Below are 142,579 nucleotides of genomic sequence, written 5' to 3'. Positions count from 1 at the left end.
CGTAGAGGCCGACGACGCCGTGTGTCGCTGCGCCTACGGCTACTACCAGGACGAGACGACGGGCCGCTGCGAGGCGTGCCGCGTGTGCGAGGCGGGCTCCGGCCTGGTGTTCTCGTGCCAGGACCGGCAGAACACCGTGTGCGAGGAGTGTCCCGACGGCACGTACTCGGACGAGGCCAACCACGTGGACCCGTGCCTGCCCTGCACCGTGTGCGAGGACACCGAGCGCCAGCTGCGCGAGTGCACGCGCTGGGCCGACGCCGAGTGCGAGGGTGAGCGCGCCGCGGGCAAGGGCGCCCCCTGGGGGTCGAGACGGGCCGGGCCTGCTCGGTGGCCATGAGCCCGCCGCCACCCTCCCTGAAACCCCCAGGCCCAAAGGACCCCCTCCCACTATTTCCTTCCTTGGGCTGAGTGCTTAGAAAGCCCTCGTCTGGCCCCCAGGCCACAGCTACTACCCTGGAACTCAGTTCCCGCGGCTTATTCATCTGTGGGACCGGATGGGCAACAGACAAGCAACTCAAAGGTGGCCTGTGGGTCAGAGCCCAGTGCGGGACATGTTTGGTCCTTGAGCAGCCTCTCTGGCCTGGACGAGGGGCTTGAGGACCCTCAGGAGTTGGGGCCCTTTGGCTCTGAGGCCTGGTCTCAGTCCAGAGTGGTTTATAGCCTTGGGGGATGGAATCTTCGCTGTCGCTCTTGGAGTGACGGTAGGGAGGTCACCCTTGTCTCTGGACCTCAGTTTCCTCATTGGTCATACAGCTTCCAGGGATGCTGTGGGTTAGGGAAGGTGGCTGGCCCGCTTTAACTTGCGGTGTCTGGGGGAGGGGTCAACAGTCATTGTTACCGTTAGCCGAGGAGGACATTGGACTCAGGGGACACTAAGGAGGTGGTGGGGGCAGAGGAAGCAGCTCTGGGGCTCAGGAGCCCAGGGACAAGACAGAGCGCTCCTGGAGGGCTGTGGGTCTCCAGGGTGGCTGGGAACTGGGTGCACCCACCTTAGTCAGGCATGGCGCCCCGTGGAGATGAGACAGTTCCCGGGATGGGAGGAGGAAGCGCTGTGGCAGCCAGGACAGACCCATTTTGGTTTCTGGTTGGTGACATCCATCTCCTGGGAGAGGTTGTCAGTGCCTTTCCTTTCCGTCCATTGCCCTGTGGCTGGGTACCTCGTTAGCTACTTGCCTTTGGCTGCTCTCCCCCGAACAGCCTCCTTCGGGGAGCCCCAGGTCTCAGGGGGGAGAGACAGCCTTTGCCCCATTCCGATGGGACAGATAGGGTCCCAGGATTTAGTTCCCAGGAAGCCCCCCCCCCATTCTGGGGGAGGCAGCACAGCCCCTGCCTTCAGTCAGCCCCCAGTCATTGGGGGGGGGGATAGATTCCCCTGCTCGTGGGGAGCACGCCTGCCTTCCACATCCTGTCATCCCTGGCTCGGGGAGCACACGGTGGGGAGGGTGGTTAAACATGGGCTGAGGTCAGGTATGTGTGTGAAGCTTCACGCACTGGGGTTGGGAGGGGGTGTTGGGGGGGGGAGGAGTGGGGCACAGAACAGAGCGATTCCGGTGGCGATTGCCCTCGGCCAGGAGACAGGCAAGTGGCGTCAGGCACAGGGCAGAGCCGGGAGGGGGTTCCAGCAGCGGGCAGCAGGCAGGCGGGCAGCACGATTCAGGGGCAAGTCTGGACCAGCCGGTGGGGGGACTTAGTCAGGGGTGCGGTGACAGCAAAGAGAGGTGGTGGCTGTGGGAGGGGTAGGCTCTCCCTTCCCAGGCGTTCACGCATTCCTCCCAGATACCACCCTACTTTGGGTGCCCCTGAGGGCTGTGTTTATCCCTGCCCCTCTTCCCTTCTCTGAGTTTCTGAAGGGTTAAGTGTCAGCTTGGAACAGAAGGAACATTTCAGGAAATGGAATCGGATTGTGGTTTGGTCACCCCCCCTCCCCCCCAGTGCATTGTACTTTCTTGCATATACATTTCAGGTGTCAACATGGTGACTCACTCAGCCTTGGGGCAGAAGGACACCCCCCCCCCTTCACCCCCTTGTTCCAGTGAAATTTGGATTTAGGAGTAACCTGCTCCCTCTTTCCACCCCCAAGTCTGACAGCTCCCATTCCGGAAATGGCTGTCAGGGCTTGCCAGGGGCTTAGCGGGTTGGAATGCTGGTGGACATGGCCACATCTGGATTTCATCCTGCTGTCCTCCCCCCACCCCCGCTAGAGGGGATCAGAGAGATGAGGAGAAAGTGCCCTGGACAGCCCCGTCTTAGCCCGGTCTGTCCCCTTCATGCCACTATCAACCGGTCCCATTTGAGATTTCTCGAATCTCTGTGATGGCCTGATTCACCAACACCCCCCACCCCCCACACACACCCCCCGCCAAAACCTTCAGCCTCTGGAGTGGGGTCGGTCCTAGCCAAGTTGTATCTCAGCCTCAGGGCTCAGGCTGCCCTGCCAGTTTGCCCAGTCTCCTCGAAGGGCAAGAGAAGACCCTCCCCAGTCCCAACACCCTGTCTGGGGCTGCCGAAGGACAGGGCCGTGTCTCTTCCACTTCCCGCCCTCCCCCCTCCCCGGACCGAGCTAGGGGAGGGGGACGATGGGGCAACAGATGGCAACCCCCTCCCTAATGCCAGCCAGATGGATTCCAGATTCACATCTGGGGGCCTTACCCCTCAGAAGGTGCTGAAAATGGGGGCCTTTGAACCGTCCACATCTTGAGCCAAGGAGGCCCAAGGGACCAGTGGGCAGCCTCAGCTCCGACTTGGGTGGGCAAACTGGGGGCTGGGGGGGGTGCAGAGCCAGGGAGCGAAGTGCCTCTCCTTCACCCCGCTGGCATGTTCTGTCTGGTTTCCCTCCGTGCCCCAGGCGTAGGAAGCGAGGACGGATAGGGTAGGCAACTCTGCCCAGACAGGTACCCCCCCGGGCGGTCTGGAGCCCACAGCCCCCGGTCCTGGCCCTGGCTGGGTGGCAGAATGGAAAATCCCACCCACTAGTGCCCGGAGGTGCCAAGTCCCCTGTCAGGGAGGCTGGCAGTGCCCTGCTGGCATGTTCGGGCCAGGTGGGGGGCAAGGCGCCCCCCGCCCCCCGGCAGCGGGCAGTATCTTCTTTGTAGGTTTTTTCTCCACCAACAGTCTGCTTCTGCCCAGGGAAGGGGTGGGCTACCCAACACCATCTTCTCTGGGTGGCGAGATCAGAAGGTTTGGTTTGGGGGCCGCACAGGGCAGGAAACGGAGGCTAGCCACTGGGCGGTTTAAGGACTGGCCGGAGGGGAACAAACCAGCTGGGCACCCCCTCCCCTGCCCAAGCTGAAAGCTAGGACATCAGAGACCGGGAGGGAGGCTGAGTACCAGCTCCTGGGGAGGTGGTTTGCAGGGAGGTATCTCTCTATCCAGGCCTGGGTATCTTCATCCTTCCCAAGGACCGGGATGACTGGGGCACTGGGACCAACTGGGACCGGAGACGTTCCAACATTTCCCCAGCGGGCTTCCCGCTAGAAGCTTCCTGGCGCTCACTCTCTCTTCTTTGTGTGTTTACCTCCCTGCCAGGCTTTTGGGTACCCAGGGCAGGCAAAATAGATTCCTAGGACCGCGGCTACAGCTCAGATGGACGGGCGCCTAGAGACCATCTCTCTTAATATCCCCCTTCTAGAGATGGGGGAATTGAGGTCCTGAGCGGTGTGTGCAGAGTCCCATAGTAAGTCAGTGACAGAGCTGAAGGGGACCCCGGTCCGTCTTCTCCACCGTCATGACTCATCCGCACGATGTCAGCTCTCACCCCTGTGTGCAGCTGGGCACCCTAGCACTTGGAGCCCGGCCGGGGCTGGGGAAGAAGTGGAGGGGAGGGGTGTGGGTGGGGGGACGGGCCCTCACTCCTGTAGTTCCTTCTCCCAGAGATCCCTGGCCGTTGGATTACTCGGTCTACACCTTCGGAGGGCTCGGACAGCACCGCCCCCAGCACGGAGGAGCCAGAGGTACCTCCAGAGCAAGACCTCATAGCCAGCACGGTGGCAGATGTGGTGACCACAGTGATGGGCAGCTCTCAGCCCGTAGTGACCCGAGGCACCGCCGACAACCTCATCCCTGTCTATTGTTCCATCCTGGCCGCTGTGGTTGTGGGCCTGGTGGCCTACATTGCCTTCAAGAGGTGAGAGAGGGGATGGGGGACAAAGAGCCGGGTCTTTGCTCTCAAGTAGGGCTTAACTGTGACCTTGACCTGAAAATTCATCCCCTTTTTTTTTTTAATTTAAAAAAAATTTTTTTTAACGTCTATTTATTTTTGAGAGAGACAGACAGAATGCGAATGGGTTGGGACAGAGAGAGAGGGAGACGAATCTGAAACAAGCTCCAGGCTCTGAGCTGTCAGCACAGAGCCCGGCGTGGGGCTCGAACTCACAAGCTGCGAGATCATGACCTGAGCTGAAGTCGGACGCTCAACCGACTAAGCTACCCAGGCGCCCCTTCATCCCCTTTTTTATTTTATTTTATTTTATTATTTTTTTTTTAAATGTTTTATTTATTTTTGAGACAGAGAGAGACAGAGCATGAATGGGGGAGGGTCAGAGAGAGGGAGACACAGAATCTGAAACAGGCTCCAGGCTCTGAGCTGTCAGCACAGAGCCCGACGTGGGGCTCGAACTCACGGACCGCGAGATCATGACCTGAGCCGAAGTCGGCCGCTTAACTGACTGAGCCACCCAGGCGCCCCTTCATCCCCTTTTTAAACTCAACCCCAAACCATGGTCATCGTCACCAGCAGCTGCCCCATGCCAGGGTGTGGCAGGTCAGCAGGACGCAGGCAGGGGACGGTCTCTGACCTGTTCTGCCACCGGCCCCACCCCCCCTCCTATGCCACTCCCCTCCCTGACTCCCCAGGCCCCCGCTGCACACAGAGTTTTCTTCACCAGCCACCTGTGCCTCATCCCTCAAACCCCATTTACCCACAGTCACCTGTGTGTGCCTGTGTCTCTTCCTTCCCGTGGCACACCTGGGAAGTTGTGGCACCCACACCCAGAAATTCAGGATGTGCAAGCACTTCTGGAAAGTGCTTGAAAGGTTTAAGTGCATTTTCCATTCGTGGAAAAAAAAAAATCATCCAAGGAATACATGCTTGTTTGGGTAAATGCAATACAAGGCCAAGGTCTTGTAAAGGAAAAAAGTAAAAGCTTTCTTTTATCTCCTCAAGTCCCACCTCTCTCCTCATTGGAATCTGTTTGGAATGGATCCTTTCCAACCGTTTTGTGTGCCTTTGTAAACACACGTACGGGAAACTTTTTATAGTTATGTGTAAACACGCAGAGGGTTTTTTGGGGGTTTTTTTTTGTTTTTTTTAGGGATCAGCGGGATCACACTATACATGCACCACAACTTACGTTTTCACTTAATCTCCCTTGGGAGAGCTTTTCGAGGGACATAGGGATTATCTGATTGCTGGTAACCACTCATTCAGCGTATGCGTGGATCATAATTTAGTGGAACAGTCTTCTATTGATCCACCATCCATTCCATGAACGTTCTTTAAATTTTTTTTAACGTTTATTTATTTATTTATTTTTTAAATTATTATTATTTTTTTTAACGTTTATTTATTTTTGAGACAGAGAGAGACAGAGCATGAACGGGGGAGGGTCAGAGAGAGGGAGACACAGAATCTGAAACAGGCTCCAGGTTGTGAGCTGTCAGCACAGAGCCTGACGCGGGGCTCGAACTCACGGACCGCGAGATCATGACCTGAGCCGAAGTCGGCCGCTTAACCGACTGAGCCACCCAGACGCCCCAAACGTTTATTTATTTTTGAGAGAGAGAGAGAGAGAGAGACAGACAGAGCGCAAGTGGGGGAGGGGCAGAGAGAGAGGGAGACACAGAATCCGAAGCAGGCTCCAGGCTCCGAGCTGCCAGCCCAGAGCCTGAGGCAGGGCTCGAAGCCATGAACTGCGAGCCCATGACCTGAGCTGAAGTGGGACGCTCGACCGACTGAGCCGCCCAGGTGCCCCTCCATGAACGTGCATTGGACGTTGGCGCTTTCAGTGCGAGGCCGGTGGGGGCAGGGAGGTGGGGGGGGGGGGTGAACATGGAGAGAAAGGAGAACTTTAGGTACCATGGTGGGGGGGTTGTAGCTGGGTACCTACCGTGGCCCCGGCCCCACGCATCAGAGCACAGATCCCTTAGCCGCCCGGCCAGTGTGGCCCCTCACCCGCTGACACTGGGCCCGTCCTCTGGCTCCAGGTGGAACAGCTGCCAACAGGACAAGCAAGGCGCCAACAGCCGGCCCGTGAACCAGACGCCCCCGCCCGAGGGAGAAAAGCTCCACAGTGACAGTGGCATCTCTGTGGACAGCCAGAGCCTGCATGACCAGCAGTCCCACACGCAGACGGCCGCCGGCCAGGGTGAGCGGTGAGGCTGGGCGGGGTGAGGCCGGGAGGAAGGTTAGACCGCAGGAAGGACCGCCCGAGGGGCTGGTTCCCAGGGAGCAGGGCCTCTGCGGAGGACGGGAGACGCGGGTAAGAGAGGTCTTTCCAGTGGAGAGATGTGGGAGATGGGAGCTTTGACAGACTGGAGCATCCAGACTCATCAAGCTAATTGTCCCTCCTAGGGCTAATTACTCCCCAAAGTGGCTGCAATTAGCCTCCTGCTCCGGACTTCTGGGGAACACGTAGTTAATTATGGACCCTAATTAGTGGCCCAGAGCCCAGCTCCAAGATCTTTGCTGCAGTTGAGTCTGGGGCTAAGCCCTGTCCCGGCTCATCGTCGAGGGGCAGGGACGGGGTTACACGGTGGGGTTGGTGCCGAAGCTGTGGGGCGACAGGGGATGTGAGTCCGCACCCCTGGGCCCCTCCGCAGCCCTGCCCCACCCCGCTCCATCCAGGACCTCATCTTGGACTCCTCTGCCTCTAGGCCCTTGGGGCTTCCCTACATTGGGAGGAGAAATGCCTCAGCCCTTCTTGGGTCTTACTCCAGGCCCCCCATGCCCACTGGGGAAAAGGGGGTCTGGAGGGTAGCCCCTGACTCCCCCCCTACCCCCACCCCCACCCCCGGTTCTTGGCAGCCCTCAAGGGGGACGGAGGTCTCTACAGCAGCCTGCCATCAGCCAAGCGGGAGGAGGTAGAGAAACTGCTCAACGGCTCTGCGGGGGACACGTGGAGGCACCTGGCGGGCGAGCTGGGCTACCAGCCTGAGCACATAGACTCCTTCACCCGCGAGGCCTGCCCAGCCCGGGCCCTGCTCGCCAGCTGGGCCGCCCAGGACAGCGCGACGCTCGACGCCCTCCTGGCCGCCCTGCGCCGCATCCAGCGGGCCGACATCGTCGAGAGCCTGTGCAGCGAGTCCACGGCCACGTCCCCGGTGTGAGCCGACCCGGAGCCCCCCCGCCCTGCCCCCACATTCCGACGACTGATGCTCCAGCCAACCCCTACGGGCCAGCGTCAGAGCTGAGCTCCTCTGGGCAGGGCCTCGGAGCCCGGACCCCTCCACCACAGCCCTGTCCTTGCTCCCGTGGGGCCCCCCTCGCTTCTGCTCACTCTCTCCAGTGCCAGAAGTGCCCCTGCCGCCTCTCCCGCCCTGCCCCTGCTCGTCACCTCTCAAACCTTCTGCTCCCTTCTTCTCCTGGCACTTCTATAGGTGGGCCAGTCCCCCCCCCCCCCGCTGCCCCGCCGCCCCCGACCTCGACCTCAGCAGGTGTCGGGCCTGGGGGGCTGACGCCAAGGATGGTGTTGGGGGTGATGACACAGCCCCAGAGACTCAAAGGGAGAGACTGAGGAACCAGAGCCATGGGCTCTACACTGTGAACTTGGGGAATGAGGGACCATCATTGTGGCCTACATCCTCCCTCAGCCCCCTCACTCCCCTCTCTGGCCCAAGACGAAGATGGTCAGAGGCTTGTTAGAGCTGGAAGGGGGGTTTTGAAATCTGGTCCGCCCCCACCCCTTGTTTTTTATACAGGACAGTCGGGCCCAGAGAGGGAGTGGCTTGTCCAAAGCGCCCCAGCAATGGAGAGGCCAAATGTGGGCTGCCCCCCCCACCCCACTCTCTGACTTAGGGGGTGTGGCCCTCAGGTTTACGTGAGCCTGAGAGCCGGGGGCAGGCGACCCTCTGGGAAATGTCTCAAAGCCAAATGCAGCCTGCCCTCCACCATCTCCAGGCCCGTCCAACCCCCGTGGAGATGGGATGCTGTGCCCAAGGCCTGGCCCGTTGATCCGTCTCGATCAGTGATGGATTTGATCGAGCGTGCTTTGGGGTTTGTGTTTCCCTTTGCTGATCCCCCGCTCAGGCACGTCCGTGTGGCACCCGTGGTGCGGCCCAGCCTGCCGGGTGCCCTCCATGCGGGCACAGACCAAAGCCAATGGAGGCAGTGTCTTCTAGAGCCGGCCCCGGGGGCCAGGGACTAAGGACCCCCCCACCTGCAACAAACAGATACAGAGACACAGAGAGGATGAGAAATCTCGCTTTTCTCCACAAGTTCTTTCCCTTGGGCCGGGGCCGGCTCCTGCCCAGGGCAGCTGCCAGAGAAGCACGGGGAGGGGGGAATTGGGAGTCAGCTTGCTCCGTTCCCTCGCCCCTGGTCTGGCGGGCCAAAGACGGCTGAGGCCCGAGCTGGAGCTGGCGTCTGCCTTCCGAGGGCCTGCACGCGGAGGAATGCACCCCCATCCTCCCCTTTCCTGCAAGTGTGGGTTTGGCTGGGCTCCGAAGGTTGCAGTGGAGAAGAGTGGACCCGGGTGGGAATGCAGCAAGAAGGAACAGAGGCCGCCTGCGGCCCCGCACAGGGCCTCTCCCGAGTTCAAAGGACCCCGCAAAGGACTGTTCCCTAGCTTGGTGCCAGAAAGGGGCCACGAGGTCTCCTGAGGTCCCTCCTGGCCTGTTCCGTTTTGCTTGATGTTGGAATAAGTGTGGCGCCCCCTCTATTTAGCATGAACGAGCCCCCACCACCCATCCCCGAGCCCCAGGCAGGCTGTGCGCTGACAGGCACCCCTGTGCCGCCCAGGGTTCTCCCGGCTCCGTGTAAGGGACTGGGGGCATTGTAAGTAGATGGCATTTCTCCGACCTCAACCTGATGGGAGGAGGAAACTCACCTGCTGGCCCCTCACCTGTGCACCTGGAGAGCGGGACAGAATCTGAGTGTATTTATTTTCCTCCCCAGCAGCTGGGGAGGGGGTTGGGGTACCGCAAGTATGTTTTAGCATGTGTTTGGTTCTGGGGCCCCTCCTGCCTTGCCTCCCTTTGGGCTGAGATGAAACCCTTTTGCCCTTCTCCGCGCCCCCCCTCCCCCCCCCGCCAACCTCCGCCACCAGCTGGGGGCTGTGAGCTCCAGACTCCCTGTCCTGTCCCCCTTGCATCCTGTGTAATCATTTCTTGGGCCTTCCTAAACCTACACATAAAACATAAATGATGAGCATTAAATAGCAAAGAAAGAAAAACCGCGCCAAGAGATTTTTCTGGAAACGCACGTGATCTGAGCCAGTGGGGGCTGCATGTGCGGGGGGGACCTGGGTATCCTTTCTCATCGCGTGAGCTCCTGTCCTATGGTTCCCGCCACCCCCTCCCCCGAAACGGGGACTTTTCGCAGAAATCAGGCAAATTCACATGGGTAGCCACGGAGTAAATTTAAGTGGGACAGGGAAGGAGTGGGGGCCCTTTGCCCCCAGATTTGGGAGAGGAAAAGTGAAAACAGCCACGCAGGAAGCTCGACCGCTGTGAACTTGACCAGATGTCAGAAGTGAAAGTGACCACAAGGGAGCCAGAGGCTTGCGGGGGGGGGGGGGGGGGAGCGGGCGAGGTCACCACCCCGCAGCTCCCAGCCACCCACATGGCCTGGGAGAGACACACTCACACCCACACACATGCACATACACAGGGTCTGGCTCCAGATGGCCTGGCAGGAGCCGGGGCTGTTTGGCCTGCAGTTAGGCAGACCCCTCCCTTGGCGGCTCTCCGGGGCAGGTCCTAACCTCGGCTCCTGGCAGCCTGGCTCCGAGCTGTGCCTGGCCCAGGAGCTGCAGGGCCTGCGCTCCTCGCCGAGGCTGGCCCGGGAGCAGGTCAGAGCTGCTTGGCCTCTGCTGGTCACTTGGCCAGGTCTTCCGGCGGGGCTGGCTTGTGGTTGCTGGGGAGGGCCACGGGAGGCTTGCTGTTCCCAGAAAGGACAGCAAACAAGCCTTCCTGGTCTCGAGATCCTGGCTGGGGCAGCCGAGTAGAGGGGTGGAGGTGGGGGGAGGCCGTCTTCCATTCCCACCCCCAGCCTGTGAGGGCCGTGGGGAGGGCATGTGGAAAGGGGTGGCTCTGAGTAGGTAAGAGGATTGGTCCCGGTGCTTGGATAACCCCCAGGGTGATGGGGGAGACCGTCTCTGTCTCAAGGGAGCCTCTTCTCGTCTGCTGGAGAGAACACAGTCCAAGACTTTGGGTGCCTCTAATCTGATGAGGGAGGCACAATTCCTGTCCTAACAGAGCCCCATTCTGACGGCGGCGGGGCGGGGGGGGGGGGAGGGTGGGAAATGCCTCTAATTTGGTGGGGGGAGAGCCAGATGCTGCCCGCGGGAACAAGGGAGACGGCAGACAGGCCTTGCGTGATGTGCAGAGCCGTGAGTGGGGGCGCCCCAGCCCAGACCCACCCCTACCAGGGGTTAGGGAAGACTTGCCAGAAAAGGGACATTGAAGCGACCTTGCGTGGAGTCAACAAGCTGGGGGCGGAGAGTATTCCTGGCAGAGGGACGCAGCTCAGCCAAGGCCCAGAGCACATAGGATTGGGGAGTGGGGAGGAAGCTGGCCTAGGCTCCCCGGGTATAGGAGCAGGGAGCCTTACAGACATCATACCAGACATTTGCACCCTCTCCCTCAGCAATTGTGGAGAAACCCTCTCTGCCCTCCACCTAATCTCCATCCCTCCTTCTCTAATCCCCCCCCCCCCCGCAAGGGTAAAAACGCTTCATCAGCTTCCCATCTTTAATGTCGCCCTCAGAGGGCTGTGTGAGGCCTCTGCCGACTCCCCCAGATTCACTGCCTTCTGTGTTCTCCCAAACCAGCCTTTTTACAATTCTTCAAGCTTCAATGTTCCCTTTAGCCACAGGGCCTTTGCACATGCTGTCCTTTCTGTCTGGAACCCTTTCTCCTTTCCTAAGTTACTTCGCAGTCCAGTGCTTCCCCGGGGAAGCTCTCACGTACTCTGGACACAAATCAGGTTTCTTGATTCCACGTCCAGAGGACATCGTCTTCCATTCCTTTTCTTCAGAACTCTTTGCGATCGGGCACCATCTGAGTGATTTTTTGATTATTGTAAATGCCAGGAATCCAGAGACAGGGTCTGGTTTTGCTCACCTTCTAATCTTCAGCACCTCGCCTGGCATATAGCTGCCACCCAAGAAAAATGTGTTGGATAAATGAATGAATGAAATGTGCTCTAAAACAGCCCTGTCCAATAGAAATATTGGGACATACGGGATTTTTAAAAATTTTCTAGTAGCCACATTACAAGAGTGAAAAGCACCGGGTGAAATGAACTTTAGCCCAATATAACCAAAGCATTATTTCACCATATAATCAATATTTTTAAATTATTAATGAAACAGGATACATTTTGTTTCCCCCTTACTTGGTTTTCAAAATTCGGTGTGTATTTTCTTCTTACAGCATACCTCAGTTTGGACTAGCCCCGTTACAAGTGCCCGTAGCTGTATGTGGCTAGTGGTTATTACCCTGGGCAGCTCAGCTTTAGAGAGCCATACCCCCCAGAGTAGGGATGCGTTTGGAACCCGCAGTGGGCTCAGGGGACAGATAGATGCTTCTTCTTGTGTCATCAGTATCCTCAGGCCTGAAGCCTAGGGCTCCCCCCTCCCACCCCCGCTGCCCATCCCCATGGCCTCTCTGTTCTCTGCTCAGGCTGGGAAACCTCCCTTTATCTCTTTCATTCTCTGGACTGGAGGATGAGACCCCTCATCTTTGCCCACCCATCGGGGCCCCTTGTCTTCCCCCAGTGCCTCCTTCCTCTCTTTTCCACGAAGCTGAGATCAGATTAGAACCATGTGAAAGGCCTCTTCATCCAGTGGGGAGGGGTGTGGTGGGGCCACAGAGCCCATAGCCCAGTGCTCCAGGGGGCTGGGCCAGAGCTGGGGTCAGGAGAAGACATTTCCCATGATGCTCCAGGCTGGCGGCGGAGAGGGGGGGGGGTTCTGCTGACCATATGCCTGGGGGAGGCGGCTCCTCTGATAATGCAAAGCAGATTCCCCTCCAGCTTGGTGGCAGCTGGTGGGCAGAAGGCCAGGGGACAAGACTGAGCCCCCCGGGCTTCTGGGGCATAGAAGAACAGAGGCAAGAGGGGGACCTGCCCCCTCTTTTCTGACTTCCCCCAACACCCCTGCCCTCCTGCCGACCCTCCCAGCTACACCAGGCTCCCTGCAGCAATCTGCCTGCCCGGCCCTGCCCCAGCCTCCAGAGCCCTCTCCAGCCCCAGCAAAGCCCCCTAGTTGTCAGCACATGCCCAGGCCAGTCTCTGGGGCAGCACCTTCATCATATAGGCACCCGGTTGTCCCCCTGGGGGAGACGCTGAGAGGCTCTCTGCGTCCCTGCGGGCAGGGGGAGTCCTCCCAGGCCCCACTGAAAGTTAGGGCTTTGCACAGGACTCCCCATTTCCACACCCCATTTCTATCTGCTCCAGTCCCCCAACCGTGTTAGAGGATGCCAGGAACGTTCTCCTAGGGCTCTTTCATGGAAGAATACTCAGGAGCAGTCCAACCCTCGCCCCCCCCCCCAGCCCTCCCAGGGCACTGCGTGCGTCCAGCCCTCTTTCCACAGCATCCGGGCACATCCCAATCCCTGTGCTTCCTTCCCGGCAATCCCTGCTCCCGGCTGCTTCCAGCAACATTCCCAAAGGGCTCCTGGGAAAGGTAGAATCGGGTCTCCTCCCTGCTCTGATGCTCTCTTTGGAAAAGTCTGGGAATACTCCCACCCCCCTCCCATATTCTAGTGACTCATAGAAGCCGGTCGTCTTTTTGCCTGACGCCCCCCTGAGAAGTCCGCAACGTTCTCTGGCCTGGGCTTGGGGCTCAGTGTCCACATTCCAGGGGCCCAGCCCTACCCCGAGGCCTAAGGCTTCCATCAACAGTCCAGATGGTTCTCATTCCACTCCTACGGACCTTGGGATGGCAGCGGTCCGCACCGGATGTGCGGGCCAGGGGCACGGAGCAGCCACGCTTCCATTGGTCAACCTCGGAGCCGAGGGAGGTCACACGATGACCTCCTGGAAGGTGGTGCTGACGGCCGGGAAGCCAGCCACCTGGGATCTCCCCTCTCCTCACCCCGGGTACCAGTTCAGATTCTCTGTGTTGCAAGAGGGCGAAAACCCCGCCCCGGGTGGTTTAAGGGAATGCACGGTCCATCCGAAGTCAAAGGTCCTGGGGTAGGGCCGGCTCTAGGCACAGCTTGACTCAGAGGCTCCAATGGCATCCCAGGGCCTAGCTTCTCTGTCTCTATCTCTTGCCTTCACTTCCTTCCCCAGACGATTCCCTGGTGTTGAGACGATGGCTGCACAGCTTCAGGTCCGTGGCAATGAGAACATGCCTCCGTTCTAGAAGCTCTGTGAAAGTCTCCAGGCATCCTTGGTTCTAACTGGCCTATCCCTGTGGCCGTGGAATGGCCACCACTGACGGGCTACGGTGGAGGTCACACGCCCCACCCCCGAGGCAAGAGGGTCGCCCCACTTGAAGCATGGGGACCGAGAGTGAGGAACATTGAGGTACAGTTACCCAAAGGGGGCCCGAAAGGACAAACGTAGCCCCCATCCTAGACCAACATTTGAGTTCCTTCCTCCTCACCGGGCAACCCGAGCGAGACCGCACCCCCAGACCCAAGTGGTTCTTTCTAGTAAGAATCGCCGTGAAACACCACGGGCGTCAAGATTCGAGGGCCACCAAGAGGCACTGGGGTTCTGAAGATGGAGGGAGTCCTCGTGGCTGCAGGAACCCGAGGAGGATCCCCTGCAGAGACCCGAGCCTTGAACCATGGTCCGGATTCGGATCGTGGGGGATGGGGGAGAAAAGGTGGGAAGAATGTTCCAGGCAGAGGAACCGGGTGGAACAAAGACAAAAGAATGAAGGACAGGGAGGAGTCCCCTTTGACCGGCATGAATAACAGTGGCAATAAGGTGAAAATCGGCCCGGGTCTAGAGGGGACCCCAATGCCGGGCTGGGGAATTTGGACTGACCGGGGAGCTACCGGAGTTATCTAAGCAGGAGAGTGTTCTGGAAGGACAGGCAGGAAGCCCAGCTGGGAGGCTGGTGCTTCAGGCAAGAAAACCAGCAGTGGGGAGGAAGAGAGGGAAGCAACTCAGGAAATATTAAGGAGGGGGGAATGAGCCGGCTCTGGCACCGGATCAGATGGGAAACGGCACAGTGGAGAGGAGTCTACACGACTCCCGGTCTCCGGCTGTGACCGCCAAGGGCATGATGGTGCTGTTCGTAGAGTCGGGAGCCCTGGAGGAGGAGCGGGCTTTCACTCACTGTTAAGTGTGCAGGAGGAACAGGTGATCCCCGATGCCAGAACTGCGGGGACGCCTGGGAGGGAGGGGGCTGGGATGAGCCTCTGGGCTGGAGGAGGGGGTGCAGGAGACAGATGGCAGTGGCCCAAGGAAAAGGTGGCAGGTGAGACGAGGGAGCTCGCGTATAAGTCTCCTAGAAGCTTTGCTGGGAGATGGGGTTTGCCTGGAGGAAGGAGGGGATCTCCATGGTCAAGGAGGGCTGACCTTGAGCCATCCCTCTCCTCTTGGACTCCCTCTTGGGCCCGGCTCCATCAGCCCAGCCCCTCTGTGTGATATTCCACACCCTCGACAGTCCAGGCCAGCGAAGGGGACTGCGCTTGGGTCCTCGGGGCCCTCCCCGTCTCGTCCCCCACCCGCGCCAGGATCACGTCAGATTCATGCAGAAGCCACCTGGACAGCTCTGGGCACCAAGTCCCGCCTCTTCCTGGGGCCACACACGGGCTGAGCACGTGCCCACAGAGTGCCACACGCCTATCAGGCTGAGACCTGCCTCACGCCTCTCCAAGGAGGCTGCCAGAAACCCCGGGGCAAGACAAACCCCTGAACAGTGACTCAGGCGAGGGGGGGGGGGCCTGGGGCGGGAAGGCTGCCTCCAGGCCAGATTGTGGCACCCCCACCCCCACCCTGCCCACAATACCAGGTGCAGGCTGCTCAAGGGACGAGGGGGGCAGGGAGGGTGCCAGGGGTGGGGGCTTAGCTCCCAATCTGGGAGCATGCTTCCCTTAACAGCAGGCAAGCCGGCACGGCAGACTGGCATGGAAGCCGTTTCAGACAGACCCGCACTTGGAGCAGGTGCCCCGATGCCCGGCAACCCTCCGTCAGCAGAGTCTCCGTCGAGGAAGGGCTGGGGCAAGGGGCAGGGCTGGGGAGGCAGGGAGCCGGGAGCGGGGACTGGAATTCAGACAAAAGGATGGAGGGTGAAAATAAGACGACCCCACTCAAATACTGCCGAAGTCTCGTTCCCCTTCTAGAATCCCCTGCCCCCCTCCCGCAGAGTGGCAGGGACAGCTGGAACCCACCAGGGGAAGAAGAAAGGGGATCCCAGTTCAGAGCCCGGTGTCTTAACCTCGATGCCGCCACCGCCACCCCCTCCCCTCTGCTCCCAGCCCCCCACCCAGGCGGCAGGAGGCTGGCGCCACGGGGAGCCTGGCACAGAGCCACATAGGCCAGGCCTGGTGGAGGGGGCAAGAAGACCATCGTGGCCAGCCTGCAACCCTGTGCCCGGACCCCTCTGCGCGTCCCCAGCTGCCCACCACTCTGCCCGTCCGAGACCTCAATCTGGGGTTCAGCTGAGTCTGCCGTTTCAAGACACCCCGGTCCTCCGTCTTCCCTGGGCTCTTGCTGGATCCCCCTGGGCAGCCCCACAGGGACCGTCCCTGGACCCCTAACATGAAGGCCCTGCCAGAACACTCCTCCCACCCTTCCTGCTGGGTGTTTCGCCTCCATCCCCCAAGGGACGCAAGTAGAAAGAGCGTAAGGTTTAGAGTCACGCCGTGCTCGGTTCAAACCCCAGCCTTGCTGCTTCCTAGCTCTGGGGTCTCAGGCCAGGTGATGCGTGTCCTGGCGAGCCTTCGTTTCTCAGCTGTAAAATGGGAAGCAACAAAGCTCCCCGGAAGGTGTGCTGTGAAACGTAAAGTTAATATATGGGAGGCTAGAGCTGGCACACCCCGGGGTCACGGTGGATATCTGAGTCGTCGTCACTCCCACCCTGGCGTCGGAGGTCCCATAGGAACCCCGCCCTGCCTTTCCAGCCTCTCCCCCTGCAGCCAGACGATGTGGCTTGCGTTTCCTGAGGACAGGCCAGACTCCCCATTTGAGGTCTTTCCGGCTGCACCTGCAGCCTGTGGGGCCCCGTCTGTAGCCTCGTCCCTTTTCCAGCTCCTCCAGGAAGCCCTCCCAGATCGGCCTCTCACGTGGCTCTACTCCGCTGGGGGGGGGGGGTCCTCACTTCACATCTTTTATTAGATTTTTATCTTGATAGCTTTGAAGAACTCTTCTATGAGATTATAAGCTGATTCCTCTCTGCAACCCTTTCCCATCCTTACCATGTTCCCCTTTCTCCAGCACCTGGGCGACCACTAGGTTCTCAAAAGCCCATGGGAGGCTGATCGCCTCCCTTTTCCCTGGAGGGAGCCCAGCCCATCTCCCTCCGGTCTGCTCGTACCCACTTCCACATGGAGACTTCACACCACCCAGCGAGGACACTGCCACTCCAGGGAAAATCCGAATGGCACTTGGGGTGGGGGGGGTGGGGGGAGAGGAACGGATTAACGCAGGCCAGCCCTGTGATTTAATCCAGCTTGACACGGTTTGGCAAAAGCCATTCACCGTCGTCCCTCTGGCTCCAGCCAGGCCGGCAGCTCTCGCCTTCCCCCGTTCTTGGCTGACGATGTGGAGAAGGAGAAGCCACCCACAGACACCAGCCTGCAAGACAGACATAGCCTGGCCCTCCGGACGGGAGCTGGAAGGAAGGTTGTGGGTGGGGGGTGGGGGGTGGGGGAAGGAAAGTCAGGGGGACGATGGCTGAGTTTGGCCGCAGCTGACACGGGACCGGAGACTAATGCATCAGACACCTGTCTGCTTTCTGGGCTGCTGTCCTCCATCTAACCCCCCACACAACCCCTCTTAGACTTCTGGTAAAATCCCTTCTGCCTTTCACGCGAACCGTAAGCTCAGGAACAAGGGTCTGGCTCTTACTGATTAATCCCCCACACCTAGCGTGTGCCTGATGGACAACCATTAGCACAACCGCCCCACTGTACAGATGAGGAAACTGAGGCTCCAGGAGGTCGAGCGACTGTCGCAAGGTCACACCATGGAGATACAGCAGAGGTGGGAACCCGTTTCGAGACCTCGTGACTCTTGTCACAATCCCCTTGGGGCAGGGATCTCCAGGGCAAGATGTTTCTACCCACAGACCCCCGAAGCTCAACGCGTTCTGGAGGATTCTGGGGGCAGAAGCCGGCTCCTTCTGCATGCGCCTGCCCTCGCCAGCATGCACCCCAGGGCTCCACTGACCTCCTAGCTTAGAAGGCCCCGAGCGAGGTCACTCACCACCGACCGGGGGAGCCTGTCTCTTGGTTTCACAGCAAACCTCAACCTCTCCCCATTCGCTTGCTGCCCTGGTTCTGTGGAGAGGACCCAGATGCCCGGGGAAGGCTGCCCAGGGGTCTGGGCCCGAGGTTCCAGTCTGTCCCACACTCTGAGCCATCCCAGTGCAAACAGCACAGCAAAGCTCTGCACGCTCCCTCCTGCCTTAGACCCAACCTCAGCGTCTTCTGTCCTTTAGAGAAGATTTTCCAACCGTGTAGAGCAACCGCTAAGAAGCCCCCAGACTGATGGGAAAGGCATGATTCTGGTCTCTGGTCACCTCCCCTTCTGATGACAGAAGCAGGCCCCACATGGAGGACAGCACGGAGACAAAGAGCGCTGGGCATCCTCCCAGGGGTGGCGGGGGAGGCGGGGGGAGGCCGAGGGGAGGCCACGCGGATGGACTGGTCAGCGGCAAAGAAGGGCTGCGTTGGGGGGGAGCGTTTTTGGCCAGGGGAGAGCCCTGGGGGAGAAGGGGAAGCTTGCGTGGGTGGGGGACGGAGGCTGCCTGCCAGGACCAGCAGAGGGAGCTGAGGTGGGGGGGGGGCGGACCCTGGCCCTGGGGGCCCCAGATCCTGGACTGGGCCCCCGCTGAGAAACCTAAGCCTGGGGGCCCTCCCCCTTCCCCAGGCTCCGGTGCTAAAAAGCCCACGACATTTACGACTTCAGGAGGGTAAAGAGCCTGAGAAAAGAATCGCAGACCATATGGATTTGTTTCCTGGGTTTTAAAAAAAAAAATCCCTCTAATTAGGCCGGGAAAAGCCATTGGCCTCTGTCTGGAGGCCCCTGGATTCAATTACGGCCGGCTTCCCCCACTCGCGCCACGACCCTCCCCACGTCCTCCACGCGCGGGGGTCAGGGCTGGGCGTGTTGAGCAGGGCGGCCACAAGGACGTCGGGGAGGACACAAGGTTTGGAGTCATTTCTGATGATTCTGTATTAAATCCCAGCCTGGCACCCCCCGGTCCCCTGCTCCCCCCCACCCCGCAGCCCCCCTGTGTCCCCCCAATTCCCTCCCCCGTTCCAGCCTTCTCCTCCCCCCATCCAGCCCCCGCATCCACTAGGCTCTGGGAAGGCCAAGGTCTTGGGACAGGACCTCCTTGGATTCCCTTCCCTTCTGCCAGGAAAAACTTCTTCGCATTAGAAGAAAAGGAATCATTGAGCGAGTCGAGGGGTGTGATTATGGGAGTTTTCCCAAAAAAATGTTTTAAGAGTTGGTGTAATACCTTTTCCACAATAAATCGAAATAAGCCATGAAAGTCCCTTACTCCTCCACCTGTGCTCTGGATTCTCTCAGAGTCTGTCCCCTTAGTCTATAAACACGCTCCCACTTCCCTCACCCTATAAACACCTTCTCTGAGCCCTGCCGCCCTCCCAGGCCTCTGCCTTCTCACCCTCCCCGGCAAGTTCCAGATTCGGGGAGAAAGCCGTTCACTCCCTTCTCCCACCCCCACCCACTCCCACCCCGGTTGGCCCCCTCCTTGTGGGACCCAGGGGAGCCCCCTGAGACTCACCCTCCGGTCATCTGAGGGCCTCAGCTTGCCTGAGCCACTGTCTCCCCTGTATTGCCTGAACATGGCTACCTGGGCCACCGCCCCAAGGCCAGAGCTTCCGGGTCCCCTTCTGGGCCTGTTCCTCCCTCCCTGTCTTCCCGGCTCATGTGACTTACTGCCACGGTGGCCCCCACGGCTCTCTCACCCCCTCTCTCCTATGCCCGATTTTCTGGTTACCTAAAAATGCCAACATCTCAGACTCGACGCGCTCAAAATGCAACAAGGACTCATTCTTCATCTGCGCTATCCCTCCGTAACCCAAACGGCGAGGACAAAAGTTCTTCCCTTAGTGCTCTCTTCTCTTCTTGTCAATTAAATAAGCTTTGTTTTTTTTTAGAGCAGTTTTAGGTCCGCAGCAAAATTAAGGGGGAAATACCAGGTTCCCCCATATCCTCTGTGCTGGTCACACGCATCCTTCCCCACCAACTCCATCCCACACTACACCTGCGCTATAGTGGATAAAACTACACGGACCCCTAAAGTCCCCTACATCGTATCCTACATCGTGTCCCCTAAAGTCCGTTATCTACCCTAGAGTTCACCTTCAGTGGGTTTGGACGAATGTGTAATGACACGAAGCCTCCTCTGTAAGTATCAAGAAACTGCCAAATTATCTTCCAGAGTGGCTGTACCGTTTGTGCATCCCACCAGCAGTGACTGAGAGTCCCCGCCACTGCACGTCCTCGCCAGCATTTGGTGCTGGCAGTGCTTTGGGTTGGGGCCGTTCCAATAGGTGGGTAGCGGTATGTCACTATTGTTTTGATTCGCGATTTCCTGATGACATAGGCTGTTGAACATCTTTTCGTATGCTTCCTTGCCATCTGGATAGCTTCTCTGAAGAGGTGTCTGTTCAGGTCTTTTGCCCATTTTTGGATCAGGTTGTTCATTTTCTTATTGTTGACTTTTTAAAAAAAATTTTTTTAACATTTATTTATTTTTGAGACAGAGAGAGAGAGCATGAACAGGGGAGGGGCAGAGAGAGAGGGAGACACGGGATCCGAAACAGGCTCCAGGCTCTGAGCTGTCAGCACAGAGCCCGACGCGGGGCTTGAACCCACGGACCGCGAGATCATGACCTGAGCCGAAGTCGGACACTCCACTGACTGAGCCACCCAGGCGCCCCTTCTTATTGTTGACTTTTAAGAGTTCTTGGTATATTCTGGGCCACAGTTCTTTGTCACATGTGTCCTTTGCAAGTATTTTCTCCCAGTCTGTGGCTGGTCTCCTTGTTCTCCCGACATCGCCTTTCACAGAGCAGAAGTTTTAAATTTATTTAGTTATTTTTTATTTAAAAATTTTTCTTTTAATGTTTTTATTTATTTTGAGAGAGAGAGAGAGACAGAGTGCAAGCAGGGGCAGAGAGAGAGAGAGACACAGAATCTGAAGCAGGCTCCAGGCTTTGAACTGTCAGCACAGAGCCCAACGTGGGACTCAAACCCACAAACCGTGAGATCATGACGTGAGCCGAAGTGGGACACTTCATGGACTGAGGCACCCAGGTACCCCAGAAGTTTTAAATTTTAATCAAATCCAGCTCATCAGTGCTTTCTTTCTTGGGTTGTGCTTTTGGTGTTGTATCTAAAAAGTCATCATTTCATGAAGATGGTGCTGAAGGCAAAGAAGGAAGCCCCTGCCCCTCCCAAACCCAAAGCCAAAGGAAAGGCTTTGAAGGCCAAGGAAGCGGTGCTGAAAGGCGTCCACGGTCATAGAAAAAAGATCTGCACGTCACCTACATTCTGATGGCCCAAGACACCACATCTCCAAAGGCAGCCCAAATATCCTGGAAAGACCACCCACAAGAGAAACAAGCTTGGCCACTATGCCATCATCAAGTTCCCCATGACGACCAAGTCACCCATGAAGAAAATGGAAGACAGCAACACACTTGTGTTCATTGCAGATGTCAAGGCCAATAAGCACCAGATGAAACAGGCTGTGAAGAAGCTCTATGACATTGATGTGGCCAAGGTCAACACTCTGATGAGGCCCGATGGAGAAAAGAAGGCCTATATCCGACTGGCTCCTGACTATGATGCTTTGGATGTGGCCGACAAAATTGGGATCACTAAGCCGAGTCCAGCTGGCTAAACCTACATACGCATTTTTTCACTATAAAAAAAAAAAAAGGATAATAAAAAATAAAAAGTCATCAGCGGGGTGCCTGTCTGGCTCAGTTGGTGGAGCATGCAAATCCTGATCTTGGGGTTGTAGGTTCAAGCCCTATGCTGGGTGGAGACATTACTCAAATCTTAGAAAAAGCTAGAAATAAATAAAAAGTCATCACCATACTCAAGGTCAACTAGATTTTCTCCTGTGTTATCTTCTAGGAGTTTTACAGTTTTGCGCTTTACATTTAGATCTTTGATCCACTTTGGGTCAATTTTTGCGAAGCACCTAATAGATTCTGTCTGGATGCAGGTTTTTGCAGGTGGATGTCTACGTTGTTCCAGTACCGTTTGTTGAAAAGGCTCTCTTTCCGCCATTGTGTTGCGTTTGCTCCTTTGTCAAAGATCAATCGACTGTATTCATTTGGCTCCGTTTCTGGGCTCTCTATTCTTTTCCTTCATTTATTTGTCTATTCCTTTGCCAATACCACAGTTGCTTTGATTACTGTGGCTTTATGGTAAGTCTTGAAGACAAGTAGCATGAGCCGTCTGACTTTGTCTTTCTCCTTCAGTACCACGTTGGCTACTCGGGGGCTTTTGCTTCCCATATTCCATTTTAGAATCATTTTGTCGATAGCCACAAAATAACTTGCTGGTATTTTGATTTAGGGCGACGCTGGATCTGTAGATCAAGTTGGGAAGAATGGAGATCTTGACAAAACTGAGCTCTGTAATCCGTGAGCATGGAATGTCTCTCCATCTATTTAGTGCTGCTTTGATATCTTTCATCAGAGTTCTGTAGCTTTCCTCACAGAGATCTTACACATATGTTGTTAGATTTATATCTAAGCATTTCCTTTGGGGGGATGCTAATATAGATGACAATGTGTTTTTAATTTCATTCATTGCCGGTATATAGGAAAGTGATTGCCTTTTGTATATTAACCTTGTATTCTGCGATTACTTATTAGCTCCGGGACTTTTTATTGTCAACTCTTGCAGATTTTCTTTTTTTTTTTTTTTTCAACGTTTTATTTTATTTTTGGGACAGAGAGAGACAGAGCATGAACGGGGAAGGGGCAGAGAGAGAGAGAGGGAGACACAGAATCCGAAACAGGCTCCAGGCTCTGAGCCATCAGCCCAGAGCCTGATGCGGGGCTCGAACTCACGGACCGCGAGATCGTGACCTGGCTGAAGTCGGACGCTTAACCGACTGCGCCACCCAGGCGCCCCCAGATTTTCTGTATAGACGATCATGTCATCTGTGAACAAAGACAGTTTGATTTCTTCCTTTTTTTTTTTTTTTTTTTTTTAATTTCTTCCTTCTCAATGCCTTTCCTTTCCTTCTCTTGTCTGACTGCAGTAGCTAGGACTTTAAGGGCAATGTTGAAACACAGTGGCGAGAGAAGCATCCTTGCCTTATTTCTTTTCTTTTTTCTTTTTAAAAAATGCTTATTTGGGGGCGCCTGGGTGGCTCAGTCGGTTAAGCGTCCGACTTCGGCTCAGGTCATGATCTCATGGACCGTGAGTCCGAGCCCCGCGTCGGGCTCTGTGCTGACGGCTCAGAGCCTGGAGCCTGCTTCTGATTCTGTGTCTCCCTCCCTCTCTGCCCCTCCCCCGTTCATGCTCTGTCTCTGTCTCAAAAATAAATAAACGTTAAAAAAATTTTTTTTAATTAAAAAAATAATTTTGAGAGAGAGAGAGTATGAGAGAGAGCAGGGGAGGGGCAGAGAGAGAAGGAGAGAGAGAATCCCAAGCAAGGTCCATACTGTCAGGGTGGAGCCCGATGCGGGGAACGATCTCATGAGCCATGACATGTGTCTTGACCTGAGCCAAAATCAAGAGTCAGACGCTTAACTGACTGAGCCACCCAGGCGCCCCATCCTTGCTTTATTTCTGATCTTAATGGGAAAGCTTCCAGTTTCTCACCATTAAGTATGATGTTAGCTAGACGTTTTGGTAGATGTTCTTTATCCAGTGGAGGAAGTTCCCCTCTATTCCTAATTTACGGAGAGTTTTTAGCATGAATGGGTGTTGAATTCTGTCAAATGTTTTCTCTGTAACTATTGATATGATCACGTCACTTTTCTTTAGCCTGTTGATGTGATAGATTACACTAATTGATTTTCAAATACTAAACCAGCCTTGCATATCTGAGAGAAATCCTGCTTAGTCACTGTGTATAATTCTCTTTGTACATTGCTGGATTTGATTTGCTAATATTTTTGGAGGATTTTCACACATATGTTCATGAGAGATATTGATCTGTGGTTTTCTTTTCTTGTCATGTCTTTGTCTGATTTACATATTTGGGTAGCGTTGGTCTCATAGAGTGAGTTAGAAAATATTCCCTCATCTTCTATCTTTTGAAAGAGATTGTAGAGCATCGGTACAATGTCTTCCTTCGAAGTTAAAATTCTCCAGTGAGCTCATCTGGGCCCCTGAACCTCTCTGATCTCGGTTTCCTCATCCACAAAATGATGAGAACTGGTTGTCACAGTCATGTTGGATCACAGCCCACCACGTGGCTCTGCAGTGAGTGATATTGACATGGTCAGATGCTATTTTTTGGTTGTCGTTGGTTTTTTTCAAACAAGGATCAACTTTTAGACAAATGACGGGAGACTTGTCTATGGTTACAGCCCAAGAGGGAAATGTTAACGACTTGACGTCAAAAATATGGCTCATAGTGGCTGGAAGGTGGAAAGAGAGGAGAGGGGGTAGGGACCAATGTGGAGAATCAAGAGATCCCATCTTTGGTGGTCTGGACAAAAGATGGCCTCTGTAGTGAGCTGATGTGTGATGACTGATGGTGCGTAGATGAGGAGTGAAGGGCTTCAGAACAGTAGATCATGACCACATTTAGGAGGGAAGGAGAGATTGGGAGGTTGAGAGCCGAATTCTTTTCAATCCTAAAAGGCAACCAGTTGATAATGGCTAAAGTTGACAAGTCAAGGAAGAGAAGTAAAATATTTTTAAATAACAGTATACTGGAGTTATCAAGAACTCGTGGTCTCAGTTCAGGTCCTGACCTCTTGGTTTGTGAGTTCGAGCCCTGGATAGTGCAGAGCCTGCTTGGGATTCTCTCTCTCTTTGCTCATGCTCCCCTGCTCGTGCTCTCTCTCTCTCTCTCTCTCTCTCTCAAAATAAATAAATAGGGGTGGTTGGGTGGCTCAGTCAGTTAAGCATCTGACTTTGGCTCAGGTCATGATCTCGCGGTTTGTGAGTTTGAGCCCCGTGTCGGGCTCTGTGCTGACCGCTCAGAGCCTGGAACCTGCTTCCGATTCTGTGTCTCCCTCGCTCTCTGCCCCTCCCCCCATTCACACTCTGTCTCTCTCTCTTTCTCTCTCAAAAACAAATAAACATTGGGGCACCTGGGTGGCGCAGTCGGTTAAGCGTCCGACTTCAGCCAGGTCACGATCTCGCGGTCCGGGAGTTCAAGCCCCGCATCAGGCTCTGGGCTGATGGCTCGGAGCCTGGAGCCTGTTTCCGATTCTGTGTCTCCCTCTCTCTCTGCCCCTCCCCCGTTCATGCTCTGTCTCTCTCTGTCCCAAAAATAAATAAAAAAACGTTGAAAAAAAATTTAAAAAATGCTCTGTCTCTCTCTGTCCCAAAAATAAATAAAAAAACGTTGAAAAAAAATTAAAAAAAAAACAAATAAACATTAAATACATAAATAAACAAACTTTAAAAAATTAGAGATAAGAAGACAATCACCAGAGTATCTAAATAAAAATGGTTCACAAGTTTCCCTGGGGATCGGGACTCCAGATAGGACAAGGAGAAGTTGTTTTTCACTTGAATCCCTTCTGTGCTCTTTAATTTTTCAACTATGTGTATATTACCTGGTGAAAAATGTTTACATAAGTCGTCTCAATTAAAAATTTCAACTGAAGGGTATTTTTAGTTTTCCTTTAAGATTTTTCGTTGATTTATTGACGTGTAACTGACATACAAGAAGCCGCACAGACTCGAGGTGTGCAATTTGGTCGTTCTGACATATGTATACAACCGTACGACCCTCACACTAATATTAATTAAGGCCCACTTTATTCAGATCTCCTTAGTTTTTACCCGATGTTCTTTTTTTTTATTCCAAATTCCCATACAGGTCACCCTATGTAGGAGCCACATCTCCTTAGGCTGTAGCATTTTCTCAGACTTTCCTTGCATCGATGACCTTGACTTTTTTGAGGAGTGCTGGTCAAGTATTTTGTAGAACGTCCCTCCATTGGGATTTCCCTGATTTTTTTTTTTTTTTTTATGATTAGACTAGGGTTATGGATTTGGAGGAAGAAGGGTCAGTTTTAGCATATCATATCAAGGGTACATGCCAACGACATAACTTTTCACTGTTTATGTGAGCCTCGATCACTCAGCTGAGATCATATTGGTCAGATATTTCCACTGTAGAAGTGCCTCTTTCCCTTCACCCCAACTTTCCATATCGGACTCTTTGGAAAGAGCCCACACTTAGAGAATGAGAAACAATTCTCCATCTTGAGGGGGACGTGTATATAAAGTATCTGGATTTCTTCTGCATGGGATATTTGTCGCTTTTCCCCCATTTATTTACTTACTCGGTGATTTATTTCTCTCCGCGTGGGCTCACGGACTCTTTCAGTTAGGTGCTGATTTTCCTTTGACATACCGTGATCGTGAGGGTTTTTTTGTGTGTGTGTGTCTCTGTTTCTGTCCGTCTTGTTTGAGCACTTTCTTACCTGTGGCGGCACAAGATTCTCTAGGCCCATCTTGTGTCTTTCTTGCCCGGGTGCGAAACTCAGCCATTGCTCCTGCCCCGGGAACCGCTGGTCCCTTTTGTGGGGAGAATGGGGTTAGAAAGTAACCTCTGGGCACCAAGCGTGCTCATTTCTAAGTTGGTGTGGTTACCTCCAGGGGGCTCCCCGTGGACAGAGCAGGCAAGTATATGCACACTAACCCCTGTGGATAGATAGGTCTATAAATAGTTCTAGATGTGACCATTCTGTACCTCTGTGAACCTAAACGGAGAGTAATGTCTCCAACTCTAATGCGTAAATCATCCTATCATTCTCACTTCCTCTCCTTGCTTACTGACACCACTACACAGGGGGGACCCTGGATCTTGCAACCTGCCACCCATTGACCTTGTTCAGTTCCAACACCCCGGCATCAGAATCGTTAACCTGTACCTCTGCGAGAAAGAAGCGTCCGCTAGAGTGCGGTGCTCACGTACGGTTTCTGTTGACTTTAGTCTCGCAGACGCTACTCATTTCCAGAGCCACTCAGAACAGCACCTTTCCTTCCCGTCTCCTTTTGGGGCGTTGCCTCCCACGTTTGTAACAGATTGTTTTGTTACAGGCTGCGCTCTTTCCTGAGATCTCCCAGCCGCCTAAATGATTTTTTTTTTTGAACGTTTATTTATTTTTGGGACAGAGAGAGACAGAGCATGAACGGGGGAGGGGCAGAGAGAGAGGGAGACACAGAATCGGAAACAGGCTCCAGGCTCTGAGCCATCAGCCCAGAGCCCGACGCGGGGCTCGAACTCACGGACCGCGAGATCGTGACCTGAGCTGAAGTCGGACGCTTACCCGACTGCGCCACCCAGGCAACGTGTAGCCTTTTTAGACTGGTCTGTTTGACTTAGAAATATACATTTAAGACTCATCCATATCTTTTCTTTTCTCGCTGAATAATATTCCTCCAGACAGATATATCCCGCTCGTTTACCCATTCACCCTTTGAAACATCTTGATCGTTTCCAGTTCGGGGCAGTTCTAAAGCTGCTAAAACATGGATGTGGACATAAAGTTTTCAAGTCAGCTGGGTGAATGCCTCGGAGTGCGACTGCTGGAGCACATACATTTAGCTTTGTAGAAAACTGCCAAATTGTCTTCCGAGGTGGCTGTACCATTTTCATTCCCACCAGCCACGAGCGAGAGTTCCTGTTGCTCCCCGTCCTCCCCAGCAATTGCTGGCGTCGGTTTTCTAAACTGGAGCCATTCTACTAGGCTGCCTTGTTTTTGCTTCAATTTGCAATTCCCTGGTAACATATGAGGTCGAGTATCTTTTCGTATGTTTATTTGCCATCGGTGTATTTTCTTTGAGGGGGGGAGGCGTCTGTCCAGATTTTTCCGCCCCTTTTTTAATTGGTTTGTTTGTTTTCTTATTGTTGAGCCTTAAGACTTCGTTTGTGTACTTTGGATACAAGTCGTTTTTCAGAAACGTGTTTTGCAAATATTTTCTCCCAGTCTGTGGCCTGTCTTTTCATTCTCTTAACAGTGTCTTCAAAAAGAAGATTTTTATTTTGATGAAGCCCAATTTAGCCACTTGCTTTTCCGTGGATCCTGGGTTTGGGGTCATAGCTGAGAAATCTTTGCCTAACCTGAGGTTATGAAATAAATAAGATTCCAGGGCTCCTGGGTGGCTCAGTCGGTTAAGCGTCTGACTTCAGCTCGGGTCGTGATCTTGCAGTTTGTGAGTTTGAGTCCCGCATCGGGCTCTCTGGTGTCAGAACAGAGCCCGCTTCGGATCCTCTGTCTCCCTCTCTCGCTGTCCCTCCCCTACTCGCGCACACTCCCGCTCTCAAAAATAAACAAACATTACAAAAATAACATAAATGCATATGCTATTGATATTAACCCTTCACATTTTGTTAATAAAATTAAAACCACTTTCTCTTCTGTTTTCTCCTAGAAGTGGTGTCATTTTAAGTTTTACCTTAGGCCCATGACAAATTTGACTTTATTTTTGCATATGAGGTGATACATGGGTCAAAGCTTTTTGATTTTTCCTTTTTGTTTGTGTTTGTGTTTGTTTTTGTTTTACATACGATGTTCGCTTGTTCTGGGACCATTTGTTGAAAAGAATGTCCTTTCCCCACTCAGTCGCCTGGGTACATTTGTCAAGAATCAGTGGCCAATGCGTGTGTGGGTTATTTCTGGACTCTATTCTTTTTTTTTTTTACTATTTAAAAAAAATTTTTTTAATGTTTTATTTATTTTTGAGACAGAGAGAGACAGAGCATGAACAGGGGAGGGTCAGAGAGAGAGGGAGACACAGAATCTGAAGCAGGCTCCAGGCTCTGAGCTGTCAGCACAGAGCCTGACGCGGGGCTTGAACTCACGGACTGTGAGATCATGACCTGAGCCGAAGTCGGACGCTCAACCGACTGAGCCACCCCGGCGCCCCTCTGGACTCTATTCTGTTCCACTGGTCTATTTGTCTGTCTTTACGCCAATACCATATTGCTTGGATTATGGTTTCCTCGCCCATGCGCGCTGATCGGTACTCAGCCTAACACTCAAGGGGTCCCCTCTGCAGGTCTGGGGTGCCCTCTGTGTAGACCTCTCCTCCTGTCAACTCTAGACGCCATGGACCTTCATTTCTGCCCCCAACTCTCACCTTTACCCCTCCTCTCTGGGAGAACCCCCCCCCCCCCACACACACACATATACACAACGCTGGGGTCCTGCCTCAGTCTCTCTTCCTGGGCCACAGTCCAGAAACCCTCTCTGGGCAGGAAGCTGGGGGTCTTAGGGCCCGGCTCCTTGTTGTCTATCCCTCGAGGATCACTGTCCTTCCTTGCCTGACCTTGTTTCACACATTCTGTCTGGTCGTTTTGGTCGTTTTGAGAGGAAGGGCTAACACAGTCCCTGCGACTCCATCCCGGGCAAAAGCCAAGGGATTTTAAAGTCTCTTCCAGCTTTAAATCTTGCAGTTAATTAAGACTCCCGGCTGATCTCCCTGTGCCACATAGGTCTCCTTGCTAAGTCTAAGGCGACCCTACCAGGGCGCAGGAGGGCAAGGTGGCTCGGACAGGGCGTTTGCGGGGACAGCAAATAGGAAGTAGGAGAGGAGAGAACTCAGGGGAGAGAAAGTCATGTGCCTGGAGAAAGAAAAGAACAGATGATTGGGAGGTGGGACCCAGGGAGGGGCTGAGGCATGAGACCCGGGGTGGGGGGCGTCAGGGAGTCAGCTGGAGCCACAAGCAGGTGCAGGGTGAGGTCACGGCCGAACCTGCTTCTGTCTGACCCAGGAATTCAAACTCTGAACTGCTCGCAACCCTGCCTGCTCTGAGAGCCTGCGAGAAAGATCGAGAAGGAAGAGAGGGTCTTTTATGGTGCCCAGGCCAAGTGACCCGGCCTGAGGCTCGCAGCCCTCCCGGAAGGAGCAGAAAGGGAGGGTGGAACCAGGTTTTCCTGAGCCCAGAGGTGCTGCTTCCCTCCAGGAGGCTGAGGGGAGCCCCCCCCCCCCGTTGTCTGAGATCTCACAGGAGTCCAGAGCGCCCACCCAGTGCCCCACGTGGTGCCGAGGGCTGGGGGACAGGGGGTGGCCCATGGTAGATACTTCTTTGTGCCCCTGAAGATTCTGAGGGTGGCCCCATAGCGTCAGCCTGGCAACTGGCCGACTGTGCACCCCACGGAGATCCGGATTCAGTGGGGCCGGGCCTCTGAGCCCCAGGTGATTCCATTGCAGCCGGTGGTCAGGGGTTCCATCTGGGGAAGCGCTGTTCCGTGCAGCGGGTATCTCCCACCCAAAAAAGTTGCGGAGAAGGTGGCAGTCCTCATAATCTCAGTCCTCTGGGAGTCCCCCAGGCAGGGGCCCAACAGGGAGTTGAGGTCTGGGGAGAGCACTGGCAGATGTGGAGGGAAGGAGCCCAGGCAGGCAGAGGTAAGCCTGCCCGCATCCCTTTCAAGTCCCTTGAACCCTGGACTCCCTCCCATCCCAGATGTTATCTCTGGGTGCCTGTCCCTGGGTAGAGCTTTCTCTGGGGCACCTCGGGATCCCCCGGGGCAGAAGAAGAAGGCAGATCAAAGGGCAGGCGCCCTGACAAGGGAATCTGAGAGGCTTTCTTTGTCTGTATCCTGGAGAGGCCCGGCCAGAGACAGGATGAGTGGGAGCCCCGGGCCAGGGGCTGGGGAGGGGGCTGTGAGCAGAGAAACCAAATCCTGGTGTATTCACTGTGGACAAAAGGAAGGGCTTGGAGAGGGGGTCAGGCTCCTCTCACCAGCTGCTCTGGCTGGAGACTTCCGGCAACGTCTTGGGACATGTGGGTCGGGTTCTCCTCAGGGACAGAAAAGACCCAAAGTGGGTGGCATTTGCATCCCTACTGGTTGGGGACCCAGGTTACTCATGGCCCGGAGGAGGCATGGGAGCAGAGCTGGGGAGGGGGGCCGTGAAGTAGGGAAGAGACCCCTCCCAAACTCTCCAATCCCAGACGCCTCCCGACACCCCTGTCCCTCCTGGGAGAGCAGAACAGCCACTTGGGTGTAACCCTATCCCCGGGCTCTGGTCTCCCCCACATCTGGATCCCCAGCTGCCGACCCACCATGGAGGCTGTGAACTCTTCCCCCCCACCCCCCCGAAGCCTGCCTGGTCCCAACGACGGCAGAATTGCCGAGGGGCGCAGCAGCTGTCTGGGCTGGGCTGTCTGGGCCACCGGCGGGCGCCGAGGCTCTGTGGGGGGGGAGGGGGGTGCTGGGGGGGCACGATCCGTGTTTCACCTGCCTCTATGGGAATCCGGGGCCTTCAGTTGGTGTTATGGTGGGGGGCTGTGTTTGGGAACAGTCAACCTTACCCCAACTTTGAATTTATTCAAGGAAACCCAGAGACGAGGACCCCTAAACCACGTACCATCCGCCCCCCCAAATCCTCCACTGAGAACCATTGGACTCCACGCAGGCTCACTGGGCCACGTCCCGATAGTGCCAGGCTAGGTCCGGAGGTGGAAATGGGTGGGGGCGGGGTCATGGGTTCCCTCATACCCCATGAGCCCCCACCTCACTCCCCCCCCCCCCCCCCCCCGCCGCGGGCATCGCTCCCTGAGGTCGGTTATTCTCAAGGCCCTGGATTAGCTGCTGAGTGACACGGGACCACGAAATTAGCAGCCTATAAAACAACACACATTTTTCATCTCCTGGTTTCCACGGGTCACGGGTCCAGCTTCACTGGGCGCTCTGCTCAGGGTCTCCCAGTCAGGGTGATGGCCGGGCTGCATTGCTTCCTGAGTTCAGGATCCTCTTTCGAGATCCTTCTTTTCTTGGAAGAACTCAGTCCTGGGGCTCTGGGATTGGCTGCCTTCCGGAGGCTGCCCTCAGCTCCCTGCCACCGGGCCCTCTCTCCCAGGCCCTCTCACTACAGGGCAGGTTGCTTCCTTAAGGCCAACGAGAGGATCTCTCCCACCAACCCCCACTTTTAAGAGCTTTCACCTGCTTAAGCCAGACCCACCCCGAACCAGCTCCCTTCTGATAAGGCAGAAGTCATTTAGAACCTTAATTACATCTGCAAACCCCCTTCACCTTTGTCGTATTGCATCGGCTCGGGGCAAGTCACAGGTCTGTCCACACTCAAGGGAGGGGATTATAGGGAGGCAGGATTCATTGGGCATCACCTTAGCCTTGCCTCTGCCACACCATCCACGGAGCGCCTTTTCTCTTTTCTTGTAGAAGCAGGCTTCACGTCCAGCGCAGAGCCCGTCTTGGGGCTTGAACTCACGCCCCTGAGATCAAGCCCTGATGAGATCACCAGTCGGACGCTTAACCAACTGAGCCACTCAGGTACCTCTCCATCTCCCTCTCCTTCTGCAGACCCCTCTGCCATTTCTGGGCCATGGGACGGGGACCGCGCCGGCAGCCTGGGCAGGTGGCCAGGTGTGGACCCTTTCTCTTTTTTTTGCTTCCATTCAGCAAAGGGCAGTTGAACGTGCACAAGGCGTGCGGCTTGGTGAGGCCATGACCCTGACCGCTGAGACCCCCATCCTCCAGGGGGAGGCCAACCCCACATAAAGAAGTCGCCTTATACCTTTAGGGAAGTCCAGGAGAGCCTCCGAAAGGACAGATACCCTGGGCTGGCTCCGGTGGGATTTTGGAGGCGACCGAGGTTGGGAGCGAGCGAGGGAAGGGCTGTTCTGGCTCAGCGTCGGCTTGACAGAAGGCAATTTGGGGGGTAATGTGGCTGCTGGCCACGGGGCTTCAGATTGAAAGATCAGACTAGAAAGCCGAGAGGGAGGGCTGAGAACGGGCCAGCTGGGGAGGCAGCGGGGAGCCGTGACCGTGAACTTCTGTGAGCAGGGGAAGGACATAATGATATCTTGTCATGCACACCCTCCCGCAGCGGCTGTGCCGCCCCTCCCGCACGGGCACAGAGACCACCCCCGGGCCAGTGGGGAGCACAGCTGTGCGTCCCCAGCTTCTGGGAGCCCCTCTGTGCCGCCACAGCAGCCCCAGGGGCCCTGCCTCACAGCCTCACAGCTCTGCACACCCAGCCCCAGATGTTCTCACGCCCCGTCGTCCCAGACACGGGCCCCAGACAGTTGCACAGCTGGCCGGCCGGCCTGGGGGACAGCGGGCCTGCCAATCGCCCCGGGGAAGGAGGGAAAAGAGGGGACACCTCAGACAAACAGAGCCGACTCCCTGAGCCAAAGCACACACGGGTCAAGGCCTGAGCAAGCAGGTTGGGGAGGGGGGCTGGGGAGGGTTGGGGGGCAGTTAACCCCATCTCTCCCAGCACGGCCCCCAAGGAGTCCCCCACAAACTCATCTCCGCCATTCCCCTGTCCCCACTCCTTAACCATCCCAGCCAGCTCGTCTGACTTCTCCAGCAAACAAATTCATTCATTCCCTCCTTTTTACAGAAGCAAGACACAGGTCTTGGCCCCAAGGAGGCCAGGGTCTGGAAGTTCCTTCCGTTGTCTGACCTTGCTCCCACGCTCTGACTTGGTCACAGCTGTCCCAGACTGCCTCCCCTCTGCCTCCAAGTGGAGAATCAGGAAGTGGGTCTAGGAACAGAAGGAGCCCGGGAGCCGGCAGTGTGGCGAGGGCCGGAGGAGGCCTCCGGGGCCTCCGCAACCCGAGGGCGTTGCCTTGCTCTGGAGGCAGCTCAGGACGGGACCGCGAGGCCTGGGCCCCCGTGACAGTCCTCCTGACCCGCTAGCAGCACGTCCCCAGACGGGTTGCTGAGGTCTCTGCTAAGGTGCCTCTCAGGTGGCATCCCCGCAGAGCCCCTAGACCCACGTCGCGCACGGTAACTGCTCAGGCAGCGTCACCGGCTGCCATTCCGACCACAGCAGGGCCCGCGGAGACAAAGTCGGAACCGTCTCGAATTCACGCTCTAGCGGCGGAGGCAGACGCTGACCATGGAAGCAATCAGGCAGCGAGATCATCCCAGACTGTGACAGGTGAAAGGAAGGCATGAAGAGGACGGTGAGGGGCGCCTGGGTGGCGCAGTCAGTTAAGCGTCCGACTTCAGCCAGGTCACGATCTCGCGGTCCGGGAGTTCGAGCCCCGCGTCGGGCTCTGGGCTGATGGCTCGGAGCCTGGAGCCTGTTTCCGATTCTGTGTCTCCCTCTCTCTCTGCCCCTCCCCCGTTCATGCTCTGTCTCTCTCTGTCCCAAAAATAAATAAACGTTGAAAAAAAAAATTAAAAAAAAAAAAAAAAAAGAGGACGGTGAGCAGAGCCCTGGATGGCCGGGGGGGAGGCGCGGGAGGAGGGCTGGGCGTTTCCAGGGAGGCCGTTCCCCTATCTCTCCGACTGTGTGTCGTGATGTGTGGACAGAGAGTCACAGGGGACCAGGCACCGGGCCCTGTGCCCAAGACTTCCGGGTCCCGAAGCGTGCACTGCTCAACGAGCACCTGCAGGGGGGCCAGGTGCTGTGCTGTGCCAGAGACAGCCGTGAACGTGAACGTGAACGAGCCGAGGGGGGATCTCTCAGAGAGCCCAACCGGCGGTGGGGGGGGGGGGGGGGGAGACAGACGTTAAACAAACCGCACTGGGAAGGATGACGGAATAATTATTAAAGGAAAGTGGGGCAGGCCGTCTGCTCTCGACCTGGGCTCCCTGAGGGCAGGGGCTGTGTCTCCCCCTCACACTAGAGATGCCTGAGGTCAGGACAGTGATTTCCCCGTGAGACCCACCTACCTCAGGCACACCTCAGGGGTGTGGCCGGTCCTGGGGCCAGTCAGCTCCCCACAGTCCCCACTGGGGCTCAGCCCTGTGGCTCCCTGCCCTCCCCGCCGCTGTAAGGTCCCCCGGCTGCTCACGGCAGGGGCGAGTGCCAAACAGGGCACTGGGCTGACGCCATGGGTCCACAGTCACCTTTAGGAGGGGCCTGAGGGCAGGACCGGGCCTGGAAGAAGACCCAGGAGAAGTTGCTAGAACAAGGAGGGCCTAGGAACAACCTCTGGGAGACACGGCCTCCAGCCCCTGCCCTGAGTTCCTGTGGGCCCTGGGCAAGCCCTTTCTGTCCTGCTGGCCTGTTTTCCCGTGAGGTGATGGGCCTAGGATGGTCCTTGCGGGCCCTTCCGGTCTTCGGTTCTCCCCCTTTTTATGACAAAATGGACAATACATCTTGGGAAACTGGGAGGGCCGGGGACTTCACGTGAGCCCTCCATGAGGGGACACGCTACGGCATGAGAGGCTTGAGGCTGAGACTAAAAAGAACTTCCTGGAAGTGAGTCCCTGGATAGGTCCTGTGTCACCGCTTTCTTGGGCCCCACCTGGCTGACTAGCAGGAGGGACCTTGGCCAAGGCAGCATCAGGGCGATACCTCCTGCCCTTCGCAGCCAGGATGGCAGGGTTTTGTCCTGGTCAGGCTGGGTCGCCCTTCCCAGCACTCTGAGGTTTGACCTTTGGCCTTTGGCTGAGTCACACAGCAAGGCTGTTTGTCCCCTCACCCGCCCCGTTAGGACCGTGTAGAGCCCAGTGCTGTCTCTGGGAGAGGCAGACAAACACCAAAGCCCCCCGCTCTGGAGGTAGCTGGACCCCCCAACTGTGTGGGAGTCTAAAACTGGATCCGGGAAGCCAAGACGGCAGCGTGCCCAGCAGTGAGTGCTGGGGGGCTGGTGGGGGCCAGGCAACCGTGCGCCCCTCTGCCCCCCGCCCGTCTGCAGACATGTGCATGGGCGGAAGGGAAGAGGGTGGGCAGGTGAAGGCCCTGCCTGGAGGCCGTGTGCACGTCTGTGGGCAGCTGTTCTGGGCTCAGGCCTGGGGGCTGGGTGTGCCCAGGCGAAGGGTTCCAGATGCTGGCCAGGACGCCGCACACAGAGCCAGGCGGAGGGTCTGGGGTGCAGGTGCATGGGTCAGGATGTGAGCCCCGGTGACGTGGGGAGCCCGGGCCAGTCTGGGTCCCGTGAAGTCATGCTGGGTGTTCTGCACGCCCTCTCCGGGCCTGGGGCCCCCTGCACACAGAGAGGGGGTCAGAGGGCTGTGTGAGGCTTCCCCAGCTCCAACTATCTGTGCTTAAGCTGCAGAGAAAGCCCCAGGGGCCCTGCACGCCTCCCTCTAGGCCCTCTGTCTGCCCTTGATCCCTGTCCTGGCGCCCAGCAACTGCGCCTGACCATCGAATGCAGGCCGGGCCAGCTGTCACTGTGACATCCATTCTCCTCGGAGGTCCCCGGGAGCGCCCACCCAGCTCCCAACCCCCCTCCCTCCCACCTTTCTCCCTTCCCCCTGCGCTCCCACAGCTGGGAATTAGGCTGCTGGTACCTGGAGGCCTCCCTTGGCCACGAAGGCTCTTGGGGTTCTGAGCCTTAATCCACGGGTTGGAAGGGACCCAGGTGACAAAGAGCTCTGCTCCCAGCACCCCCAGAGCCCCCCCTTTCCACTGCCCCTGCCCCCGAGGAGGACTCCTGGGGCCTCAGCCCAGCCCAGGAAGAAGTCCGCTCATTTGCATATCACATACATCTGATTTACATGTGCCTCCGGGTTAGTCATTTCCAAGCGACTCCGGAATTCTGATCTCACAGGATGGTGAGCCTTCTCTAGAGCCTTGCTTCGCTCCACTCCCTCCCCCCAACCAGATGCCTCCTAAGACACGCGCGCGCACGCGCACACATACACACACACACACACACACACACACAGTATACACCTGCCCCTATACACATGCATCAGAATATACCAGCCCCCACTCACATGCAAATAAGCAGAGTCCTGGGTCCCATACCTGTGCACTCTTATCCACGCCCGGCGGGATTAGTGCTTGAACATTTAAGGCCCGAATTCTCATTTCATCAAACAGTGCAGACTAATTTGGCTCCAAGGATTTCTGCTTACCCCTCCGTCTCCCCTAGAAGTTCCTTCGGAGCAAGGGCTATGTCTCTGGCTTCAAAACTGGGGATTATCGGGGCGCCTGGGTGGCTCACTCGGTTAAGCGGCCGACTTCGGCTCAGGCCATGATCTCACGGTTTGTGAGTTCGAGCCCCGCGTCGGGCTCTGGGCTGCCGGCTCGGAGCCTGGAGCCTGCTTCGGATTCTGTGCCTTCCCCTCTCTCTGCCCCTCCCAGACTCATGCTCTGTGTCTCTCTCAAAAATAAACATTAAAGAAAATGGGGATAATAATAGGACCAACCTCAGGTGTTTATAGCAAGGATTAAGTGAGTTAATTTGTGTAATGAGTATAGAAGAGCTCCCGTTACGACTCAGAGTCTGCTAGGATGGTTATTATTACACACTCTACCATTTACTTCTTACAGCAACCTGGTGTTGCTGAAATATTGTTAATCCTACTATCCCTACCTTACAGGTGGGGAAAGCGAGGCTAAGTATTTAGGGCTGTCCTTGCCCAGATTTGAACCTGGATTTGGCAAAGTCTTAACCACCGTGCCCTCCCGCCGCCCCATCGTGGCTCAGGACGTGACAGTTCCGGGCAAGCTGATCCAATGGCCAGCCCAGGACTTCCTGGTCCAGCTTATCTGCACACGTCCACATCCTTCACCGTGTCTCCCCAGCACGTGGGCGTGCACTCCATCTGGACTTGGGGACCGACGACAGCATAGGGGTAGGACGATCCTGAAAAAGAGCTGCCCATTGGCCTGATCCCTGCAGCTAACTGAGGTTCATGAGTAGCATCCTGAGAAAAGAGTCCACGTGGAGAAGGGGACACAGGGGATGGGCTTGGGGTGTGGGGTCTTGGTCCACACCCTGGTCCAGGGTGCTGATCATTCAGTTTCTCCCCACACATTCATTCCACATCCCAGCCCCGAACTCCTGGAGAGACACTGTCCACCGCCCGTGTCATATGGTGAAGCTTGCCCTGGAATCTGTTTTCCTGCAGCCCCATCGGCCAGGCCTCGCTCACATCGCCGGCCCGCCACAGACCCTGGACTGTCGGTTAACGGGCCTTCAGTCCTGCTGGGGAGCGATCCTGGGGGCCACAGACGGCTGGGGAGGCAAGGGCACAGGGGTTTCCCTCCCTTCTGGTGGCTGGGCAACAGCCAAGCCAGAGAGCGACCCCTCTACCTCACACAGCAAGTCTGGGCCTGCCAGCCCCCCCCTTTTCTCTGGCTCTGCTGGGGACCTGGTCCACCTGTGTGTCCAGTCAGCTCCAGGGACAGTAGCCCGGATGGCCAGAATCCCAGGAGGGACAAATGAGGCATCTGAGCGGCTGCGGCACGTCTTCTGATCCTGCGACAACGCCCGCCCCAAAGCCTGCCAGGCCAGGGACGGCAGAGCCCATGAGGCATGAAATAGGGAAGGAGGAACTTTCTTGGGATGAGATGAATCGAGACACAGGAGGGCGAGCCTGCAGCCCGGGGCTGATCCTGCCCACAGATGTCAGCGCTGGGGTCCAGCCAGCTCTGGATTTGGGGCTGGCTGCAAGGAGGGAGGGGGAGGCAGGGGTATGGAAGGAATGACTTCTTGAGCCCCTTCAGGCTCCAGATCCAGCCTGCCCTCTTCGGCCCAGGCCCAGAGAACCGGACACCCGAGCCCTGTGGACATTGGGGTGACCGGGGCAGCAGAGAGAAGGATCCGTGGACCGGGAGGCAGCGGACGCAGGGGCGCACCGAGGACCTCAGCCGGCGGCTATCGGCTCCGGGACCCGCGGAGCCGGGCAGGTGCGGTGGCGCCGCAGCGCCCTCTGCTGGCCGGAGGCGGAGGCGGCCCGTTGAGAGCTCTGTTGGCGGGGGTGGGGGCGGCCAGGGCCGCTGCCGGCTCTGGCCCAGCGACGCCAAGTTCCCTGGGTCCCAGGAATCAGCGCCCACCGAGGCGGCCATCCAAGCTGGGAGAACCTTAGTGACTCCTATGTCAATCCCTATGCCATCATTGGAAAAACTGAAGCCAAGAGAGGGGAGATGACTAGTCCCCAAAAGGGGCTTGGGTCAGGGGCCGGATCTGGGACAGGCAACGTCCCAGGGGCAGCACCAAGGGACGGCCACCCCACCAACCATCCCAAATCCGCCCACATCCGAATGACTCTAGACAGGCCTCCCAGCCCCCAGCCCCCTCCTCGGCCTCCCACCGCTCTACCCAGACCCTTTCTATAGCAATTCTAGAATCTCCCTGTCTCCCCACTAACCCCTCCTGCCACCCCACCTTCTATCCTCTTCAGCTCACCCCCACCCCCAGCCTCAGGAGACTACCTGTGCTCCCCGAGGCACCAGACCATCCCCCACACGAAGCCTTCTGCTTTTTTCTCGCTTTGTCCCCCAGGAAATGAAAGTTTTAATTTATTTCCTTTCTTTTTTGTTTTTATCAACTTTATTGGATTTTCTTTTTAATTATGAGCCATAGTACTACACGTTCTTTGTAACACCTTACACAAACCAGAGGGATCGAGACAAAACTTTTGAGAATCTCCTCTCTCCTTTCGCAGCCCCGCGCCTCTGAGGTCACCGATAGGGTTGAAGAAGTGTCGTCTTTCTTTGCTTCTCCAGGGCCATTTGCCCAAGAAGTTGGAAGCAGTAAGACCCACTACGTGTCCACTGCCTACCCCTGCGAGAAGCCTGGGCTCCCCGGGGGAGTCGGACAGCGGCCGTGGTGCCCACTACACTCACGGGGTTTCCATCCCAGTCGGGGAGGGGAGGCCATAGAGAGGAGATGAGAACATTTCAGATGGTGACGCATTCTCTGGGGGGCATGGTGGGGGTGCTGGGCTGGGAGTGCTGGGCTCTGGGGCAGGAACCAGGCTGCTGGAGGGGGCACTTGCCCGCCAAGGGATCCTTGAGGCGGGACATTACCAGTGGATCTCCACTGGAGGGCACTGGAGGCCACTGGGAGGGGGTTGAAAGCCACTGTCCACAGGGCAGCATTGCACGAGGCTCAGAGAAAGCTTCCCTGTCTTCTGGGGAGTGGACGGAGGGGGGGGGTGGATAACAAAGTGCTGAGTGCAAAGTCGGTGGGGACAGGTGACGCTGGGGGAACAGGGGCAGGAGAGGTGGCAATTCCATTTCAGGAAAGCTTCAAGAAGGAAATGATGCCTGAGCCAGGACGGCCGCAAGGGTCAGAGGCGTTTGCAGGTGTTTGGGAGGTGGGGCGGAGGGAACAGGGTGCATAAAGGCACCAAGGCCAAATGGGGCACCCGGGTGGCTCAGTCGGTTAAGCGTTCAGCTCTGGATTGTGGCTCAGGTCATGGTCTCGAGGTTCATGAGATCCCGCCCCGTGTGGAGCCTGCTTGGGATTCTCTCTCTCTCTCTCTCTCTCTCTCTCTCTCTCACACACACACACACACACACACACACACACTAAATAAATAAACAAAAAAAGCCGAAACAAAGCCTGGTGTATCTGGGGAGCTGCATATACAGTCCGAGGCCCCAGCAAGGGGCTGAGGGTAGGGAAGGGAAAGGGAGAGGCCAGCTGGCGAGGTAAGCAGGGCCAGAGGACCCGGAAGCGAGCTGAACAGACTGCACTGTCTCCTGAGCAGTAAGTAGAACGTTCTAGTGAGTACGCTGACACCCACTTTCTGTTTGAATTTTTTTTTAACGTTTATTTCAATTTTATTTTTGAGAGACAGACACAGAGCGTGAGAGGGGGAGAGGCAGAGAGAGAGGGAGACAACAGAATCAGAAGCCGGCTCCGGGCTCCGAGCTGTCAGCCCAGAGCCCGACGCGGGGCTCGAACTCACGGACTGTGAGATCATGACCTGAGCCGAAGTCGGAAGCTCAACCTACTGAGCCACCCGGGCGCCCCGACACCCACTTTCCGTGTCCACATTCCGCCTGTGCTATTACACACTTAGTACCTTTCAACTGGCCACTTTTTTCCCCTTAAAATTAAATTCATTTTCAAGGGACATGTTGTTTGACCCCCATAAATGGGAAACCAGTAGCCCTTGCTATAAATAAAGGAAAATATAGAAGAAAAGCCTTAAAAAGAAACATTTCTGGGGCACCTGGGTGGCTCAGTCGGTTAAGCGTCCGACTTCAGCTCAGGTCATGATCTCAGAGTTCATGAGTTCGAGCCCCGCGTGGGGCTCTGGGCTGACAGCCCAGAGCCTGGAGCCTGCTTCACATTCTGTGTCTCCCTCTCTCTCTGCCTCTTCCCTGCTCATGCTCTGTCTCTCTCTGTCTCAAAAATAAATAAACATAAAAAAATTTTTTTAAGAGTCTTGATTAAAGAACTATGGAATAAATAAAGAGAAAACCTTTAAAAAAAAAAAGAAACATTTCTATGAAAATCAAAATCGTTCATCGGTGCTATTAAAAGAAAAAAGGAATCTCCCACCCAACACAACAAATACCTCACCTCAGGACGCTCTGGTGTGGTGGGTAGAAGCGTGGGCTCTAAAAGCCAGACCGCCTGGGTTCAAATCCCAGCTCTGAAGACTATGAGTATGATCCGTGGGGGAAAGTCACCTCATCTCTAGACGCTTTTGTGCTCTCGTCTGTAAAATGTGGCAATCATAGAAACGGGGTTAATCGCTGGGCAGTGCGATTAAATGAGAGAGTTTGGGTAATGCTTAGAAAGTGTTCTCGGCGTGGCTTGGCTAGTTTGGGGTTGTGGCAAAACTTGCAAGGAGTTGAAACGGGAGAGGGACGCGATGCTGTTAGCATCTCAGAAACCAGTCTCCCTCTGGCTGGGCGGGGAGGTGAGGAGTGGGGGCGGGGGGGGGGGCGGGGAGAGACCATTCTGGGGCTGCTGTGGTCCAGTGAGTAATGGTGGAGTCACGAAGCCTGCATCGGGATGGAAAAGGATGCGATTGGGTATTGGGGAGAGAGGCCCAAGGCGAGGCGGGCACCGAGATTCCAAGGAATTGGAGGGTGGGGCCCTTCGTGGAGGGGGGGGGGGGACACAGGAGGCCACGTGTCTGTGGGTCAGAATGTGATGAGCACGACTTTGCACACCCTGAGCTGGCATCGTTTGTGAAATCCCGGAGGTGGCTGACCTCAGGCCTGGCGTTCAGCAGTGAGTAGGCTACGCTTTTGGGCTGAGGTCGGCCCCGCCCACCTCGGGGGGAGGGGGGGTGGGGCGGGCAGGAGAAGGCTGGTGCTGAGTTGGCCGGAAGTGGGTGCGGGCAGCCACACTCCCCTGGTGGTCCACGACACAACGGGGGTCAGGAAAGCATTTCCAGGTGGCATCCCTCCTGCTGCCTCTCCCGGTCGTCAGGCCTCCCGGGCTGCGGCCATTCCCAGGCTTAGTCCCCACCCCGCCCCCGTGTCCTGCCCTGCACCGCTCCCATTGAAATCTTGGGGCACTGAGGCACCAGAGGGGCACGATGATGACCCCGAGTGGGGTGGACGGAGAAAGCTAGGGGAGTCCTCCTCTGGACTCTCCGGTGTCTCATCTGGGTACGGACCCCAGTCCCCCTCAGTGCCCCCACCACTCCCCCTGCCCCACAGCTGATCTGATGTGGACGAAAGACGCGAGATCCCATCTCCCTAACAGAAGCGCAGGCCCAGGCTGCCCTGGGAAGCTCTTCTAGCTCCTGGATCCCCCTGACGGCGCCTGCTCCCCAACCCCACCCCTCAACTCCTAGCCAGCGGTCCCCAGAGGCGCCTAGAAGAGCTTCTCAGTAGGGATTCCTTTGCGGAGCGGAGGTCGTGGTTGTCCCTCCCTCCGCCACCAGGCGTCACCACCGGCCTGGAAATGGAAGGCGCAGCCTGGTGCGTCCGGACGCCCTGGCGACAGATGGCGGGTGAGGGTGAGGGGCAGAAGCGCCCGGCCAGCCCTTTGCGGGTGGGCGGGGATGCTCCCGGACCTCCGGGGATGGCGCTCCGGAGATGGGGCCACGCGGTGCTCAGGCCCCAGTGTCTATTGGGCGCGGGGTGGGGGTGGGGGGGGGGGGAGGACGGGGTCCAGAGGGGCGATGTGGCCGGGATTCGGGAGGCCAACCCGAGGAGCAGGGGTGCGGGAGAACACGCGGATGCCGGGGGTGCCCCGCCTCTTCGCCCACCCCGCGCCCCTGGCGTGAAAAGGAAGGAGGAACTTCCCACTGCCAATGCTATATTGACCCATTTCATAAATTAAAAGCCCGAGGCTCATTTCCGGGTACCAAGTTGTACGAACCCCCCCTCCCAGCCCCAGCCCCTCCCTGCATTTGAAATTCTGGTTAAACGAGGCACTGAAGGCGAATGTAACAATAGCCAGCATTTATGGGGCACCTACTGTGTACCACACGCTGTTCTCAACAACCTTATAACGTGGATACTCTTATTGCCCCCACGAGGAAACTGGAGCACAGACAGGTGGAGTCATTTGCCCGAGACCCGGCGGCCCCAGGACTGAGATCCAGGCCATCTGCCTCCAGGACTGGGGCGCGGAACGACACCTCTGGGTAGCACAAGCCACAGGCCGTTTGAAGGGTCTCCAGGAGACCCCTGGGCGCGGGGCACCGGCGCGCGGAGGGGTGGGCGCACCAGCCGGAGCGCGGGGGTGGGGACGCTGCGGGCCGAGGGCAACCCGCAAAGCGCCTACAGGAGGCGCCCCAAGCGCCCACCAGGTGGCGCGCTGGCCCCACTCGCCTCGGACGCGACACGCCCGCGCAGTCTCTCCGTCGCCCCCTGCGGGAGTTGGTGTTGACCACAGCGACCCGGGTGCAGCCGACAGGTGGCGGACAGGTGACCTGGTGCCAGGTGTCGGCTCCGGGCCACCTGCAGTTTAGCGGCTCCGCTCAGGCCTTGTTTTCTCCCCGCCTCGTTCCTCGCCTTTGAAGATACTGAGAGGTAGCAGCGAGGAGTCGGGCCCAGAATCCCTTTCTTCAGCGCTTCTGTGTTTACAAAGCGCTTGCCACTGGCTCGGTTCGGACAAAAGACCAGGGGTGGTACTAGGCGCCCAGCAGAGGGCCAGATGCTCTCACACCCGTCAGTCCGACCACCCCCCATGAGGTGGGCACTATGATTCCCGCTGAGGCCCAAAGAAGAGAGGTTCACCCAAGATCGCCCAGACACCAGATCTCAGAGATGCTCCCTCATCCGGGCCTGCCACGGGCTGGACTCTCCACGCTGCGAGAGCCCCCGTGGGAGCCTTGCCAGCCAGGAGAAGGTCCCTGTCCGCTGGTGAGATCCCGCGAGGGGCAGGGGCATGGACAAAATGACTTGGGCTGTTCGTGGGCGGCTTCCCTCAGGGCCTTCGGGGCCAGAGGTCTCCCACCTCCCTCCCTGGCTCCCTTGTCCCTCGCCCTGCCGGTTCCCTCCTCCCCCCTCCTTCCTGCCTCCACCCCTGGCTCTGGTAGACAGCCCCCCCCCCCCCCAACCGGCTCTTTGCCCTGTCCTCCAGGCCAGAAAGCTGGGAGTCACCTTTGACTCCTCAACCGCGTGTCCCGGAGTCGAACTTCTGTCTCTGTTGCACCCCTTGAACGTCGCGTCCTTCTCCCCGTGGCGTCTGTCCTCACTCAGCCCACGGGCACCTCCCAGCCTCCACTTTTACCCCCTCCCCTCTCCACCCTCCGCACTGCTGTCCGAGTGACCTTTCTTTTTTTTTTTTAACGTTTATTTACTTTTGAGACAGAGAAAGAGCATGAACGGGGGAGGGGCAGAGAGAGAGGGAGACACAGAATCAGAAGCAGGCTCCAGGCTCTGAGCCATCAGCCCAGAGCCTGATGCGGGGCTCGAACTCACCGACCGCGAGATCGTGACCTGAGCTGAAGTCGGATGCCCAACCGACTGAGCCACCCAGGCGCCCCTGGAGTGACCTTTCTAGTGATCGTGGCGAGGGCAGCTCTGACCCCTGTTTAAAACTTGTCATAGACCCGAAACACCTTAATCACGGGATGAAACCCCAAATCTTTAACCAGACCCACAAAGCCCTGGGCCACCCAGCCCCGCCCGCCTCGCCGGCTCACCCCCTCCCCGCTCTGTGGCCACACTCACTTCCTTCAAGTCTGTCCGAGGTGCTAACGCTTCCTCGTCCCAAGGTCCTAGCGTGTACTGTTCCCTCTGCCTGGAAGCCCCCTCCCCAGCTCTGCGGCGGGGCCAAGGCCTCCAGGTCATTACATCCCAGCTGAAATGTCATGTCTCGCAGAGTTTTTCCCCCGGCCCCTCCTAGTCTCCCCTCTCACTGGGGACTTGCTGGGTTCCACTTTTACACCACTGCCCACCATCTGGGAGCTTGTGTTGCCCTGTCTCGGCTGGCTAATCTCCATCTCTCTCTCTCGGAGCCCAAACCCCAAACTCTCCGTGCGCCTGAGGACTGCCCATCACAGCGGTGCCTCCACACCCAGCCCGGGACATGAAAGTCGGAGCCCCGCGACTCTGTGTGGGACAAGGCACCCTTTCATGTCGCCTTCATCAGAAACCCACCTCCACTGCTTTCATCTCCGGCCTTTTCAGGAGTTGCTTCCTCTTCCGGAAGGGTTCTTTCCTTCCCCTTCCACCGTCCCCCCCCCCCCTCCCCCGCTGCCGGGGCCAGGCCGATCCTCATATCACAGGATCACAGGATTGAGTTCTCTGTGATTAGTCCTTGGCCCCCTCATTTGGATCAGGGCTTGTCTCGGGGCTCCCCCCAGTCCCCAGGATGTAGCATCCGTCGGAACACTTGATGCTAGAATTACTGCAAAGTGCAAACTGCCTGGTAAACATAAGAGATTATCGACAATCATGATCGGTGGCTGCCTCCACCCCCCTCCCGCTACCCCCCCCCCCCCCGCCAGACCTCTTGGCTTTGGCTGGCTCAAGGGCATCCACTCTCTGCCTTTCAAAGCATCAGGAACCCCATTTCCCATTCATTCAATAAGCACCGACCTAACCTACCGGGCACCTACTGGGCTGTTTGCTTTCCCCGCAGCACTGCCCCCCGCCCCCCCAAGGAGGGGAGGGGAGGGGAGGGATGGAGAGGGATGCGGACAGGATCCTTCCCAGGGCGAGGCAGAAGCCGGTGGGAGCAGAGGTGCTATAAGCAAATGCCAACTGCACCCGGCGGCAGGTGCACTGAGGAGGCTGGGGGCCGAGGGGTGGGCCCCCTGCACCGGGTGCTGCCCCCTTCCTGGGGCAGGGCAGGGTGTGGGAGGGTTAGCCTGAATGGCAGACCTGGGTGGGGGTGGGGGGGTGCTGCCTCCAGCACGGGGCCGTGCACCCAGCTCACAGAATCTGTGGTCTGGGGGCGCCTGGGTGGCGCAGTCGGTTGAGCGTCCGACTTCGGCCAGGTCACGATCTCGCGGTCCGGGAGTTCGAGCCCCGCGTAGGGCTCTGGGCTGATGGCTCGGAGCCTGGAGCCTGTTTCCGATTCTGTGTCTCCCTCTCTCTCTGCCCCTCCCCCGTTCATGCACTGTCTCTCTCTGTCCCAAAAATAAATAAATGTAAAAAAAAAAAAAAAAAAAGAATCTGTGGTCTGTCTTCCCACCCGGGGGAGCAGCTAGAAGGACCAAGGTGGGGTGCAGTTGCCAGAACAATCAGTCAACCCCAGCGGTCGCTTTTCTGGCCACCACCCCCCCCTTCCCCGGCCACCGTGTTCCTTTGAGCTGCTGTTCGTTTCCCTCTTTCCTGACCCTCCTGACAGAGTTTATCAAAGTGAAGTCCACAGGCAACCCCCGTTGGCGTCACGTGGGACGGGGCAGGGGCTTATAAGAATACATGGTGGGGGGGGGAGCTCCTATCTCCTGAAAGGCTCCCGGGGGTGAGGCCCTCTTAGAATCTGCATGTGTTGCAAGAACCCCCACGCTGCGTGGCACACAACTGTGACAGCCCCACGGCGCCCCACTGCTTCCAGGACCAGCCTGCCCCCGTCCTTGGCCCTGCCTGCCAGCTCCTTACTGGGGCCCTTTGGGCACCGCTCTTCCTCTGCCCATCCAACAAGCCCCTTGTTCCCCTTGTCATCCATGCCTCCTGCGCCCCGGGCTAGACTTTATTCCGCCCTCGGGGGGCCCCGCAGCACCCGGGCTTGACATGACCAAAGCTGACCCCGCCATCCTTTCTCCAGAACCCACCTTCCTCCCCCACGCCTTTGGTGCTCACCTCAGCAAGCCCCTTTCCGCCTTCCTCTCTCATCTCAGCAACAAACACATCCTGGTTATTTTGCCTCCTACAAGATGTCCTCAGTGTCCCCCTCTCCCCAGACCCTTGCCTTTATCCCCTAACGGGTCCCCCCGCCCACCGCCCCCTCCCTCGCTCTAGTCTCTCCTTCCAGGGAGTTCTCCAAAAGCTCTCCAAAATGCAAGCTGACTACAATCACCAGCGCCCCCCGCCCCCGCCGCCGAAAACCCTTCAGAGGTCTTAACCCATGACCTGACGCGTGACAGCCTCCTGTTCCAGCCTCTCCTCCCCTCCCCTCTGCGCTCCAGTAACAGCACACCGCCTCTGCGCCCAGCCTCCTCCCTGTGACCAGTCAGTGCCCTCTGCCAGGAATGGCCCTTGCTGGCCGACCCCCTCCTCAAGGCCTCGGCATCCCCTCCTCCAGGAGGCCCTCCCCGAGCCTCCTGGACCCTGCCCGCACCATACTCGGTGCATCCGTGATGCCTGTCACAGGGATCCCTTATCATCCATTCACCACACCGAATCAGAATCATCAGTTTCCACGTCTCGGTTGCACATTCGCCAGTGAGACCCTTGAGGGCAGGGATGTCCCGTTCGTCTCTGAATCCCAGACCCCGGCCCGGCACCTGGCACGGAGGACAGGCCCGACTAAGGGTTGGCGGACGAATGCAGAAGGGAAACTTGAAGGAAGTGAGAGCCAGAAATGGCCGAGAGGGCAGGGAGGGCAAGCCTGGCAGGAGGCGCCGCCAGAGCAAATGTGTGGGAAGTCGAAAAGCGAGAACTTCCCTTGATTGCAACTCCCACGACTGCCCGCCAGCCATTGTGCATGAGCTTTGTTTGCACATTTTGTCTCTTTCAGTTCTTGCAACAACAGATCGGGGAAACTGGCATCAGAGAACCAAAGCAACCTGCCCAAGGTCACACAGCCGGGCCTGGAGTGGAATCCAGGATTGTCTGGCCTGAAAACCTGTGCCCTCTCTGCTGAGCCACACGGTTCTCCTGGGGATAGGACCTTCTGGGGACGGACCGGGAGTGGGCCCCGCCACGCCTCTGCCTAGCTGAGCTCCAGAACCAGCTGCCCACGCTCAGGCCAACAGCTTCTTCCTCCCAGCCGGACCCGAGGCTCGGAGGCCAGACAAGGATCTGTCTGTTCCTTCTTCCCCGGACTTTGGGGGTCTCTGATAGACGTGCCCACACCCCCCCCTGCCACCACCACCACGGAGGGGCTCCTATGCATCCTGGTACTGCCTAGGGCGCCTGGGGGAATGCAGGGGGCTCTGCGATGCTGTCTGGGTTCTGCAGAATCTGTCTCCCTCATCGCACTTGGCCCAGGCTGATATTAAGATTCATCTGCATTCCCCGCGCACCCGCCTGGCAGATGGTGGGGGAGGAGGCTGGGTGCGTGCTGGGGGCTGCAGCCAGAGACCAAGCTAGGCTCGGAGGGCCACAGAGCAGAGTGCCCACCCACCGTGCTCCCTCCGCCCAGCCCCGGACTGGGACCACTCCAACCACCGGGGTACCCCCTCACCCTCACAACCTCCAAGGGGTGCTGAAGACTTGACCTTTGCTTTTTCTAAGGACTGAAGGGGTCCTGGAGTTCTGGGAAGGAAACAGGATGTGCGTGGGACCACAGAGGATGGGCCCCACTTTGGGGAATTCCAAATAAGGGTCCTCCTTGCCCTGGGGGCTTGCAGAGGTCGGAGAAAAGCAAGGACCCCATGGGATAGGAGCACCCTGTCCTGGTGGCTCCCTGGGTCACAGGGAGGGTAAGTAGTGAAGAACGCAGGCACAGCTTTCAAGGAAACCTTGCCCGCCTCGCCCTTCAGCTTCTCAGGAGGCTGCCGCCTGACCCCAGCCCCAGAATTCAGCCTGGCCCCCGGTGACCTTTTCAGCCCAGGGCTCTGGCCAAAGTTTCCCATCACATTAATCGGACGGCGCGGGGGTGGGGGTGAGGTGGGGTGGTGGTGATCCCGACCCCCCCCCCCCCCCGAGTAAAGTATAAGAGGAAAGAAACTGACGTTATAACACAAGGAGTACGGGCTAGACACCCAGAAGAACTTCCCTCGGCCACAGAAGCAAGTCTGGCAGAGAGAAAGTCACTTTCAGCTTCGGATAGGCTACTCATTACTGACGTTCTCTCTGGCTGTTGGCATGGGTTTGGAAAAAATAACCTTTCCAAAGTCCAGGTCTCCTGGGGTTCAGGACAGGGCAGCAGATTCCCAGTGCCCGCTGCCGGGGGGGGGGGGGGGTGCGGGGGGGGGGGGACGGGCGCCCTGCCAGAGGGAGGGATGGAAAGGGTAGTGTCCCTATCCCCGGGCCACCACCCTCTCCCCTCCTCGCCCAGACTTCCTCCGCCCCCGCGTCCGGCCGCCTTCATCCTAGGTCCCCCCGCTGCGGGCCGGCAGGGGAGGAGTTAACTCCGGAGGTACCGGCTGGGCTCACCGTACCTGCCGCCGCCGCCGCCGCCGCCGCCGGTGGGAGGGACGAGGAAGCGCGAGCCGCCTGGGCGCCAGGAGCGCTCCAGTCTGGCGGGGTGCTGCGCGGGGAGCGGGCGGCGGGGCCCGGCGCGGCCAGGGGCGTCCGCCAGGGGGCGCGCCGCGACGGGGCGGGAGGGGCCGTCTGGTCTGGGGAATTAGCGCCAGGGACGGGCGCGCGCGCGGGTCCCCAGCACATCTGGGCGAGAGCGGCGCCGCTGGACCGCGGGGGGCGCCGAGCGCAGATCTGGAGCGGCAGAGGCACCGCGCGGCTGGGGCCCTTCGAGGCGCGCGGGGCGCCCATCTGGGACCTCGAGAGGGGGCCGCGCCGCGCGCAGCCGGGCCGGGGGAGGGGGGCGGCGGCGGCCGCACAGCTGGACCGGAGGGGGCGGGGTCGGTCCCGGGCGGCCGGCAGAGGGGAGGGCCGCGAGCCGCCGGGGACTGGAGCATGGGACGGCGCGCCTGAAGGAGCAGGGGCGAGGCAGGGGCCTGGGCGCCCGGCAGGAAAAGAGGAGAGACAGGGACCCGAGAGCAGAGGAGGAAGATGCAACTGACTCGCTGCTGCTTCGTGTTCCTAGTGCAGGGCAGCCTCTATCTGGTGAGTGGCCCGCGGGGAGCTGCGCGGAGGGGCGGGGGCCCGGAGGACGGGGGAGAGCCCGGAAACTTTCTCCCTTCCCCACCCCCCGACATCGCCGGGATGGAGGGGAAGCCCGGAGGCCGGGGGTGGGGGGTGGAGGGGGAGAGGGCGGGTCCGAGGACGGAGACTGGACCGCAAGGGTTAATAGGGGCGGGGAGAGGGTGCTCGGCTGGCCCACCCACTCGGCCGCTGGTGGCGGGAGGTGCGACCAGCACGAGGGAAAAGGCCAGCAGCGGGGCGCCGAGGGTTACTCGACCCCGTCCCGGCGCCCCGGGACGCGCGGAAGGGGAGCGGGGGTGGGTGGCGGAGCTGACGACCTGCCAGGTCTGGGGGCGTGGGCTCTCCTCCGACCTCGGGGACCCAGAGGGCCTGGGACCTGGGTCCCGCCAGCGCGCGGAGGCTGTCCAGGCCGGGGGGGGGGCGCGGAGGGTGGCCCCCGCGGACCCCGCTCGCGCCTTCCCTCCCGCTCCCTCCCTCCCCGCCTGTTGTTTTCTTCTCCTCTCCCGGCTGCGCGCAGCCGGAGCCCCACAGGACCTGGGCAGGCGGCTCCCGCCCCGGGCGCCCGCGGCAGCTGAGCGGAGCGCCCAGAGCCCGCTCCCCGTGCACTCGCTCGCCGCGTCCCTGCGGCCCGGGACGCCCGGGACTCCCCCCCTCCCCCCGCCTCCCCCCCCCCCCCCCCCGCCAGGGGCTTAACTCCTCTCCGACCGCCCCCACCCCAGTCCTGTCTAGAGAAGCCTCGGCCCCACATCTGGACCTGCCCGTTTCTTCTAAACAACACCCCCCCCCCCCCCGCGCGCGTGCCACCTCCCCTTTGCCACTATGTACAAGCACCCTCCCCTTCTCGCATCCCCACCTGCGGCCCTTCTCCCCACCCTCCAGCCATTCAGCTTCGACCCCCAGGACCAAGTAAACACAGGTCTGCAGAACCGAGCCCAGCCCCCCCCCCCCCCCCCCCCCCCCGCCCCGGAGTCTCCCCTCCTGGCTGTCCCTTCTCACTACCCTTGGGGCCTAGCAGGCAGGGCCACCCAAGCACACCTCTGCAGGCATGGCCGGGATCAGAACAGGGGGCGTGAAGACCCCAGGCCCCTTGGGAGCCCTCCAGAGCCCAGCCCTCTGGGGTCCCCCGTCCTCACCCCAGGGGTCACCAGCAACACAAATGCTGCCCCACTCTGAGCTGGTGTCCCTACCACTGGTAAGGAGACACAGAGGGTGAGTACTCTGTCCCGAAGCTGAGTAAGCACACACCGGGCAGTTGCCCTCAGGAAACCTTGCCTACTCCCTGCTGCCCTCCAGAGCTGTCCCGAGTCTGAGCTGGGTCACTCCGTCCTGCCGGCCCTCCCCCACGGCTCCTCCAGGAGGCCTTCCCAGGTGGTGCCTGTTGCCATAGCTGGTCCAGCAGAGGCTGGCCGAGCCTTGGCCATTTGGCAGAAGATTCCGGGTGGGGATGGGGCTTGGATTCAATCTCCATAAACGGACCTACCTGATCCGAGGGGCTGGGAGTGTGTGGTAGAATGGGAGGGCCGACCCCGTGCGACCTGGCCTTGGAGGGACGTAACCTGGTGGCCTCATCTGTAGAAGGGGAATAAGAAAAACTGGCTCGTAGAGCGACAGTGTCCTGGCATGGCACCCTCGGTGGTCCCCAGAGGTTTTGACTGGCCGCGGCTGGGCCATCCTGGGTGTGGAACTCACTCCAGGGCTCCCCCCTCCCCATTCCTCGTGCCCAATCCTGAGCTGCCTTTGTACCGGAGAGAGAAGGTCACCGGGCCCAGCTTTCTTATCCCATTGTCTGCCGGTTCTCTTAGTCTCGGAGGACAAAACTACCCCAGGGGAAGGGTGGTGGGGGGTCTCATCTAAACAGCCTAGGAAGTGGCAAAAAGCCCTGTCAAACGGGGGGGCTCTCCCAGCGGAGGGATGGCGCATTTTGAGGGCCGTGACTGTGCCTCCATATCACCCTGGGACTTTTACAGAGGCGGGGGGATTTTCCTCTGTGAAACTGTAACCTCATAACCTCTCCTGTAAGACCGGGGGCTCTGTCAGCACGAGGTTATGCTTCTGACATCGGATGAGGACTCTCCCGGGATCGGGAGCTGGGCCTCCCCCGTCTGAATGGGGCCTCCTCAGGGGCAGGGGCTGTGTCCCTCTGGTGCCGTGGCTCACTGGAGAGAATTCTCGACCATCCTTCCAGATGCTGAGCGGTAGCCAGAGACGGGACAGTGGGGTGAGGAGATGGGGGCGGCCGGAGTGTCAGAGGGCGAGATGGGACCACGGCACAAGCCGGAGTATGCATCCAACCCCTAGAGTAAGACGGGTGAGGCATCACTCGGCGTCAAGTCAGCGGAAGGGACAGGCAGGGAGTTGAGGCTGCTGGTGGGGGACACAGTGACCAGAACTCCTGGGTCCTCTGGGGACGGGGCTGTCACTGTCCTCCCAACTCCCTCCACAGGTCATCTACGGCCAGGATGACGGTCCTCCAGGCTCCGAGGACCCGGAGCGTGATGACCACGAGAGCCAGCCCCGGCCCCGGATGGCTCGGAAGCGAGGCCACCTCTCACCTAAGTCCCGCCTCGTGGCCAACTCCACTCTCCTAGGGCTGCTGGCTCCCCCCGGGGAGGCATGGGGCGTCCTTGGCCAGCCCCCCCACCGCCCGAACCACAGCCCCCCACCGTCGGCCAAGGTGAAGAAAATCTTCGGCTGGGGTGACTTCTACTCCAACATCAAGACGGTGGCCCTGAACCTGCTCGTCACGGGGAAGATCGTGGACCACGGCAACGGGACCTTCAGCGTCCACTTCCGACACAACGCCACCGGCCAGGGCAACATCTCCATCAGCCTCGTACCGCCCAGTAAAGCTGTAGAGTTCCACCAGGAGCGGCAGATCTTCATCGAAGCCAAGGCCTCCAAGATCTTCAACTGCCGAATGGAGTGGGAGAAGGTGGAACGGGGCCGCCGGACCTCGCTCTGCACCCACGACCCGGCCAAGACCTGCTCCCGAGACCACGCTCAGAGCTCGGCCACCTGGAGCTGCTCCCAGCCCTTCAAGGTCGTCTGCGTCTACATCGCCTTCTACAGCACGGACTATAGGCTGGTCCAGAAGGTGTGCCCAGATTACAACTACCACAGTGATACCCCCTACTACCCCTCCGGGTGACCCTGGGCAGGCCACAGAGGCCGGGCCGGGGCTGGAAGGACGGGCCTGCCCGCGGAGGAGGCCATCTGGCTGGATACTGGGCAGGGACACGGGGAGGGACCTCAGGCACGGAAGGGGGGGGTGGAGAGAAGGAGATGCCAGGTGGGGCCGGGGCCAAGTCTCACGTGGCGGTGGGGAAGGGGTCCCAAGTGCGGGGCCCCAGCCTGGGGTTGTGGAGCGGCCGGGGCATAGGAGCACTGGAGGAGGAGTGGGGTCTCTGGGCAGCCCCGCGGGGCTCCCCTGCTGAGCGACAGGAAGGTGCTGGGCCCAGGAGACCGCTGGCGAAGGCAGACCAGTGTGGCCAGATGAGGTCACGGAGAAGAGCCCGAAGCCTCGGCTCCCTCCTTGCCATCCTGAGAAAGAACAACACGGAGGGGGGTCTCTCATCCGCAAGGGCACCGAAGGATGGCAGAGACGAGACGGGGCTGCCCGGGAGCCAGCCCTGGGTGGGGGGAGGGGCGGGGCCGGAGGAACTCTTGAGCCCCGCTGAGTCAGCCCCCCCACCCCCCGCAAGCCCATTGTCCTGGACGGTGGACTGAACTTGGCTTCAGGCTGAAGTGGTGACCCTTGGAGTCGTTTTGACGTCTTGACGAATAGACCGTCTGCTCCCGGCCAGGCCGTAACCTTCCCAAAATTCCCTCTCCTGCCATTGCCGCTCCTCCCCCCCCCCCCCCCGCCGCCCCTGTCCACCCCTGTGCCGATGGGTCACCCATCCTTCAGCTGCAACAGAGGGTGACTGTGGTTCTCCCACCACCAAGGCCACAGATGGGAGCCCACCCTTGCGCTGTGTCCCCTCGCCACCCCACCCCCCCTGCTGGCTCCTCTGGGAGCGTCCTCGTCCAGCCAGCAAGCCTTGCCCGTCAGCCTGGGACCCACCCGGATGGATACAGGGCCTTCAGCAGCTCGGGGCCGAGTGCCGCCAGACTGACAAGGGCGCTGGACCTGTTCCGTGGTGTCTGTCTGTGGGTGGGGGAGGGGAGGGCGGGGTGTGCGATCCCCTGATTGTCAGCTTGTGTGCAGAGTCTTGTTCTGGAGCCGGGAATAAAGCTTTCCCAGGGCGCTGCTTTCTGAACTGTCCAGGGAGGGAAAGGGCCCGGGGTGCCCCGCCGCCGTCCAGCCAGCGCTGCTCAGCTAGATGGCGGCAAGATGTTCCCTGGAGACCAGAGCTGCGGGGCGACAACAGCCTTTGGGGCCGGTGCTCACGGAGGGCCTCAGGGCTTCCCTCCCCAGCCTCCTTTTCGGGAGCTGTTGGGAAAGCTGGGTAGACGTTGCTCGGTGGTCCCAGGGGGTGGGGGTGGCCCCTGCAAAGCAGCTTGGGGAAGAAGAGCTGGGGGGGGGGATGGGCCATTGTGTTCCTTGTCTCCCTGGGTTGCCATCCGGGTGGGCCCCCGGGGTGGGGTGGGGAGGGGGCCTCGCTCTGTCAGGGTTTGGCCCCGTGGCCTTGGACAAGTCCATTCTCCTCTCTGGGTCTCTTTCCGCTTCTTTGTAACATGAGGAATATGCCCAACCCAGAGCTTCGCCCGTGCGAGTGGGCATCGGATCCACCGGGAGCGTCGGTTAAGACATGGAGTTCTGGGTTCCAGATGATTTGCCCTTCTAGCGAGGAGCCAGGGAGATGCCGACGCTCCTGAGGGGACACCAAGGACCACTCACGTGACCTCTCTGTTCCTTTGTGGCTCTGGCCCCCTAAGATGAAGAGACGCCTCTGAGGCTCCCTCCCGACTACCTTCCAGCTGCTTCTCCTAGGAAAATCTCCTGGAAGGGTCCTCTCAGAGAGGCAGGGTGTCGGGCTTTCCGTCTGATCATGTGTCAGTCAGTGCAGGAACAGGCTGGGTTGGGGGGGAGAGGGGACAGAAGGAGGCTTGAAAGCAGCCATCCCCCCCCCCCCCCCCCCCGCCAGCTGACAGGAGGGCCTTGGGATGGATTGTCAGCCGGTGACGCCTTGCCTGGGAGGGCCAGCCGGGCCCTTTGGGGCTCGGTGAGCGGAATGCTGAGCCCCGAGGACCAAGATCACAGGGCCCTCTCTAAGGTCATCCTCAAGCTGCTCGCTTGGGAGGGCAGCACTCAGGTCCCCTGGGTCCCTCTCGGCCATGCAGCCACAGCGAGGAAAGTCCTAGCATGAGAGGGGAAGACAACGGTCCTGGCGCCCGCAGCCTGTCTCCCCTGCCCGCCAGCACTCAGCACGGCCCAGTGCTCCTCTCGCTGCAGAGCAGAGCTGGACGAGGCCTTAGAAGCCACCTTGCTGTATGAAGTGACCCAGAAAGGGCACATGACTCAGGCTCACACTCCTATGCCAGCGTTCCCCTGCACCGTGCCTCCCGGGGCCACCTCTCCTGAGCAGAGATCTGAGACACGCACCCCTTCTTCCCCGCCCCCCCCTCACCGCCCCTCCACCATAGCTACACTCTCCCTTCCCACCCTGACAGGTGGGTGGGAAGGTGGCACAGGTCCTTAGAATTCAGACAGGCCCTGCCCTGGGGGCCTTGCCGCGGAGATCTGGTGGGTTCTCTCACCTGCGGATGCCTCCCAGACGCAAGCACCGTCTATGGCCCTGTGGGCACTGGAGGGGGGGGGATGGTCCTGGGCCCCCCTCACCTGGCCCTGGCTGGACGATCAGCAGGACCGGGGGACACTCTGACCCACCCCCCTCCGGCTCTTCTTTTGTGGAGAGCCAGATGCTGCTGACAGCTGGAGGGCTGGCCCGCTTGGCACGCATACGGCCTGAGCAGGGGGGGGCGGGGGGGGTTCATTTTAATAACTTCATTTCACCCACGCGCACACTCCGCTGCCTCATCCCTCCTTTTCTGCCCTTCCCCAGTAACCTGGCTGCTCTCCTCGGCTAGGATCTTGCTAATAGATTTTTCTCCCGGATTGTGATTCTTTTGCAATAGACCTCTGGGCCCTGATAGTCTTGCCACCACCAGATATTTTCTACGCCCCCTTGGTCCTCGCCAAGGTAAGGGGTCTGTCCCACTGCCTCTGGTGACGAAGGTACCAACCTCTGCGCCCTTGGCGAGCAATGTCTGTGACCTCCCCCAAGGACTACAAGAAGGGCTCTCCGGTCGCCTGATCTTGCCGTTCAAGCACTCACGGGAGAGCAGATCCCTCTAGAAGGAGCCTGTCTCCTCTCCCAGAGAGAAGCTCCAGGTCCTACCCCCACCCCACCCCTTTGGCTCCCCCACCGCTGCCCGTTCGGTCCTGTGGCCCAGCTCCCCATCCGCTCCGCCTAGCTGGGGAGCTGCCCCAGGGCAGAGGCCTCGTCTCCTTCATCCGAGGGGAGCTTCTGGAACAAGCCTCCCAGACTGGATGCCCTTTGAGGTCACAGTCCGTATCTCCCTATGAGACTGAGGAAGCAGGGTCTGTCCCTCCACAACTGACTGAAGAGCCCTGTGAGGACAGCATCCGCCTCCCTCATCTGCCCGGAGTCTCCCTGAAGGCAGGAACTGTGATATGGACACGGGGAAAGCCGGCCTTCGGGTCTGCCTTTCGGCTTTGTGCACCGTACTGCCTCGGCCTCGGTGTCCCCACCTCTGAGGGGGTGAACCTTCCCAGCAGTCTGTGGGGCTCATGAGGGGCTACATGTTGGGTCGAGTGGCAAGGGTCTAGGTCCCTCCTCTGTCCTCCTTCCCCCTCATGTTTCCTCCCTGGGATGAGTAAGCGGGGACTGAGTCACCCCCCTTCCCCATCCTTGGCAGGGATGCTGGTGACCTTGCATGTGACACTCTCCTGAGGCGAGGCCCATTGCTCAGAGATGCAGGAGGCAATGGGTGGGTAGGGAAGTGGGGGAAGGGTGTGTATGGGGGTGGAGGCGGCTGAAGGTCAGGGGGTGACCAGGGACCTGGATTATCCAGTCGAGTAGGTGTAGGGGGCTGTGGGAGACGCAACGAACCGGTCGCTCTGTGTTGGGAAGCGATCCAATGCCACGGCTGGGAGTGGGAGAGAGAAATGTTACTTCCACAGACTCTGAGTCCTGTGGTCCTGCAAGGAGAACCGGGGGCTGGGGTGACAGGCGCAGAGAGGCGCCACCAGCCCCTTCCCCCCCCCCCCACCGGGAGGAGGCAAGATCGGGCGGGGGTGGCACCTGCCAGTTATGCCAAAGCCCCGGAGCGGCAGCTGCCACCATCCTTGAGCACAAATGACAGAAGAGACCTGGTGCTCAGCCGTCGGGGGCTGGGCTCCCATTACACGGGGGGACCCGGTTTCCAGTTGACCTGGCGAGCTCAAAAGCCGACCGGAAAATCCAAGCGACGGATGGCCACTTCGAAGCTTTCCGGTTCGTCCTCTCGGGGCCACCTGGCTAGATGGTCCCAAAAGGTGAGCTGGCACCTCCCGAACTTGCCACTGCACTGGCCACGTGTGTGGTGCAGGAGTTTGGATCTGCGCCGGTCCCGGGTCTGTCATTCATTAGCTGGGTGGCTTCGGACAAAGAGCACCAATCATCTCCCAGATGCCCTTGGGTGAACACCTAGGGATCTACCCACCCTGGAGCATCGTTAGGAAAAGTTAAATGATTCACTCGACAATATTCCTTCCTCCTTCCTGGGTTTTGTCTTGTGCCTAGATGTGGCCATGTGACTGAGATCAGGCCAGTGAGGTGTAAGCCAAAGGTTATTTGGCAACTTCTAGAAAGACAGTTGATAAGACAGCTCTGGCCTCCATCTTAGACAATGGGCGTCAGAGTCACATCCTGGAAGGGTCAGAGCAGCGAGCGGCGGCGGGGAAGGCTTGGGTCCCAAACACCTGGTGCAAGGGCGTATTTTGTGCACCGGAAATACCATACGGGCTCCAGGCTGCCCACCTTCAGACTTTTACGTGAGAGAAAAATCAAACTTCTGCCTCATTTAAGCCGCTGTGCTTTGGATCTCTATCTCTTACAGGTAAATCTATCACCACCCGACTCAATGGATGTGTCTGAGCAGTTCCCGTCTGTGGACCCGTTTCCTCATCTGTAGCAATGAGAGAATGCGCCCAGACCTTGCCACGCGCAGGAGACGTTTTAGAGGGGCGCAGGAGACGTTTTAGAGGGTTGCAGGCGACAATGAACTTGGGAAAAGTTCCGGTCCTCCCCCGACTGCCTGCCGGGCACGGAGACACGCAGTCTCCACTTGGGGAGGTGGAGCGTGTCGCTTTTGCACGGCGGGGGGCCCCTGGAGGGCTCAGAAGGATTCTCTACTCCCTCTGAAAGGCCTCCCGTCCCCAAATCCAACCCCCGCACGTCTTGAGTCCCCATCCACATTCTGATGTTGGTGACACACAATCCTCGTTAAGGGCCTGGCTGATCCCAGCCAGATGGGATCCTAATTTAATTAAAACCCTTTAATTACCTGCAACAACACAGCTTTCGAAGTCCAGGGCAGGAGGGGCCCGGGGACGGGAGGGGAGAGGGCATGGCAGGGTGGTGGCTGCCCTCCCACCACTCAGTGAACCCCGGGCTTTCGGGATGTTTCTTCCACCCGGTGGACACAAACTGCACGGAACAGCCGGTGCGGCCTCTGCCTCTGGCTCGGTCTGCAGCCAAGCCGGGGAGCCGGGCCAACCAGGCCCCGGGTGGTGGGGGGGGGGGGGGGAGGTGGGGGACGGGCGGGCAGAGTGGCAGGCTCTTGAAACCCACGCTCTCCGTGCTGGTTTTGTGCTTGCACTGGGACGGGCACAGGCCGCCTGAGCCCAGGCCTGAGCTGCCGGAGACCCTGGCCCTGCCCAGGACGCTCTGGGTAAGAGCAGGCGTGGTTCTGTTACCTCCCCAAACGGCCCGGCTTCAGAAACAGGGGTACCTCCACGTCCACCAAAGGAGAGCCATGCCCCTGAGAACAAGGGTCTTCCCTCGAGGTGTCATCCACCCCGGGGAAGGGAACGCGAGCTAGTGGCTCAGGTGGGCCGCAGAGGGCCACGTCGTTTCCCGGGCCCCAGAAAGGACCCCCGGGGCGCTGGGCCTCCACCGGGTCCTCCCCGGGAAGGCAGAAGGAAGGGGCCCAGGCCAGACCGGAGCCCGCCGAGCCTTGGCAGGGGCAGATTCTGAAACCCAGGCTCTGGGAGCCGCACGGTTCTTAAGCCTTGTGGACCTCATCCCCTAATACCCGTCTGTTCTCCCTAAGTACTCATTCATTCAACAAATATTGTTTGATAAAACCTCTGACGCCGAGCTGGGGAGGCTCTACCGGTAGTCGAACACGCTCCCCGGGATCCAGGCCTTTCTGCTCCCACCCTTCCCATCCTTTTTCCTTCCTTCCCGTGCTTGGCCTCGCTCTGTGCTCTGCCTCACGTCCTCTGCTGTCCCGACACCCACCGCTCCCTCTGAGGCCCCTGCTCCTACCTCTGACTCAGGTTGAATCTGGAGTGCTGTGTCCCCGCCAACCTGGGGGCTGTGACAGTAGGAAATGTGGATGTCCCCCGTCCCAGACTAATGAGAGACTGGACAGGAGCTGTTGCTGCCGCAGAGTGGAGACTCCTTGAGGGGCACGGGCTGCGTGCCCCTGGCCTGGAGGCTCCCCAGAGGCAGAGGTCCTTCCTCCGAGGCCCGTCTAATGAACCGTCGGCACCCCAGCGTCCTGCACAGCAAACGCCCCACGCCGAGGCAGGACCGCGGCCTGGGAGAGGAAGTGATGACAGGAGGGCAAGCCGCTGTCCCCACCCAGCACGCCTGACCTCCTGGCTGGGAGAGAGGCACACCCCTCCTCCCCTCCCACCTGTCCTCAGTATTGATTGTTGTCTTCTCTAGAAAGGTCTTCAGAGACCCAGGTTAGCTCCCGGGGCACAGGGTCTTGCCTTGAATCACCGAGCGTCATGGGAAAGGCCAGGGCCTTCTGGATCCTAACCTGGTACCTGCTCTTTCCATCAAAACAAGCTTCCCCAGAGCCCCTCCATGGCTTATGGGGTAGCCCCCACCTGGGAGACAATGGTCTGCTCAGTCCCAGGGAGCCTGGGTTCACCCATCTTGGGGTCAAAGCAAGGCCATGTCCCAGTTATGTGTTTGAAGAGGGCTGGGTTTAGGTCTTAGTTGCCATGTGATCATTACCCAGGCTCCCCTGGTTTCTCCGGGCCTTGGATGGCAGTTCTTTCCCCCGCCCGCTCCTCTGGTTACTGTAAGGAACAAACTGTCCCTGTAAATGGTGTCGCCATGTCAGGGTACTGCCATCTAGCTCTGCCTGGCCCTCCCACCCACCTACTGGGGCCCACGGGCGTCTCAGAGCCTCACAGGTGGGGGAAGAAAGCTGGCTTGTCTTGCTTTTGGGGGGGAGGCTGTGTAGCCCAGGGGTTGACAGCACGGATTCCGAAGCCGGGCTGCCAATTCCTAACTGTGGACCTTGGGCAAGTTACCCAACACCTTTGTGTCTTAACGTCCCCATCTGCAAAATGGGGATACTCTTTACCTGTCAGAGGGCTTTTGTGAGCTGCTCTGAGTCCCACATTACAGCCCTCCCGATCTTGGCCCAGCCGGGCAGGGAGGGAGGGGGCGAGGGAGAAGAAGGGCCTGCGGGCACACTCATTTCTCACCGCAGGGAGAAGGTGCAGGAGAAAACCCCATAGGAGAGGTCAGAAGTCTGTGTCACCGTCTACAAGAGATGATGCCCTTTGTAGGAATCTACTTTTGTTTGCCTTGACTCTGGCTAAGAAACGCGGCCCTTGGTTGCAGGACTACTGCTCCTTGGGCCCGGAATCCCACTTCTGCACTCCAGAAGCCCCTGTGGTTGCGCTATGGAGGCTCATCTGTGTATTCCCCGCCCGGGCCCTCTGTTGGTCAACGTAACACGAGGCTCAGAGAATGCAGGTGGCCGCAGCGTCTTTATTTAGAAGCACGGAATTATAGAGCAGCCAGCCAAGCGCCCTGAGGCCGCCTGCCCAGGGCCCCTCCTGCCTTACCTCGTCCCGACCCCCGACCTTGCCTGTCTTCGTCACCTCCACCCGTCGCCTCCACCTGTCACCCCCGCCCTGCGGATCCGTTTCTCATCAGCCTGGGTGGCCTGTGGTCCCTTGCTGGTACCCCTGGGACCTGGGCGTGTGAAACGTGCCCACCTGGGACTGTACCCGTGAGGGCGAGTCCCCGAGGACCGGGCCTCGAGTGACCCACTTCTACACTTGGAGAAGCGCCAAGGGCCTGGGGTAGGAGGGGCCCTGCCGCCGCTTAGTCAGGCTTTGCCATCTGCCTCATTTCAGCACAGATCAGCACTGGAGGGCTCGTCGTAGGCAGGGCTTTTTATTTTTTTAATGCGGCAGGATCAGGCTCAAGATGTCACTCCAGCGAGCGGGACTGGAGACGGGGCGGGGGGTGGGGGGGAGAGAGAGAAATGTCTAGGAAAACGGGAGAAATAAATGGAAGCTTCCTTGCTCCGGGAGGAGGGAAGGGCACGGAGGAGAGTGGGAAGGGAAAAAGGAGAGAAGCCCGCGAAGCAAAAATGGTGTAGAGGAGATGGGCCGGGTTTAGCAGCTACGCATCGTCCATCTTCCCCGCCCCCCCCCCCCCCGGCCCCCCAGAAGCCGGCGACAGCCCAAGAAACGGGACTTCTGGGTCCCCGGGTTACGGCCGCCCGCTCCCCAAGCCCCCTGCCCACATCTGCAGGCCCAAGGGCTTCTGCCCCGCCTCCTACCTCCCTCTCTGGAATGCCTAATGTCAAGCACTGCTCACTTTCGGAGACTGTGATAGTGGTGACAGGGGTGGTCATACCTGCGCTATCCCAGGTGACTGGAAGATCTGGCGCAGGCTGACTCCTTCCCAAGACCCCTGTGGACTCCCCGTCCTCCACACATGACAGCAGGGTAAGAGCTCAGAGCTCACAGGACGCCAGGTGAGCCGCTCTCTGCAGGTTCTCACTCCACAGGTAATTCTGCTTCAGAAGATCCCCCATGCGCCCAAAGGTGCCCATTTCAGTGTCTCATCACAGATTTCTATTCCAAAGGGTACATACATATATACGGCTTCGGCCGGAACCAACACGATACGTAGCGATCACATTAACGTTAGCCTCAGTTTACCTTTCTGGAGCCCTCGTTCAACAGGCAGTCACTGTATTCAGGACTTAACATGTGTTGTCTCATTAAGTTCCCAAGAGAACCCTATGTGGTATACCCATTTTATTTTTTATTTTATTTTTTTTTATTAAAAAAAATGTTTTTTAACGTTTTTTATTTATTTTGGAGACAGAGAGAGACAGAGCATGAACGGGGGAGGGGCAGAGAGAGAGGGAGACACAGAATCGGAAGCAGGCTCCAGGCTCCGAGCCATCAGCCCAGAGCCCGACGCGGGGCTCGAACTCACGGACCGTGAGACCGTGACCTGAGCTGAAGTCGGCCGCTTAACCGACTGAGCCACCCAGGCGCCCCTGGTATACCCATTTTACAGAGGAGAAAGCTGAGGTTTACACCGGCAAGTACTTCGGCCAGGACCGTGAGTGGTGGTGGGAGGGCAGGGCCAGGCTCCCGAACTCCAGATGCTGTGCCACCAAACACGGGCCCCAGCTGGACCCTCAGTGCTGCCCTCTTACCAACTCTCTCCCCAGCCGCCAGTCCAGATCACTCCTCCACCCTGCCCCCCCTCCCAGGAATTCTCAGCCATTGAGCTCATTCCCTACCTCACCCTGGAAGACATAAAAGTCACCAGGTGCAAAGTCATTCAACTTCCCACCTTCCCACAAATGCACCTGTTTCTGCAGGACTCTCCTCACACCCAGGGAGGGCGTCCCTAAGCCCCCCAACCCTCTGCGTGCTCAGAACCTCAGGGCACGGATCATCCGATCTCTCCTGGAGCTTTCCCATCAGCTTTAACCAAACAGGCTCCATCTTTCGGTAAACCCACCTCCCTCTACTCCTTTCCTGCCAGGACCTTCTCTTTACAGCCATGCCTGAAACACGAGCCTGCTCTCGAGGCTCACTGCTCACCTCCCACCCGATCCCCACCGCACCCCTCCTGGTCCCTTCCCTGAGTGTTCCTGCCTAAGGCCACCAATGACTTCCATGTTGCTACCTCCAGTGGGCATTTAAAATTGAAAAAAGAATTTTTTTTAATGTTTGTTTATTTTTGAGAGAGAGAGAGAGAGAGAGAGAGAGCACATGAGTGGGGAAGGAGCAGAGAGAGAGGGAGACACAGAATCAGTAGCAGACTCCAGGCTACGAGCTGTCAGCACAGAGCCTGACACGGGGCTCAAACTCATGAACTGTGAGATCATGGCTTGATCTGAAGCCAGGCGCCCCCCCCCCCCCAGGGGGCATTTTAAAATTCTTTCTTATTCGACAGCATTTGACACTTTTAACTCTTTCATGTTGGTACTCTTGACTTTGATTTTCTTCTTCCTCTCTCTCGCCACGTCTCCTGCGTGACTTACCCTCCTTTACCGGCGGCCTCCGTCCCCAGCCCCCTTCTCTCCTCACTCTGTACTCTTCCTTGGATCCAACACACCCAGGGCTTCAGTTCCACCCATAGACCAGTATCTCCAGAACCTTCTCTCCGGTCCCCATCTCCCCTCTGGGTGCTGGGTTCATACATTCAACAGCCTCCATGTGGATTTCTCAAGGCATCTCATGATCAACAAGGAAGATGAAATCAATGATCCTATTTCCCTCAAGCCTGTTTATCTTCCCTTCCGCCTCTATCTTGGCGAATCCAGCCTGCTCACCTCTTCATCTCTACTCTGTCCGACGCCGTCATCGGGTTCTGCCAAACCTGCCCTCTAAATCTCGGATCTTCTAAGTCCGCTGCCTCCCTGTGCACGTTCTGTCAGCTCTTGCCTTCCACCGTCCCCACTGCCAGCATTAACTTTTCTATACTCTCGCCAGGCATCTTATTAAAATGAAATCTTGTCACCCCCTTCCGCTTAAGACTCTCCCACGATTGCCCACCAGTGTCAATTAAGGGCCTAAATCCTAAATGTGACCTGGGGAGGTCCTCCCTGCTCTGGCATCTTAACTCACTGCCACACTTGTCCACGCTCCGGCCCCCCAGCCTTCCGTGCTCCCGGAGCACATCGAGCTCCCTCTCGACTCAGGGCTTGATGTGTGCCGTTTCTTCGTGCCTTCGGTGCGGAATGTTGCCTCTCCCACCTCACCAGGCTCCAGCGCTCCATCCTTTGGCTTTCGCTTCAAAAGCTGCTTTGGGAAGCCTTCTGGATCTCTCAGATTAATTCCCCACTCACAGGCTCTCACGGTGCCCCACACGTTTCTTTCACAGCGCTCGGCATAGTTTGACAGCACGTTATCTGTGAGACTGGTAAGGACACTCTTTCCTCAGAGACTCTAAGCTCCACGGAGGGCAGGGAGCAGTTCGTGTAACCCACTGTCCACCCCTAGAAACCAGCGCAGTCCCTGGCACATCGTATGCGGAATGTATAAATGAATTACTGGCAAAGAAAACAGAAGAAAATTCATTCTTAAAGGCCAAACCAAGGCAAGTTTCTTAAACTTAGGTCACCGTGGGAAACCCTGGGTTTACACCCAGGGTTTATACCCATACACCCATTGGTATGCTGACCGCTCTCAAAGGCCTTTTTCTCTCTTTAGCTTTGTTTGTTCAGAGGTAATGGGGACAGGAAGGATCTTCAGGGGAGATCGCATCCCCATGAATGATGGAAGATTCTAAGAGATAATGTTGTCAGGGGATATGCCTATTTTTCATTAGTGTTTCAGTAAAATACTTACAATACTGACAAGAGGTAGAAAAAAAATGTTTATTTACCCAGAGAAATTCAAATGTGTCATGTGACTATGGGTCCGTGTATTAATGTCAATCTATCTATAGATTTTTTTTTTTATTTATTCTGAGAGAGAGAGAGAGAGAGAGAGAGAGAGAGAGAGCATGAGCAGGAGAGGAGCCGAGAGAAAGAACCGCAAGCAGGCTCCGCGCTGCCAGCGTAGAACTCAACGAGGGGCTCAAACCCACGAACGAGAGGTCATGACCTGAGTTGAAGTCGAATGTTTAACCGACTGAGCCACCCAGGCGCCCCCTACCTATAGATTTCTTAACGACATGGTTTGGAACTGCGTGGGTCCCCTCATATGCAGATCTTTGTTTGATACAGTGCATTATATTTTCTCTTCCTTTAGAAAAAATTTTTAGTGTTTATTTTTGAAGGAGAGAGAGACAAGAGTGTGAGCGGGGGAGGGGCAGAGAGAGAGGGAGACACGGAATCGGAAGCAGGCTCCAGGCTCTGAGCTGTCAGCACAGAGCCCCACGCGGGGCTCAAACTCACAAACCGCGAGATCATGACCTGAGCTGAAGTCGGACGCTCAACTGACTGGGCCACCCAGGCGCCCCTATATTTTCTCTTATGATTTTCCCAATAATATTCTTTGCCCAAGCTTACTTTATTGTAAGAATACAGTATATAATACACATACAAAACATGCTAATCAACTGTTGATGTTATTGGTAAGGCTTCTAGGCAACAGTAGGATATTAATCATTAAGTTTTGGGGGAGTCAAAAGTTATATGCAAAATTCTGACTACTACACAGGGTGCCTCTACATCCCTTGTTGCTCAAGGGTCAACCGCACTTCATTTTGCCATGAAGCTAAATGCCATTAAAGCATTTTCCAGTGCTATGGGATACCAGGAAATGACGGGGCACACTGGAAACCACACCAGTGGTGTGCTGGAGCTGGTTCACACTGGCTCTCTAGGGCCAACCGCTGCACGTTCAGGAATTTTGAGACCTGGTTGTAAAAGAGCCAATTAACAATTAAATTATACTAATGTACAGTTAACAGCAAAGGTAACACTCAAAATTCATCTCTTCCTAGCTCTTTCGTGCTTTACCATGGCCTACGCTCTTGAGGTTCTAGACGTCCACCCTATCTACGTGGCGGAAATACGAGGCAGCAGTGAACTGCGTGCTTTCCAGCTCCGCGTCCGGTAACGTCACCTCGGACGTTTGAAACGGGCCACGGTGGGAGTCTTTAGGCCATGGAAACTGGCAAAGCTACCATGACATTTTGGGGAACCGAATGTTGTAACTTTGGTAAGCTCACCACTGAACCAAACTACTGGCTCCTTAAAACATCTGAAAGGTCTAGGGCGTGTGAAGCAAACTTTTACTTGCAAGACGGATAGGTGAAGAAGTATAGCGACGTATGTGTGTCTAAATTTAGGAAACCATTCTCAAAATTGTGTAAGGGCGGAAGGTGATTGTTTTCGTCTTCAACTTAAAACTGCAGTTATTCTGCACACATCTTATTACAAATATCAGTTACTAAAGTGTCATTTTATGGAACAACCTGTACACCATAACTTCAAGACAAAAATAAACGTGTTGACTAAATTGAGACGGAAGTTCTTAAGAGTGGGTGGGAGACATTCCTCCTCTCTCTCCCTGCCAAACTTCTGCAAAGAGTAGCTTATACTCATTCTATATTTGCTTACCTTCGCATCAGTCTTGGCTTCTGCCTCCTGCCTCCGCCATTTGACAGAAGCTGCTCTAAGGTAACAAAGGACTTCCTTACCGCCCAGTTCTAGTCTGCTGTTCAGTCCTCAATGTCATGACCTCTCTGCGTTGTTTCTGAGGGTCCCTCCCCTGCCTCCTCCATTAGACGGAACTCACAGAGCGTCCTCCACCCCAACCCTAGCCTAGCACAAGGTTTGGCACCTTCCAGGTGCTCGGCCCTTGTTTGCTGAATCACTGGCCTGAGTGTTCATCCCTGGGACCTTGGACGTGACTGTTCTTTACTTGGCTGGATGCCTGTTTGCTCAGACATCAAGAGAGTAAACCGCGTGGGGGGCCCTTTTTTCCCTTTGGTTTGTCAAGAGCTCACCTGTAAGGGTTTAAGAAAGCCAACGCTCTCCCCGTTTCTACTGGGCCTTATGAGCAGGTGTGTGTGCCCTTCACTGCCAGGCAGACTCTTGGATTTCCATTTCCTCTCTGGGCCCTGGGCCTAAGCCCCAAAGCTACTCCTTTGCCTTCTGTTGTTTCTTGGCTCAGAGCCAGGTTGAGTGACCTTGAGGAAGCCACATTATCACCTTTGCAAGCTATACGGTTGGGATGAAGGGGAACCGTGCAAGACAAGCTGGCAAGTGCTCAAAACTCCTGTGAGATCTGTAAACCGTGGGTCCCGATGCCACGTTGCCGTACTTGAGTTGTGCATATTTTATCTTCATAACGTGTTCCCCCTAGAGTTGATCCCCTTCAACTCCTTAATCATTTCTGTTGCTGGTGCTGAATTCCCTCAAGTCTAAAATTCTTTTCTCCTAGAGCTGCAGGAGTCGGAAGCAAACAGTATTCCAGATGCCACTTTCCACTCCCAACATTACGGGATTTACAGAGGGGGAGTGATCATCTTGCTAATGGCTTAGCGGCATAAAGATCCCATCAGTCAACAACATTCAAGTTTCCGCTCTCATCCGGAGGTCAAAGCTTCTGGTTCTCCCAGCTCATTATCCCAAACACTGATCTTCCTCCATTGGCTTTCTCGCTCACTGCCTCCGTGAGGTGTCCCCCTGTTGGGTCAAAGGCCCCCACGTGGTGCGGTCACCTCTGAAATTAAAAGGGGGAACACACCTCCACCTTATGCAAACGCGTACACAGAGAGCAGCCCAACGATCCTCACCTGAATGTTAGATTAGTCAGCAGGCCATTAGAAATGAATCTAAATGATGTAGGGCAGAGTTCAGCGAGAAGTCATGAGATAAAGGAAACACACGGGGCCCGGGCTGATTAAAAAGATAATTGGTTGTGGAAAATAAGGTTGGGTTCCAGCCAAGACTTTGTCTTTGACGAAGATAAACCGACGGATCCAGTACAGTCGTGTTGGGGGAGTCAGCTGCTGTGCTTTTGGAGGAGTTGAGGAGCCGGAACAAAGCAACAGTTTCAAAGTGCGGCCCCGACTCCCCCTCTGTTTGTTTTTCTGCTCATAAACATACAAGCTGTTTCCTTTCATCTGTACAGGCTCACACAAGACGGAGAACCCACAATAGGTTTCAATCAGATTTACAAATGGATGTGCAGGATGGGGAAGCCAGAGAGATCTTTTGGCCTAAGAAAGGGTCTCCATGTCCCCGGCTAGAATTAAGAAAACAAACAACGACAACAAAGAGGAGTCTCTCTACAGACCTGAAAGGCCAGCCGACTCACCAGTGACAAAGAAAAGAGAGGCCTCTCTTACCTGAATTTGTTAAAACCCATAAAGGTGTTGGAGAGGCCCCACGGCAACACAGAGAGGTTTCATCTCCGCAGAGGGAATGGGAAAATTTTCCACGGATGGCGAGATACAGGGGGGCTGACAACAGGGAGGAGGAGGGGAGGTGGGGAGCGATGCCAGATACTCGATTTGGGCCTGAAACCATAACTCCAAAGGTTCTGTGAAACTACTTGCCTGAAATATTGTTTTGATAAATAAGCCTATACCCTTGTGGAATTGAAATCTCCAACTGTTCCACTGGCACGGACATCTCTGCGGTGACAGCACATGCCCCAGATTGTGGAGTTAACTTGAATTAAATTTCAGATGTGGGGGAGCTAAGGGAGGGGGTGGCGGCAGTGGGAGGTTTATGAACAGTATGCTGGGGCTCTGATGTTGTCATAACCAGATGGCTTCAACTGTATCAGTTAAACAAAAACAAACACGTCCAGAAATAATATCATAAGGACAGGAGAAGCGCTGAGCAGCCTCACCTGTACCCAAAATCCTAACAGCTGTGTACCCACAGTAAAGCCCACATTGGAAATTCCAAGAATATTGGGAAATCCCAAAGAGACCTTCGTCCTGACAGAAGCTCGGTGCCGGACTGCCTCCTCCCCGAGGACGTATTCCCTGAACCACCGGCCCCCAGCCCCCCAGCTTTCTACGAACCAGGAGGAAAGCAAATCTGAAACCGAGCCGGTCCTCCTGGACTCTCTGAAGAACAGGCCGGCAGAGGCCTCTTTCTAGAGCTTTGCTCTCGCTTTTCCCTAAGAAGGAAGCTTTCACTCAGATCTCGTACCCAAACTTTTCAGAAATGGAACTTCCTCCGGTTACTTACATAAGCTCTTCAGGGCACTACATCAGAAGAATTGTCGCTCATGCCAAGACACGCTCTGAGGCATGTCACTTGACTTCCCTGGGGGTCCACTCCTCTTTGCTATAGAACGGGGAGGTGCTATCATCACGTGGCGGTTGGGAAGTGAAATGCTGTACGTGAAGGTTCACCGAGAACAGGAGAGCTGAGCGAGTGCAGTGGCCCGAGAGGCCATGTGGGTAGAGGTGTGCTGGACCCCTGGGCCCGTGCGCCGACCCGGAAAGTGAGGATGGGGCGGCACAGGGCCGCGGCCACAACACGGAGAACTGGCCACTTCCTCACGTGACACTCAGGAGGAAGCTGAGTCGTACAACGGAGTGGCTTCTAACGAGCAGATCCTGTGCTCGGTTATACCGATACCAGAGCAAAGCCAGTCCACTCTCGGACTGGCAAGGTCAGTGGAGACTGCGAGACCTGCAAGGGCCAAAGTCACTGGAGGGAAAGGGAGGGTGGGATATGTTGAGTCTCCCGTCTAAGGTCAAACAGCACACACCTCGGCCACGTGGCCAATGCATTTTCCAGAGAATCCCACCGTCCTGGCCTGTCCGACACTGCTGTCAGAAAGGCAGAGGAGCCCCGGAGCGTTCTTGTGAGCGCACTGGGAATTCGGGCATTAACTCTTCTGGAAACACATCAAGGCAGTGACAGAACCAGTCAGCGATAATAACTTCCCTTTATTTCATCTCCACGTTCGTGTCCCCTTGATCTTTTTAGAATTACCTAGGAGAAGGGAGACTGGGACTCAGGTGTTAGAACACGTAGGGCGTAGCCCCCTCCCATTACTTGCCTCGGCAGAGGTGGGAGCCTGATCCCTCATCAGGATGTGGACTGTGGGACAGATACTCAAGACGGACAAGACACCAGGAGATGCTGGGAGCTCACGGAGGAAGCTCGAGATCAGGGAGACGAGACAAATCCCCATCGACGGACATTTCAAATATCATCTCTGCAAGTTAAGGATCAAACGAGGCCTTACGGAACTCAGACCCACGAAACCAGCCAGGTGAGTGGAACAAAAGACCAGAGATACCACACGGTACAAAATAGTAATTATTTATATTTTCAAAAAGAAAAAAATTAACATTTGGAAGTTGTCCCCTGTAGGAAAGGGGTGAAGTGGAAGGGACGGGACTGGCTCCTCTGCAGGTGGCAAGTCAGGTGCAAACAGCTGAGCAATCTGGGCTGGGATTCTTGTCACACGGCATTAATAATAAAATCTCCTTTTCTCTTCTTTTTGTTCTGTTTTTGTTTTGTGTTTTGTTTTTTTAGAAAAGGGGGGGGGGAGGAGGGAGGAGAAATAAAATCAGAGAAAAAGGCCAAAAAACATTTTCCACAATATCTAAAAACCGAGAACCACGGTTCTTGTCAAGACAGTAGGAATTCTGGATGAATTGTTTTTTCCAGTTTTCAACACCAATAAAGGTTTTTTTGCAAAAGCCACCACATCAGACACTCATCTTCCAGCTCAGATAACCTCCTTCCCCTTTCGCCTTCACTTGTTTTTCATGAAAGGATAAAAGGATGTATTCCGTTCTCGCAAACAGTAAGTGCTAACAACAAGAGGGCTCTGCTGACACACTCGCACGGTGGTGAAGAGCTTTCACAAACATCCGAGTTTCCGCACAGTTGGATGGACTACGATTTCTCTCAACATAAATACTACCTGGGATCCACAAACTGATTTTTGAGAAATTCTGCAAAGATCCTTTCTTCTTGCCTTTTCTTTTCCCTTCTCTTAAAACTAAATGTCTTTTTTTTTTTTTTCTTTTTTTTTCCTTTTTGCTCCAGGCACCTGACAATTTGTTCTGCTCAGTCAGATGCAGACAGGTTTCTCCGAAGTGCCACCGCCGGGACGTCCTCAGGGTCGGCGCCTAAACTGAATCCCCACAGTGTCAAACTCGGCCGGGCCAAAGGGAACACAGTGACGCAGCAACAGGGTTTTCATTAGGTTGGACAGCCCCAGGCCCCGGGCCCTTCCCTCCCCCCGTTTCCCCCAAGGTTACTTAGTGCTGTTTTAAAAGTCTGGGGGCCACGATGCAGTCTTTCGCCCCCGCAACGAGTAAAAGCTCCACAGATCGCGCTGTCTACCCGGTGGTCACGGGCAGCAACAGCGGCTGCTGCTTCAGGAAAATGAACGGAGTCTTACAACAGGCAGGATCTTAGGACTGCTTCAGGCGCTTGCGTGGGGGTCCCAGGAAAGGGCACTGTGCTGAAGCCAGAGAGCGGTACGCCTCAGCCACCAAGTGGGGATGTGACACCACCATCGACTTCCACCCAGAGGTCTCCAGGACATCCGAAGCGTGACTAGGAGGAACGTGGAGAGACGGGTTACCAAGGGCACGCGAGCAAGAGGGAGCAAACAGCCACCTGGGCGGTCTAACTTCCCGGCGGCCACCGCAAAGCCTGTCTCTGCCGAACGCTTAGGCAGAACCCTTAACGTACGCTGAGTTCGTCAGACAGCGGGCCGACGGGTGACCGGGCTGTGGCTGCTGCGACTCTGAAATCCTGGGTTTTGAGCCCCGCTGCTCTCAGATACAAAAGGTGAGATGTTCCTCAGGCTCTTCTCTGCTTTATCAATGCTCTTGAGACTGACTGGTGACGCTGCTGATACAGAGAAAGAGCAAGGACTCTCTCCGTCAGGCAGCTCTGAGCTCCTGAGCTTCCGTGTGGCTCTGCCGTTTTCTAGTCCCTGACCACAGAGCAGATCACGGCCTGGGGCCTGATGGCTCAAAAAGGAGGGGATCATAACCACACTCTACGGACCGGTTAACATCTAAAAAGCACCACGCCAAGTGTCCAGCACAGAGCGAGCGGTCCCTAGAAGGAACATTTAAGGGTCTCTTCTCTCCCACTTTTGCCACGACTGGTCAACTCCTTTGAAACAATCTTATAAACAGACTTAGTGGAAGCGGATTCCCGTTTTGGGGCATTTTCTGTGCCGAGTAACGTTCACTCATCTACCCGGCAACCTCTTAGACCCGCCCGAGCCCAGAACTGCTGCTTGTGAGGGTTTTTTAAGGCCTGCTTCCCCTCTTTGGGTTTTCCCTAACTTTTGTTCTGCAACGGGCGAGAGAGCCAGGACATGCCCCACTGAGAATTACTGCAGAAAGTAATACGGCCAGGTCACTTATCGTTCGGGTGAAGGAACAGATGTACTGGAACGAACACTTCTTTCTCCGAACGGTATTTAACAACCTCAACTGCTGATTACCCCTTCCGTTTGTCCCCATTCCACAATCCACTGCTGGGTGCATTTTACTAACTCCTACAAAACATACTTGGGTTCTCCCGGAGATCTACATGCCCTCTATTAAAGCCTTGAGTGTGCAGCGAGGACACTGCTGTTTGGGGGACACAGCTTTTCCAGGCCAGCAACTTATCGTTTTCATCATTTCCCATCACTGCGAGGAAGTAAGATGCCTCACTCACCAATCGCATTAGCCCCGGGAGAGCAAAACCATCTTCCAAACTGTCAAGCTGGAGGGAAAGATGAAAACCCTCTACTTACTACTAAAAGGGGTTAATGAAGCTACTTGCCCGTTTTCCTCACTAATTCAAAGTCTTTCTCGTCTCTCTAGCTACCCCAACTATCTTGAAAGAACATCTTTGAAGATGCCAACTCACTAGTTGATGAAATCCACTGCCTGAGTTTTCAACTGATCCGCGCTGTGGAGGTCAGCCAGGATGAGAATTTCTGCGGCGTTCTCCACGGAGAGGTTACTGCAGAGGGCATCCTCACACATGACCTTCAAACGCTCCAGGGCATACTGTAAAACACAAGCGCCGCGGCCGTCAGAGCGGGAACGGCTCCGGCCGCCGCTACTGAAGCCGTTTTCTTCAGCTGCACCATCATGGATTCCTGAACAAAACCGCACGGCCCGTGAGAAGGCTACTCCTGCAATTATAAAACCTAACCATGCCCCCAAGGCTGGAATGAAGACAGCTGAAATAATGTGCCTGGCTGCCATTCAAGTCCTCAAGTCTGCCTATTAGAAAGATGGCAATTACAGAGTAGACCCCCAACCTCAAGTTCACCCTGCCCCAAGTAGGATGCAAGTGTTCCTTAGACCACCGCCACCCACCCTCCCTCACCACGAGGCATAAAACTCTGCTTCAGGCCAACAGGACATCACGTTTGGCATTTCTGCCATCCTTTATTCGGAGCCAAACTAGGGCGAGGCACAGCCCTTTCTACGCGGGCACGGTCACCAGCCCGGCGGGGAAGCCCAACGGGCCCATCAGGCTGTGAAAAGGAGCCCTGCGGTGACTTTCAGCAGCGTCTGCACCACTAGTTGGGCCTCGATGAGGGTCAACCCAAGGCCTCCTTTGAAAGAGAAAGGGATAAATGGGTCCTCTTTACTGGGGCTGAAGTTAAGATTCTCAGGGCAGAAGGACAAAGTAACAGAGACCCTGGATCCTGTTCCGATCTAAAAGCTTCCTATTTTCCAGAGTAAAGGGTATAAATGTCCCGGAAGTGAAGGTCTAGGTTAATACTGGGCACATCTGACCTAGCTGATCTGTTCTGATGCCGCTGGACTACATGCTCTCAAATAGGAGATTATGAACATAACTAAGGAACTTCAGCAGCGAGGAGGAAGGGATAAAAGGAGGCACAAAATAAAGTGTAGTTAATCAGTTCACAGGAGAATGGTTTGCTTTACGGGCAGCCACGATCTCCGTATAGGTCCCACCTTGAGGACCTCAGAACGCAATGACACAACACTCCTTGAGGCCGAGTCGTGGCAGTCAGACCAAGATAATTTCATTTTTACGAATCCTGGGTGAGGAGGCATATCTGTTGGCACTGTGATCTCCTGCAGCCAAAAGAGAGTTTCATTGGTTTTGGTGCAGCTTTAATTTTTTACATTTGAGTAACTGGAAAACAGTTTCCATGGAAAACAGGAATGACACTAGACAAGCAAGAAATGAGGTGGCCGTTTTTGTTTTAAAAGGCTGCAAAAGGTTGAGTAGATGGTTCAGTCTTTATACAGTGCTGCACAGAACATTCCTCTTACCCTTTCTCGATGCCTTCTTTTAAAAAGGACTTTTACTGTGAACAATTCTGATCCCTACTGCATAATTAGACAAAAGTAGCCATTCTTGTCCCTTAAGGGACAAAGTTTTTTTTTTTTTTTTTTTCTTAATTATGCTTCTGAAAAACCTGCCTAATGGTTGTACTTACCCAAGAGATCGAAATTGTGTCTCCCAGGCCTGGCCGACGTGTTTTGTTTTGTTTTTGGTCTAATTACACATGTCCCCAGGAGACTGGAAAGGCTCAGAAGAAGCTGTTTCAGCCTCTTGGGTAAATTCTAGATGTTTAGATCCTTCCATGAAGGATTTCTTATTCTGTTTTCCTGAAGCTCACAACAAGGTGCAAAGGTAAAAATATTTTAAAATAAGCTTGGCGCAGAGACTGTCTAATGGGAAATTCTGAATGGAATTTGAAAATGCACCTTCGCTTACTTCTCATTCACAAATTTAAAGCACTGCTGCGATTCAATTACTTTATCTTTTAAAACTGTAAGTTAACGGCACTGTACTGAAAATACCATCCACAGAAGGTCAATTCAGGCTGATCCCCGCGCTCCGTGCGCTCACAGGGGCTTCCCCCGTCGGCTCTCTGGCCGAGGAGCAGGAATGGACACCCAGGAATGCCGCAGGTGTCAGACCCTGGCTCTGAGAATATCCACCGCTGAGCCTTGGTATTTCCGTCTAAAAAGTGGGCCTTTTGATACTGCTCGTCCTTACGGGAGCTAGAAGACGAGAGGGATAAACAATCTGGTGCGTGTAAACTTCACCGAAAATCAGAGGGCGGGTGAGGCACACTCATTATAAACTCATGTGTATAAAAAGCTGTGTCTTCTGCTTCCCCAGAGTTCACAGTGTGTATTTCTTATTGCCTCCACTGAAAGCAAGATTCCTGTGGTCAGAGCTGAGCTGGCTAGACTGGGAGGGCATGGCATGTTCACAGTGCTTAACTGTATTAATAAAATCTCGAAAGGTTGATAAGAAGGATACAGCTATTATTCAATCGTTTTCATCAGTAGCACCGATTGGGTTTACATGCCTCATCCTCTACAAACACTCCGAAGAGCGGATCAATAGAGATAAAGCTTCCACTGTAAAAACAAGTACTTCCTCTGTTCCCAAGGTGCAAAGCAAGGTGGAAGGAGACTATTCCTATGGGCCAATCCCGAGAAGGCTCTAGTGCCCTTTGGTCTGAGCCAGCTCTGCCCTCGGATGGGTGCTGCAGCATCGTGGCAGGAAGCGGCAGCACTTCCGGCAGGGAACCGTCCTTCTCACAGGGTCTACTGCTGGCCAGGTTTAAGGCCTTTTAAGGAAAACTTTCACAGGACGAATAGCCACCCAACCCCCCAGCTTGTATTTCCTCAGACCGCAGGGCCTTGGAGGACAGGTTACCGAGCTCTTTCTGATGTATCTACACAATGAAAGTCAGTCTCCCAAAGTGTGTTTTGGGGGCCACTAATCCCCACCGGACCCTGAAGGAAAGGATTCCAGGGTTAACTAAATTAGAGAAATGCTATCATATTCTTTTAGATAACTCACAGCGCACATTAACGTAGTAAAGATTCTGAGAAATCCTGCAGTGAGACAGCAACACACAAAAACCTCAATTTGACTTGTTTAAACTCAGTGCTTCATTAACATTTCCCCCCAACCTTATTTTGAGAATCACTGGCCTGTTTTGGTCATCACCTTATTTCCTTGATTCGAAGACCCATATTTTAATTTTCACACTTTAATAATTCTCAAATTGAAGTGTATCTTACAATCGACACACACGTTTATTACAGTAGTATTTCTTTTTTCCCAAGCGACCCATCATCTCGTAATTCTGAATATGGTATATTTCAATAAATACCTAGGTAGAAGTTGAAAATGCCAACCACGACCCTGAGCAAAAGATTATTCTCTTGTTGACAAAGTTGCAAAGAAAGTTAAGGAACTCAGGGGAGGTAGGTGGGTGGAAGGATGAAACCGGTGACAGAGGTGAAAGAGTGTGCTTGTCATGATGGGCGCAGGATGACTTACGGGAGTGTTCAATTACGGGACTGTACACACGAAACTAACATAACACTGTATGTTAACTAACTGGAATTAAAAGGAAAATAAAATCACTCACTGTTTAGAAAAAAAAAAGTTAAACTCCAGAACACTTCATAAATTATAAGGCTAAATCATAAATCCAAATGTTAGCGTCACCTAAAACTTCAGTATCACTGTGCTTATATGTAATCACAACAGTGAAGGGAAGAGAGGTAAACATCAGACTTATCCTTTTTTATAATCAGGGTGACCATGTAGTTTCCTTCATTCAAAGCAGGACACTTTGAAAGATAAAAAGGGTTCTACCAATAATTGTGTTGGCGCCCACGTGTAACGCAGGACTGTCCTGGCCACACTCAGACACAAGTTCATCTGATGTACTACGTAACGCAGCCGCCCAGTGATGAAACTCAAAAGGTCACAAAAAACTCCTCCTCTTGTGGTTATTTTTCTTGTCCTTCCCTTTCTTTTCTTTTGAGAGAGAGAGAGAGAGAGAGAGAGAGAGAGAGCGCGCACGCACATGCGTGCATGTGCTGGGGAGGGGCAGAGGGAGAGAGGGAATCTTAAGCAGGCTCCGTCCAGGCCCAGAGCGGAGCCTGACGCACGGCTCAATCCCATGACCATGGCTCGATCTCATGGCCATGAGATCGTGACCTAAGCCAAAATCAAAAGTCGGACCCTTAAGCGACTGAGCTACCAGGCGCCCCTATTTTTCTATTCTTATCTCACCTTGTCAGCAGCTGCCAGCAAATCATCAGCCATTTTGTCGAGGTTCGGAGCCTTCCCCGTGTAAATGAAGCACATCATTTCCTTAAAAACTTCAGGCTCCACATCATTGATTTCAACCCGATTCTATGCCAGAAAAACTAAAAATGAGAAACATTCCAACAGAACAAAACCCCCAAACAATTTTCATGACTTTAAGCTCCGGTGGGAGTAAGGCGTGTATCATCTGAAACCTAACGCGGATGGGCAATCTCTCTCTGCCCTACTTCATGAGAACAGCTTTTCCTCCTATCCTATGGACCACCTTTACCCTCTCAAATACAAGAGTTTTGTTTTTTTTTTTTTGGACTTTTTCTGAGTGGAAACACCTGTCTAAAACCCTCCCTCCAAACTGGATGATCTACCTGGGACACAGTGAGTTTGCTTTACTTAGAATGCTTCCGGACCACCTCTCCCTGCTCTGAGAAAGTGAGAATGCCACGCCATTTTAATAACACGACTGGAAAAATAAATCTGGTGTCAAATTAGGAAATCATCTGGATCTAGCCACCTAGCTACAAAGACATATCTTCACTCCGTCACATACCTTTTTGCTCTCCTCCATTTCATGTTCAAACATGGCACTAAAAACTGGAGAACGAGCTACAAAGTGAAAGGGGAACAGAGACAGATAAGGTTATCACACTGAAACCTCTTGGTTCTTCTGTTATGAAGAGACCACTCTGTTTCCTGTCCCATTGCTATAGGAAAGGGTCTTAGCCTCAAATTGTATCAGAATAATAAAATTCCTTTCTTCTTCTATTATACCAATAAGCAAATAATAATACATAAGGGGGAAAAAAGAAACCAATACTTTCTTCTCTTTTTCTTTTTTAAATGTTTGTTTATTTGAGAGAGAGAGAGAAAGAGAGAGTGCACGATCACATGCATGCATGCAGAAGGGGCAGAGAGAGAGAATCCCAAGCAAGTCTCACACTATCAGCGCAGAGCCTTACATAGGACTTGGTCACACGAACTGTGAGATCGTGAACTGAGCCGAATGCTCAACCAACTGAGCCACCCAGACACTCTTTTTTTTTTTTTTTTTTGCTTTTTAAAGATTTTATTTTTAACTAATTGCTACACCCAACATGGGGCTTGAACTCACAACACTGAGATCAAGAGTTATATGCTCTACTGACTGAGCCAACCGAGTGTCCTGAAATGACTTGCAAAATAATTTCTCATTAACTCCATTCCAACCACTCATTTGAAGCAAATGACCTATGCTGGATGACAACGATCTCCTCTGGGTAGACGTGGGGATTCAAATGGAAGATCCTTCATGTTTTAATACCCGGATTTTTGCCTGAAACCATGACACCGACTTTCTCCAGTTCCAGGGATCACGCGGCAAGGAGGTCAAGAACAGGGCTCGAAGGCATCCATTAACTAGAAGAAGTGCATGCTTGTGGATGGCAGGTTGTCTGTTCCTTCAAGCCATGCATTCACATTAGAGATGATAATGCCCCAAAGAGGCAAAAACAATCTTACAACCACTTGTGGCCCTTCAAAACTCAACCCTTCCTGACAAAATCTTCATCTTCGGTATTTACTGTCTCCCATTAGGAATAATTTGGGTTTTTTTTCCCCTTGGAGGACTGGGGATAATGAAAAAAGGTGAGAAACGGTGTTCGAGGCCATGCCCACTGTAGTCTAATGAACGTGGACAAACAAGTCCACTTAATTTCAACCATGAAAGTGATAAAAGGCCTAAAAAACTCAAATTTTATCATGTTGCCCAATAAATCAGAGGTTTTGGCGAAAGCTGAGACTACCCATCTCCACCTGAGGACCAGACGGAATATGTAGTAGAACTCTGAGCCAACAGGTTACTTGAACGCTGGCCTACAGTTTCTGTCCGCAAGAACTAATTTTGGATCTGTCATTTTCTAACCACATTATCTTGGGCAAACCACTCAACCCTCTGAGACTCAATATTTTAGTCTATTCCAAAGAGATATTCGTTCTCATTGCTTTTATTTCAGAAGGCTCATCAACTGTAAGGTGCTAAAATACTTCACAGAAGTTGAAGATTAAAGGGTTGGTGCTTTTAGTAAAAAGGGAAGGGTCCGAGCAGCAACAGGCTTAGAGGGTCTTCGGTGGCTAGACAGAAACTGAGGCTATGCGAATAAATAAAATCACTTGGGGGGAAATAAGTAGACGAAAAGAGAACTGAGGCGGACCCTTAGGGACACCAGTGTTGACAGGGATGCGTGAAGAAGAGGGAGGCCACATATCAGAAGTAGCCAGAGCACCAGGAGGAAAAACCAGGAGAAAGGAATCAAGTACTATATGAACTAAGGAATCCCTCAGATTTAGGAACTAGCAGGTCACAGAACTTTGGAAAACTGCTTTCGTGGCATGGAGGTGAACTGAGGATAAGTGGGAGGAAAGAAGTTGAGACAGTAAATGTGCTAACTCAAGAAGCTCAGCTCTATTTAAAGAGAGAGAGAGAGAGAGAGAATAAATGAATGAATAACTAGAAGGAGAAGCCCGAGCCTGTCTGCTTCCAGGCTGGGGGTAAACAGGCAATTGGAGAAAGAGAGACCCAGCGAGGGTATGACTGGCAGAGTGAGGCTTCTGAGAAGGCGGCCTGTGATATGAAACAGAAGTTGAAAAGATAGGCTGCTTTGGCCATAAGGAAGAACACCCCCCCACGGAGAGCGCAGGGAGAAGGCAGGTAAGGCGACAGACAAGAGCGGAGGGAGAAGGGCCTCAATATTCTCTCAGCAGCGGCAGCGGCAAGCATCTCTTTTAGGAGCTGGAGATCGAAGGAGACCAGTAAACAGTCTGAAGCATCTATTGTTATGAAAAAGAAAGGGAGCGGTGTATCTGCAGAAGAGCTCCTGACGGTGCCAAGAGCCTAGCCGAGCTTGGAGACGCTAACCTAAGAGTTAATGACTTCCTTTGGCAATACACGGTAACACCTAGTTGCGAGCAGGAACAGGAAGACGGCTGGATTGAGCCAGACTGAGGTTTTGCCAGGTGTGTGTTTTAGAACGATACTGCTGAGAGTCTCGGTAAGAAATTTGCTGCCTGAAAGTTCACGTGACTTCCTCTTATGGCTTATGGTCTGAACAGAAGTTTGTGGCTGACTGCTATGCCTTCGTGGGAGGTGAAGTCAGTGCTGCCTTATCAGGGGCTGTTCTGTGTCAGTCTTTCTGGTCTTAAGGACCAAGGGCCTCTTATGAGAGCAAGACCTGATCTTCCAAGTCATTCTCATTCTCCTATAGCATAGTCTGTACTGCAGGGAGGGCTAACACTCCAGGGCTGGGGGACTTAGCCAGACAGTGGTTTGGTCCTGGGTCCAGAATCTTCTCCATTACGTCCTAAGTCCCTATCTAGGGGCTAACGCCTGCTCTTTACCGGCGTTTTGACATCTACCCTCTAGGTACAAAGGCATTCAATACACATCATCATCCACTGCTCGACAGTGGTGACCTGATATGGACAGTAGTCTTCTGGGTTATGACGACTCACGTCCCCACCATAAAAAAATACATCTAGTGGCAGTTTTTCTGCACCAGTTCGAGAAAGTGATGTTATTCAGAAGGTGATTATGCAGCCACGGTTTTTCTTTGTTTCACCAAAACTAAAGCTTCCCATGAATAAATACCAACCTGCCAAGATAGCTTTGTGAGCCTGGAACTCCTGGCCAGCAACGCACAGACAGCAGTCTGTGAACCGGGAGTTCTCCCACAGTCCTCCCAGCTCATCGGCCAGCCGGCACTCAGGGACCTTCACCATATTCATAGTGTTCTGGCCAGAAATGTTGACGGAATCTTGCACCACACTCACCTGTGAAAGACAAGGAAATCTAGTCCAAAGGTTCTGTTACCAGGAATTTTCTTCCCAGCAGGAAGAGAGATGACTTTTACCTCGATGCTGTAGTACATTCAGATACAAACGTTAGTCATGTTCTCTTGAAACCACCTCCACAAATGAAGGCTTTATCCTGTGGATCAAGTAATTTCCAATCTGCCGCGATCATACTTACTCTACACCATCCGAAGACGAGAAGCACAAAGCCCCACAAATCTCCTTCTCCTCCAACTGCTAATAAGCTCCACCTCCCCTGCCCTGAAAACCTGGGCAAAGCCACAGGGCGGCGGGGGGAAGGAGACACGGGGGAACGGGGACACTGACCTAAACACGTATTAAACCTCAAGTATTTACCTTATTCTGCCTTAAGCAAAAGGTCAAATACAAAGAACTCCTACAGAAACTACCACTTAAAACTCTCTAGAAGCAAGAATCTGATAAGCCTGAAAGCACTTTATTTTAATGAGGTCTGGACCACGAAAATAAGATGCAGCCTCTATTGGGGCCTGGTAAATAATTGGCGCTTCCTCACAGAGGTTAGCCTAATAAACAGAACTGGGCTTGGGAAGGTCTTCCCCAGCAGTGATAGCTGGGTGGGTAGCCCACACCATTTACACGCTTTTACTCGGTCCTTTGTGACGATGACATACAAGATGGCTGGCTCCAGCTAGACATGCACTTACTGCTCTAGAACAGAATGAGGGCCACAGGTTGACGGAGGGATCCAACCTGCCACGACGACTTCAACAGCAGTGTGCTTTAACTAGCTGAGTGAACTGTTCGGCCTAGATAAAAACCCAAGTAACTTCCAAATGGGTCAGTGAAACTCAGATAAATCTGTTAGGATACCAAGTACAAGGATCTATACATCATACAGCATCCCAAAATAAACGGAAGCTACCAAACTGAAGGTAAGACCGAGCAGATCAGTCTTCTGCCTAACAACCACTGCTATGCCTCATCTCCATCGTATGGGGTTAGGAATGTTAATATAAAGCCGAATTCACAAACCTTGAGGATCGGCTCCTCACTCTTGCTACTGCTATGAGTTAGATGAGAAAGACAGCTCAAGGAACATCCTAAATGACCCAAGTTTCTCTCACCCTTCAAGATGCAAGTTACCCCTTAAATGCAGTCACAAACCCAGAGGGAAAATGAACGCCCCATCCAGGTGACCCGTAGTCTCTTTTGCACAGGAGTGAGATATTTACTATCAGCTCAAGAAATTTAGTCATTTGTTTAAAACTAGCCATTGTGATCTCCAGCAATGAAGCAGCCAAGTTAATCAATTATGAATGTACTTAACGTTTGTAGCACATTTATCAGAGCCAGATTATAACGTTATTTTAATAGCTCAGGACCCAGCACAAACTACCCCACAGAGATTCTCTCTTGCCCTAAGACCTCTAGTTTGGTCTAGCCACTTTCTCATACTAACACCAAAAGTAGAAGTTTCCTGTTTCCAGTCATAGCCTGGAAATACAGATTTAAAAAAAAAAAAGAAAAAAAAAAAAAGAAAGGAAAAAGAAAGGAAAAGACCAATTAAATCCGACTTCCTCATTGGGAAAGGCTGGAACGTCTTGGGATGGTCAATGAAGGGAACGGAGAACGCTTCTGGCCGTGGGTTCCTAAGCTTAAATTAAACCAGGTTGACAGGAGCCCAGAGTCATTCACACTTGATGGCGATTTACTAGACTGGGTAAAATGAATTGGCTAGAGCTAAGCTGAATTCCGAGCTACGGTTACCGGCGGACCCTCTGCTGGTTGGATGTGCGCTTGGTAATGAGGGAGGCCCAAAGACTATGACTTGTCTCGCTGGGGCCATTCCTCCCTCCAGACACAGACAGGAACACAGCAGGAAGGAGAATGTACCTTTACTGTCTGAGCCAGACTTGTGCTGTAGATATATGGATGCCTGGAGTCTCCAGAGCTCTGAATGTCTGGCACCTCTCACCAACATTAAATACGCTTAATTAAAAATAAATTTTAAATGGCATTCACAAATGAGTCTTCAGAGTCCAAACTTTCAACTCAGGAAGGGATTGTTTTCCTCTGCAAACGATGATGCTAAAATGAGACCATTTTGAGAAAAACTAAAGATTTTTTTTTTTTTTTTGTTAATGCCTGTGAAGTCGACTATGGAGACTCATTCAGAATTGCAGCTGTGAAGATGACGTGACGGTGACATTTATGTCGTCTTAGAAATGACTGCATGAAAATGTCTCAGGAAGGCTGTATACCCCTCTATGTTTCAAGTTGTAAACGGGCCTCACTTTTAAAGTCGATTCCTCTTCTTAGAGAAGAAAATTCCATAAAAGACTAAAGGCTGTGCCAATTCTTGTACATTTTATCTAAACATAAAAAGTCAAGGTGAGACCAATGGAAATGTATCTTGAAGCTTCTATATAATGATAACAACCAAGGAAACAATAGGCTGCCGCACAGAGATGGTCTGTGGCAGCAGCATTACTTCTAATCAAAAGACCGGCAACAATCTAGACACGCGCCAAGAAGAGAGCACGAATAAATAAACTGTTGCATATTCGTTCACACAGCACACTACTACAGAGCACTAAAAATGAAAGAACCCTAGTTATACCCGCCACATAAAGACATTTTAGACACACGATGCGAAGAAAGCAACGTGACCTACGTGACCTGCGTACGTTCTGACACCATTTTTATCAAGGGCACAAACAAGCAAACCTAAACAGGTCGCTGTTCAGGCACACAAATGAACAAGGGGATGATAATCTACAATCTGAAACACATCATCCTCTGAGTGGGGATGAGGCCCAGGGGAGAGGGGAGAAGCACACAGGCCAGTTCCGAGTTACTGGTGACGCTGTTGGGTCGGGTATTAGGTTTACAACATTATGTTTATAACCTGTAATAACGTTACATATTAAATCATTTCCGTAGGTCAAGAGCACTCAATATTGGCGTTATCATACAGTTCAACCAATATCTCCAGACCATCCACTAATAAGATGATAAAAAAGAAAAACAGACCCACATAATTTAAAATTTGGTCAAAATACATATTCCCGGGCCATGAGAGGATATTCTATGTTTGAGAAGGAAAGTGCTATTTTAAGACTCCACTAGGGTCTAGATAGTTCATATTTGGTATTTCATTCATATGGTGTTTCACATTTCAACTTTAATTGCAACATTACAGACAGACACCAGAATCTTCTACCTGTCAGAGGCACACACAGTGAGAGAGGGATATATGCATTTTTATGGTTTATAGCTATCCGTTTTCAATATAAACAGAGAGAAGAATCAATAGAAGCTGAAACACTTCATGGAGATTTTACTGTGAACCAAATTATTAAAAGGAAAATTAAAAGCGTACAGCCTCCACGAGCCTTTCATCGCCAAAGTTGACTGTCTCTGTTAAGAAAACGTGGTAGAGCCCACGCTTCCTCGGCCGAACGGCATTCGGCTCCGCGTGGCACCGCGTGGCGGACGAGAGGGGGGAACGTGCAGCTGCCACGGCCCGACACTAATTTGCTGTACAAGGTTAGGAAAAATTACCTGACCTCCCTAGGCACTGCTTCTCCCCCCAGTAACGCGAAATGAAGGTAAGAGAACTAATCCGGCTCCGAGGATTGTGATGAGAGACAATTCAGGGAATGCTTTGAAAATGCTTCCAAATGCGTTAACTAAGCCATAGCGACTTGCAAGAATCGTCCGATTTCCTAATAGACAAGAACGTCACTGAGAGGTGAGCCCAGTGTGGCGCATTATAAACGAGACTGCTCGTTCAGCGATCTAGTTCCATTTAAATGTTCATTAACCGCTGAAATAAAGCCCAAAGACCAACGTGATTCTCAGCCTTTCACCTCAGGATTCCCTCGTGTGGCCTCTAGGAACAGCCAAAAGAATCCACGGAACAGCCGTACTTTTGTTACCAAGATGCAATAAGCTCGTTTATAAATAATCCACCGACCGATAGGAGGGAAGTACCCAGGCCAAAGGCCGAGTGACGAACGGAGCGGTGGAAGACTCATAACCTAAATCTGTATGTGGACATCGACTGCATAAAAGCCTCTGAATAATAAAAAAAATACTAACTAAACCAATGATACATAAAATAAAAATATGAACCAAATACCGGTTTATAAATAATCCACTGACAAAAGGGAGCGACAGGTCAAAAGGATAGAGTGTGCGGCAAAGAATGATGTAGCTTTGAAAAGCACTAAGAACTCAGATGAGCTGCAGACATTTTTAAAACCCACACATCCAACACACCCCCCCACGCAACCGTCTTGCAATGCTGAATGCTACTAAGTCCGCGGAGAGCCTGGGAACAGAAACGAGTCTCACTAGGCACAAGCCCAAGTATGAGAAGCAACACTCAGCACCTGTGGCCAACAGAGAAGTGTGAGCGGAACAGATGGCACACCTGGTTCGATGGGAAGAAACCGATGGCATCAGCAGAACTCAGCAGACGTTTCCCTGTTCAACATCTCCTCATTTCCAAAGTGTCATCTCACTTCCCTTCGAAGTCAGTAAGACAAATCTAAACTTAACCACAGGATTTCTCCTAAGAGAATTTCATATGGGGAAGTGAAGGGAGAGAATTTCATATGGGGAAGCAAAGCCTTGGACTTAACCACAGGGTAAGAGACTGCCAAGTGAGGGCAGGCCAATTGGTTTCCAAATCGAGAATGGCGATACAGGGGTTGGAGTAGCTGGAAGGGATTTGGGGGGATGGGCTGGAAGGGGGAGCAAAGCAGAAGAGGCTGGACCGACTGTGGACTGGAAAATGTGGCAATAAAGGTTGAGGCTTTGCCTAGAACACCAGAGGCGATATTTAGAGATTTCTCTTCTTTCAGAGAACAGTTCAAAGACTGGCTTTCGTTTCCAAAAGAAAATAGAATTTTCCACTACTTTAAAATCTTTCTGAAATATAGGTCTCTAAGAGAGGTAAGACTAAATTGATGGTCTTAACGTTTCATAACATCAAAGCTCATACAAAACCACCTAATTGTTCTCATTTTTTCACCAGGGCAACTGAGCACGATCTGTAAATAATAGGACTTACACAGAATACAAATTTCAAGTTCACAGACAAAAACAACTGCAACATTTTATGTATTTACAGAGAGGCCGTCACTCTAGTATTTCCTTCTTTTACTTAGCAATGAGAAAGGAGAGGAGGTAGCTATTATGTGACTATTTATGTATTTAGTGCAGTCCTTTAATAAACTATGCGTCCAACGTTTTCTAATCCCCAGCAACTACTCTGCAGAAACACTCCGCGAGCTGTGACCGGGGAGAGAAGCTGGCGACTGCTGGCCAGGCCTCTTCCACAAAAGGGCAGGATTCCGAAGGGACACCCTGCCCCACTGTGCAGGTGGTGATAAGCCTTTGGACCTGTCGTTAACTCACGGTGTGAACCTACCATTATGACAGAGCACACTGGCAGTCGGGGAACTTGCCTGCACCCTCCCCGTGAAAACACAGTGGTCACTCTCAAGTGGTGCCGCTCAGCAAGTGGTTCTTGACCATACAACGCATAGGGAACACAAAGATCCCATCCGAATGGAGGCTTCATTCGTTTGTGACTCTGAGTTTGTGAGGACCTTAAATACACTGATAATGACATGAAATGACTGACTAGTATATGCTTATTAAAGAAACCACTTTCTACCTCACTCTCACTTTGGGATTTTTACTTCAAGGCTTCTCCTGTAAACCCAGAAAGGCTCCTGGGTCACTGGTGAGAGAAGGACCCTCCTGGCTGACTACACGGAACTCGCCTAGCCAACCACGAGTTAGAGAGCTATACCTACCCTTCACCCTGGAAAAAATGGTTCTCACCTTCCTAATTTCACAACCACTCCAGCAAGACAAAGTGATATACCCAACTCCTGGCAAGAGTCATCCAGTAGAGCAGAAAAGGAAAGTGACTTGGAGTCAAACACAAGTAGCCTTCCCACTTAAGAAGTCGGAAAGGGTAACGGGACAAGTATATATATTGAGTTGCTGGCCCTTCTCCTCGGCTTGCAGCATCGGCCCTTCCAAATTCTATCTGCAAACACCCGCAATGAAAAAGCCAGAATCCTGACCCAACCAAGTCAAAAATCACTCCTACCAAGATGGTGCACCATCTTTGTTTTTAAGAACGGCAACGAGCAGAAAGCTGAGGTGCCCAACAAGCCCGAAATCACGACAGTTTCAATCACAGAAGTAACACCTGGGTTGCGCCACACCACTTGGGGATTTTTCTCACTCTCCATCCCTGAAACAACATAATGAAGAATTGCTTGTCTCACCGTGGGGTAAAAGGACTCACCTCACAGAAAAGGGTAAGCTTGTCATCAGGGAGAAGCCCGTTGGCCTCATCCAAGAGAAAATCTCTACGGATGAATTTTTTGAATCCCCAGTCTTTGCCTTGCACAAACCTATATGCCCGTTGACTCTCTGGAGTAGGAAAAAAAAAAAAAGTCATATTTAGGGTTACTCAGAACACAGATCAAATCTACAATTTGTCTGTGTATGCAGTTGCTTGATGTGAAAATAAAGAGTTGCATGAAGAGCAGAACATTTACCCATAGCTTTGGTTTCTTCTCCCTTGGCATTCAGGATGGAGAATTTGAATTTTGCCCGAACTTCACTCTTTGGACAGCTGACCAGTAACAGGTAAAGTGACAGGTAATCTTTGCTTTCTTCATCTAGCCCTTTTGGGTTTACTCGCAAACACCTGCCCAAAACAGACAGGGAAAAAAATATAGGTCAAAAGCATCCATGTTTGTAGGTTTTGTGACGTGACAGGAAATACAAAACATCTATTTCTTGAGAGAAGAAGATGTTAAGAGAACCAATCCAGGCCCCATAGCGGGAGATTCTGATTCAGCAGAAGACTACTTTGGGAACCACTGTTTGGGAGCAACCTGAGTCACCTTCTAAGGAGTAAACAATAAAAACAGAAGGGCATTCTAGAATCTGACACCACATCCCTTACATCTCTGCCTCTTTCCTCATAATCTCCCAAATCACTCTTTTCTCCCCTGAAAACATTTGAAAATTGAGCCTACTTCCACTCTGTTCTAATCCTCAGTCTCAGGAAAGGCTGCCCCTTCTTTGGTCAGGACTATAGTGAAGCCATGAAAAACACAACGTTGTTGAGCCCTTTAATATCACCTTTGGAGAGAAAAAGCATTGCAAAGAAATGTGTGAACAGCACATAATCTTTTACAGACATTTTATCAATCTGGCAATAATATTCTAAGACTGAAATAAAGAAGGCAGTATGGAGGAAGCACAGACAAAAGCAAACTCCCATTCCACAGGATAGAGTTCCAAGCTAGGCTTCCAAAGAGAGTCAGAGATGACAATCTGTTGCCACTGAATCAAAACAAATTTCAGACAGAATTTAATAGGTTCGACTGAGTTAAGCTGTAAATGTCATTAGTTGATCTGCATGTGGTTCACACTGCTCCTACCACATACAATCCACAGGCCAGATGTATCCTTAGGCCCTGCCAGTGTTATGGCACCTCTCTCAAACAGGTGGCCCAATGCAGTGCCTCTCTAGGGTGTGCATATGCCATATACATCACTGTATGTTGTGCTCAAGATGCAAATTTAAACACAACGCCTAAGAATAAAGCGTTCTCTCAGTATCACCTAGTAATACACTGCTTAATGTACACAGCCAACAAACAATGCATGGACGGAGAGTTGTTTAACTCTTCGCTGGGTTATCAGAGATCAAAACTGGTGGCTCACACACGTGTTCCGGTCTTTGCAGCGAGCATATGGTTGTATATCCTTAGCTGCCGGCTCCTCAAGGGGACACGTGATTTGGATGGGGCTGACCTCCACGCTCCGATCATATTCCTCTTGCCACAAAGATTAATTGAGGGAACACAAACCTAAACCAGTCAGTGGATGTCTGACGTATTCTTGGCCACACAGTTAATTCAGAGAAAGTTCAAAGACTTTTGTCGAATGGCAGGTGTTACACCCGTGGCCACTGCCACTCATCCTTCAGCCACAAGGGTGAAGCCAGACTTCAGATGTTCAGTAAGTGTGGATAGCAGAGAGAGATGGGGTCCTTAAACTCACTGCTGGGCTGCTGGGTCCAACTACCTTCCAAACCATCCTACACCCCGGGCATTCTGATTGCCTAAGCAAATACATCTCCTTTATTGTTAAAAGCAGGCAATTTAAAACTTGAGATTTTTTTGCGCTAACATCTGAATTTCTTGTTTTTCTCGAATCAGAAAATATGTCAACGGTCGGCCCTTACTCCCACATAGCTACAGACAGCTGGAGCTGAGCGGCCACCACCCCTTTTAGAAGGACGCTCACTCATCTGCCAAGGGGTCAACACTCATACCGTATCGTGTATGAGTTATCATTTACAACACTGGCCCTCCTTACTCATTTATATTACCCTACAGCCATTTGAGTTTGCTGGTCCCTGACACAGTCATTGAACTAATTCAACAAATGTACAGTGAACACCTATCATGGGCCAGGCACTGTCCTAGGCGCCGGGGAACACGTTAGGAACAAAACAAAGTCTCCACCTTCAAGGATCTTACATCCTAGCTAGGCTGTGTCGTAAAACCAAGAAAATGGGCAACTTTCAGAAAAATTTTTATAGCTAGATATGTTCTTCCTCACCATTTCAGTTTATCATTGGCTCCTGATGAAAAGGTTGAACTTTTAATGACTTCACCCATTTCCTCCCGGCAAAAGCTAAAGTTATTGATGGTCCACATGTAGGAGAATTTCACTACCTTGATCTGTTGACAGAAAACCAAGAAGCGATTAAATAGGAAGGAGGCAACCTAAAACACAGGCTGAAGATCAAATAATCATTTCCCCTCCCTCCCTCTGCATGATTCCCATAGGAAGATAGCCCTGTCTGGCCAGCATGGAGGCTCAGCTTTTTCTGTCCCTCACCCACATCTTAAGAAATCTCACAGTGACCAACTGCTTTCATGACATTTCTCCACTTCTGAGAAACACTGGGTGGAAAGTGAGAAAAACATGGACAGGGGTGGGAAAGCAGATAATAAAGCCGTACCTAAAATGAGCCTTTGCTCAGAGCAGCGTTTGACAATTGAGATGTTGATGCCACTGCCTGGGGTTGCAAATCTCAAACCTGGTTTCCTGTGAGTTGCCCAAAGAGGAACACATTTCCATCAAGGTGGATAGAAGTGGATCTAGTTTCAAAGATTCCCCCCCACCCCTCTTTCAAGCTCCAGTGAAAAACACCGGCCTAGGACATGGAGATTCCATGAGGAAAACCAAGGAATGGAAAGCTGACAAGTACTTTTTCTATCTGCTATTTGACAGTTATGTCCTAGAGAAAGCAGGAAACCCAGTGAAGAAAAGAAACCTTATTCTTTTCATGCACCAAAATCCTCCCAAGGTACAAGATTTACAGGGTGAAAACATGAACCTACCTGTGTGTAGCACCAGCTTTCAGCTACGGGGCCACTCGACATTTCTGCCGGAGGTGGAGGACTTGGAACCCTTGACATCGCCAGTTTGAAGGTTAAACGAGATCTCCAAAGTCAGGGGACAAAGATTTCTGTTACTCTCTTCACCCTGGTTGACCCAAGAAGCATGAGGATTTTATTAGATTAATGGCATACTCTCCTATTTCCATTTGACCTTGCAGACTGGAAACTTTGTCTCCTGCCTGGAATGCTCTACCTTATCATTCAAATGGCTCCTTGGCATTCAATGCTAACCTCAGAGAAGATCACCTAATCTCAAGCAGCCTACTAGTCACGATTCCGTCACTCTATTTTCATCTTCTGCCCAATCCCTAATATTATCTTACAAAAGAATTTACTCAAAGGGCACAGAAAATACATTCATGAAAAGGCAGCCAAAGAGCAGCCAGCACAGTGACCACCACCTACAACTTTGCCACTGGCTCCTTCCCCAGAGGGCAAAAATACCGCATTCCTAAAAGACAATGACCTTGTTACCACTCTAACTACTACCGCACCTTCTACAGTTCAGTGCAAACTTATTAAGGGTAGTCTTCCGTTCTTCACCTCATTGCTAGCTGCTCTCTCAAAGGGCAACATTTACTTTCTTGGATGTGTTCCTTTCTCTGCAGCAGTAGAGAGCTCACATACATACTCCGTCGGTACCCAATTTTCCAAATTCTTCTCCTTGCTGTTTTCTGACCATTCCTCAATCTTTCTTATTAGATTCTCTTTCTCCAGTGCTATTCCCATGGCTTCATTCTCAAACATTTTCTCAATCTACATTCTCTTTCATTTCATCCATCCCCAGTGTCAAATTTCTGCCTTTATACAAATGATGCCCAAATCTAACTTTGACCCGTCTCCTAAGCCTCAGACCATTTTCAAGTAACTGCTATACATCTCAGGGTGTATACATCACAGGGTGTCCCCGGAGCAAATAAAATCTAAATCAAAATTCTCCCTTTGCAAGGTTTTTCAGAGCACAAAACCATTCGACCACGGGTGAATTTGGTTATTCATTTTTGAGAGAGAGACAGAGAGCATGAGTGGGTAAGAGGCAGAGAGAGGGAGACACAGAACTGGAAGCAGACTCCAGGCTCTGAGCTTTCAGCACAGGGCCCGACGTGGGGTTCGAACTCACGGAGCGCGAGATCATGACCTGAGCCGAAGTTGGACACTCAACCAACTGAGCCACCCGGGATCTCCTGTTTTTTAAGTACAATAAACAAAGCCAAAAAACAAACTGAAAAAAAAGAGCTTGTAATGTGTGACAAAAGGATCATTTACGAATTGATATATACATTTTCGACAAAATCCATAAGACAAAAGCCAACGACCCTATATAAAAATATTGTTCACAAAAAAGGAAATAAAATAGCTCTTAAATAGTTTTACATCTTTCAGACCAGCAAGAAAAAAAGTCAACCATATCACGTATGGGGATATGGGGACTCTCATACACTGCCAGTGAGGCTGTAAATTAGTATGTATATTTTAGATAGGAATTTGCTGTTTGCAATACGTTGAATATACATGCAACCTAAGACTTAGTAATTCTACTTTAACTGTATATGAGCTAGTGGAGGGGTTCTCAAACTTTGGTGTGCAGCAGAATCACCTGCTGGGCCCCATCCCCAGAATTTCTGATTCAGAGGTTTGACCTAGGCCCAAGAATTTGCATTTCTAACAAGTTCCCAAGTGATCCTGATATGCCGGTCCTGGAACCACATTTTAAGAACCACTGCCCTAGAGAAACTCTGACCGTGGGCAGAAGACGACACAGAGAAGGCTGTTCAGTGTGGCACTGCTTGTAACAGTGAAAAACTAGAACAAACTAAAAATCCATTAGGAGGGAAATAGAAAACTAAATTGGGTTATTTCCATATAATGGAAAACCATATTTCAGGATTTAAAATTAATGAACTAGATCTGCAGCACCACGGAGATGAGATCAAACACAACGCTAATGGAAAAAAAAAAGCAAGTTTTGGAATGGCATGTGCAGTACCTTATTTATGCAAATTTAAGATTTATATATTATTTACAGATATATACATTCAGTAGAAGTTAAAAAACCAAAAAGGAAAAAACAGTGACAAGCTATCCATCAGATTCGCGATGGGAAAGCAGGAGAGAAGAATGAGGGCGGGACAAGGACAGAAGGCAGCTCAAGCTGCTCTCTCTGGTTTCTTCTCAAATGAGGATGATCTGAGGCAAATATGACAATACATATATCTGATGTTTGGGATGACAGCCACTTGAGTCTATACCATTCTTCCTACTGTTCTGCTTCATTTTTTTAAATATACTGCATTGTAAGAATACTATAAGGATGTACTCCATTATATCAAACACTGGTTTATAATATCGAAGGCAGACATTTCTTCCCTGGACACCTGGCTTATTTTCAGCTATGCACAATGCTGCCCTCTTTGCTTGGCTACTAGGAAGCTCTGAGACAAATGGGTAAGCCATCTCCTGACACTATAGGATCAGATCATATGCTCATCCTGTAATAGCTTTATTATTTTCTTAACACTGTAATTCACTTTGCTATAATTGCCTCACCTGTTTACTCTTTTATATAGAAGTTAACTACTTCTGGAAACTGTCTCAAATCCTTTGTAGAAAGAGGGATAAATGAACAAAGAAATCACTCAGCTCATACACATTCACTGGCCACTTAAGTAATATGCATGGATTAATAAGATACAATTGTCGGGCGCCTGGGTGGCTCAGTCAGTTAAGCAACTGACTTCAGCTCAGGTCATGATCTCGCAGTTCATGAGTTTGAGCCCTGCATCGTTGGGCTCTTGGCTGACAGCTCAGAGCCTGGAGCCTACTCTGAAATCTGTGTGTTCCTCTCTCTCTCTCTCTGCCTCTCCCCCATTGATGCTCTGTCTCTGTCTCTCTCTCAAAAATAAATAAACATTAAAAAAAAAAAAAAGATACAGCTGCATCCTGAGTAATACCATTGGTATTACCGGAGTCCCCACTGGTTTTAAACACTATCCTACAGCAATTCACAACTAAAGCATCCATGTAATCACAGATGGAGTTACCAGTTTTATACACATGACATGCTATTTCACATAAGCTAGCAAACTAAGCAATGCAGTGGTATTTTGGCCTCCCCGATTTGTGCAATTCATGATTCCATGATACACTCAAGAATCCAGATGCTACGCTTGATCACCTATGATCAAAGTGGGCTTCCATTGGATGGAAAACATATTCTCAAGAACTGTTGCTCTAGTTCTCGTGATGAGTAAGTGCACCTTAGGCAATTTTACAAATCCCAATTATCATTATTGCCAGTAGGAGCCAGAATGAAATTTAAAAATTCCCACTTAAAACTATCTTTTGGGCAGACTGGCAACAAAGATGTGAATTCTGCATGTTAAGAGCATAAAATTTGGCTCTGGAGATGTGTGGTGCATCTCTACACTGAGGGAATCATGAAATATTAACAAGTTTATTTTGAAGTTTTAAAAAATACTTCAAATTTATCTAACAATTAATTTAAGAATTCTCTAAGCCTAAGAAAAAAGACAAGTTTAAAAACCAGTTTATTTTAATAGCTTAGTTGTTAGTTGTTACTGAACTAACAACTGTTCATTATTACAACCAGAAAAAAAAAAAGTACTACTTTGGTCTTGGCCATTTTTTTTTCTATCTTTTTTGCTTCTCATTTATTTTGTGGCCAAGTTTTTTTTTTTTTTTAAATAATATCACCTTTATTCCAATTTTAAAGAAATGTCCAACCCAGCAGCTAGTAAGATCAGCCTTAGACTCTGAGGAGCTCTAACCACACAACCTGCTGAGAGGGAAATTGACTAGGACAGCACCAGTCTAATTAATTTCACTCCTAGCAGGCACTGAGGGCAAAGTGTTCATCAGCAAAGTAGCCTGGTGTTACATGAACTCTCTAGCACTTCATGCCAACTGCTGCAGATGCCCAGCAGAAAAACAATTTGAGAAAAGAGGAGATCTATTTGAGGGTCATGGGTTGAGAACCTTTGTAGGAGACAACTAGCACCAAAATATAGCGTCCCTGGCTTCAAACAAGTTAGGACAAGACCATCCAAGTTCTCTAGTGAAAAATTTCTTTTCCAAAGCTTTGCAAACTTCCCAGTATGCTGACAACTCTGACGCTTAACATATCTACTATATACCATCTATTTTCCTGTTCTTTCTATTAAGTCCTGAACCATGAGGTGACACTTCTGAGTCACACCAAAAAATATACTTTAAAATACTGGGGCATCTGGGTGGCTCAGTCGGTTAAGTGTCTTGACTCTGGATTTCTGCTCAGGTCATGATCTCATGGTTTATGGGATTGAGCCCCACATCAGGCTCTGCACTGACAGCACAGATCCTGCTTGGGATTCTCTCCCTCTCTCTTTCAAAATAAATAAAGTTTTAAAAATCTGTCAACTGTAATACTGCTCAAATTCCAATGAAGGTAGTACCAAGTTAGCAACCAACAGCAATCACCAACAGACTGCATCTTAGCAAGTATTAGGAGACCATAAAGTTAATCATTTTTGACAAGAGATTCAAGTCAATCAATATAGTATGATTTCTCACTAGAACATTAAACAGAAGTAAAAAAGAAAATGTATTAATGCTGTCATGATGCACAAAGCTTTCAATCGAACGTACATAGTGCGCTTCTTCTCTGTCTTCTTTTACACTTACAAACACTTCTGTTGCTGTCAGTAGACTTGAAACTCTTTAAAAGGAACCTGCAACTCTTTTTTGTGTCCCCTTATCACCTAGCACAGCCTGCCTAAAACAAGACATTCAGCAAAAATACTTTGATGACTGAAACATTTATCCAGTTGCATTCAAGTTCATTAACTTTTCTGCTTGTTTCTCTCACATATCTCTAAAAGAGCCCTTTGAACAGTGCTGAGTATATTAGATTTGCAATGTAATGAGAATCATTAATTTGTTCTTTTGGATGAGTTACACACAAAGCCAAAAACTCCTAGCCTGGCACTCTCAAGTATCAGTCCCAGTAAAAGTAAGGTTCTCACCCATTATCAAGTATATCTTCGCTCTACAAGGGAGAGAGAGACTGGATATAATTTCCTTCATTTTGAAAACAGGTTATCAGTAATCTGAACTAAACTCGTACATAATCAGGATTCTTTGAGGACAGAAGATGAATTCCCAGTACAATAAAGGGAAATGTCCCAATAGTTTAACCTGCAGTATATGCAGAGCAAGGCTAGAACACTCTCTGAAAAGTGTTGCAAAGAGTGCTTCTGGGGCACCCGGGTGGCTCAGTTGATTGAGCATCTGATTCTTGATTTCGGCTCAGGCCATGATCCCAGGGTTGTGGGTCTGAGCCTCACATCAGGCTCTGTGCTAAGCGTGGAGCCTGCTTAAGATTCTCTCTCTCCCTCTGCCCTTCTCCCCAGCTCATGCTCTCTCTTTCTAAAAAAAGAAAGAAAAAGAGACAGCTTCTGTGGTTTTTTTTATCTTTCTTTTATTCCACGTAAGCATTCCTCCATCTTCAATCTAATCCAGTCATCCAGCGAATTAAAGAAAATCAGCAACCAACACAGGCATATCACATACATGGTATCTGTAAGTTAGCCATATATCCATCAGTCTTAAAATTATACGAGTAAGATTGTGGCATAATAGACTGAACCATGAAACTGTTTTATAAGCCAAAAATAGTCAAAACGTCGGCAATTTCATGTGGTTCAACATAACACACAAACATGCACGTGTTAGATGGCTGGGAACATCGCTCCTTAAAAGAATGGTTTGTTAGGGACTTTTTAAAAGCCTATCACTTTTTTTTTCTTTTGATTTAAAGCCTTGTACAGTTTCCAAGTAAGAAAAAATCCCAATGTCATAACTATTTTAAACCTGAGAGACGCTGCCTTCTCCAAAACAGAAGATGCCAAAAAGATTGTAGACCAAAAAAAACCCCCAAAAAACAAAACAAAAAAACGATCACACACACTACCAGCAAAAAAAAAAAAAAAAAAAAAAAAAAAAAATCCACAAAACTACGGGAAGACTTGGATATATTCATTTTTCTGAGAAACTGATGTGATCTCAAGGTAATGTTTATATTTCTTGTTACAGAGTCCTCGATAATATACAGCCTGTGAGGTAACAACTTTTTTCCTCATTACTCTAAGGATAGATTATTACAGGTCATACTGACTTCCTCTGTTGCAAGGTTTGAATGACTTTTGAAAATTTGTCATATGTAAACTTACTGCAAGTCAATCTAGTCTAACAAAATACTAAATGTACCTTTTATTAAATTTAGAGATGCTTCTTAAAATGAAACTAAGGACAATCAAGAGAGGCCTCAGTAAACAAAGGAAAGACCGGGGTTTCTCTTATATCCCTTATCAGGTTCATGCTTTATAAAACGTACAAGGCAAAAGATGACTGCTTTTGTCTTTATTGAGATATAACAGACATACAAACACTATCTTTGTTTCTTTTCAAATTCTTTAACAAAAGGATTTGGTATTGAATGAATCTAAAGATCAAGAGGAAAAAGTCAACAGTCTAATGGAAAAATGGGTGAAGAACAACCAATGGTTTATAGAAATGTAAATACCAATGGTTCTGAAATATATGAAAACATGTTCAACTCTCATTCATAATAGGATAAATGCAAATTAAACCACATACTGATTCACCCAGTGAATTGGCAAAGATCAAAATGTTTGATAACACTTGCTCAGGCTAAGGAGAACATTTCTGATTAGAGTATAAATTGTTATACTTTCTATGAAAAGGAACGTATATCAGAATGGATAAGAAATATACATACCCTTTGATCCAGCAATTTTGCTTCTAGAAATGTACCCTACCACTGATATATTTAACATGATTAATATAAAAAGTTTTTTCACTGTGGCATTATTTGTAATCACAGAATGGAAATATTCTAAAAGTCCATCAACAAGGGCTTGATTAATGAATTATGATACAAATAGACAATATAGTTAATAAACATCTGTTTAAAAAATGGGGAGGTTCTTTCTATTTAAAGAGGCAAAAATACCTGTTTGTTTTAACATACACATAATTTCTCTGTAAAACTATACAAGACCCTAGGGACACTGGTTACTTCCAAGGAAGGAAACAGGGATACTTGAATGGGAAGGAGAATTTCCATCCTATTTCCCTTTCTGTACTTTTTGAATTTTAAACCATGTGAATAGGTTACCTTTTCAAATAAAATTTAAAAAGAGAGAGAGAGAGGAGAGAGGAGAGAGACAGAGAGAGAGAGAGACCCCACAAGTGGGGGAAGGGGAGAGAGAGAGGGAGAGAGAAAGAATCCCAAGCAGGCTCTGCACCGTCAGCGTGGGGCCTGATGTTGGGGCTCAATCTCATGACTGGTAAGATCATGACCTGAGCTGAAGTCAAGAGTCGGACCCTTAACTGACTGAGCCAACCAGGCACCCCTAAAACTTAAAAAATTTTAAAGAAATTAGCAGTCTTTCCAGTTAATTTTTCTAGGTTATGAGATGGCTTATAAATCAGACCCTTATGAGAGGTAAGATAGGAATTCTTCAGTGGCTTCCATTGCTATTCAAATAAAATCTACATTCTGTCATGATTGCCAAGATCTCAGTGTATGTCCCTGACCTCATCTAACACTTACCCTTCACAGTCACGGTGCTTTAGTCACTCAGGCCTTTAATTCTACTTAGTGAGCATATCAGCCTCTTTCCTCAGCCTGGAAAACCTTCTTCCCCCACATCTTTTCATAGCGGCCTCCTTGTCATCTAAGTGTCCTATCAAGTAATAATCTTCAGAGAGGCCTTCCCTGACCACCCGATGTGAAGTAGCCCTCACTTCTTGCCTGCTCGTTACATTACCCTACTTTATTTTCATCATTATCACTACCTGAAATGATCTTGTTTTAAGTTCTTCACTAGTCTATTGTCTTCCCCACCGCAAGTTTAGCTCAATCAGAGAACAGCATCCCTCTGTGCCGAAAATGGTATCATAATAGGCACTGAGTAAATATTTGTTCAATGAAATTGTTGTTGATAACTAGACGGCTGTCTTTTGGGATCCTATTTTTCCTTAATGAGCTCTAGTTACAAGGCTAAAGTTTGGGAGTTGTTGAGTGAATAGGAACTACAGGAATCCAGGAACACTTTTAAAACAATAAAACCTTCTCAAAAAGAAAAGTATTGATTCATCTCCAATTTTAAAGAACTCATTCAATATGTCTCAAAACTATACCCTCCTCTGATTAAAAAAAAAAGAAAAGAAAAAGTCCAAGAAAACTTGGGAGAAAACATAAGCCTGTACAGCTAAATGGGGAGTTCCTAAATCCACAAAACAATAGTAACGTAAGCACATTCTCCAGAACAAGTCAATCCTGGTTACAGAAAATACCATTATAGTAGCCGCCAGGAACTCAGGCTAGACCTTGAAGAGAACGTTCTTTCAGGTTAAATTGTTATGTAATAAAATCTCAATATATTAATAAAACTGAATCAGATCCTTAACATTTACTTAAGTTTGATCTTAAATTTGCATATCTGACATGAGGTTTGATTCCCTTAAAACGGGCATGTAGAGAAAAGATATTGAACATTAAATATATACACATATAAACATGTACACCTATAAATATAGAGACAGAGCTATCTCTGAAACATGTCTAGACACATAACTAAGTTTTTTCTGTGCCAGACTAATTTGTACAACGTATCTTCTGCCATAGCCAAAAATTTATTAAGAGTTGAATTATTCTTGCAACTATGTATTTAAGAAAAACTCAGAAACAAGTATACTAGTATGTATGCAGGTCAGTACCGTTAAGATTCCCCAGTTTACAGATATCTTAGGCAAGCAGAGACGCTGAAATGATTTTAAGAGTTAGATACACTGTCGTAACATAAAAAGGCTATTTTGCCCTCTCATCCATCTAAGTGTTACAAGATCGAGATTTGCAGAAGTAGGCTGGCTAGTAAGGTTCACCCAGACAAAGCCACAATGAAGATAAACGAACAAGAAGTTACACGAAAGAATCTCAAGTCACGGAAAGCAGTGGGATAACCAACAGACAGCTCCTACTGATTTCCAAATCTCGGTGTGTGGGGGCTGTTTACAGCCTTATAGCCCTTCTCTACAGGTTATAAATAACTGCAAAGTGTCCTTGTCCCCAAGGAGACCTTAGCAGCCAGCTCAAAGGTTAAAATATGGAATTATTCTCACTTTGGATGAAACTCTTCCACTTGGCAGAAAAACAACAACAAAAAAATTTATTGCCGATTTAACTTAAGGGCCAAGGAATTAATCCCTCTCCCTAAAAACTATCGATTGTGTAAGAGTTGTTGATATAGACATGTTAGCATAGTTCACGACCCCCAAACTATATCAGGGCGAATGCAACGCGTGCTCTGTTCCAAACACAAAGGTCTGTCCTGGAAAGGGGCAGATGCCACTCACAGCCTTGTAGGACCGCATCCCTTCAGACCTTAAAGAAAGACTTCCTGCATTTTTTTTTTTTTATTTAGGTAAAAATGACTACTGAGCTAACTGCATCTACATAGCAACATCTTGCCTCCACTTGGATAGGGATCCAGCACAACAAATCACGGCTGCCACAAGCATGTTTCTCAAGGTCTGGGCTAACACTGTCAGGTGATGTGCTGCTATTGTTAATTACTGAACCCTTGCTGGGGGGGGGGGGGGGGGACAATCACCACCAATTCCTCCAACTGCTTTAGGAAAAAAAAAAAAAAAAAAAAAAAAAAAAGGTGGGCTGCCTGGGTGGCTCAGTCAGTTGAGCGTCCAACTTCAGCTCAGGTCATGAGCTTGCGGTTTGTGGGTTCGAGCCCCGCGTCGGGCTCTGTGCTGACAGCTCAGAGCCTGAAGCCTGCTTCCGATTGTGTGTCTCCCTCTCTCTCTGCCCCTCCCATGCTCATGGCTCTGTCTCTCTCTCTGTCTCTCGATAAATAAACGTTAAAAAAAAATTAAAAAAAAGAAAAAGGCAGATAGGGTTCATCAGATGAAACTTCTCCACACATCACTTTCAAAATCCATCATTTGGGAGAATGGAATGATACGAATCCAAATCAGCAAACAAACCTGATTATAAAAGGACTATTTCACTTCAAAGTGGATCTCAGTTCTAAAGGAAAACACCTTTAGAAATGAAGTTATATAGACAGAACCAAATAATCAGCAGTTTCTCTCTTTTCGCAAATGATATTAATGTGATGATTCCACCGATGGTTTGGGCAAAAACCTCTAGGGCCACAAAGAGCAAATTTAGGAAAGATGAAGATTTTAACACATCCCACGTGTTATCAAAGATTTCTTCTCTAGGTTGAGAAAATTCATTCTAAAACAAGAGCCAGAACAGAATTTAAAAAAAGAAGGAGGAGGAGGAGGAGGAAGAGGGAAAAAACCTTATGGCTAAGAAGATATGTTTATTATGTAATTATATTCCCAAAGCTGTTTCGAGATTTGGGAGGTTCTAGTTTTTCACCCTCTCCCCTCAACTACAAACTATGAAGAACCTTATAAAATTCAATAGTAAACAGATGAAAGGCTTGGCCCTAATACAATTTAAGTGTGTCCAATCTGCAAGGAATTCAAAAACAGAAGACTCGTTTCATGAAACAAACAGGCAGAGGTTGTGTAACCCCACAGAGTCCTCTGGCTATTCTAGAAGCCAAATTCAACATGCAGTTCTCTTTGGCCACCTATACTTTAGTCAAGCCATTTAAAAATATTTCTTGCTAACATAATTTGGCCACAGAAAGAGTTCACGGAATATATACCAAAGAACGTCCAAACGGGTCGTAGGGTATACTATTTGGAATACGTTCATTAACTTAGAAGCTGAAAAGGCCTATCCACCCCCAGGGGATTTGGTATACTACAAGGGCAACCAATTCTCTTCAGCACAGCATTAACTACTACTGTCCAGAAGTACAGAATTCAGTATTCTCTGGAGATACTGTTCCTTATGAGAGGCACTTGGACCTCCCTTCGACTATGAAAGAGAGACCGAGCTAAGGGGTTGGGGGTGGGAAGTGGCTGACTTTATTTCCTTTCCTCTGAAATAAAAGGAAAATTATTTCTTTCTTTTTTTTTTTTTTCAACGTTTATTTATTTTTGGGACAGAGAGAGACAGAGCATGAACGGGGGAGGGGCAGAGAGAGAGGGAGACACAGAATCGGAAACAGGCTCCAGGCTCTGAGCCATCAGCCCAGAGCCCGACGCGGGGCTCGAACTCACGGACCGCAAGATCGTGACCTGGCTGAAGTCGGACGCTTAACCAACTGCGCCACCCAGGCGCCCAGGAAAATTATTTCTGGAGGAGGAGGAGGAGGAGAGGAGAGGAGAAGAGGAAGAGGAAGAGGAAGAAGAAGAGGAAGAAGAAGAGAGACTGAAGTACATTCTTGCTTTAATCTCCTTTAACTGTGGTCTTAAATCTGATGACTGTTCAAATGGATCCACGTCCGTGTTCCTTACCTACAAACCATCTGCAGAACATAAATTCTCTCTTCTTCTAAAATTATTAAAAATAAGCCAATCCCTATGTTAACATTAAGGTTCTAACTAAACTAAGCGGAACAAAGGAAAGCCAGGAAGTTCTCAGCTTTAAATAAATGTTCATTCCAAAATTCATGACACAAGGAAAAAGTAAAACCACACAGGCAGACAAAGCAGGGGAAAGTTAGACAGAATGTCTGTCTTAACAGAATTTCCTGGCTCCCAACAATGTGTGTCAGATTTTAAAAGACTAAAATGTAGTAATAGCCATTTTACCCAATAAAACTCTGTAAAAACATGCATAAACATTTGAGGCATGAATCTCATACAAAAAAGTAAAAATTTTAAGATGCTAGCCAGAATGACAGAAGCATTTTTTAAGTTACCCATAGAGAGAGGAGCTCTGCATTCACACACAAAGGCAATCTGCTCAGAATCAAACGCCTTTAACAGAGTAAAATGAAACCCAAGACTTGCTTTAAGGTATTTCCTTTTATAAACTGTAATTTTAATCTCCCTGAAGATCTTTTCTAGGGAGAAAAATAATCTCACTCTAAGGTCTCCGTACCATGTGTTATCAACCACTGATTACAAATTTAAATCCAAACATCTTTTCTCCTTTCCACCATTAGTGTAAAGCCTTATATTATAGGCTACAGTCACCAGAGATCTGAACAAATAGCCATGGTTTACTCCAGGAAAGAACATTTAGAATAAAACTTCTTTTGAAGCCACCTGTGAAAAATGTTTTTTTTTTTTAACACTGTAATGCTCATTATTAAAAAAAGAAAAAACAAAAAACCCCACAAAAAACCTTACATGTTTACCTTATACAACTTCCAATTCTACATACCATTTGCACTGAAATGAAACAGTAGATTGCACTCAAGACGTGCATTTTCTAAAGTCTCGGTAAATATTTCTGTGCATTTCATTCTGCTTTTTGCCTCATGTTGTTTAAAATAAAACTATGCGAAAACTCAACAAAGTTAAGTCAGTAGAAAGAGTGTAATTTGTCTTGTCTAACAGGAAATCTCTGTTGGAAATAGAGATGATGAATCAGACTTAACCAGATTCTGAATCTCCTACAAGTCTTTACTTACTTTGGCTGTTCTGAAAGGGAAAATCTTATAAAAGCAGGTGATACATTTGCTAGGATTTACTAGTTAAAATTACCATTCTTCTATTTTATCCTAGTCCTGGCTATTCTATCTTTAAGTCATCTCTCAAAAAGATTATACTTAGATACAAAAGTCCGAAAAATCCAAACGAATTCTTCTCATCCACTGGCCTATGAGTGCAGCAAAAATGAGATAAGCGGCTTGCTCCGTGTCAGCGTGTACAAGGGAGGGTGGAGGGGGGTCACTGCCACTTTTGTTGGTACTCACAAACTGCTGAAAGACTTATTTTGTGTTCATGTAAAATACCCTTTATAAAAAGTGCTCTGTGGGTCAATTACACTAAAGCAAGATACACTTACAAAGCCACGTATCCTATGGTTTCAACAAGTAGTGGCCACAAGGTTCCTGCTGAAGACTGGGGAGATATCTTGGCTAACCACCACCACCCGAATAATCTATCACAGCCTACAAAGTAACTGAAAACAGAAACAGGGATAAGAATAGTTGCCAGGCTTCTAGGGGCCTAACATAAGCAGAAAATTCTAGCACTACCTTCCCCCTTTTGTGGGACACGAATACTGCCTACACTGCGGGTGATTCCTTAAAAACAGAAACTTTGCTTGAAAACGTAAACGCTAACTTTAACTGGTACCCTGGTACAAATAAGCTTCTCTTATTTTCCTAAACCAGTCTGGTTACTATCAATAATGGAAGGAGCCCTGACCAAAAACGGTCCTCCACTACTGACACTAGAACAGGCCGGTTTTGAACAGAAGATTTAAGAGTAAGCAAGTCAGGATGAATGCATTTGATAAATATTTACTCAACACCAACTGTGAAAGGCACTCTTTCAGACACAATGGTAAAAAAAAAAAAAAAAAAAAAAAAAAAGACAGGGTTCCTGACCCCCTAAGGGTAGACAGACAAACACCTCCTAAGAGTTCATAAGTACTCCTCAGCAGAAGATGGTAACCAACACTAAGAAATGAAAATGCTCTGAATATCGGTGACTCTTAAAACAGAAACCAATACCTTTAGTGTCTCTCTCTCTCTCTCTCTCTCTCTCTCTCTCTCTCTTAAAGTTTCAGGCTTTGGGACACCTGGGTGGCTCAGCTGGTTAAGTGTCCAACTTTGGCTCAGGTCATGATCCCATGGTTCAGGAGTTCGAGCCTCGCATCAGGCTCTGTGCTGACAGTTAGGAGCCTGGAACCTGCTTCAGATTCTGGGTCTCCCTCTCTCTCTCTGCCCCTCCCCCACTCACACTTGGTCTCTCTGTCTCTGTCTCTCTCAAAAATAAGTAAAAAACATTAAAAATATTGTTTTAAGGGGCGCCTGGGTGGCGCAGTCAGTTAAGCTTCCGACTTCAGCCAGGTCACGATCTCGCGGTCCGTGAGTTCGAGCCCCGCGTCGGGCTCTGGGCTGATGGCTCAGAGCCTGGAGCCTGTTTCCGATTCTGTGTCTCCCTCTCTCTCTGCCCCTCCCCCCTTCATGCTCTGTCTCTCTCTGTCCCAAAAATAAATAAACGTTGAAAAAAATATTGTTTTAAGTTTCAGGCTTTGGCTTCCCAGTTAATTTGCTACAGTGAACATTTCCGGGCCCAACGGATTGGCAAAATTTAAGGAGTCTGACTGACAATGCTGGTGAGGACTGGGAAGAACAGGGACACCTCTCACCCTGTTGGTGGGAGGACAATTTAATACAAGCAGTCTTGAAAAACAGTTTATCATCTAAAAAACTAAAGATCGAGCAATTCCACTCCCAAATATAGCCCAGAAAAATTCCTGCACATCCATCAGCACACATAAACAAGAATGTTCACAGCAGCATAACAGGCAAACATGCTCTCAAGAGCCAAAAAACGTCAACAGTAGAATGGACACACAAATAACAGTAAATTCGTATAACAAAATGCTATATGGCAATGAAATTAAACTAGGGTTCTACATAACAGCATGGATGAAAGTTACAAAAGTATTGTTAGATTCTGGAAGAAGACACAAAAGAACACATATTGTATTAGTCCTTTTATATGAAGTTCAAAACCAGACAAAACCAAACCATAATGGTCTGCAAGGAATCCTAGGTGGTAAAATCACAAAGAAAATGATCATCACAAATGCCAGACTCCAGGGGCGCCTGGGTGGCTCAGTTGGTTGAGCGTCCGACTTCGCTCAGGTCACGATCTCACGGTCCGTGAGTTCGAGCCCCGCATCAGGCTCTGTGCTGACAGCTCGGAGCCTGGAGCCTGCTTCAGATTCTGTGTCTCCCTCTCTCTCTGGCCCTCCCCCCGTTCATGCTCTGTCTCTCTCTCTGTCTCAAAAATAAATAAATGTTAAAAAACAAAAAAACAAAAAAAAACAAATGCCAGACTCTGCACAAGAGTATGGGTTATGATCTAGAAGGAACACACGATACAGCAAGCTTCTTCTGGGTGCCGGCAAGGATATATTTCAAGGTCTAGTTGGTGGTTATATAGGTACTGTACCTGCTTTTGAGAATTCACCTTAATGTTTATTTATTTTTGAGAGAGACAGAGACAGAATGCAAGTGGGTTAGGGACAGAGAGGGAGACACAGAATCCGGAGCAGGCTCCAGGCTCCGCACTGTCAGCACAGAGCCCGACGCGGGGCTTGAATTCACGAGCTGTGAGATCATGACCTGAGCCGAAGTCGGACGCTCAACCAACTGAGCCACCCAGGCACCCCGAGAATTCATCTTTATACAGTTAAAGGGGCACCTGGGTGGCTCATTCAGTTAAGTGTCCAACTCTTGATTTCGGCTCAGGTCATGACCCCATGGTCATGAGATCAAGCCCCACATTGGGTTCCACACTGAGTGTGAAGCCTGCTTAACAGTCTTTCTCCCCTGCCTCTGCCCCTCCCTTGCTCGCACTCTCACTTTAAAAATAAACTATATAGTTACATCTTATGTATTTTCTAAGTTTTATACTTCATAATAAAAATGCTCAACACATATATTAAAATTAATAGAGTAGCTACATATGTATATATACACATACATATACATGTATATATCTTCCTACATCTAAGGGTGACTACAATGTTTTCCATAGAATACACCCTTGATTTTTTTTCTTTTAAAAAAATTTTTTTTTAATTTTTTTAACGTTTATTTATTTTTGAGACAGAAAGAGACAGAGCATGAACGGGGGAGGGTCAGAGACAGGGTGACACAGAATCTGAAACAGACTCCAGGCTCTGAGCTGTCAGCACAGAGCCCGACGCGAGGCTCGAACTCGTGGACCGTGAGATCATGACCTGAGCCAAAGTCGGCCACCCAACCGACTGAGCCACCCAGGCGCCCCTTAAAAATTTTTTAAATGTTTATTTTTGAGAGGGGTGGGAGGGGCAGAGAAAGAGGGAGACACAGAATCCGAAGCAGGCTCCAGGCTCTGAGCTACCAGCACTGAGCCCGATGCGGGGCTTGAACTCAAGAACCATGAGATCATGACCTGAGAGGAAGGTGGACGCTTAACCTACTGGGCCACCCAGGCAGGTGTCCCTTGATTTTTTTTTTCTCAAGACAATTCATAATGAGAACTCAGTAAAAACACAGGGCCACCTAGGAATGAACACCTACAGACAGTCTTTTCTATTACACTTTCTTTTTTTGAATTTAAATTTTTTTTTTTTTTCAACGTTTATTTATTTTTGGGACAGAGAGAGACAGAGCATGAACGGGGGAGGGGCAGAGAGAGAGGGAGACACAGAATCGGAAACAGGCTCCAGGCTCCGAGCCATCAGCCCAGAGCCCGACGCGGGGCTCGAACTCCCGGACCGCGAGATCGTGACCTGGCTGAAGTCGGACGCTTAACCGACTGCGCCACCCAGGCGCCCCTCTTTTTTTGAATTTAAATGCAATACCTAAGATTTGTATTTCAGGGAAATTTGCAGTACTTACACAAATGTTTAAATCTATGTATGGCTACTCAGCAGCAGCCATTAGTTAAAACCCAAATTATTACAAGAAATAACCCAAAGCTTTTGAAAGCAAAGCCAAGATACAAGTATTTTTTTGGTATTCATGGAACCGGCAATGATTTCCCATCTCACTCTGGGTAAAAGCCAAAAATCCTTGTAATGGCTGAAAAGAGCCTGCACAATCTGGACCTCATTACCTCTCTGGCCTCACCTCCCGTTATGTTCTCCTGAGCTCACTATGTTCCAGCCAAACTGCCCTTCTTTGCTCTTGTTCCTGAGGCAGAACAGGCCTGTTCCTGCCGCAGGACTCTGTAGTTGCCTTTTTCTCTACCTGGGTAACTCTTCCCCTAGATGTTCTTCTGGTGCCCTCATCACCGTTGGTCTTTCTGTAACAGTCACCACCTCCATGAGGCCTTCCTGGACACCCTTAAAGATGTCATCCCCTCCCCCAAGCCCACAATCCTATTCCTCCTTCGTTACTTCACTTTGTTCTTTAGCACAGAAAGTCATCTACCCTACTATATCTGGAATGTATGAAGGGAGCCTCTTGTCTTGTTTCCACCCAGACTGTGTCTGGCACGAGGCAGGCCAGAAATAAACACTTATTTAATAAATGGCTGAATTAATCTCTTTTTCTTTTGGATTTCTATTCTTGAAAGGTTAGACCGTAACGAGATACACTAAAAGAAGAATGTGCCCCCCCCCATGCCAAATTCAATAACAAAGTTCATTTTACTAATAAGTTTCAGGTTTACTGAGTCACAGATAAAACTTATAGACAGTTGATACAAACTAAGCTGTCGTTTTCCCTAACAAATGTGTAGTACCTGTTTTAATGACAGCAGTGCTGGGAGACCACGGAGACACAAGAACTCTCTCATACTGCCGGTGCAATTGTACATTGGCATACCCACATGGGAACGCCTTGGCAAGACGGAGCATAGCTTGAGGACCGATTGCTGCCTTTAGTTATGCTTGTTACGTCGTTTGGGTTTTTTGAACGAGTATGTTTTATTCCTTCTAAGTGTATTCATTGTGAGAGAGACAGAGACAGTGCAAGTGGGGGAGGAGCAGGGAGAGAGAGAATCCCAAGCAGGGTCCGCACTGCCAGCACAGGAGCCGGATGTGGGACTCGAACTCATGAAACTGTGAGATCATGACGGGAGCCGAAACCAAGAGTCAGATGCTTAACCAACTGAGCCATCTGGGCACCCTGAAAGTAAGGTGTTTCGAAAAAGAATTATGTAAACAAAATACAATTTCAAGAAGAAAGTTCTTTGTATTTTTACCCCCACAGAAACAGAAGACTTCTGTTATCATCTAGATGAAATATCCCAAGAAGGTGACTACAGTTGGAGAAAAAAAAATTACTTTTGGTTTAGATACCAAAATATTTTATGGCAGAGTTTTCAAAGCGAAGGGGAAAACAAAACTCCATAGTGTTAGTGCATCGTGTAAGAAGATAATTTTACTCTAAAGAAAGATTTTAAGTAAGAACACTTCTGGCCAGCATAAATTGTGGGACTGATGTGATAAAGAGCGGGGAAAGAACTCCATTCAAACTTAGTGATTACAGTGGCATACGGGAAATAATTCACTAAGCAAAACCGCCCACTGGGTGACATGACAGATACGTCTGAGCATGCAGACAGGAGCTTATACTTTTAACATTTATTTATTTTTGGGACAGAGAGAGACAGAGCATGAACGGGGGAGGGGCAGAGAGAGAGGGAGACACAGAATCGGAAACAGGCTCCAGGCTCCGAGCCATCAGCCCAGAGCCCGACGCGGGGCTCGAACTCCCGGACCGCGAGATCGTGACCTGGCTGAAGTCGGATGCTTAACGGACTGCGCCACCCAGGCGCCCCTGGAGCTTATACTTTTGATGGAATACTTCACCCAAGTTAAAGCTGGAGTAAATCCAGATCCAAAGGTTATTTTCTGAACACAGTACTTGGGACCTGAACCATATTGTAAGACATGAACAAACCTGAGAGAAGATATACAGGCATCTGATATTCTATAGTTATACTTATTACTGAGGCTTCCACATTAAGGTCTTATCAATTGTTTAAAATAAATACTTTGCGGGCACCTGGGTGGCCCAGTCGATTAAGCATCTGACTTTGGTTCAGGTCAGGATCTCACAGTTCGTGAGTACGAGCCCCACGTCGGGCTTTCTGGGGTCAGTGCAGAGCCTGTTTCGGATCCTCTGCACCCCCCTCCCTGCCCCAAAAATAAATAAAAAGTTTTAAAAAATCCTTCGCACATAAATTCTTCTCAAATTCTTAAAGATAGTTCACATATTCGTGAGGTGAAAATATCATGACTATCTATTCATATAGGAGGTGGCGGCCCAAATTAGTTGTCAAGCAAGGAAGTCCTACTCAAACACTTGCGGGAGGCAGAGTGTATTATTAGAGAAGAGTAACAGTTTTCGTTTGTAACACTTCAGCATTCCAAGTGCTCGAAGCTCTGAATAGCATCCACGTTTAAAGGGGGAAAGACATGGAACATAAAAATTAAAAATGTACTCAACCTCGCAATAATGAATAAAGTATAGTGGATTAAAGACTCCAGACCAAAAAACATTACAAATGAAAACCACTGGTCATTGAAACATATGGTCCCTCAACAAAATTTATCGGTAATAATTCTAATATAAGGTGAAGGCTTATTATTTTTTAATGTTTAATTTGGCTGAGAATGCTCCAAGAAACTCTTCTATAAATATCAGCTATGTCTGGATCATGCTGAACTTAGAAACACAAGAATTGCCTGAACTGGATTGGAGATCATTAAACAGTCCTACCCTTAGTAGGGAGGAAGAACTCCGTAAAAAAGTAGTTAAAGAGGAAGAGAGAAAAGGAAAAAGTGAGGAGTTACTGACGTTTATGGAAAACAGCCACTGGAGAGGAGACAATAAAAATACAAAATAATGAAATGCAAAAGTTGCCAAATTTATCAGATTCCAAAAAGAATCTATAGGAAAAGAAAATTTCAGAGCCTCCAACTCTAATAAAAGAAGTTGGCATTCCAAGTTATGAAAAGTTTTCCTCATCGCTCCTTCTCCCCCAAATGACTGTGAATACCAAAGTGGTATTCGCCAAGGGGGAGAATTCAAATAAGATACTTAGGGGAAAAAAAGAATCAAACCGCCAGAGCAGCCACAATATCGAGGAGGAGGAGGAGGACAAGGAAACCAGGAAGGATACACAGGAGGCCGTTGGAGTTTTGTCTGTAATGGCAAATAAATGGAAACAAGGTAAAGATCCATCAAAAGGTTTAGAAAAACTGAAACAGTCACAGTGAAATAAAAATTGAATGGCTAAAATGAGGGACCTAGATTTATATGTATCAGACGCATAGGCCTTGAAAAACAATAAGAAGCGAAAACACTGCAACAGAATTTATATATTCTCTCTCACACACACACAGGTGCACACACGTGTGCACACACACACCGCACTGCAAGGATGCACACTAAATTTGTGGTAATAGGTTGTCTCTGGGGAGTGAGGGTGGGCAAAAGAACAGAGAAAATAAATAAAGAGGACTTCAGCTGGAGATGTTTGTCATGATCTATACTTTTTGTTTGCCTTTTTAAAAGACATTTCAAAAACAATGAATTCAGAAGGAAAAGTAAATTAGAAAAGATTTCTAAAAATCGACACTGGAGAAATATTTTAAGTAGACAATAATAATGTAGTCTGAATCCAGCCCAAAGAAGCCAATGAATTCAGTTCCGATCTTAATATTGAAAAATCGAGCTCTTGTTGGTAAAGTACTTTTCCCAGTTGATGGGAATTACATAGCACTGGGCCTATTTAAGCAGAGGATATAGGAAGCTGACTTCCTGACAGCAAGAAAGCACATTAAAAAAAAAAAAATTAACATTTATTTACTATTGAGAGACAGAGACAAACAGAGCATGAGCATGGGAGGGGCAGAGAGAGGGGGAGACAGAATCTGAAGCAGTCTCCAGCTCTGAGCTGTCAGCACAGAGCCCAATGTGGGACTCGAACTCCCAAACTGCGAGATCACAACCTGTGCTGAAGTCGGACGCTTTACTGACTGAGCCACCCAGGCGCCCCAAAAGCACATTTAAAAAAAAATTAAGTATTTATTTTGAGAGAGAGGGACAGTGCGTGTGTGCGCACAAGTGGGGAAGGGGCAGACAGATAGGAAAGAGAGAGAGAATCCCAAGCAGGCTCCAAGCTGTCAGTGCAGAGCCCGACGTGGGGCTCGAAGTCACGAACCTCGAGATCATGACCTGAGCGAAAGTCAGACACTTAACCAAGCCACCCAGGTGCCCCAAAAGAGCACATTTTAAATACAACTGATACAGTAATCCAGACTATCTTCAGAGACTAAAGCCTTATATAAAAGGAATCGGGTGTCCACTGAGGACCTCTTCTTTCCTCCCCACCATCCTACCTTCCAAGCTCCTGAACACTTCTCCTCCTCCTCCATCCTTCCCTAATTTTATTCCTTCCCCTCAAGGGACTAATCCAAACCCCTCTTCTTTAATCACCTCCAATTTTAGTGCCTGAACTCAAAGACAGATTCTTTAAAAGAAAACTTGAGACTTTAAGCTTTTTCTCCTCTTTCAATTACATTTTTTCCTCCCTCTTCATTTGCTTTTTTCCTTCCCCAACCTTTTTCCCCCCTTCCATTCTCTTGCTGACCAACAGCTGCTCTCAACTGCTAGCAAGCCTCTGGCATATTTTTACTTTTCACTTCTTAAGGAAAAGATACTCCAAGGTAAACCAAACAAAATCCCCCACGCCATCGTCCAAAGGTCCACTAAAGGGGAGAACACTTAAAAGTCAAAAATACGAACCATATTTCGCTGCCTTTCATTTTGGAACGAAGGCCAGGAATACGGTTTGAACTACCAAATAAGACAGCGAAACCCAACTTCCTTTTACATTTTGTCTTTCTAGCACTGAAATATATCTGGGGTCGTCTGTTTCACAAGACACTTGGGTTAAGAATTCTAAGGCCACTCAATGAATCCACACAGTTAGGTACGACAACCTAGCGGAAACCACAGCCTCAAGATTCACAACAGAGGTACAACCCACACACTACTACCCCATCCCCCTGGTCTTCGTTATAAAGACCTCCAAGATCCTCCTGTATTTAATGCTTTAAGCTACGTAACCATTTCCTCACAAACATTAGTCAGTGTGCTTCGGTCTCCGAAGTACTTGGACATTCCTGATCTTATTTGGGAGTTTTAACAGCCCTGTGAGGCATGCCCAGCGAGTAATCTTACAAATAAGGAAACACAAACTCGGAGGTTAGAATCTGTCATGGTCACATGGCTATGAAGGGGTCTGAATTCAGAACTCAAGTCTTTCAACTCCTAATCCAAAACTTCGTAATTCCTATGACTGGGTGATTCTTGGATCAGGTATGGTCTTTTATTCAACACGTAGGAACTAGAAAAATAACTGATAGAAGATATATTTATATACCCTAGCTTCAATTCCCATTTCATTTTTTAGGTGGCAACTCTGTTGCAAAAGTATGCTCTTTTATCTAATGAATTCTGAGCACCATTAAGGGAGACCTGGGCTAATCGCTGATAGGCTCATGCCAACTTTCTTTCTTTCTTTTTTTTTTTTCATGCCAACTTTCAAGGCCGGACCCTGGGAACAAATCATATGTCCTAATACTTTAAGAAAGACTTCCCAGGGGCACCTGGGTGGCTCAGTCAGTTGAGTGTCCGATTCTGGATTTCAGCTCAGGTCACGGTCCCAGGATCATGAAATCGAGCCCTGTGTCAGCCTCTGTGCTGAGCACGGAGCCTGTTTAAGCGTCTCTCTCTCCCTCTGCCCCTCTCCCACACCTGTCTCTCTCTAAAATAAAAAGTAAAAAAAAAAAAGAATGACTTTCCATACTTTAGCACCTAATAATCATAATTCTTTTCTAAAAGTTTTTCTTAAATGTATTTACTTTTGAAAGAGTACAAGCAAGGGAGGGACAGAGAGAGACGGAGACACAAAACCCAAAGCAGGCCCCATCTAGGCTCTAAGCTGTCAGCACAGAGCCCGACACAGGGCTCGAACTCAAGAGCTGTGAGATCATGACCTGAACCGAAGTTGGACGCTCAACTGACTGAGCCACCTAGGCGCCCCATAATTTCTTTTTTTTTAAATAAAATGTCTCATGTTCTAACATGCCAGAGTAATTTTGTAGCCTGAATCCAAAAAAAACTGTCCTCTCCGATAAGCTCAATGAATTAAAAAGCACAGCTTCAGGGTCCCCAGGTGGCTCAGTTGGCTAAGCGTCTGACTCTTGATTTCAGCTCAGGTCATGGTCTCATGGTTCGTGGGTTTGAGCCCCGCATCAGTCGCTGCACTGCCAGTGCAGAGCCTGCTTGGGATTCTCTGTCTCCCTCTCTCTCTGTCCCTCCCCTGCTTGTTCTCTCACTCTCTCTCAACATAAATAAATGAAGTTAAAAAAAAAAAAAAAGAATAGGTAGGACATCCTACCTGTCTAAATAAATAAATAGCTAGCTAGCACAATTTCTTTCATTCCCTAATATTTATTTGAGATGTCTACCGTGACTAAAATAGGAAACAGCACCGTGTTCTACCCAATTGCTCAAGCCAAACCCCTCTTTTCCCGGCCCATCTATCAGCAGGTCCTGTCAAGTGGTCTTGCTTCCTAACACATTCCACATTCATCCATTTCTGTGCAGTTTTCTCTCACCTGAACTGGTTTCTCTCACCTGGTTAACTCGTTTCTCACTGATCTCCATTATTAGAAAGGATCCTAGAAACAAACCAGGAAACACACCTAACATTGACGTCCCCCGATCTAGCTTTCTAGTCTTACCTAATGTGACTGTTCAAATTAAATCAACTATCACACTATCCGATCCCACTGCTCAGTCTACGTTCACAACAGGACTAGTGGCTACACAGACTGCATTCTTCCCTAAGGATGTGGGGTTACAAAGAAATATTTGCCACTCTATTTGTTCTTGGCCCTCTACGAACCTCTTCCCTTTCAATTCAACCAAACCTTTGCTGATTAAAACTGCACAGACATTATTTGACTCTGATCCTCCAGAGGTTTTTAAAAGGCTCCTGTATTTCCCGAAAACCCTCTCCTTTGAAGAAAAGACTCATCTTATCAGCGTAATCAAATTATTATCAAATAGAGTGCCCATTTTGAGAGGCCCATGGATTATATTTTGGAAGAGTAACTTTCCCCCACTTATACAAGCAAAGACAGATATTTATCCTAAATCCAATTACTAATCTTAACACTAACAAATATGTTGCTATTGTTGGAGTCCTAGAGTCAGTCAACCATAAAAAATGTTCACTGAATGCAGTTTGGACGTCCAGTCCCACGGTGAACTTACCAACCAGCCTTAACACTACCAATTTCTTTGTTTGGTTTGAATAAAGAGAAAATGTTTCTGGCCTTGAGGAGCCAGGAAAAGTCTCAGCTTACAGTTAAAAGAAGAACTGCACATATTCTCAGGAACTGAGAGCTTCTCCCCAGTATAGAAGTTTTCATCCTTTGAACAATTTTCCTGCCATCTTTTACAGTACACTCTGCCTTTAAATAGCAAGCCAAAACTTTTGAAGTCACAAAAATTATTTCTCCATTTATTCACCCCTAGATACCAGATGGAATGAAAACTCAGTGAAATCAATTTTAAGAATCTAGAAGTGTCAGCTAAGTATTCAAATCAAAAAGGGAAGCCTTCGGGCTTCAGCTGGTTAAGTGTCCGATTCTTGGTTTCAGCCCAGGTCGTGATCTCACGGTCATGAGATTGAGCCCTGTGTCAGGCTCTGTGCTGAGTATGGCCTGCTTGAGATTCTCTCTCTCTCCCTCTCTCTCTAAATTAAAAAAAAAAAAAAAAAAAAAAAATTTTAAAAAGGGAAACTTTGGACTCTAAACACCAATTCAATCAAATATTAAAAACTTACAGAATGTATAAATTAACTTTTAAGGAATCGGGTCTCCAAAGTTACAAAATGTGGGTAAGCTACCACTACATTTTTTCTTTACTGCCAGAGGTAGTTATTTTAAGAACTATCTTACAAAGGTCAGCATTTTATTAGGGCTTCCAAAATCAATTCTTCACAATGAGAAATGGACATCAGTTAAATAAATAGAATAAGAATAGAACAAGTCAATATATTCATAAGCTTCTGCTGTCCTTGGGACCTGAATTCTAGTGCAGGCTTTGCACATGCTTCCCTAAATTTGTGTTTTCTCGTCCTTAAATTAAGGATGACTGTCCAAGGTTCCTTTTAATTTTTTAAAAAAAAATTTTTTTTTTCAACGTTTATTTATTTTTTGGGGGGGACAGAGAGAGACAGAGCATGAACGGGGGAGGGGCAGAGAGAGAGGGAGACACAGAATCGGAAACAGGCTCCAGGCTCTGAGCCATCAGCCCAGAGCCTGACGCGGGGCTCGAACTCCCGGACCGCGAGATCGTGACCTGGCTGAAGTCGGACGCTTAACTGACTGCGCCACCCAGGCGCCCCTTAATTTTTTTTTTAACGTTTATTCATTTTTGAGAGACAGAGAGAGACAGAGCATGAGTGGGGAAGAGGCAGAGAAAGGGAGTCACAGAATCCGAAGCAGGCTCCAGGCTCTGAGCTGTCAGCACAGAGCCCGATGCGGGGCTCGAACTCACAGACTGCGAGATCATGACCTGAGCGGAAGCCGGATGCTCAACCGACTGAGCCACCCAGGCACCCCCCCACCCCCCACCCGAGGTCCCTTTTAGAGTGCAGGTTCTATGCCCTTTGGAAATAATGTTAAAATGATATCTGCTTCTCTTCATATATGCTTTCTGAAAACTAAAAGATGTACATATATGTAAAACAAATAATTCAGAAGCTGTAAGAAGCTATAGATGAGAAGTAAAAGTTTCCTTCCAAACACCCAATTTCCTTTTCCAAAGCCTAAAGACAACCATTGTTCTGTAGCTTTAGAAACAAAACCAAAAAAATGGACAAAACCCAAAAAAGGGCATGTACCAAACACACACACACACACACACACACACACACACACACACACTCTCACACTCCCTGGAGGTACACATAGACCTATTCTTTCTAAAGGTTGCAAAGAATTCCAATGTACTCTGATGTGTGGTTTCCAGGTGTTTTCTGCAGCAAACCACCCAGCAAATAGGTGTATCTGAACATATGTGCAAGCAAGCCCAAGAGCCTGTACACTGTTTATTTTGATAGACATTACCACCCTGCCCTACAAATATTTTACTCATATACACACTCCCCGAGTGATTGCTGAATTGCTTGTTCCTTTGAGCATCTACCCACTTGATACAAACAGAAAGACATAAACAAACCTTTAAGCAGAAGAGTCAGTGAGACTCAGACAAAAAAAAAAAAAAAAGGTCAGAAATATCTTTTATGAATTAGGTGGACAAACTTCAGCCAAAAATATAGCAAACGTGGTATGTGGTACTTGTTTGTTTATAAGATTTAAGTGCTATTTCCTTGAGATGCCTGGTTAAGAAGATACTGATAGAAAATAAATTTGGGTTAGGGAACAAAAGGAGGGTAGGTGAGCAACTCACACTACAGAGTCTATGAATCCCAAGGGCACCCAGTTCTTAGACCAGGATGTGGATTTAATAACGTGCGGCTAAATTCCTTCACATATAACCTGGCTACTTTCACCCAGAGAGGCTTATGAAAACAGTGAGATCAGTTTAGTTCCTTACCTTTGTCACTGGCAAAGAGTCCCTATGAATTAAATGGGATAGTATATGATTCCACAGGTGATAAAACTGCTAATAAAGCACATAGGAAGCAACTCTTGGTGTGTTTTTAAAGTATTCACCCACTTTGAAAATCATTATCTGTAGTTTAATAGAAAGTATTTGCAAAGGACCACGTGGACACCAGGCAACTCTCGAAATGTGTGTGTGGGGGGGGGAGGGTACCTAAGTTTCTAAAACAAAATAAATATATACACAAGTTCTCATTTTACTTTCTTATAATTTGTTATTATAAGCATTACATCTTCAATTATGGTATGCTATCACATTTAGGGGGAAAAACAAAAAATACTTGGGGCATCTGGGTGGCTCAGTCAGTTAAGCATCCAATTTCGGCTCAGGTCATGATCTCACACTTCGTGAGTTTGAGCCTCACATTGGGCTCTGTGCTGTCAGTGTGGAGCCCATTTCGGATCCTCTGTTACCTCTTCTCTGCCCCTCCCCTGCTCGCATTCTCTCCCTCTCCTCTCTCTCTCAAGAATAAAACCTTAAAAAAAACCACTGAAATGTGAAAAAAAAAAAACCATTTCTATTCTAGAATCAGGGAAATGTAGTATATCTAATGCAGTATGTTTTGTATTCAGCAGGAGCTCCCTCTACTTTTATAAGAACTCAGGAAAATACAATTTAGGAACACCTACTATGAGATAATTCTCAATACATTCTTTCCTCACCCAATAAAACCACCACACCCAACACTGAATCTCTCAAGAAAATTGCCCCCAGTTTCTATACTTTCAGGGGAACACTAACGACAACCACACAAAACTTTACCATCTTAAGCATCAATCGGAAGCACTCAAAATCAAGGCCAACCTTACATACACCCAACACACAAAACTAACCAAGGCCAGCACCTCCTACGCTGAGGGCCAGAAGCATCCTTTTCAAAATGAGGGTTTAAAAAAAAAAAGAGGGTGGTTTTCCCAGCCCTTGCTCTGACTACACTACAAATGCTCAATGGGGCCCAACTCCAGACACTGGACTCAGAGCAGGTAGCTCCAGGTATCCAACAAGGCATCAACTGGGAAAGGGAAGGGGAGCTGAACTAAATGGAACCACAAGGTCAAATACAACGGTTACCTGGCAAGGGTCCTGCCTATGATACTATCAAAAAATCCGGTGAGAGGTCCGCAAACTCTACTACTAATAAAGAAGCCCTTACCTGTGGGCCTGTGATTTGGGTAGGCCCTTTAAGACTGCAGCTGTAGAAAAATTAAAGTCTTCCAGGTGTTGGCAAATTCCACCTAATGGAGTTCAATGTCCCATCTACCAGACTGAAGTCCACAGATTAGGAGATAAAAATTTAAGGTTAAGAGCTTTCAAATAAAAACTATAAACCAAACAAAAGCAAATATTCTAATCCCATAATTAAAGAGGCAGATCTCATACTGAGACAAAATAATTACATCCTCCACGGCAATCTACTATTTCCAAGACACACAAGAATATGTTTCTTGGATTTGAGACTGGTATTAAGTGGCAATGAATCAAGGACAGAAAAACAAATGACTACTTGAAACTAATCCAAAAATCAAATCCAAAGACATTCAATTTAATACTAAGCTTGCACATACTGTCAAGAACAAACTGAAGCAGTATTTGGTTGAGTTGCTATGTTAAATGGCAAACTACTATGACATAAAAGAAAGCAATGGCTTATGACTGGCTACAGACAGTCTGGTAACCAAAGTACATATTTATTGGTTGCTGCCCATACTTGGCACAAAAGTTTATCCAATCAGATCATGTAATGCAAATAACTTCCAAAAGTAAGCAGTCTGGGTTTTTTTTTTTCATTGTATCAGTTTTTAATGAACACTATACAAGGCACAGTAGTCAAGGCACCGACCAGTGGAGAAAGGGAGGTGTCTTAGGTTGCTATTGGTGAATAAATTACCAAAATCTCATGTCCAATGTCGCTGAGACTTCCACATAATTTATAACTAACCCAATCACTTCTCTAAATGTCTCATATGTCTATACACTCTTAACTTTTCACAACTGATGTTAAGTTCGCTAATTCAAAATATCTTTATGTTATAGTTGGCAAATTAAGAGGATACTGTTCTCTTACTTATTCTAGAATGAAATTATGACCTCTATTTCAATTCCTACAATACTTGAAGGAGATGAATAAAACTTTCTTTCCTTCGAAAAGAAAAACACTTTTAATTATTTTTTTTAAATACCACAGATATTTATAGTGAAATCATTCACAATGTATGGGGGCAGGGGAGACTGGAGTCAGTACCGTGCTCGCTATCCAGTTTGTAGACTCTTCAGATCCTTTCTTACCTCTCTGCCTTCAAGTAGTGATAATCAAGTAAGAGGAGAATGAATAAATTTAAATCCACCCATCTTACTATTTGTGAGCTTGGTTAAGGCACTGGTGATAAAATTTGAGAAACTTGTTAAAATGAGGTTTTGGGATTATAAAAAGTTCTAACCAGATCCTTTTAAAAGGATCCAAACTCTGGATACACTTTTTTTTTTTTGTTCGTACTTTGTGAATTTTGACAAAATTCACATGTAAGCATCACTGCAATAAAAATACAAAACAGGTTTTGTATAAACTGTAAGACAACAACCATAAATAAAAGAGTTATTCAGAGCACTTACTTTAAAAGACAAGATTTCTACCAAGTCAAAAGCAGACAAAACAGGACCTAAAAACTTAAATAAGGATTTACTGAAAACAGAGAAATACTGGCCCTTCTCCACTTTTGCTCTTGCCTTCTAGCCAATCCAGGTCACTGTAACTGCCCCCAATTTATTAATTCCCATGGCTTCAGCCACCATGTATATGCGTCTCTCTTCTCTACTGCAAACCAGCTTCCTGCTCCTAGACATCAGATGCCCATCTCATAGGCATCTCAAACTCAGCAAGTCCAAAACAGAAGCCCATCCTCCCCTCCAAAAACCTGATTGTCTTCAGTGATCCTACCATTCACCCAAGTACTCAAACTAGATATAGAGGAGTTAGCCTTAACTCCCCACTCTTTCTCACTACCCCCAGCTCCACTCCCCACGCCCTAATTTAGTCAATCACCATGTCTTGTCAATTTTACCTCAGAAATATATTTCAAACTCATCTGTTTCTCTTAATCCCCACAATGAACAGCTGGATTAGTTCAAGACATAATTACCTTAATTAATGCAATGCTTTCTTGTTTCATTCCTGCGAAGTAAGCTGTGTTTGGCACAACATCTTTGCATAAAGTGTTTCCTCTACCCATTCTGCCTTTACTTCACCTTTGTAACATCTATTCTTATCTCTCCAAGTAGGATTTAAATGCTCCTGTCTCTCAATGTGTAAATCTCTTGCTGCTGTAATTATCTGTCTTTCCCACCAAACTGGAGTCCCAGGAGGGTAGCACTTAACTGTTATATTCACCTTGATAAGCCTGGTGTCAAAGTAGTGCCCAGCAAACAGTAGGTGCTTAATAAATGTTTGAAAAAGGAAGGAGTGAATATATCATGATCCAGATAAAATGGCCCTCCCTCAAGGATTTTTACTTCCCTTTGCTAAGATTCTATGCTTACCAAGTGACCTTTTGCTTAGTACAACATAGTAGTTACCAATTGTATGATCTCAGGCGAGTTACTAAAAACAAAAACAAAAACAACAACAAAAAAAACCCCTCTGTGCCCCAGACTCCTCACCTGTAAAATACAGGTAAGAATACTTCCTTCATAAGGTTATTATGAAGATCAGATGATTTACTTACATGTATAATGCTTGGAGCAGTGCCTGAGACATAATAAGCGTGCAGTAAACATTAGTGATTATTAGTTTTTACTATTAATACCCTGACACTAGAAGGAGAATGGACTGAGCAGTCACATGTTTTTCTAGGTCACAGAAAAGACCGCCCCTCAATGTACATTAATAAAATGGCATTCTGGTTTATGTGTCAGCCCCATGTGAGATCATTTAGCCACTCCTCCCGGAGATCAATCAACTCTGGTGACACTGATCAGTTTACTTGCAAAACTGCAGAATGCATCCTGAATTCTGAAGGCTGCATCATGTTAAAAGCATCCTGAGAATGCTTGTCAGAAGAGCTATGTGGTCACCTTATGACAGTTTACCTTGAGTCTCTCTAAAAGACGTTTTGGTCCAAGGTAGCACAGCTTAGTGAAAAGAATGTGATGCTAGGTGGGAGACACTTAAAGTATGCCACGAATCAGTTGTGAACCTCACTGTACGCTTTATTTTTAAGTTTTTGTTTAATTCCAGTTAGTTCATATACAGTCATACTAGGTTCAGGTATACAATACAGTGATTCAACACTTCCATACATCAATCACCCTGTGATGATTGTGCACTTTACTTTTTTTTTTTTTTTTAAGTAGGCTCCATGCCCTGTGCAGAACCCAACACGGGGCTTGAACTCATGACCCTGAGATCAAGAACTGAGCTGAGATCAAGAGTCGGATGTTTGACTGACTGAGCCACCCAGGCACGCCAATGATTGTGTACTTTAAACAGAAAGTCTCTGAGTTTAAAAAGTCCTAGTCAGTTCTCAATTATCCACACAAAAGGAGATAAAAAGTGGTATAAGAAATTCAAAACAGAGAGTAAAAAAGAAATCCTTAACATTTTGCTTTGGAATGCATTATGTAATTTTTCCTATAGATTCATATCCAAAATTGTATCTGGTCTAAACTAATAATAAAATGTATTTACATAGCATAGCCATACATTTAAGTCATCATGGGAGTGAATTCAAAATAAAAGGAGGAAGCCAGCATGAAATAAATCCCTACGGATAATTTACAGGAAGATAATTTAAAACTGACTATTACAATAATTCCTCTCAACCTCACAGCATCCTCTTGAAGCTCAATCTTAGCCATAAAATTCTTTCAAATGAAAATCTCTACGTGCCATTTAGAAATAAAAAGTGAGAACAACTGAATTTCCAAAGGTGAATCATTCTAGACCTGGGAAGCCAGGAGACAATCATCCAATCAAAGACTTTTGCTCTCACAGATGTGGGAGTGCATTATTGTGCCTAAGGAGCTAGAAGGTTATCAGCCACACAGCAGGCCAATTTATTTCATAAAATCAAGGTATTCTTGAAAGGTTATATAGCAATCTCAGCACCAGAAAGTACTTCAGCGAGTACCTTGTCTAAAAACTCTGATTTTATAGGGGTGCCTGGGTGGCTCAGTTGGTTGAGCGTCCAACTTTGGCTCAGGTCATGATCTCACAGTCTGTGAGTTCGAGCCCCGCATCGGGCTCTGTGCTGATGGCTCAGAGCCTGGAGCCTGCTTCCGATTCTGTGTCTCCCTCTCTCTCTGCCCCTTCCCTGCTCATGTTCTATCTCTCTCTGTCTCAAAAATAAATAAAAACATTAAGAAAAAAAATTAAAAAAAAAAAAAACCTCTGATTTTATAGAAGAAACTGAGATCCATGAAAGTTGCCACTCTTCTGTGAAACTACATAATAAATATTTAAGTACTGGGAAGTTTGTTTATGATATAATTGACATGTAACATTGTATTAACTTTAGGTGTACAACCTAATGATTTAATATACGTGTAATACTGCAAAATGATCACCACAATAAAGTTAGTTAACATCCATCATCACACACAGTTACAAAAACTTTTTTATTATAAGAACTTTTAAGATCTATAGAAAGTTCATTATTTAAATAATTCACTTACATAAATAAATAACCTTCTCCTATGCTTCTTGTAAGAAAGAGAGTTTAGGGGTGCCTGGATAGCTCAGTCAACTTCGGCTCAGGTCACGGTCTCATAGTTTGTGAGTTTCAGCCCCGCGCCAGGCTCTGTGCTTACAGTTCAGAGCCTGGAGCCTACTTCAGATTCTGTGGCTTGCTCTCTCTCTGCCCCTCCCCTGCTCGCACTCTGTCTCTCTCTCATACACAAAAAATAAACATTAAAAAATTAAAATTTAAAAAAAAAGAGACTCTAATGCATTCAAGTTGGGCCACATCTGTATATCTGCTTTATCTGACAGTTCCATACTGAGTAACTTCAGATGTGCTGAGAATAAAATTGGTCCTCTGGGACATAACTTAATTCCCATACAAGCCCCTCCACGACACCACAACATGAACGCTTCTCTCCAATTAGTCTATCAGTTAGACTGCAAGCCCATGTGTCAGCTCATACACACAATCGTGTGCCTTCCTCATATCTGGTCATACTCTTCTGAAAGCCAGGAATGTTCTTCTACCTCCTATTTAAATATTACCCTTCTGGATCCAGGTCAAGTTCTGCCTTGCCTTTAAGCATTTCCTGATCACCTCAGCTCCCTCTGAATTCCTATCATACTTATTGTCACTTTCTTGGCAGTTAAGGGGGGGGTTACTTAGAACCTGATAATTAACGTGGGATGCCAAGTATTTTAATTCTTCTACCTGTATGTCCTTCCCTACCCCCAAATTCTCTTTAGGTAGGTCTAGTGAGACCTAAGAATAGGTAGTTACAACACAAAACAAAACAGCTTATCAGATGGAAAGGGGGAAATGGCTGACAGAATAATAAAATAGATTAAAAAAAATTTTTTTTAATGTTTATTTATTATTGAGAGACAGAGACACAGAGTGTGAGCAGGGGAGGGGGAGAGAGAGAGCAAGTCACAGAATCCGAAGCAGGCTCCAGGCTCTGAGCTGTCAGCACAGAGCCCGACGCGGGGCTGGAACTCACAAACTGTGAGATCATGACCTGAGCCAAAGTCGGTCGCCTAACCAACTGAGCCACCCAGGCGCCCCAATAAAATAGATTTTTAAATGTCCTCTAATATGTCTAAATATCTTTCCAACTAAAAATATCTAAAGACTGACTAGGAAAAAAGTGGAAGCTTGCATACCCTTTAGCACAGCAATTCTGCTTCCACTTCCAGAATCTATCCTAACGAATCAATCTGATCAGTGTGTAAGTATTTATGTATAAGGACGCTCATCATAGCACAATTTATAAACAAAAGCTAGAGAAAAAGGAAGTTCATTAGTAGGGAATTGGCCAAATATGGTGCATTCATACAACAAAACTCTGTCTAGAAGAATTCTGCGGAGTTTTAAAAGATCACTTTTGGGGCTCTGGGTGGCTCAGTCAGTTAAGCATCCAACTCTGGACTTTGGCTCAGGTCACGATCTCACAGTCACGAGACTGCACTCTGGGTCAGGCTCTGCGCCGAGCGTGGAGCCAGCTTAAGATTCTTTCTCTCCCTCTCTCTCTGCTCCTCCTCCCAGCCTTTTTCATTCTCTCAAAACAAAAAAAACAAAAACAAATTTTTTAAGATTTTTAGCGACATGAAATTTTTAAAATTTTCTTTCTATTTTTTATATTTTCCCCATTATTTTATAATCAGAAAAGGCAAAGCTTTTTATTCTAAATAAAAATACACTACAGGTTTTGAAATTACACACGCCTTTTTAAGGATTTGTGTGCGTGGTGCATTACTCACAGTTACTGCGATCACCACCACTTAAGGAGCGACACACCAGCTCATGAAGAGAAGCGGTCCCTAACAATGCATCCAAGTCGACACGCAATTAACTTCCCTGCTGTTTTCATGTTGTTTCTTCAAGCCAAAAGTTTCTGAAACAATTTACCAATAGCTTCCACTGGAGGAAGTTTCTCACCTATGCAGAGGGCATTTCTGTAAGCGGTGACGGGACGGCATGAGTCGAGTCAGCATCAGGTCAAGTTTATATTCCAAAGGTCAACCATCACCACCACCACCACCACCACCCCATCATCAGACCACCGAGGTGGAGGGAAGCTACCACTGGCTGAGCCTCAACCCAATTTGATTTGAGTGCGGGGGTACACTAAGACCAACATGAGACTCGGGGTCTTTGTGTCGATAGAATTTCAACTTCAATGGCTCCCACAGCCGTTCTACTTCAAATGCTCATCCACACTCTCACACCTAGGCAAGGATCTCCTGGAATATTCTCTGCTCCCCAGATACCAACTTCTGAAGTTTTTTCTCTGAACTCTTCTTCCCTCTACCAAGTGGAAAAGAAGAATCAAGATGAGAAAATGCAAAAGCCCTGAAGGAGGACTTAGCTGGATATACCGGAAAAATACAAAGCAAGCCAGTGCGGCTTGATCACGGTAAACAAAGGAAAGTACTATACAAGAAACAGGCAGGAACCGTATCACAGAGGGCCTAACGGGTTATGATAAAGACTCTGGGTGTTTATTTTCATAAAGTTTGCCGCTCCCACGGTGAATCAATTTCATATAAATGAGACCTAGATGTATCTTTCAAACCTCACCTGCTCTTCGAAAACCCAGTGCAATAGATTCAACTGCCTGCCTGCTAGGCAGCCTCTCCTAAATGTCAATACATGCAAAGCCAAACACGATCTTTTTTTCCAAAGCAGCTCCTCCTGACTAATTTATATCTGCTAACAGACCGATCATTCATCCAGGCTTGATATCTCAAAGCTGTCTTGCATTCCTGGCCTACTGTCCACCCCCACTCCTCACAGGCTCCCAGGGCCTCAAATCTCCAACTTTCTCTTCTCTTCCCTTCACCACAATCCTAGTTCACACGAGCACCAATCCCTGTTCAGATTGCTGGAACAGGCTAACCAGTTTCCACACCTCCAGTTCTTTCCATCAAATCTATCCTATGTGATGTCATTTAGATACTTTTAAGACCATCATAAGCAGAGGATTTACAAATTTATTACCTCAAGTTCTGACTTCACTTCAAGCCCCACTCGTCTATCTGCCTACTTAACATATTTATACTTAGCCTCAATCGCATCTCAAATTTAACATGTCTAAAATTGAATTCCTGATTTCTGATCTTCCCTCCAAATCCCACACCTACCCCTCCCATTCTTATCTCCCACTCCCATCCCAGTTAAGTGGCACCTCTACACATCCAACTGCTTGAGCCAGAAAGCTGGGAGTCATTCTTGACACTCTTCTTCCTCAACCCCCACATTCAATCTATAATTAAATGGATTCTTTAACATACTTCTCAAATCCATCTACTTTTCTCCAGTGCCTCTGCCACCGAGTCCCGCCTGCAAAGATTCTTATTTAAGTGGTGCATGCTGCAGCCCGGGCACCAGGATTCTTACAAGCTCCTCAGGTAGTTCCAACGTGCAGCTATGGGTGAGAACCACTGCTCTGTAGGTTCTGGGCTCCCACTAACCTCCGACTCGGTGTCTACCACTTTCTCCCTGGCTCACTTAACTCCAGCCACACTGGCCTTGCTGGTTTCTTGAACATGCCAGGCACATCATTCCTCAGGGCTTCTGCTTTTGCTATGCCCTCCGTCTGGAGCTCTGCTTCACTCCTTCACCTTCTACAGATACGTGCTCAAATATTACCTTTGTAGTGCTTTAGTGAGACATCCCATGGCCATTCCACCTAAAACTGTAACCCCCGTGCCCACCCCAGTATGCCGTATCTCCTTCTTGGGCTTCATTTCCCTCCTTGGGACGTACTGCCTTCTAACATACCATATATTTCATCTTATTTACTGCTTGAATATGCACTTTGTGAGAGCCGGGACTTTTGTCTGTTTTGTTCCTTATATATCTGTATATCCCCAGTTCCTACAACAGCATTTGGCAGAGGGGAGAGAGACTCGGTTAATAGTTAACTTCCTCAGCAAGGCCTTCCCAGATTCCTAACCTGAAGTACCCCACTATTTCTCAATAGTAATTTATTCCTTTCCTTCATTAACATTTACAGTAGTTTGTAACTACATTTGTGTTTATTTGTTGAAGCTCCTTTCCTAGATGGGAAATTCCACAAGAATAGGGATTTTCTGTCTGGTTCACAGTGACATACACTGTTTTTCATGCTTAAGTGGCACAGAGGAACAATTTCAAAAAGTCAATGAATGAATTAATAAATGAATGAGGTTGAACCCATTTTCTTAAAGTACACTCTGATTGTGTTATTATTCAATCAAAAACTTTCAAAGTCTCTCCATCGCTTACCACATTAACGCCTAACTGCCCAGACTTAGTAGAAGACCTTCTTTGTTCTGGGCCAATTTCTTTCCTACCTTATCTCCTATTATCTCAGGCCTCTTTTTTTGCTTCAGCTACACTGCACCGTTCATTATTGCCAGTACACACCCTATAACAACAGACACTGCATTTCCTCACCTCCGCACTTTTGCCCACGACCTTCCTTCTGCCCGAATTCCCTTCCCATCTCTGCCAATCAAAATTCCAGCCTTCAAAATACCGACCCTTCAAAACCCAGCTCAAAGGTAACCTTCACAAAGACAGTCCTGACTCCCACCCCAACTTCCCCAAATGCATGACCCCTTCCTCTTCTAAACACCAAAATAGGTATACTGGTTCAATTCCTCACTCATTTCAGAACATACCCCTTTCCCACGTTTTATAAAAGCTTTTGTTTAGAGTCATTCAATAGATAGTTGTGGAAATGAAGTCATTTAACACCACTGTTCCCTTCGCTATCAAAAAACATATTTAAATGGAGGTGGGGGGGAGGCGGGGGAGGGAGGTTGTCTTTAGCAAGATCTTTAATAACCAAACGATATAAAGCTGGAATGGCAGATTCCCAGCCTTAACCTCCCCTTCTATGCCTTTTCTGAAAAGGCAAGATCTTCCCAAGTGCAATCTTTGGCTCTGAGATTTTGTAATGTATTCAACTGCTTGAAAAAAAATGTTAAGCTGCATGTGCTACTATAAGGACATAAATTCCATAAGCTACATTAAAACGGGTTACCCTCAGATTATCACATACTTGAAAGAATATCTGGCTGAAAATCTGAGTACCTTAAACTCTGCTGTTTGAAAATCGTAATTACTAGGGAAACATTTCTGTTCAGTAAGAAATCTGAAACTTTTTATGATCTTTTAAAGTATTCTATTCATTTCTGCACCATATTAAATGATAAGTAACAGCGGTAGCAATGCAGTAAAATTCTACCATGAAACACTTGTACTTTGAGCAACAGGCCTTCGTTTCCCTACGCACACGCTCTCATAAGGCTGTGGTTCCCAAAATGGAGTCCATGGATCCCTGGAGGTCCCTTTCAAGAAGTCCAGGAAATTGAAACGATTTTCATAATACTTAAGAAATTGTTTGCCTTTTTCACTGCACTGACATTTGCACTGGTGGTACAAAATCAACAATGGGCAAAACTACTGGTGCTTTAGCATAAATCAAGGTTAACGGCGGCATCAAACTGTACTAGAGTCACGTGTCTTTCCCCATCACGTACTGCTGGGTTTTTTTAAGTCAATTTCACTTAAGAACGCTCTTGATGAAGCAACAAATTTTCTCGATGAAGTTCCGAGCTTTTACTCAAAAGTTAGAATTTTGGCAATCTTGTAGCTGCAGGACAGATTCCCAATACTTACAGACTTTTCTAATGAAATAGGTGGTGATACTAAGCAAGGGTTTTTTTTTTTTTTTAATACCGCATTATGAAATGTGTCATCTAGAAAACCTGCTTAACTCAGTGAATCAGTATTTCCCAAACAACCAATGCATATTATCAAATCATGAATGGGTAAAAAACCCATTCAGGGGCGCCTGGGTGGCGCAGTCGGTTAAGCGTCCGACTTCAGCCAGGTCACGATCTCGCGGTCCGTGAGTTCGAGCCCCACGTCGGGCTCTGGGCTGATGGCTCAGAGCCTGGAGCCTGTTTCTGATTCTGTGTCTCCCTCTCTCTCTGCCCCTCCCCCGTTCATGCTCTGTCTCTCTCTGTCCCAAAAATAAATAAACGTTGAAAAAAACAAAAAACAAAAAACAAAAAACAAAAAACCCATTCAAAGGGCAAGACAGACCAGTGGGTTTTAGTATAACAGTAACATCAATGATTTCAGATTCCACACTACAACTTAACTGATAAGAAACTACCAATTGTCAAGTTTTGGTGTAGTATCAGAGAATATACACAACCGTCTGCAAATACTCCTCCCTTTTCCAACTATTTATCCCCTGTGATTATATTTTCTTCAAATACTTCAATGAAAACTATCAATCATGGGGTGCCTGGGCGGCTCAGTTGGTTAAGCGTCCGACTTCGGCTCAGCTCATGATCTCATGGTTCATGAGTTTAAGCCCTACATGAGGCTCTCTGCTCTCAGCACACAGCCTAATTCAGATCCTCTGTCTCCCTCCTTCTCTGCCCCTCCCACATGTGTGCTCGTTCTCTCTCTCTCTCAAAAATAAACATTAAAAAAAAATATCACATCAGATTGAAAATACACAAGTAGATATGAAAATCTATCTTCTGTTAAGGCAGTATTTAAGAGATTTGCAAAAGTGTAAAAAAAACCACTCTTCTGATTTTTCGAAGTCATTTTTCATAAAAATATATTATTTATGCTAACGTGAAATAGATTTTTTTAAGCAACTTTTAAAAAAGTTTTTAATTTTAATTTCTAGTTTGGTAAATATCAATAGATATAAACCACATAAACAAAAGCTCTTGGGGTCCTCAGAAATTCTTTAAAGTATAGAACCTTGCAACTAAAAAGTTAGGCAAACACTGCCCTAAGAGAATCTGTCTCTGATTCCGGCCACCTCCAAAACTGCTGTTTGTACCAAATCTTCCCTCCCCGATCCTCAACCAGAGTCGAACCTGGGGCAGGCATCTGGCCCAAGGAAACTCATGCCTTAGACTGACCAAATCAGACATCATTCAGGAATCTGAATTAAGCCTCATGGATACTGAGGTCTGCTTACGGCAGAACACTAGAGTCCATTCATTCTTATTGCTGAAGTCCTTGGAAGTTTTGGTTCCAGCCCCTTCTGAGGTCTTGTGGTTCAGCTTTTCCTTGGATTCTACGACAACTATTTTCTTTGGTTAAGTCTTTCACTTGTTATTTTAAATAGGTTTCTTTTCCTTATGCTCAAGAAAGCCTTAACACCACAGAACTTCAGTACTGTTACCAAGAGTGTTTTATTTGGTGTTCTTATCTGAGACACCAAATGATAACAAGGTTCCCTCCATTTGAAAATCATGTGCCTTTACAAAAATGAAAATCACTCCAACAAAACAAAAATTTGAATGGAAATTATAGGCTCATTCAGAACAAGAGACAGCTTAATGGTCACCTGCTGGATTAAGGATGGCTTGTGTTTTTTTTTGTTGTTGTTTTTTGTTTTCTCTTTTTTTCTTTTTGGAGAAGGCTATTATATATTATGTCAATGTATTTTAGACAGCAAATGGCTTCATTAAAATACACCAACCTGACAGGGTTTTTCAAGGAGGCTGATGAACAGAAAAAGAACAAGACGGGGAGACTACATATGAACAATAAATCTTGTAGTGCAAGACATGCAAACAGACCGATGTTACAGAATAAGGAATGCAGACACAAACCATCATATTATTAGAAGCACGGAAGTGGCATTACAAAGTAGGAAGGAGCAGACATGACTATTCAATAAATGATGCTAAGGTACTGGGTTATCCCCACGGAAAAAAAAAGTTAAATCCCTCCTGCAGGGTTATCCATATGGGAAAAAAAAAAAAAATTAGATCCCTACTTCACACCGAACATCAAAATAAATTCTGGGTGGATTAGAAACCTAAATGTGAAACTTTAAAACTTTTAGAAGAAAATACAGGATCTAAGTGTTATCTCAGTAGAGGGGAGGATGCCTCCTTTAAGACACAAAAAACACACATGCTGAAGGAAAAACATAATAAATCTGACTCCGCTAAAATTTAAAACTTAGTTTCGATAAAGGATAAAATTAAGTTAAAAAAATGTAAACATACCCTTAGGACGGCTACGATCAAAAACACCCCAGAAGATAATAAGAGTTGGTGAGGATGTAGAGACACGGGAACCCTCTGTGCCCGGTTGGTAAGAATGCAAAATGGTGCAGCCCCTACATTAAGCAGTATGGCAGTTCCTCCAAGAAATTAAAAATAGAATTACCATACGATTCAGCAGCTCCATTTCTGGGTATACACCCAGAAGGACTGAAAGCAGAATCTCAGAGACGTCCGGACACCCGTGTTCGCAGCAGCACGATTCACAGTGGCCAAAAGGTGGAAGGAACACAAGTGAACGCTGACAGATAAATGAACGAACAAAATGTGGCATATGCGTACGACGGAGGATTATTCAGCCCTAAAAAGGAAGGAAATTCTCACACGTGCCACTACGGGGACGGACCTTGGAGCACACTAGGCTAAGGGAAATCAACCGATGCGAGAGGACAAATACTACGGTGATTCTACTCATATGAAGTATCTAAAGTAGTCAAAATGACAGAAGCAGAAAGTAGTACCTGTCTCTAAATACCAAACATTATGTAAATCTCAAATTAAGATGAATGATGACATACACTTTTTTTTTTTCAGGCAGACAGACAGGTGCAACAGACAAGAGGGATTGGAGGCTTTCAGAGAACTGCAAGCCCTTCTTTAATTTAGCTGGTGCCACAGCAGGAAGATCTGTGCCAAGCTCAGAAAGAGAGAGTCGAGGGACGCCTGGGTGGTTCAGCCGGTGAGGCATCCAACTCCTGATTTTGGCTCAAGTCATGATTTCGTAGTCTGTGAGATGGAGCCCCATGTCGGGCTCTGCGCTGACAGCTCAAAGCCTGCTTGGGATTCTCCCTCGCTCGTCTCTCTCTGCCCCTCCCCTGCATGCACATGTGCACTCTCTCTCTCAAAATAAATAAACAAACATATAAAGAAAAAGGAAAGACAGCAACAGTCAGGAATAAAGGTCTTCCCGGGCAAGGAAGGGTTACTGTCTGAACATTTAACTCCCACTCTGAGGTCTGTCTGCATCCGGCTCTCCCAAAGCAGCATGACCAGCTCTGCCACACAGAGCAGCCGGGCAACTCTTGCCAATTCTAGTAAAACATGACTACGGCTGTAAGAATGAAGGCCCAAGCGTTTCCTGAAGAGGCTATACTTTAGAATCCTTTTTCCTATGATGGAAGCTTGTCAAAAACAAAAGTAAAAGAAGCCACTGGATCTTAGCAGCAAACGTGTCAGTGTAGCCTTTCAGAGTGATTCACCGTGCCCGAAAACAAACACAAGGAACAGGTGCGCTTCCCTGAATACAAGACCAGAATTCAATATAGGGCCAGTATTGTTACGAAACCAGGTTGAGAATAACCTTATTAAGTCTGGAAGTAAATACGACAAGATGGTTTAAAAAAAAAACAAACAAAGGGAAAGGATTTCAGATAAATATCAGAATACTGTTATTGCCAGCCTTTGAGTGACTTGAAATCAGTAAGATGACTCAAAATACTGCCACATGGTAAGAGTCTAATAAAGCATTTTCTGCTAAGGCAGGAATTAGTCCAGCCCCTAAAACCAGCTTTAGAATGCAGCTCTACTGTATCTCTTGTTTGTATTAATCTTCATTAGGGTGATGGATTTTAAGAAAACACTGTGGATGTACCAACATTTCTCCTGAGTCTACACTACATGACAGAAATCCACAGGATTCAGTGCTGTTGCAGACCTTGAGTTAAAACAGCTAGATATCAGGGTTCATGGCCTAACTGAAAAATTTCCCTAATTAAGGACAATTTGTCTCATTCCTTTTTTTTATGATGAAAATCTAGTGATAATGAAAAAAAATATGCTATCACAGCATAATCTTACATAACGCTCCAACTGTGCAGAGGAACGTATAAATGAGGAAAAGGGAGGAAAGACAAACACATACTTGTGTATATCTACACAAAGATGCTTTTATGGGACACTCAAAACCCCACATCTCCAAGAAAGCTCGCAAGTACAATTTCGGTCTCTAAATTCCATTTTGTGTACCTTTCATCTCGGGGGGGAAAAAGCAAGGTTGCTCATCGGAGAAGAAATCCCCAGTCTCTGCTCCGGCTAACCTTATACTGGGGAGGTGGGGAGAAGAAATGCGGTCTTCAGAGGTACTACCTGTTTTTCACAAAGTGCATTCAAGACAAAGGTCTAAGAGCCAGAATCCAGCAATGTCAGTGGCACAGAAGTGATTCAAACACTAGGTGCATTGTATTAAAATGAAGGCATCTGCAGTTTTTAGATTTTGGCTTCAGAAGCTCTATAGGGAGATGAACAACATAATAGAAGGGAAGAAAACATGAGATACATATATCTCATATGTATATCACATAAACACGTGCGCACACACGCACGCACACAGAAGATGAGGGCTCCACAACTGGGACAGGAAAAACACAAAGTGAGGCAGGAACTTCCTGGACTAGAGGGCAAGGAGGCACTCATCCACCAAGCTTAAAAGGTTCCCACAGGGCGAATATGGAACATTTTGAGCTCCAAGAAATGTCTGTAATTGTCAGTAACATGTAGAAATAAATTAAAGTCCGTGCATTTATAATGATACTAGAGTAAAGAAAGCTAGAAAAAGAAACAAATCACTTGCCACCATTAGAGGTGATTATTATACCACCTTGTTACTCAGAAAACTGTTAAAGGGAAAATAAGAATTTACCTAACTTTTGGTAGACACTAGAATTATTTCCAACTGCTGAGGGAAAGATCGAAGGCTAATCAATGTAAAAGGAAGAGAATGAGAAAATCAGCATTTTGCAGCAACCAAAGAAATAACTGGTGCAAACAAGGATCATTATCATTAAGTGAAAGACTGCCGGAGAAGTGGAACAGTATGGCTCCAAAATATCACTCTACAGATGACTGACTACAAATGGGAAAAAATGTCTACACTGGAGATCTGGTATTTATCATCTTAAAGAAATGATAAAATAAACTCAGCATCGTTAATAATGCAATATTATGACATTATGTTTCTCTTATCATGACCTAATATGAGGTACAGAGCAACACCTACGAAGAATTCTTACCCAAAGTGTTTAATATGCATCTAACCACGTCTTAGACTTCAATGCCAGTTTGTAGGAAATACATGATAAAGGCGCAAATTAAATGAAACTGTGAGGAAACAATCACAGGAAACGGCCTGGTCTCTTCACAAAGGCAATTTCTTGTAGCTTGTAAACAAACTACTGGAGATGTAAAAAGACTAAAGATACGTGTTTGCAGAAAAAAACACCAACAGCTAAAAAGTGTCATCTTCAAGACAACCAGGAAAATCTAAACATTAACTGGGTATTAGATGGTTTTAGGAAATTACCGTTAATTGCCTTATCTGTGACAATGTATCTTAAGAACAATTAGGTAAACGGTCTCCTTAAGAAAATGCATCTAAAGCATTTAAAGTACAAAAGTATTAGGATGTCATGATATCTGCAAAATAAAAATTTATATATTATACATATAAAGGCACATGCACACACATACATTAAGCCAATACAGCCAAATGAACTGTGGAATCTAGGGTATAATAAGTATAAAGGTGATCATTGTACTATTCTTTGACTTTTTCTGTACGGGTAAATTTTCTTACACAAACAGTTGTAAAAGGAGGGGAGGGAGAGGGCTCAAAATGCGCTTCCTCCAGGAAGGCCTCCCAGAGGAATTCTCCTCTACTCGCTCTTTCACAAAGTCCTCTCAACATGGAACACAGTGTATTACTGTTCCCATTCTAACTGTTCCCTTACTATTTCACGTACTTAGTAGATTTGATTTTCCAAGACTATGAGCTCCTTCAGGCACAGACATTTTTAAATTCGCTTCTATTTCCTCACAGCTCACAGTGAAGTATCTGCAATCAGCAGACTTTTAAAAAGTACCAGTACCCGGGGAGGCAGCGCAGCTCAGTCGGTTAAGCGTCCGACTCTGGGTTTCAGCTCACATCATGATCTCAGGGTTTGGGAGTTTGATTCCCGCGTCGGGCTTTGCGCTGACAGCAAGAAGCCTGCTTGGGATTCTCTCTCCCTCCTTCTCTGCCCCTTCCCCTCCCGCTTTCAAAAATAAATAAACCAACAGTTAAAAACAAAGTGTTAGTACCGGTATTTTGTGAAGGCACTTGGTAAAGTACCTTTAACTAACTGGGTTAGCTTTTCAATTCCTCAACGCAATGGTAGTTCTCCTCTACAAACAATTTTGAGTCAAAGCTATCAAAAGATCATGGAACATCACCTATGGGCTTACAGGATTTTGCAAAAAGAAACCAGCACCTAAGAATGAAAGGAAGCAGAGGTTGTACATGTCCTGCAAGCGGTGTCATGGACATGCCGTGTTATCCAGGCACATGACTTTATTCTCATGACATGACTCTTCAGTCGAACAGTATCTTCCCCGGCCACTCCCATCTGCAAAAACGGCCACGGTTATGTACCCACAACTCCTGGGTGTAATAAGGCTTAACAAGCTACATGATGAACTTGAAACCTTAGCTAAAAGACTGCACAAAGGAAAAAAAAAATGTTGATAACAGTGCTGGTGAGGAAAGAGGCCGACTCACTGCTGGCAGGAATATAAATTCGTACAACCTCTATGGTGAGTCACTCAGCAGTATCTAACAACATTAAAAATGCATATATCCTCTGATCCAGCACTTCTGCTAGGAATTCACCCAAAAGATACCCATGTACACAAAAAGCACACACAAAGAATTAACTGTAGCCCTGGAAACAGCCTAAGTATCCAACAATAAGAGCTGACTGAATGATGGTACATCTATACAAGGGAGTATCTGTCATCTTTCAAAACGGAAGAGGTACTCTATTGCTCTATGGAATGATGGCCAAGATATACAAGGTAAAAAAAAGCAAAATGCAGAATAACGGCTACAGTGTCTTACCGTTTGTGTAAAACAGTAAATAAAATCAGAAACTTCAAACAGTACATAGTTGTGTATGCTTTTGAAAGCCATGACTATCTCTGGAAGGGTAAACAAGACACAGGTAACAACAGTTTCCTTGGGGGGGGGGGGTGAGTTTAACTAGACAGATGAAAAGAGGGCAGGAGAAGGAAGATTCTATGTACCTTTTGAGTTTTGTTTCATGTGTACGTTACCCATTTTACATAGCATTTGGAAACACGGCTCTGCACCAATGCAAATTAATTAATGATGCTCCTCTTAATCCTAAGAGCAATCATGCCTTCATTCCACAAAAACGTTAAACAGGGCTTCAGTAAATTCAACCAGATGAAATGTTTCCAGATAAAAACAAAGCATCAGAGAGGACAGACGCCTCCTGAGAGATGGATACCTACCTACTACCCCCATAGTTTTGTTTCAAGGTTTTTACCAAAACCTGATGACATCAAACATCTCCCAGTACACTAACCACTATGAAGAGCTCTGACGGAAGTCACCAAAGTGCCAATGCAAACAACCACCCTCACCCTAAGTGTGGAGCGATCACAAGAACTTATAGCCCTCATTCTTCACACATAGAAGATGAATCTCCAGCCCTTCCCTGGAAACAGGATGAGTTATGCCCCCCAAATTCCTGTGCTTCCTCTGTGTCGTCCCTTGGGTCCCACTGTAACGATGGCAACAGAAAACAGCACAAAAGACAACTGAACCATGCAAAGGCCACAGTTAAAAGGAGAAGTGAAAAAAATATATACACACTGAGGCCCCAAAACATAAGGTCCTGCAGTTAAGAATGGCAGCTGAAAAAAGCCTTGACAGAATACCAAAGAAAGAAAACAAAGGAACGAAAACAGAAAATAAGGCTTACTAACATACCCCATCCATCCCGTTATCCAGATAGGAAACAGGGTTGGCAAAGGTAAACTGAGAAAACACAAAAAAGCTGCCCCCTCCCAACAAGTCAGCTATTCATTTCAATGCTACTCAGCAAACCTTCTATTTTTAAGAGTTTACCATTTCCTCGCCCTGTTCTGAGGGCAAAGGTAAGCAGCAGCAAAGTAGCCAAGAGTGGCAACACGGCAGCAAATGAAGGACCGTGAATAATCTGCCAACCGAAAACCTAGGTCCTAGATCACTGAAATATTCCTGAGTTCCTTGTTTTATGTTGCTCTTTGTTTTTGCAAATGTGCAAGAACTATCACTCCCACTGCTTAAAGTTAAAACCTCCGCTGGGTAAGTTATGGTCCACTAGTAGGTTCCGATCACTTTTGTTTTCATGTGATGTTCACAGAGCATCAATAATGTACAGCTAAAACGAAAGCGCTAAGGAAGATCCTTTTTTTTTTTTAAAGGAAGATCTTATACCAAAAAAAAAAAAAAAAAAAAAGGCAAATAGGTCACACGAACTGGGAGGGCTAGAGATGAGAGAACCCTGACGTCTTGATTTACAGTTATTGCTCTAACCCTTACACTGTGTTCTCTTTATCTCTATCTTTATCTAGTTCTGTGCAGATAATTAAGAATTTTGCTAAAAGGCAGTCACCCTTACTTTCTTTTCTGTGACCCTTAGTCCTCCTAAGAAAGGCTACCAAAATCCCCTACCAGAATAACTGAATGGGTTGAGGCACCTACTCGTAAGTTTAGGGGATGTTTGTATTACAGGTACAACATGACGATGGAGGAGGGGGGGAAGCAATGCTGGAACTAGAAGTTGCAGTGACAGTTTCAAAAGAAAGGTCAGCGTGGGGCACGGTTGGCTCTGGAAGGCGTTTGTAGCCTGGGAGTCTCTAGGGCAACACCAGATGCGAATAGTGCTTTGTCAGGAAGTCCCTCGAATCATTTACACTCTCCCTTTCGGATAGGAGCAACAGGCTCACTATGGGGCAGCCCACTGCCTGGGAAAGAGGCGGGCGCATGGTCAAGGGGCTCTTTATCCCGCAGGTCCCTGCAACACAGCGATGCGCATGCGCCCCGGGGGCAGCGAGCAAGCACCCCTAGCTCGTTCACACTCGCGCATGCGCAGTCACCCATCTCGCCGCAGGCGACAGCTCACTATTTGGCAAGGGGGATGGGGCTGGGAAAATGATGGGGGGGGTGCTGAAGGCAGGGGGCGCGTTTGTGTCTCCTGAATGCTTGGGATTGGGAGAAGGAACGGCTGATTAGGCTCTGGCATTCCCAGGCCACGTAACCCAGGATGTGGGATATGGGACAGAGAAGAGTATATGTGTGGCGGGGGGGGGGGGGGGGGGGGGGGGGGGGGGGGGGGGGGGGGGGGGGGGGGGGGGGGGGGGGGGGGGGGGGGGGGGGGGGGGGGGGGGGGGGGGGGGGGGGGGGGTGGGGGGGGGGGGGGGGGGGGGGGGGGGGGGGGGGGGGGGGGGGGGGGGGGGGGGGGGGGTAGTGGGGGGCCAGTCACCTCTTAAGGGAGGCGCCCCCCCCACTCCGACAGGACAACCCTCTCCCTTGACTCTCCTCCCCCCACTCACCTGAGAGCGGCGGCGACAGCTGCTGGTCCCCGTCCCCCTGCGCTCGCTTCATACTGTCCGCAACATCCGGGACCTGCGGGACCGCCGATACACAAATACACACACACTCGGAGCGCGCACACTCACACACACACACACACACCGACACACACCGGCCGGGGCGTCATGGCGTCAGCACGTCGACGCAGCGAGCGCGTACCCGCCGGGCCCCACCCCGCGCGGCCTCCGCCCCTCTTCTCCCCTCCCTGCGTTCTCCTGCCCCTCCTCCCTCTTCCTCAAGACTCCGCCTACCTCCCCTCTTGCGCATGCGTCCCGACGTCTCCCCAGGGCCGGGGGACGGGGTGGGGGGTGGGGGGGGAGAGGGGAATCTGAGGAGAAGGAGGGGCCTGACAAGAAAGAGGCGGGAACTCGGAGGGGGTGACGTGCCCGGCTCGGCGGGCTGCGCGGAGGTGCGAGGACCAAATAGAGGCCTACTAACGGGGGATCAGGGTGGGCAGCGTAACAAGAGAGGCACTTAACAGTAGCGACGTGTATTTGCAACCAGTTTATGGATCAGCAACAAGCGTAACTTGCGTTCCCTCACTTTTTCCAACCAACTTTGTGTCAGTAAAATCGCCTTTGGACTTTATGACAATGCTGAAGACTTTTAAGTAGCTTTTTAAATTTTGGCCTTTGGAAACGATCAAGAGGGACCGTGCTTTCGGGGCAAGGCGGGCATATTAGGTGGCTTAACTGAAAGGAAGCAGATTCAATGACAGTTTGTTGTCTTGGACACCTGGGTCCCCAGTCGGCTCCACATCCTAGCTCCCAAGGGCCATCAACGACTCTTGAGTTGACTAAAAGAAAAAAAGCCTTGGGGCGCCTGGGTGGCTCATTCGGTTGAGCGTCCGGTTTCGGCTCAGGTCATGATCTCACGGTCTGTGGGTTCAAGCCCCGAGCCCCGCGCGGAGCCTGGAGCCTGCTTCCAATCCTGCGTCTCCCTCTCTCTCTGCCCCTCCCCCACTCTCACTCTGTCTCTCAAAAATAAAGAAATATAAAAAAAAAGAAAAGAAAAAAAGCCTCAGCCTCTTGGCCCTGGGAGAAAAAAAGTCCTCTCCACGTTAGAGTGGTAAGGTCCATGACGGAATATTTGTTATTGCTACAATTCTTTCCTTTAGCTTCAACTTTCAAAAATTGTTCTTCCTGAATCCGGCCAGGTAACCCGGAGCGGGGATTGTCTCTTTTCCACACTGAGATAGTATCATCACACACACACACACACACACACACACACACACACACTCTCAAATGCCAGAGGCATTGAACCCAAAAGAGCAACCAGATGAACCTGCAGGTCGTGGGGTGATAAGGCGTGGGCCCTGCCTTGGGAACAGCTTCCGGAAGCTTTGCTGCCGTGGGACTGTCTCCAGGAGACTGTGCTCGCTTGTTTCCTGCCACATGTGCCCCGGTGCCAGGTGGCTGGTGTGTCCATTCATTAGGGAAGGCTGGGAGCCAGTGAGCAGAGCTTTGGGGGGGGGGAGGGGGGGAAGAAACCCCTGACAGTTGCCAGGCCGCTTTCCACTTTCAAGTACACAAGCACGCCCCACAGTCCCCCAGCTTCAGCCGTCCTAGGAATCACCCACAAAGCACTCCAAGCTCCCAGAGCTTGCTCCGACTGTATTTCAGACATGATCGAGAGACGGAGGTCCTCAATTCCGCAGGGCTGTGAGCCACTGGGCCTCCCTTGCTGGAAACAGAAAGAGCTTGTGTCACCTATTAGGCTGAGTTCACTCATCACCACCCTCAACAAACATTCATTCCTTCGGCTGAAGCCAGCAAGGTTTTTTGGTGCTGGTGAAAACTCAAGAGTGCCCGCAGGTAACTCAGTAACCGGGCTCAAGTAACTGACTCCTGGGTGTCCCTGAGGCTGTTCCCTTCCTGTTCTCTTCAGGATTCACAGGCGGGCAAAGGAAGAAAGAAAATGGGTACTCCTCGGAGGGGGAGGCATAGAAGGGGGAAGGGGTGCAGAAAAAGGAAACTGGAGGCACCGACAGCCTCCTTTAGCTCCCTTACAGCTGGGGCTAATCAATGTCATACAGTCAGTTTCTGCCTGGGACCTGGGAGGGGACCCCGCGGGGCTAGTGAGTCTGTCCTAGCAGCTTGTCCAGGCTGGCCCTGAGCCTCCCGAGATCTGGAAGGACATGAGTCCTATCCCCATCTGTAGCCTGGTGCAGCGAGGCTCCCATTCTGCTGTGGGGACCACACCGCCCACCTGAGATGTGATCCACCAGCTTCTGTACAAAGGGCTTTGATTTGGTGTGGATCTGATTAAATGACTGTAGATGTCCTTGGAAACACCGTGTGGAAGAATTTTAAACAGCTTCTCCTTTTTAATATGCACTTCCTCTTCGGTTTTAATTATTTTGTTCCTACATTTTCCCTTTCAATTTACTAAAATCTAGAAATGTAATTAGAGCAGAGGCTGGGCTCAGAGAAAGCTGCCAGGATTTCTACAGCATGATTAAATATACTAGGCATCCCTTTAGTGTGGGACTGAAAAATAGGATTCTCATTATTATCTTTCCCTTATCCAGGAAAGAATCAGCACCACGTACAGATACAGATTTATTGAAAACGAAGCACTAATTAAAAACTCACCCAGCCCCTTGACGAGGTGTGGGGGGATGGGGGGGGGGAGTGCGGTTATTTAATTATTTCCTCCATTTACTGTTTTGTTGTTAATAACTGCTGACAAGCAAGAAGCACCCCCCCCCCCAACTCCTCTATCTTCAAAATAAAATTCTTTTCTTCTCTTGAGGGACTTAATGAGGGCTTTATCTATGCAACAACCATCAAGCTTACAATGGCACCGATTCAATTCGCTGCTCCTTGTGACGGTAGGAAACATGCCGAACTCAGTTTTCTTAATTCCAAAACACAAATGACAGAGTATTCATTGGCCATCAGGAGCCAGGTCTGGGCAAGGGTTCTGCCTCAGAAGACTGCAAGACATCTGGTATTTATTCTGCCAATGAAGATTTTCAGCTCCATTTTACAGTCCAGTAAGCAAAGGCATGATTTCCCTTGAAGCTGTAAGGGAGGTGGGGGTAGGCAGGGCTGAACAGAAGAGGAGGACAAACTCGCATCTTACAGTGTTGTGAGCGCTGTAGCAAGAGGAAGCCCTTCTCTCCTCTGGATACAGTGATTCGGTTGGCCAGTCAACGGACCCCAGGCCGGTGGCCTGCCATGGCGGAGCCCCGCATGGACATCAGAGACGTATGTTCCGGAAGGAATATCCTTAGTAGGGAGGCATGGCCCTGTGCTCTGGAGGCTCCCAGTCTAAAGGAACAGAGACAGATGATAACACTCTGGGACCCAGGGTTAAGACCACACGCAAGGAAGCATGCCATCAAGAACACGTTGATGAGGTCGTGCTGGGGCCACAGTGGGGTTAATGGAAAATCGGCAGTGGAGAAAATATCGATTGATTGAGTAAATGTCACAGCAAGGGAGCTGTGGCTTAATGAATGAGCTCCAGCCTCCTTGTCTGGAGACCCCAGTTCACACCCAACACTAACACTTATTATAATACAAACCCCTGCCAGCCTCAGTTTATCCACCCAGTGGAGAAAATAATGTCCCCCATCTGAGGATTAACTGAAATACCATTTGAACATAGCAGAGTCCCTGGCATAGAGCAGATACACTCATTTATGGGTGTTACTGAATGTGGGTTTGGGGGGGGTAAGTGTTCACATAGGTGCCGCTCCTCAAGCCCTGCTCTGACCCGTACACGACGCTCATTCGTCTTCTCCAACTCTTTCCAATTCTTTGGGAAAGCACGGAATCAAGGAACCAGCACCGATTTCTCAGCCAGAACATTGCTACTTGTTAGCTGGGGTCCCTGAACAAGCTCTTTGGCCTTCGAATCTGTTTCCTCACAGACGGGTCAGGGTCTCTGGCTGCCGGAACCGTACCAGCTCTGGCTGTGTCAACCCAAACTGGAAGTTACTGGAGAAACACCTCTGGCCTCCAGAACTGACAGGAGCTGAAGAATCAGATCTGGAAACCCGGCTGAAAACCAAAGGCTTGTGGAAGAAGAACAACTTTCCTCAGCAGGACACTGCGGCCAGAGGTCCCACGGCTGGGCACGGCCACAAAGTGCCACCGCCAGGCTTATGGCTTCTGCTGCTGCTTTAAAAAAAATTTTTTTTTTTTTTCAACGTTTATTTATTTTTGGGACAGAGAGAGACAGAGCATGAACGGGGGAGGGGCAGAGAGAGAGGGAGACACAGAATCGGAAACAGGCTCCAGGCTCTGAGCCATCAGCCCAGAGCCTGACGCGGGGCTCGAACTCACGGACCGTGAGATCGTGACCTGGCTGAGTCGGACGCTTAACCGACTGCGCCACCCAGGCGCCCCATGCTGCTTAAACTTCTTTTGTCTTCGTGCCTCCCGCTGCAAACCCAAAACCCAGGCGGCGGCCACCCTGTTGGCCGATCCTGGTCAACGTCCTGGGCCCTGATCACCATGGGGAGCCGTGAAGAAAGGCCTCGCTGTCATGGCACCCATGGTGTCGTGGTTAGCACTCCTTCTCACTGACGTTATCCACAGCAGAAGGCTCATCTCAAACAGGAAGCTGGTCAGAGGCCGGATGGCCCCTTCTCCCGTCTCACCTGTGAAGCGGGACATTCATCACAGGGTAGTAAGTGGCATCAGACGACATGATAGTTGTTCGAAAGTGCTTGGCATGTAAAAGGCCTTACGTTACTTGACGTCCCTCTTTAATAAAATGAAAGGCTTATCATGGTGTAGTTATCCGAGGATGTGATCCATATGCTCACAGATGAATTGAAGTTCTGAGTTCGTAACCTGGAAACACGGCTGGGAAACCTGCTTTCGGAGGAGCCGAGTGCCAGGCAAAGACGCAGCCGCGGGGAAGAGAAGAGAGGAAGTGGCAAGTTTGAGCCCTAGCTTTTCTTTGAATTTGGCCTCGGGCTGGCAACACGGCCACCTCGGGGATCTTGAACCTGGTCTGAAAATACCCTTTCGAAGTCGTTGCTTCGAAAGAAGTGTTAGAAGGTTAATATTTGTTTTCAACAAAGAGCATGTTAGCAAAGACAGATCATTCACTGTTATGAATTATTTTCAGTGATTTTTTTTTTTTTTGGTCCTATTGTGAATGGGATTGTACCGCCTGTTGGCCTTTGCCCTAAAATAACGTATACCCAAATGTAGATAATTAGTTTAGCAAAAACACATTTTTTCCCCCTCTGCCTCAACTCAAGTAGAAATTAGTCTGGATTTTACAGCTCTA

The 142,579-nt window shown here is 50.0% G+C and overlaps 3 protein-coding genes and 1 pseudogene across 4 annotated transcripts in view; 3 read left to right on the top strand and 1 right to left on the bottom strand.

Moving 5' to 3' along the window:
• The window catches only part of NGFR (nerve growth factor receptor), a 20,171-nt gene extending 10,792 nt beyond the window's left edge, over positions 1 to 9,379 (top strand). Inside the window, exons 3-6 of the mRNA XM_043584129.1 lie at positions 1 to 272; positions 3,874 to 4,126; positions 6,205 to 6,365; positions 7,025 to 9,379. The exon at positions 1 to 272 is cut by the window's left edge and continues 88 nt beyond it. Of these exons, the coding sequence (XP_043440064.1) occupies positions 1 to 272; positions 3,874 to 4,126; positions 6,205 to 6,365; positions 7,025 to 7,326 (988 nt within the window). The 3' untranslated portion in view covers positions 7,327 to 9,379. The remainder of the gene's footprint in view (positions 273 to 3,873; positions 4,127 to 6,204; positions 6,366 to 7,024) is intronic.
• An 11,353-nt stretch (positions 9,380 to 20,732) lies between these two features.
• LOC122484672 lies at positions 20,733 to 21,224 on the top strand (annotated as a pseudogene).
• Positions 21,225 to 49,205: 27,981 nt separating this feature from the next.
• On the top strand, positions 49,206 to 53,699 carry NXPH3 (neurexophilin 3). The gene is made up of 2 exons (XM_043584128.1): positions 49,206 to 49,414; positions 51,897 to 53,699. Exons 1-2 carry the CDS (start codon positions 49,361 to 49,363, stop codon positions 52,599 to 52,601), a joined length of 759 nt encoding a protein of 252 aa, XP_043440063.1. The 5' UTR covers positions 49,206 to 49,360; the 3' UTR covers positions 52,602 to 53,699.
• A 15,949-nt stretch (positions 53,700 to 69,648) lies between these two features.
• LOC122485392 (speckle type BTB/POZ protein) lies at positions 69,649 to 137,536 on the bottom strand. Of its 2 annotated transcripts, none has more exons than XM_043584126.1 (10): positions 137,284 to 137,536; positions 89,710 to 89,854; positions 88,922 to 89,043; positions 86,839 to 86,990; positions 86,583 to 86,710; positions 80,068 to 80,245; positions 76,992 to 77,047; positions 76,409 to 76,531; positions 72,236 to 72,378; positions 69,649 to 70,915 (listed from the first exon to the last, which is right to left on the bottom strand). In XM_043584126.1, exons 2-10 carry the CDS (start codon positions 89,785 to 89,787, stop codon positions 70,771 to 70,773), a joined length of 1,125 nt encoding a protein of 374 aa, XP_043440061.1. In that variant the 5' UTR covers positions 89,788 to 89,854; positions 137,284 to 137,536; the 3' UTR covers positions 69,649 to 70,770. The 2 variants fall into 2 exon arrangements, with proteins under 2 accessions (XP_043440061.1, XP_043440062.1); XM_043584127.1 differs by lacking the exon at positions 137,284 to 137,536 and adding an exon at positions 89,328 to 89,413 and having other exon boundaries at positions 89,710 to 89,826.
• Positions 137,537 to 142,579: the final 5,043 nt, after the last annotated feature.

This window comes from Prionailurus bengalensis, chromosome E1 (assembly GCF_016509475.1).
Source record: "Prionailurus bengalensis isolate Pbe53 chromosome E1, Fcat_Pben_1.1_paternal_pri, whole genome shotgun sequence".
Classification (NCBI taxonomy): domain Eukaryota; kingdom Metazoa; phylum Chordata; class Mammalia; order Carnivora; family Felidae; genus Prionailurus; species Prionailurus bengalensis.
The sequence above is the reverse complement of the archived record's forward strand: the minus strand, read 5'-3'. Positions and strand labels throughout refer to the sequence as shown.

Excerpts from the sequence above, each read along its gene's own strand:
- NXPH3 (XM_043584128.1), top strand. The coding sequence starts at position 49,361 with ATGCAACTGACTCGCTGCTGCTTCGTGTTCCTAGTGCAGGGCAGCCTC. Across the intron at positions 49,415-51,896 it reads TGCAGGGCAGCCTCTATCTG|GTCATCTACGGCCAGGATGA; the intron begins GTGAGTGGCCCG and ends CTCCCTCCACAG.
- LOC122485392 (XM_043584126.1), bottom strand. The coding sequence starts at position 89,787 with ATGTCAAGGGTTCCAAGTCCTCCACCTCCGGCAGAAATGTCGAGTGGC. Across the intron at positions 89,044-89,709 it reads AAAGCTGGTGCTACACACAG|ATCAAGGTAGTGAAATTCTC; the intron begins GTAGGTTCATGT and ends TTCTGTCAACAG. Across the intron at positions 80,246-86,582 it reads AGCTTACCCTTTTCTGTGAG|GTGAGTGTGGTGCAAGATTC; the intron begins GTGAGTCCTTTT and ends TGTCTTTCACAG.